A 140,906-nucleotide genomic window follows, 5' to 3' on the forward strand; every position below is an offset into this window, starting at 1 on the left:
GATTTAACTGGGTCAGCTGGTGGTCGTCAATTCACTGAATTCACAAAGGACGTGAACTGTCCTGGGGCTTTGAATCTTTTAGGTGTATCTGTATTGTACAATCCTTTATTTTGTCCTGTGTCAGACAGTCTACCAAGCACCGGTATATTGCTTTCGGATGCGGTATGTCTTGCGATTTGAATGGTCCCCTGTACAGAACGAAAAATTGAACTACTGTAATTTAATACCAGAACATCTATTTTAACGCTAAGTGTAACTGCTTTATCATTAATGGTCTTGAATCTTTTCTGTGCCTCTGTATGCAGATTTTCCTGCACTCTCTAATGCAATTTTTCTAAGTCAGTCTGAGGTAACAATAGTTCTTTACACTAACATAACTATCTACCTTCACGTCTTGTTTTATTCTTAAAGCTAAATTCCTTACATCATTGTAGGCGTAGCTTCAACACAAAAAATTTGTTGCAAGACTCAGTCCCGGTGCTTCAGTTCGTTTTACTTCACTCGTACCTAGAGGTAATTTCTGTATTGTATTCCTGTAAGAGTAGAGGCCAGCGCATGAACCAATGCAATAATCGGCTTTCCATCAAAAATGACGGTGGTTGATGGTCTGTATACATAATAAATCTGTGAATCCCGTAACAGTGTTTGAAATTTTCGAATTCTCCAGAAAACGCTAACTGTTCTTTCTCTGTGGCACCAGTAATTCATTTCGTGCTTCGTTAAGTTTCTACTAGCAAAAGCTATTATCTAGCAAAAGCTATTATCCTATGTCCCCCCACTTTCGGATGCCATTCCTCTTGGAATAATTCAGCAACATCTTCCTTGGATTGAGTGTTGGTGTTAGTTAATTGCAATTCCTATTGCACTGTATGATTTACAAATTTCTGTGACCGTCCCTCCAAATCAGATCAAGTCTCTGGTGTTCTGATTATTTCCTCGAATTCTTTGTACGAGGGCAGTTCAATAAGTAATGCAACACATTTTTTTTCTCGGCCAATTTTGGTTGAAAAAACCGGAAATTTCTTGTGGAATATTTTCAAACATTCCCGCTTCGTCTCGTATAGTTTCATTGACTTCCGACAGGTGGCAGCGCTGTACGGAGCTGTTAAAATGGCGTCTGTAACGGATGTGCGTTGCAAACAACGGGCAGTGATCGAGTTTCTTTTGGCTGAAAATCAGGGCATCTCAGATATTCATAGGCGCTTGCAGAATGTCTACGGTGATCTGGCAGTGGACAAAAGCACGGTGAGTCGTTGGGCAAAGCGTGTGTCATCATCGCCGCAAGGTCAAGCAAGACTGTCTGATCTCCTGCGTGCGGGCCGGCCGTGCACAGCTGTGACTCCTGCAATGGTGGAGCGTGCGAACACACTCGTTCAAGATGATCGACGGATCACCATCAAACAACTCAGTGCTCAACTTGACATCTCTGTTGGTAGTGCTGTCACAATTGTTCACCAGTTGGGATATTCAAAGGTTTGTTCCCGCTGGGTCCCTCGTTGTCCAACCGAACACCATAAAGGGCAAAGGAGAACCATCTGTGCGGAATTGCTTGCTCGTCATGTGGCTGAGGGTGACAATTTCTTGTCAAAGATTGTTACAGGCGATGAAACATGGGTTCATCACTTCGAACCTGAAACAAAACGGCAATCAATCGAGTGGCGCCACACCCACTACCCTACCAAGAAAAAGTTTAAAGCCATACCCTCAGCCGGTAAAGTCATGGTTACTGTTGTGGCGTAACAAGCTAGTCACGCCACACTGAGGAGGAAGCCGAAAGGCACGCGTACACACACGCCGACTGGCGTCAAGTCTGGAACAGGATACGTATTGAATACTATAAAGAAAATACGTATCTTTGGAATATACTTAACTTTTAATGCTTCCTTTGGTACATCTCTCTTGACTATACAAATGAGACTCGTAAGATACATGCACTGTGACAATTGGCGCCCTGCTAAGTCATAGCCATTAACTTAGCTGAAGGCTATTCTAACTGTCTCTCGACAAATGAGAGCAAAGGCTTCGTCAGTATAGTCGCTAGCAACGTCGTCGTACAACTGGGGCGAGTTCTCGTACGTCTCTCGAGACCTGCCGTGTGGTGGCGCTCGGTCTGCGATCACACAGTGGTGACACGCGGGTCCGACATGTACTAATGGACCGCGGCCGATTTAAGCTACCACCTAGCAAGTGTGGTGTCTGGCAGTGACACCACATTCCTCCCCCGCAAATCGGCGAACGGTCGTGTTATAAGGCTTCCGCCCGCCGTGGGTAGGACCCCATGTTGACGTATGCGATGAGGTGGGGAGCCTAACAACAGGCGAGGCCGGGCCACCCGCACCCGGCCATTCGGTCCGAGGGGAGCTAGGAAACGCCTGAAAACCTAGTCCAGGGTGCACATCAACATGCGGTGTATGCGCCCGTAGAGAGACAGGAGGGGCCGAAGGGTCGACCTCCATGTGGCCGGAGCACCCGACGGGCGAAGACGACATCTGGTCCGGAGCGGGCAAGAGTTCCATGGCGGAGGACAGCCGGTCATGGGAAGCGAGCGGCGGCGCGTGACCCAGGGAGGCGCCAGGCGGTTGCAGCGACGCGTCCACTGCGGGCGGCGCCGGCGGGAGAACAGGCGGCGGCGGCGGCGCGTCGCCATGAGGCAAAATGGAAGGCAGCGTCGGTAACACCTGGGGATGAGGCGAGCCAGTAGATGGGTCCCCAGGGCGCTGACCGGACGGCACCGTCGCTGAAAGCAGACGGGGAGCGGCAGAACCCAGGCGACGACAGAGGCGCAGCTGATTGAGATGCCGACGCACCTCACCAGAGGCCCCCAAAACCAAATACATCGCGCGGCCGAGGCAGCGAAGAATGCGCCCTGCGAGCCAACGCCGTGAACCGCGATAGTTGCGATAGAAAACAACGTCGCCAGGAGCAAAAGCAGTAGTCTGCCGCTGCACTGGAACCTGATGCGGCGGATGCAGCAAAGACATCAAGGTTCGATGAGGACGACCATGGAGCAACTCAGCCGGCGAGCGACCATCGCGGGGCTGAGAGCGATATGAAGACAAAAAGAGCAACAATGCGTCCTCCCTAGAATGCGACTCTTTCAACTTCAACATCTGTGACTTGAAAGTCCGGACCAACCGTTCAGCGGCACCGTTTGACTGAGGCGAAAACGGCGCGGATGTCAGATGTTGAATACCATTGGCCTTGCAGAATGACTGAAATTCTGCGGACATGAATTGTGGGCCATTGTCGGAAACAATAGTCTGGGGAAGACCTTCAGTGCAAAAAAATAGCGGACAACGCTTGGATGGTGGCAGATGACGTCGTGGAAGACATCCGGACAACAAAAGGAAAATTACTGAAGGAATCCACCACAACCAACCATCGAGCATTCCAGAATGGACCAGCAAAATCGATGTGCAAGCGTTGCCAAGGGGAAGTGGCTGTCGGCCATGCAAAGAATTTCCGCGGCGGGGCGGATTGTTGTTCGGCACATGCCACGCAAGAAGAGCACATATTCGTAATCGCAGCATCGATTCCGAACCAAGTACAGTGCTGACGAGCAAGTTGTTTCGTACGCACTATACCCCAATGTCCTTGTTGAAGAAGCCGTAAGACAGAGGACTGTAACGAACTTGGGACCACGACTCTGGATTGATCATTATCCGAACGCAACAACAAAACACCACGTCGTACAAAAAGTCTCTCCTTGTGAGCAAAAAATCGGCGAACCAACGGATCCTCCATCCGTGACTTTGACATGGGCCATTGCGTAGCAACAAAACGCAAAACAGTAGCAAGGACAGGGTCAGCAGCTGTGGCTGTAGCGACACGACGAAAATCAATGGGAAACGATTCGACCACGTCATCGGTTTCCGAATCAATGAACATGCAAGCAAGTTCGGAAGAATCGAATGCTTTATCCTCAGCAACAGGCAAACGGGACAATGCATCAGCGTTTCCGTGCTTAGGAGTGGACCGATACAAGATATCGTAGCGGTACTGCGAGAGGAAAAGAGACCAGCGAATGAATTTCTGCGCTGTACGTGGAGGTACAGGCTTGTTCGGATGAAAAAGCGATGTCAAAGGTTTGTGGTCTGTGATGATGGTAAAGTGACGACCATACAAGAAATCATGGAACTTAGTAACACCAAACACGAGAGCTAAAGCTTCTTTCTCTATCTGGGAATAATTGCGTTGCGCAGACGAGAGCAATTTTGAAGCAAAGGCAATAGGACGATCATGCGATCCATCTTTGTGCGCAAGCACAGCACCGATCCCGAAATCCGATGCATCTACCATCAACAAAAGGGGTTTCTGGGGATCGAATGGCGTAAGGCAAGTATGAGAAAGCAACGCTGATTTCAACTGGCGAAAGGCGCGTTCGCATTCCGTCGTCCAGACGAACAGAACACCTTTACGGCGTAAGCGATGAAGCGGAGCTGAAATGGAAGAAGCGCGCGGCACAAACCTGGCATAGTAGTTAATTTTTCCCAACACACTCTGGAGCTGTTTCAAGTTCTGTGGCGAAGGCAACTCCTGTATGGCACGGAGGTGCTCTGGACTCGGATGTATGCCTTGGGCATTTATGACATGGCCCAGATATGGTAAGTCACGAGCAAAAAACACACATTTGTCCTTCCTCAAGCGAAGACCATTTTGTCGCAAGACCTGAAATAACGTTCGTAGGTTGGCTAAATGTTCGGCTTCTGTCTTTCCGGAGATCACAATATCGTCCAGATAGTTCGCAGCAGTAGGGACCGACGCACAAACAGTTTGTAAATATTGCTGAAACAATGCAGGGGCGGATGCACACCCGAATGGCAGTCTTTTGAATCGGTACAATCCAAGATGCGTGTTAACCACCAAGACGCGCTGGGATTCTGCATCCACCGGTATTTGCAAGTACGCATCTGCTAGGTCCAATTTCGAAAAATACTTTCCCGGGCACAGTTTGTCAAAAAGATCTTCCGGGCGTGGCAAAGGAAAAGTAGCAGTCACAAGTTGTGGATTCACAGTTGCCTTGAAGTCCACGCAAAGTCTCAATTTTCCGGAAGGTTTTGGCAAAATTACTAAGGTTGAGGCCCAGAGAGAAGCCTGCACACGTTCAATTACACCTTGAGATTCTAAATCGTTTAATGTTCTTGCGACCTCATCACGCAATGCGTGGGGAACATTGCGCGCTCTGAAAAACTTCGGTTGCGCGTCCACTTTGAGTTCCAAATGTGCTTCATAGTTCTTAGCGCAACCAAGGCCCGGTGCAAAAATGTCTGCAAATTCTTCACATAGACGAGAAACACTGGCGGAAGGCACAGTCTGGTTCACTGATAGGACCTGATTTACTATAGACATGTTAAACAACTGAAATAAATCTAAACCAAACAAGTTCACTGCCGTAGAAGAACGAAGAACGTAAAATGACACAAGTTTTGTTTGTCCCTTGTATGTGGCAAGAAGGCTGCACTGTCCTAACACGGGTATCTGCTGTCCTAAATAACTATTGAGCTGAACATTTGCGGCACGCAACGGAGACTTGCCCAGCTGTTTGTACGTATCGTGATTGAGCAATGAAACTGCAGCTCCGGTATCGAGCTGGAATGGTATCACTTTGCCTCCAAAGTCTAAGTCTACAAAAAGTTTATTGTCCTGCTGACGACAAGAGCGACTTTCACGTGCAATTTGAACTGATACAGGTACAGAAGCACTTGCGACTTTACGGGAGTTCCGGCGACGTCGACGCACACTTTTTGTGGGACGAACACAGTCACTGGTAGATAAAGTGGCACTGGATGGGGTGGAATTAACGACATGAATGTCCATGGGCGAAGGTCCACGAGCCTGATTGTCCCTGGTTCGATTCCGGCGCGAAGCAAAGGGCCTGGAATGGTTTTGATTGTCTGATCTTAGCTTTTTCTGGCAAACACGTTGAACATGTCCTTTCTTATGACAGTAAAAGCAAATAGCTTGGCGTGACGGGCAATTGTCACGCGAATGTCTAGTTGCACACCGCGGGCATGATTTGAGCACGGCATTGGCCTGCTTATGCGGCACACGTGTTTGCGAGCTAGGCTGCAGCTGCTCGGACGTGCGCGAGGGCCGTTTAACGTCCCGTGCTGCGCGCCCGGCGGGCCGGTTAATGTGACACACTGCTGGCGAAGTTTCAAATGATTCCTGAGCAAAGTCAAGTGTGTCTTGCCTATCTAAAATGTCTATCACTTGTTGAAGGGAGGGATTTACTAGTTTCAAAATCTGTTCCCGTATGCGAACATCAGAAACGTTCTGTGCTATTGCATCACGCACCATAGTATCTGAATACGGAAGTCCACATTCACATGCAAAATCACAATCCCTAGTAAGACCTTGGAATGTTGCAACCCACTCCCTATTAGTCTGACCGGCCGTACGTTTGGTACGAAAGAACGTATACCTTTTGGCAACTACATTAACTGTTTCTTTGAAATAGGCATCTAAAGCAGACAAAATTTCGTCGTAGGACAGAGTTGCTATGTCGCATCGGGGAAACAATTTCACTATCACACGGTAGGTGGACACACCGACACAAGAAAGCAAAAACGGCTGCCGCTCATTACCTTGAATTCTGTAGGCGGCAAGATGGAATCCAAACTGGCGTGACCATTCTGGCCACGTTTCTTGCGTTGAATCAAAATTACGGAAGGATGGTGCAACGGCGTGTTGTGGCTGCGGTAGCGATGAAGCGGCGGCGGCCGCATCGTGTTGCAGCGCACGTTGACCCTGGACGAGCTGTCCAAGGGCATCCAATAACGCCTGCGTCTGCTGATTCTGCAAGCGATAAAATTCGGACAGTACATCTGGAGAATGTGGCGAAGCCATGACACAAATAAATCAGAGCAAAGCAAGTAGAAAGAACACGATCCTGTAATCCTCGTCGTCAATCTGTTGTGGCGTAACAAGCTAGTCACGCCACACTGAGGAGGAAGCCGAAAGGCACGCGTACACACACGCCGACTGGCGTCAAGTCTGGAACAGGATACGTATTGAATACTATAAAGAAAATACGTATCTTTGGAATATACTTAACTTTTAATGCTTCCTTTGGTACATCTCTCTTGACTATACAAATGAGACTCGTAAGATACATGCACTGTGACAATTGGCGCCTTGCTAAGTCGTAGCCATTAACTTAGCTGAAGGCTATTCTAACTGTCTCTCGGCAAATGAGAGCAAAGGCTTCGTCAGTATAGTCGCTAGCAACGTCGTCGTACAACTGGGGCGAGTTCTCGTACGTCTCTCGAGACCTGCCGTGTGGTGGCGTTCGGTCTGCGATCACACAGTGGCGACACGCGGGTCCGACATGTACTATTGGACCGTGGCCGCTTTAAGCTACCACCTAGCAAGTGTGGTGTCTGGCAGTGACACCACAGTTACAGTCTTCTGGGACGCTGAAGGGGTTATTCTGTTCGATGTCCTTCCCCATGGTCAAACGATCAACTCTGAAGTGTATTGTGCTACTCTTCAGAAATTGAAGAAACGACTTCAGCGTGTTCGTAGGCACAAAAATCTGAACGAACTTCTCCTTCTTCATGACAACGCAAGACCTCACACAAGTCTTCGCACCCGAGAGGAGCTCACAAATCTTCAGTGGACTGTTCTTCCTCATGCACCCTACAGCCCCGATCTCGCACCGTCGGATTTCCATATGTTTGGCCCAATGAAGGACGCAATCCATGGGAGGCACTACGCGGATGATGAAGAAGTTATTGATGCAGTACGACGTTGGCTCCGACATCGACCAGTGGAATGGTACCGTGCAGGCATACAGGCCCTCATTTCAAGGTGGCGTAAGGCCGTAGCATTGAATGGAGATTACGTTGAAAAATAGTGTTGTGTAGCTAAAAGATTGGGGAATAACCTGGTGTATTTCAATGCTGAATAAAACAACCCCTGTTTCAGAAAAAAAAATGTGTTGCATTACTTATTGAACTGCCCTCGTATTTTTCTACTGGCGTAGCAAGTTCTTTTGCCTTTGAGATTTGATCCTTAACCTGTTTAAATTCTTTAACAGCAAACTGACCTGCATTGTTAATCTTGGATCTAATTCAGGAAACTGCTCTTTAACTTCCTCTCTAACTAAATTGCATTGGGTGTCTTTTGCATCCTTCAGCTCCTTAGGTAACTTTAGTCACAGTGTTTTCTAAATTCGTCCACTTAGTTTCAACTATATTGGTTATTCTTCCTTAGTTGCCTCTAATTTGGTGCTTACTGTTTCTTAATCTGCTGCATCAAGGCTTGTGGCCAGTCGAGAACCTGTGCGGCCAAGCTTCGTGTGAGTACCGGCATATAACGCAAATATATCCTTTTGTTTTGTTTACCTTCTACTTGGCCAGATAAACTGTCACCTCACACAGTTTACACAATGCGATAACAAAGACAGTGTCACACTAGCTCCACAAAATGTTTTGCAGATTTAAATTTTGACAGCTCACCCTTTCTGTCGAATTCCACTTTCGGGTTGCGTAGCCGATGCAACAGCTTGTGCGATGCGATGCACCGGGATGTGTTGTAGTCGTCACAGCCGACTGTTCGAAAGAAGCGATTCGAAGACTGAAATATGGCATACTGCGACGTTCAAATTTCATTACTCGTCCACAATATATCGGTTCACTTTCTTTATACTATTTTGTTCATAGTTTTAGCAGTACGGCTATATACACTACGTGATCAAAAGTATCCGGACACCTCCAAAAACATACGTTTTTCATATTAAGTGTATTGTGCTCCCACCTACTGCCATGTACTCCATATCAGCAACCTCAGTAGTCATTAACATCGTGAGAGAGCAGAATGGAGCGCTCCGCAGAACTCACGGACTTCAAACGAGGTGAGGTGATTGGGTGTCACTTGTGTCATACGTACGGAACAAAGACATTTGAGAAGAAGTAGGTAGCGTCTTTAATACGCCACAGTAACCCCTCCTGTGTCCTGAACAAAGTATTGGGTACCAGATAAACCCCCAGCTGTGGATGTCTTGGAAATAGCTCCACCACTCTATCAGACTAATTGACTAATTAACTGGATCAATACCCTTTGCGTGTGGCCAGTTTTTCCTTGCATCCTATTGGTGGATACTAGGACTGGTAAAGTTGGCAGGATTGAATGCCGCAAGGATTCCCCCCCCCCCCCTTGCTTTCTTTTGGTGGATACTGGCACAGTTAGGTCATTTTGTAGGAAGTTCATTACGTTGGAGGTAACTGAAAATTTCCTTCAAAAGTTTGCGGGAGGGGCTGGACAGATGCATTCTCACTATTGGAAACAATAACCTGTTCAATTGGGAATTTGACATTGCAACTGGGTTTTTAAAGCACCTAGAATTTGTAAGTTGGTTCTTTCTGCCACATTCAGAAGGAGGAGTAAAGGAGTGCTGTGTAATATGATAGAAACAACAACAACACATACCACTGCAAGACAGAGTCTACTGCAATGTATTGAGAAACACTGAACACGGCACAGTTAAATTGCAATGCAATCCGTAGTAATAGTTGTCATGGCTAAATGTTGGAGATTGCTGTCAATCAGGAATTTGATGGTGCAATTGGGTTTTTAAAGCACTATAGAATTCCTAAATTGGTTACCACTGCTACATTCGGAAGGAAGAGGAACGGCCAACTGCATGACAGGATAGAGACGAAAACAATTACCACTGTAAGACAGAGTCCACTGCAGTGTGATGAGAAACAATAAATACAACACACTTAAACCAAAATCCAATCCATTATATTAGTTGTCATGGCTAAATGTTGGAGATTACTAAAACACTCACATGTCCCAGGCACTAATGTGCAAGTGTCGACATGCAACGCCCCAGGCCAAATGTTATGCATTGCTAGTTGCCACCGTGGGATGCGCGTCTCGGCAATTGTACCCAGTCTGCAGCCAGACTCTGCCCACCAGAGAGGACCACCCGGTCATGGAGGGTGTCCAGGATGAACAGAGTGGTTGGAATTCAGGTGTTACTGATGCGTCCAGTGCCAACACCCGCCACACTGAATCTTCTCAATTTTCCATGGATAATACTCACAACACACACTGAGTATTAGTTTGCCATTCACCAACCAGAGAGTGACACAGTTGCACCCCGCCTGACCGGTTCAGAGGCTCAGTAACAGCTCCACCTTAAGCCGGATATGTCAATTTGTACTCGTCTCCAGTTACCTCTGCTGTGCACCCGTACACCAGGCCAGGCAGAATCGTCCTAGGAAACCAGTCACATATTTATCAGTGTAATTACAATCAAATATTACGATTACGATGCCAGTGTGGTGACATTCAATGATGAGTGAAGTATTGCAAACACCTCTCCTGACGACTGTAGCTCTGGTAATACCAGTATCTATACCATTCTTATGACTGGACATAATTTTCCACATACTCTTACAGTTATCAGTGCGTTGAAATCGCAGTTTTCCATGTCAAATCCATACCTCCCTTACAACCAGACATAGTCATTTTCTTTGCAGATGGCGGAACACAGATCACAAATATTTTATTTATTTTTCAAGTAAAGAACTGCTGCCTGTTATATGGCAGGTCGTGCATTGTGTAGATTAGATTAGATTAGATTAGATTAATACTAGTTCCATGGATCATGAATACGATATTTCGTAATGATGTGGAACGAGTCGAATTTTCCAATACATGACATAATTAGGTTAATTTAACAACATACTTAAGTTAATATAACAACTTTATTTTATTGTGTTTTTTTGTTTTTCTTTATTTTTTATTTTTATTTTTTTTATTTTTTTTTTAAATATTTTTTTGTTTTTTTTTTTCTTAATTTATATCTAAAAATTCCTCTATGGAGTAGAAGGAGTTGTCATTCAGAAATTCTTTTAATTTCTTCTTAAATACTTGTTGGTTATCTGTCAGACTTTTGATACTATTTGGTAAGTGACCAAAGACTTAAGTGCCAGTATAATTCACCCCTTTCTGTGCCAAAGTTAGATTTAATCTTGAATAGTGAAGATCATCCTTTCTCCTAGTATTGTAGTTATGCACACTGCTATTACTTTTGAATTGGGTTTGGTTGTTAATAACAAATTTCATAAGAGAGTATATATACTGAGAAGCTACTGTGAATATCCCTAGATCCTTAAATAAATGTCTGCAGGATGATCTTGGGTGGACTCCAGCTATTATTCTGATTACACGCTTTTGTGCAATAAATACTTTATTCCTCAGTGATGAATTACCCCAAAATATGATGCCATATGAAAGCAATGAGTGAAAATAGGCGTAGTAAGCTAATTTACTAAGATGTTTATCACCAAAATTTGCAATGACCCTTATTGCATAAGTAGCTGAACTCAAACGTTTCAGCAGATCATCAATGTGTTTCTTCCAATTTAATCTCTCATCAATGGACACACCTAAAAATTTGGAATATTCTACCTTAGCTATATGCTTCTGATTAAGGTCTATATTTATTAATGGCGTCATACCATTCACTGTACGGAACTGTATGTACTGTGTCTTATCAAAATTCAGTGAGAGTCCGTTTACAAGGAACCACTTAGTAATTTTCTGAAAGACAGTATTGACAATTTCATCAGTTAATTCTTGTTTGTCAGGTGTGATTACTATACTTGTATCATCAGCAAAGAGAACTAACTTTGCCTCTTCATGAATATAGAATGGCAAGTCATTAATATATAATAAGAACAACAAAGGACCCAAGACTGACCCTTGTGGAACCCCATTCTTGATAGTTCCCCAGTTTGAGGAATGTGCTGATCTTTGCATGTTACGAGAACTACTTATTTCTACTTTCTGCACTCTTCCAGTTAGGTACGAATTAAACCATTTGTGCACTGTCCCACTCATGCCATAATACTTGAGCTTGTCTAGCAGAATTTCATGATTTACACAATCAAAAGCCTTTGAGAGATCACAAAAAATCCCAATGGGTGGTGTTCGGTTATTCAGATCATTCAAAATTTGACTGGTGAAAGCATATATGGCATTTTCTGTTGAAAAACCTTTCTGGAAACCAAACTGACATTTTGTTAGTACTTCATTTTTACAGATATGTGAAGCTACTCTTGAATACATTACTTTCTCAAAAATTTTGGATAAAGCTGTTAGAAGGGAGATTGGACGGTAATTGTTGACATCAGATCTATCCCCCTTTTTATGCAAAGGTATAACAATAGCATATTTCAGTCTATCAGGGAAAATGCCCTGTTCCAGAGAGCTATTACACAGGTGGCTGAGAATCTTACTTATCTGTTGAGAACAAGCTTTTAGTATTTTGCTGGAAATGCCATCAATTCCATGTGAGTTTTTGCTTTTAAGCAAGTTTATTATTTTCCTAATTTCAGACATTGACATGTTATATAATATGAATTCAGTTTTATTGCTAGTACTTTTTTTTGGTGAAAATTTTACAAAAGAATAAAATAAAAAATAACATATATGTTGTGGATGTATTTTAAACTGGATGAAAAGTGTATTTAATGGAAGAAACAAGAGATGGCCATTTGGCTTAGATATGATGTGACAGTTCTTTCCTTTATACCTTCTGCAAGTATGGTTACATCTGTTACATATGTTGTCTTGACAGTGGTAACACTTAATTTAATGTATTGGTTAGTTAGGTTATAATGTGTTTTGGAATTTAAGGTAATAGTGGAGATTGGGCATTAATTTAAAATGTCATAGTCAGCTACATCTGGTGAGAGGGCTTGGTAAAACTTTCATCCAGTCACACCTGATGCAGTGAAAGAAGAAGGAATGTAACATCTTCAGATAGTATTAGTGCTACAAAATCTACATCTACATCTAAATGGTATAAAGTATGGCCAAATAGAGAGTTACACTTTTAGGTTGATTCGATTTAGTGTTGTAGAATCTTCGCTTACTTTTGCTATGTTTGTATGTTTATCTTGTCTTCACTTCCTGTGTGTAACATAGCATCTGGTTCTGCATTTGTGTCATTTATACTGTACTGCTGATCCGTGTGATGTGGAGCCTATGTTATTCTAGAGTATAGTCTCTCCCGTTTGTATGCCGCATGTAGTGTTCGCGATACTTTGTCTCTGATGTAGTTTATAGAGTTCCAGTCATCTTGTCTGTGTATTAACTGTCCTGTGCCCTGGTTTCTTAAACTCAGTCTTGTGTGTCCTAGGACATCACAGATGAGCACTATGTGTTTGCCATTCTCACCACAGGCACAAGTGGGAGTCTGTTTTAGACCAAACCTGTGGACATGCACAGAATAGGTGCCATGGCTCATGAGAAAGTGCACCATGCCCCATGTTGGATTTATGTATTTCAAGTTCATCAGCTCTTGTATACTGGGAAAGAAAAACTAGACTCATCTTTTCTTATTAGTTTTGTCCATTCTGTCTGTCGTGTATCAATTCTCCACTTGTTTAATTTCCATTTGTCAGTTATGTCTTGTCCAGTTATTTCCCTTATTTTGTCGTATCTTCCCCTCTTCAGCCAATAGACAGCTGCTCCGTGGCGAACTCTAATATCTATACGGAAAACTCCAAGTACCACACACAGTGCCTCAATCAAGGTCATGCCGAAAGCCCCCAAGATTCTGAGTGGGACACACTTTTGGCCACATCTCATAATGGCATACCTAAGCATAATCGATGTGCCCAAGCACTAGCCGCAAAACAAGGTGCTGACTGGAAGAGTGCTGTGTAATATGTCCTCCTTGTCTGAAGGGGTAGTCTGTATTTTATGTATGTGCAATCAATGGATTTGTGTGGTCGAAAACCAAACTGATGTGGGCTAAGGCCAAAGGGCTGCCAATGTGACTGAAGTCTGTCGCACAGCACTCTCTCCTGTACCTTTACCAGAATGTTAATGATGCATATTGGTCTGCTTGTCTTGGGGTCAGTCAGGTCTTTCTCCTCCACTTTCTTAATCATAACTGCATTTGTCATCTCCCATATATTTGGTATTCGTCCTTCTAGTAGAGCATCATTCAGGTAAGTCTATCAGGTATGGTACAATAAGTGAAGCAGCTTGTTTGGCAGTTTCGGGGTGGATGCCATCAGGGCCGGAACCATTTTGTTCTTTATTTTGTATATTGCCAGTGCTACTTCCTCACGAGCAAAGAGGATGGTGATAGCTTAATTTTTGTATTTGTCATAAAGTAGTCTGTGAAGGGTGGTGTGATGTTGGTTGTCCTTGTGTAGTCATTGTCAGGAAGTAGTTTGTTGAGGAGATACTGTGCTATGCAGCTCCAGCTTCTTGTGGTAGTATCATCTGGTTTCTTCAGCACTGATAATACTGTAGGAGTCTTTATACATCCAGTCTGCAGTTTAAACGGCTCCTCCTAGATGTTGTTCTGTTAAGTTTGTCCTAGCATATGTGTCCCAGTGGTCTTTCCTGGTCTTATGTAATTCGTCTTTGTATCGTATTTTAATGTTGAAGTCTAATTTCTCTTTCCTGTGCTCTCTTTGATTTTTGGTAATATCATCGTTTATAACAAGTATCTTTTCTTAATGCTGTTAATACTGCCACCATGCTGCATGCATTGCTGTAGCTTGTGCTCTATGTAAGATGTCTGTAAGAACGTGAGCTCTGGAATCTGTGCTTCCTTGGGTGATGTGAAAAGGAAACTCTTCAATTACGTGGCTTGGTTTTTGCCAGTTTGCTTTGCATAGCGGCAACCTTGGGTGTTGTAATGTGGCTGTGTTTGTTTTAGTGTATATAATTACTGAATTATGATTAGTCTCTTATCGAGCACCTGCCAGTTGGCTAGCTATATTAATGACACACTGTTTGCCAGGGAAATGTATACGTTGCTACCATTCTGCTATTCCTGTGGTAAGTTGGTGGCTGGCCTGGTTTGTTTAAAATAAAAAGATTACATTTGTTTCTAATGTCAACTATTATTTGTCCTCTAGTGTCCGTTCTGTCAGAGTGCCATAGGGTTGATCTGGTATTTATGTCTGTTAAGACAAGAAGTCGTCTGTCATTTGCAAATCAAACAATTGCTTTTATTGTGACTACATAGGCTTTCCCGGCGTAATAAGTCTTGAAAGTCTCTTCGGGTTTGCTGCCGGATCCTAAAATCAACTTGACTCGATATTTCGGCGATCCAACTGTTCACCATCTTCAGGAAATGCTGCTTCTGCTGATGAGTCCCGCTGAGAACTGACGCAAGATTGCAATTCGACGTCCTATATAGGCCACCGTTCAGTACACGGTTTCTGGCTTCCAAAATAGGGACTTAGGAAACCCGGGGTGTACAAAATACCGTGTCAATGTGGGAAAGCTTACATTGGCCATTCTATTCGCACAGTGAATGACAGGTGTGTGGAACATCGCCGTCACACGAGGCTACAACAGCCGGAAAAATCGGCCGTAGCAGAACACTGCCTAAATGAGGGACACAAAATGAAATTTGAGGAAACTGTTGTAATTGCCAACGTTTCCGGTTTTTGGAATAGTGTGTATAAAGAGGCGATCGAAATTAGGTTGGCTGATAATTTAATCAACAGGGACAATGGGTTTCCTCTTAGCAAAATGTGGAATCCTGTATTATCTCGCATCAAAACTGAACGTTCTTCTGTGTGGCCTTGATTGCGATATATCGTTGCCAGCAGTGTTTTACTAAGGGCGGTGCCACCTCCCTATTTTGGAAGCCAGAAACCGTGATGGGCGGCGCATGCGCCGTGTACTGAACGGTGGCCTATATAGGACGTCGAATTGCAATCTTGCGTCAGTTCTCAGTGGGACTCATCAGCAGAAGCAGCATTTCCTGAAGATGGCTAACAGTTGGATCGCTGAAATATCGAGTCAAGTTGATTTTTGGATCCGGCAGCAAACCCGAAGAGACTTTCAAGAATTGCTTTTATTACTTCAGCAAAAACCTCTATGTCAAATGAGTAATGGGCGAAGATCAATGAGATGATCCATGTTTCCCTGCCTAAAGTTCTTTCAACTGCAACCTATGTTGCCTGCATTATTGCATTATGTGTGTTACTATAATGTTATTGTTTACTACACGATTGCAGCCTTGGCCTTGTTCATGCCTGTGATTTGCATATACAGCCCTGGAAGGCCTGGAATTCTTCCATCTTGTATGTATGGTTCTTGTAGACACAATATGCCCAAGCATATCTCATTCACCAGCCTACCAAGCTATGTGGCCACCATCGTGCTACCCATACAATTTAGCTGCAAGACTTTAACTATGGAAATTTAGTAAAAACAGATCACAGTAACTTTACATCCCAACACATACTTTATAAGCCTGCTGATAACAGCAAATCTACGCACATACCCTGCTAAGAATGATACTTCACCAATAACTGAACTCTGGTGACACCAAACAATATTGAGTGGAAACCCACGATTGATGGACATGCTCTATTTGTTTTTCTTGTGAGTGGTACCAGTGTATCTTAGCAAGAGAGACCTAATTGTCTTATAAGCAACCAGCTATTAAAAATACGATTGCAACAATCCTGCTACTGTCACCCTGCATAAAAAAAACAGTCTTGGTTCTACAGGCACACACAAATATCGCTAACGATATCCTTATTAAAAACTATAAATGCTTTATAAATCTAGTTATGGTATTAGTTCTGAATGAAGTGGTCTTCTGCGTAAGTACAACAACAATGAATATAGACGGTGTTTGCAGGATGTGTTTTAACAGACCAAAAGGCAGCTGCCTCACCAAATTTAGAAAGTGATTCGGCTAAGAAACATGGTATTAAGCTGATATTTGCAACTCCCTAAATGCTAACAAACAGTATTTGTAACACATTCTATCTCAATACCATGTAGACAGTGTAACAGAGGTTCTGAGATATATCCATGGGGTTATAGGCGGGGGAGGGTGATGGTTGATTGAGAATGAGAACATACAGTAAATGGTGTGCTATGTGAGGAATCACTTGAAATTGCAATACTAGATTGAAGTCGAAAGAAATGTACAAAATTTCCAAATCTATGGTGTTACATTTTCTGACATAAATGCTGTCTGCGATTTGAAATCAAGTCTTTCCATTCAGTCCCTTACCTGCATTGGATCCTATGAAGATGTCTTTTAATGATTACATCAACTTGTGAATCATATCCGTGGCACTCTTGTATCTCGAAATGAGTCATTTTTTTTTAAACTTATCTGCTAAGGGCTCCATACAGCAAAACTACAGCGTGGTTTTAGACAGTCTCTCTGCATCTTGTAACTGTTTCTCACTCTCTGCCCCGCCCTCCATGCAGCTTTGTCCATGTGATCGTTCCAATTTAAGCTGTAACTGTGCGGAAGTCTTACAGCACTATATCTACTATCTTCGGCATCCCACGGAGAAACAGGGTGAGCTGGCTTAATGCGACGGACCATGCTTTGACCAACTGGTGGAAATGGGAACATGTTGTTGTAGTCCACCAAGTGTGTACAAAGTGTAAAGTCAGTGCCAAATGAAGCTTTCCCCTGCAACATGAGGTATTAGCAAAGACAGTAAGAGCAGTTATGGCAGTGTTTATTACCAGCAAAATTAGGAAGACCTCACATTATATGAGAACTGGAAGGAAGATGAGGATTTTGCTACTGCATTGCAGTGTGTTTCTAAACTATATAGAGGTACTGCAGTCCAAAGGATATCTAAGTCTCTCAGGGTGCATTCATGTCTGTCACCCAAACATTCTCTCCGTCCTTGCTATTTTGTATCAATCAGCAGAGAAAAACTATGAACTATAAAAATCCACTAACATCACCCAGTAGAGAACATGATATGATATTACTGCATCCCTCTCTTCTGATGTATCGAGAACAAATATCATCCATGTGCTGGCATCGAGCACCTATGGCCATCCTATTAAACATATGAGTACTGGTCCACTGGAGCAGGTGGCCAGTGATCGAAGTCGCTTCCACAGACCGTTTTAAGGTTCTTTGCCTGTACTGTAGGACGACCATTTCCCACAGACTATCAATCACAAAGAAAGGGTTCTTGTGTTGTTGTTTCATAACCAGTTTGATACATTGTTTTTTGCTGTAACATGTCGAAGATGTGTATGACCACAGCTGTGAACACACCCATGCATTTCGTTTTCCTACCATAACTTTGAGGTCTGTGTTAGGCCATAAACCGACACTAACATGTTTTGATCCATTGGCTCTCACACAAAGCTGGACATCACGTGCTGTAAACTACGCTGCTCCCACAACATGCAGGCTGGTTGAAATTAAAGACAGAGGTGGTGTTTCTTACTGACAAAAATGTGGAGGACATTGCAACATATGGAAACTGGAAGAGTTTGCGGCATTGTGGAACGTTTCCAAACGCCTGTCCGAAGTTTATGACCTCTACATTTAATCTCATCTTTCACAGTGACAGGGCAACAGATGTCTAGGCATTCCATTTTGAAGAGACCAAGAGCACTGATTCCTCATCTTGCAGCCCCGTATACAATCACTGTTATAATGCTGGCCACCCCAGAAGGTGTTGCTCCCACCACGACTCTCTCCATCTCAAACAAATGGTATCAGTCAATCATTATGTGGTAATCAACAATACCAGTGGATGGATAGGATGGAATAGGCATCATTGACAAGGGATGACGTACTGTAATAAGTATCACAGTTGATAGTGTGATTAACTTTAGCAATTTTACACTTTATGATTATGATTGCCTATCGTTCCCCATGTGGATGGAAGTCACACAAGTATTCTCGCATTCATAGGATAAAACTGGAGATTGAAAGACCTCCCCACATTGTCTCTGACCAATCCTCTCTGCAACACCATCACTGATTTAATTTGCAACTGACCAAACGTAGGAGAGTACTGTACCCATTACATTCCATGTCTCGTGAAGGGACAGGGCAAGCTGGGTCCGTAACTGCAGTTCAGTAAAGACTGTTCTGCATCTACCTTGCTCATGGCACCCATCCAAGTGCACAGGATCTCTCCAGATGTGTGCATCAAGGAAGTTAGCACCCCTTATCAGCATATAGTAGGTATGAAAGTGTGGTGGTCACAAAAGATGGTTAAGAAGAAACGTGATTTCTACATGATGGGGCTCCAAATGGACAGAGTTTGAAGCATTTTATGCCAATCAACTGTGCTATCAATTCTAAGCTAGTGTTCTAGTGTCTGGGGTAAGTACCAAGAGAGTATTGACAAGAGAGACATAATCGTACAACATAAAGCAATCCTAAGGCTACACGGTTCTGAACTTAAACACACTATAATGTTAAAGCCATGTGGTTTCCAAAATATTAGTCAAGCAGAGTGCAATGCTCTTAACTCTCTAATGCAGGACATATATGTCCAACATCTGACATACATCCAACCTATAAGTTTACTATCTCCCTCACTACTGTGACAAACTTTAAGATGATACAACTACTACTTTCTACACCAAGAAAAACATAGATTCTTCGAGATACATGCACAATATATTTTTCCAGAGGTCTATAGTACCTACTGTTCACATCTCATTATTATTCATAAATTATACTATGCTTGCTTCAGTCCTATAAAATGATCGTCAGCAACAGAAAATGCACCTTACAAGGAAACAGACAATCACATACCAGTGGTGTTTGATACGTGAAATTACACGTCATACTGCACCAAGTCTGTAAACAGGACAACAGTCAAGCAAATATATACACAGGATTTGCAGTACCTCACAAACCCCTGTCACTAACATGGAATCACTGCAGTTACGAAACTAAAGACTCAATTTATGCCCAAGGCGTGGCGGATACGGAGTGCTTCACAATCTAGAGAAGTTACTGAAATAGGTTTTCCTTTGGTAGTCACGTGTAATTTTTATTGATTTTATGTGACTTCTACCCTAGCATGACATCACTTCTTGCCACATATTCTAAAGTTTCTTGTAACAAAGTTGTCACCAACTAGTGCAAATGCGCTATTTTTCTGGTCAGACGGTATGGTATAGCGCTGTACTCGAATACACCCAGTCACACCAGATACTCTTGAAAAATCAGTCGTAACTCTGCTGCATCACTGTTTATTCTCACTAGCTGTATCATGTCGGGGTCACCAGTTGTTCGACGCAGCTGAGAGTAGGGGTGCCCAACTTTCTGAAGCTTACTTCTTCCTTTGTAGCTGTTGGCAACAGTTTTGTCTACTTCTCTCGAATTTCTTCTGTTTACCATGTATTCTGCATTATTTTTTGTAGTTTCAAATCTGCAATAGATTTCCATCAGCTTGTTTCCACAATTCCAACTTCATTTGCTGTTCTGTGGTTATATATTATTTTTAATATAACTGATCAACATACATATTTTTAAAGCTTAGAGCTTTTCCAACAGTAAACACAATGGTACAGTTAGATGAGCTTGATGTCATAAACTAGGCACTTGGAAAATACATAGACCCCCACTGCCGGTTTGGCCAGAGCCCTAGCACTTATCACAGGGGGCACTTCAGTACGCAGCAAACCTTTCACAGCCACACACCACAACGGACACCACTATGGCACATATAAACACACACGTCAAAAAAAGTTTTGTATCACTTTCCCAGAACTCCTGAAGATAGATGCTGACTGAGGAAATTGTACCACCGACACAGTCCCGTTGGCTGTTCAGAGACGTCACTAAACCTGCCCAAAGATGTAAACAACCATGAATGAGCAGTGCCTATTAGACAGAGAGGGTCCAACAGCCGATCAGTTCCAGTCATTCCACCAGGAAGGAGGTACGTAGCTCATGTTGTCTGTAATTCAACCATGCCTAGAAGGTCAATACCACGGGCCGATCACGTCCGCATTGTTACTTTGTGCCAGGAAGTGCTCTCAGCAAGGGAAGTGTCCTGGCATCTCGGAGTGAACCAAAGCGATGTTGTTTGGACATGAAGGAGATACAGAGAGAGAGAGAGAGAGAGAGAGAGAGAGAGAGAGAGAGAGAGAGAGAGAGAGAGAGGAACTGTCGATGACATGCCTCGCTTAGGCCGCCCAAGGGTTACTACTGCAGTGGATGACCGCTACCTACGGATTATGGCCAGGAGGAACCCTGATAGCAATGCCAACATGTTGAATAATGCTTTTCATGCAGTCACAGGACATTGTGTTACGATTCAAACTTTGCGTAATAGGCTGCATGATGCAGAACTTCACTCTTGATGTCCATGGCGAGGTCCAGCTTTGCAACAATGACATCATGCAGTGTGGTTCAGAAGGGCCAACAACATGCCGAATGGCCAGCTCAGGATTGACATAACATTCTCTTTACCAATGAGTGTCACATATGCCTTCAACCAGACAATTGTTGGAAATGTGTTTGGAGGCAACCTGGTCAGGCTGAACATCTTAGACACACTGTGCAGTGAGTGCAGCCCTGTGGAGGTTCTCTGCTATTTTGGGGCGGCATTATGTGGGGGCGACGTATGCAGCTGGTGATCATGGAAGGCGTCGTACTGGCTGTGCAATACTTGAATGCCATCCTCTGACTGTTAGTGCAACCATATCGGCAGCATTTTGGCGAGGAATTCGTCTTCATGGATGACAATTCGTGCCCCCATTGTGCACATCTTGTGAATGACTTCCTTCAGGATAATGACATCGCTCGACTAGAGTGGCCAGCATGTTCTCCAGGCATGAACCCTATCGGACATGCCTGGTATAGATTGAAAAGGGCTATTTATGGACGACATGACCCACCAACCACTCTGAGAGACCTACACCGAATCGCCGTTGAGGAGTGGAACAATCTGGACCAACAGTGCCTTGATGAACTTGTGGATAGTATGTCATAATGAATACAGGCATGCATCAATGCAAGAGGACGTACCACTGGGTATTGGCGGTACCGGTGTGTACAGCAATCTGGACCACCACCTCTGAAGGTCTCGCTGTATGGTGGTACAACATGGAATGTGTGGTTTTCATGAGCAACAAAAAGGGCGGAAATGATGTTTATGTTGATCTCTATTCCAATTTTCTATACAGGTTCTGGAACTCTCGGAAACAAGGTGATGCAAAACTTTTTTTTATGTGTGTACTATCCGTCCAACCTGGCAAGGCATGTCAAGTTGTCAATTGTTGCCACACTGGCTTCTGTCTTAAGGCAGCTCTGCCACCTCAACACCGAGCCACTACAGCCAGATTCTGGGTCGGGCTCCGTATACAGGTTTCTCTCTTGTCTCACAATGAGCCAAACACCTGCGGGGCTCTCCTGCTGCTGAGCCTGGCCTCGGTGTCACTGAGGTCATCCGCTGCCAGCCTGTATGTCGCATACTTGGCTGCCTCATTAGTAGCATAACAGCACCAGTGGGCCACATCAGCATCTGACTCAGTACCACTGGGGAATGCTTTACTATGCTACATCGTTCTGCACAAATGCTATGCTGAGCGAAGCAGCTACTGCCATCTTCCAGACAATGCTTTTCCACCAATGAGGTCTGTGGGATTACCACTGTGGATTGGCACCATACTGCACCACCAGGTGAGGGCACACACTCGTAGTTGCTCTAAGCTTGTAGGAACAATGAAGAGCTTCTCGTGAACACTGTCAGTCTTGTTGCAACCACCTTACTCCTACAACACTCTCCAGTAGCCCTCGCCAACCAGTCAAAGCCACAAAACCTAGGTGGGAGAGTGGAACACTATCCTGACAACCACAAGAATGTCTCTTCCACCCCTCCACAGCAATCATCACAAACCAGAGCCCTAAATTTTGATGTCAGAAGTGGGATTGGCAAAAGTGTTATGGTTGTTGGAAACACAAGTGAATGGCAGCTTGTGCATTTTGTCCTGGTCCTCTTGGATATACCCTTCATCCCACCATCCTATTTTTCATTATGTCAGGTATAAACTCATTTATGATACTTGGGAAGCGAACAAGGGGAAAACCAATGACACCAGTTGTGTGTATACAATGTAAGCTTACTGAGCCACATGGCCCCGTGCACTGAATCACACAATGTGGAATGCTGGATATGCCGGAAGAATGGGCAATGTATCAAGCAGTGCTGGGGGAGTGCTTAGTTGAAACAAGGAAGGCCTGGGGTACCAGTCAATTTGAAGTCAATATAGGTAGCAGGCTATTGTAAACATAATTTGTTGTAAATAGTGTTGATACGTGAAATAGGAATTTAAGAGTTCTCCATGTGTCTAAAGCTAGTAGATATGTGATTTGTCATCACAGAGTGCCTGAGTCATGTGCAGAGCTTTTTTTTTTTCTCTTCCGTTTCTGTGCTGCACTCCTTCTGCTTGTTCTATTTTCTAGTGAGGTACTTGAAACCACAGTACAGTAATGACAAAGTAAAACATAAATTAGTAACAATAGTACCTTACAGTTGTGTGTTTTGCCTTTACATCAATTGACACTGGCTCAAAGCAGCATAGGTACTGAGATACAACAGTTTCAAGATGAGTTACTGGCTGTTGGCTGCCCTGTCATCTTTATACAGTAATCAAGATAGCAAAAAATGTAAGATAACTGTTCAAACCAGTGTATGAGCAAAAACTGTTCAAACCAGTGTATGAGAGAACGTATTGGGTATTAGGTACTTATGTGGAGGAGAATGAATTATCACCTATGACACATTGTATTATGGGGAAAAGACTGCAGATGGTAAAGTGCCTGTGATTAAATACATCAGTGGTACTGCAGGATACACGAAGCATGTTACACTGGATTGATCTCTCTGGGATAGTTATCCAATCTCTACAATCAGAAATGCAATTATAGTAACTCTACCACAGATTCCTTCCTTTTTTCTTTAATAACTCGTGCTAAGCTCTTCTTTCTGAATTTGTGTGCTTATTTTTTACAATGTAGTGATAAGGTGCAATAAGTCATTAGGATGTATGTCATGTGAAGGATGGGATAACTACATTGAAGAAGATGAGTGGGATTTTGTTATGAGTAAGTATACAGTCGAGGAGGGTACAAAAGTTCACAATGTTACTGGATGCCTCACAGATCACTACACTCCTACTCCTCTGAGACGGTTTGAAACAGCTGCTTGCTGGATAGACAAGTCAGAGACAGACTGACAGAGAGAAATGGACTCTACAGTGTTACATACAGTGTAATTGTAATAATGCATCTCTGGGAAGTGTCAGCAGCACTTGTACTAGTTTACAGGGACAGTCAGTCGCTCCAGCCATATGAACTGCGGAAATATTTCTAACTAGTGAACTTGGCAGTGCTTGGAAATTGTTAATTATGTCTGGGAATTGGATATACATCCAGAACTGCTTCCACCCCTATCATGCCCCACCTCCTCCTACCCCCCTCTCTTTGTGCTCCTCCTCCTCTTCCCCCCCTCCCCAGTCTCTGTGCACTGCCTCCTCCGCCTCTCTCTGTCCATCTCACCTCCCTCCTCTGTCCATTCCCCACCTCTCCTCTCTGTCCACCCCCCCCCCCCCAAAAAAAAAAAAAAAACACCATGTCCTCTTGCCCATCTCTCTGATTTTGAACCTTGTTTACAGTTATTGCAAATGAAACCTTGATTCAGAACAAAGGTAATTTACAATGAATGGAGATATCAGCTGGGACTATTGGCATGTGGGGTACAAGAGAGACTTCTCCAGCTATTGGAACATTGACTATAGCAACTTCCATGACAGTATTTCACGTACTTTTAATCTATGAATGGGTGGGATTACAAAGTTACGCATGATACAGATTCCGTAGTAACATTTCAGTCATAAGCCAATAAGCCCTTAAAAATTGAAAAACATCAGTCAAGGATTTTTTGATATGTTTCATAACAATGATTCCACTTTATATATTACATAAATTTTTATATATGATATATATTTAAAACATATAGCCTGTGTCCATTCAAATTGTAATTAGAATATTGTATAAATATTTGAAGTAAATCAGTCACGACTTTTCAAGATTTTTTTTTTAACAGCATTTCCCCTTTGTTTATTGCATACATATTTATATATTAATATAATAGAGAGAAACATTCCACGTGGGAAAAATATATCTAAAAACAAAGATGATGTGACTTACCGAACGAAAGCGCTGGCAGGTCGATAGACACACAAACAAACACAAACACACACACAAAATTCAAGCTTTCGCAACAAACTGTTGCCTCATCAGGAAAGAGGGAAGGAGAGGGAAAGACGAAAGGATGTGGGTTTTAGGGGAGAGGGTAAGGAGTCATTCCAGTCCCGGGAGCGGAAAGACTTACCTTAGGGGGAAAAAAGGACGGGTATACACTCGCACACACACACATATCCATCCACACATATACAGACACAAGCAGACATCTCACAAGCAGACATATTTAAAGATGTCTGCTTGTGTCTGTATATGTGTGGATGGATATGTGTGTGTGTGCGAGTGTATATCCGTCCTTTTTTCCCCTATGGTAAGTCTTTCCGCTCCCGGGATTGGAATGACTCCTTACCCTCTCCCCTAAAACCCACATCCTTTCGTCTTTCCCTCTCATTCCCTCTTTCCTGATGAGGCAACAGTTTGTTGCGAAAGCTTGAATTTTGTGTGTGTATTTGTGTGTCTATCGACCTGCCAGCGCTTTCGTTCAGTAAGTCACATCATCTTTGTTTTTAGATATATTTATATATTATAAAATATATAGCCCATGTCCATCAGACTATTTACTACAGTACTGTGTAAAAGTTTGAATTAAATGGTCAAAAACTTTTCCAGATTTGATAACAATGTCAAACAATGAAATGTCCTTATATAGTAGCATGGATGTGTCTGGGTATCTGTTTTAGCTGTTGAGCTGTTACAAATGCACTCTTATAGCTGTAGTAAGCCGAAACTAAATATGTGTTTGCAAGGAACTGTAACAATTAACTGGTCCCAGGTGCAGCAACAGGGAATGTAAATACACACATATAGCTAGATAGGCTCAATTCCTTAAAGTGGGCCACATATGGCATTACACAGACCCAGCGTGGCACCAGGGCATCACCATCCGCCTGGCACTCTGTGCCCAAGTGCTTACTGTATTCGTGGGCAGTTTGGTATGCAGCAAACATAAATTTAGCCGCCACTACACCACAACAGACCCATTTTGGTGCGTGTAAATAGTAGCCATCCAGACAAGCAGGTCACAGGTTCATCGCTCAGATTGGCAAATCGTAGAATCATTGACTGCTACTGTGCCACCTTCTACCATGAGTCCACTCTGCTGCCTTACACTGATCTGCTGCCAACCAGACACTGTTCCAAGGTTTGTATCCATGTGCCTCCATCATGGGTCGACTGTCAGCAAGCCCCACTTACGGTCAGGGCTTGTCCTCAAGTCACGGGACTGCCCATCAGTGCCAGCAGCCACTGACCGTGGTGTCCACCTCACTAACAGTGTAACGGCACCAGCTGGCAGTATCAGCATTTGACTAGCACCACACGGGAATGCTTTACTGTGCTAGGGACTACACCACAGAACATGGACAACACCATGGATTGGTGCCAGTCTGCACCACAAGACAAGAGTGTCCATCTTTAGCATGTTGGAACAATAAAGAGTTTTTCATGATCATCATCAGTCCTGCTGCAGCCACCTTAGTCCCCCAACCGACTCCTGCAGCCCTGGCCAAATGAATGAATCCCCATTGCCCAGCTGGGAGAGCTGCACACCATTCTGACAACTATAAGAGTGACTCTTCCAAGTCCTCTGTAGCAATCATTCGACACCAGGCCTCTACTCAACTCTAAATAAATTTTATTTATTTTCTTCCTGTTGAAGTTTCCCATGAAGGCTTCCAAGACATTACCAGTACCAACAATTTCCAGTATATCACCAGCACCAGCAAACACTGGAAATGTTTGCTTGGAAGATGAGACTGGATTGTAGCCAGTATTTATGACACCAAGCAGTTGTCTATAACCTGATTATGGGTGACCAATTCATATCGTTCCTACGGCACTGTTTTATGCAGTGAAAACTTACTTTATTAAAGATAGAGATCCCATGTCATTATTCTATATCATGTTATTGAATGACTACAGCCAAAGTATGTTAGCTTGACAATTTTGCTTCTATCCAAGAAGTGCAGAAGTGACTGAATGGGCTGTTTAGTACAATTTTTTTTTACAACTTAAATTCTCAGTTTAATAAGTCACAGCTGCAAAATACTAACGCGAATTCTTTACAGACGAATGGAAAAACTGGTAGAAGCGGACCTCGGGGAAGATCAGTTTGGATTCCGTAGAAATGTTGGAACACGTGAGGCAATACTAACCTTATGAATTATCTTAGCAGAAAGATTAAGAAAAGGCAAACCTACGTTTCTAGCATTTGTAGACTTAGAGAAAGCTTTTGACAATGTTAACTAGAATACTCTCTTTCAAATACTCTCTTTCAAATTCTGAAGGTGGCAGGGGTAAAATACAGGGAGCGAAAGGCTATTTACAATTTGTACAGAAACCAGATGGCAGTTATAAGAGACGAGGGGCATGAAAGGGAAGCAGTGGTTGGGAAAGGAGTGAGACAGGGTTGTAGCCTCTCCCCTATGTTATTCAATCTGTATATTGAGCAAGCAGTAAAGGAAACAAAAGAAAAATTCGGAGTAGGTATTAAAATCCAGGAAGAAGAAGTAAAAACTTTGAGGTTCGCCGACGACATTGTAATTCTGTCAGAGACAGCAAAGGACTTGGAAGAGCAGTTGAACGGAATGGACAGTGTCTTGAAAGGAGGATATAAGATGAACATCAACAAAAGCAAAACGAGGATAATGGAATGTAGTCAAATTAAATCGGGTGATGCTGAGGGAATTAGATTAGGAAATGAGACACTTAAAGTAGTAAAGGAGTTTTGCTATTTAGGGAGTAAAATAACTGATGATGGTCGAAGTAGAGAGGATATAAAATGTAAACTGGCAATGGCAAGGAAATCGTTTCTGAAGAAGAGAAATTTGTTAACATCGAGTATAGGTTTAAGTGTCAGGAAGTTGTTTCTGAAAGTATTTGTATGGAGTGTAGCCATGTATGGAAGTGAAACATGGACGATAACTAGTTTGGACAAGAAGAGAATAGAAGCTTTCGAAATGTGGTGCTACAGAAGAATGCTGAAGATAAGGTGGGTAGATCACGTAACTAATGAGGAGGTACTGAATAATAGAATTGGGGAGAAGAGAAGTTTGTGGCACAACTTGACTAGAAGAAGGGATCGGTTGGTAGGACATGTTTTGAGGCATCAAGGGATCACAAATTTAGCATTGGAGGGCAGCGTGGAGGGTAAAAATCGTAGAGGGAGACCAAGAGATGAATACACTAAGCAGATTCAGAAGGATGTAGGTTGCAGTAGGTACTGGGAGATGAAGAAGCTTGCACAGGATAGAGTAGCATGGAGAGCTGCATCAAACCAGTCTCAGGACTGAAGACCACAACCACCAACCAAAATCTCAGAAACTTGTACGCTAAAATATTTTAAGTAATATTTCAGTGAACAGGATAAATATGACAACCCAAAGTTACAAACACCACAATGTTTCAGTTGCGTAAAATAAAGGAAAGGCAACCAGTCACGTTTAGCAAAGTAATGTGTGGCACATAGACACACATAACACAACACATTATTTATTTATTTACACGTCAAGTTCTGTATGGCCAAATTGAGGAGCAAATCTCCAAGACCATGGAATGTGTTAGTACATGGAATTACAGCATAAAAGTCATAACAGACAAAAATAAAATGTATATGAACCTGAAAAAAAGCCACAAGTTTAAGTAAACACAATCAACAATACAACAAGAATCAGCTTAATTTTTCAAGGAACTCCTTGACAGAATAGAGGGAGTGAGCCATGAGGAAAATCTTCAAAACTCTTCAGTTTCAATTTGAAAGCACATGGATTACTGCTAAAATTTTTGAATTCTAGTGGTAGCTTATTGAAAATGGATGCAGCAGTAGACCGCATACCTTTCTGCACAAGAGTTAAGGAAGTCCGATCCAAATGCAGTTTTGATTTCTGCCGAGTATTAACTGAGTGAAAGCTGCTTGTTCTTGGGAATACGCTAATACAGGAATATATATACATATATAGAGAGAGAGAAGCCAATGTCAAAATACCCAGACTCGTCAACAGGGGTCGACAAGAGGTTCATGAACGTATACCACTTATTGCTCGAACCGCCTGTCTCTGAGCCAAAAATATCCTTTTAGAATGGGAAGAGTTACCCCAAAATATAATACCATACAACATAAGCAAAATAGACCAATTTTCGTGTCGAACGATCACTCATTTCAGATACCATTCAGATAGTAAAAATGGCAGCATTTTGAACAAGAACCTGTATGTGGGCTTTCTACGACAGTTTACTATCTATCTGAACACCTAGAAATTCAACTGTTCAGTTTTAATAATCATATGCCCATTCTGGGAAATTAAAACATCAGGTTTTGTTGAATTGTGTGTCAGAAACTGTAAAAACGGGGTCTTACTGTGATTTAGCGTTAGTTTATTTTCTACAAGTCATGAATTTATGTCATGAACTGCACTATTTGAAACAGAGCCAATATTGCACACATCATCCTTTACTGCCAAGCTAGTGTCATCAGCAAACAAAATTATTTTAGAATTATCTGTAACACTAGAGGGTATATCATTTATATAAATAAGGAACAGGAGTAACCCCAACACTGATTCGTGGATTACCCCCCCCCCCCCCTTTGACCTTGCCCCACTTAGACCCCACATCACAGTTATTCTCAACACTGTGAATAATGACCTTTTGCTGTCTGTTGCTAAAGTAGGAGGTGAACCAATTGTGATGTACTCCCCATATTCCATAATGGCCCAACTTGTGGTGCAATAATTTGTGATCAACACAATCAAACGCCTCAGTTAAAAAATAAGCCTAGCATTTGAAACCTTTTGTTTAACCCATCCAGTACCGCACAGAGAAAAGAGAATATAGCATTTTCAGTTGTTAAACAACTTCTAAAGCTGAGCTGTACATTTGATAGCAAATCGTGTGATATAAAATGATCCATTATCCTTACATACACAGCCTTTTCAATAACTTTAGCAAACACTGATGGCATAGCAATAGGTCTAAAATTGTCTACATTATCCCTCTCTCCCTTTTTATAAAGCGGCTTTACTACTGAGTACTTTAATCATTCAGGAAACTGACCATTCCTAAAGAAAAAAAATTACAAATATGGCTAAACACAGGGCTAATATGTGCAGCACAGTACTTTCAACATTCTGCTAGGCACTCCATCATATCCATAAGTCTTCAGTGATTTAATTATTGACTCAATCTCCCCCTTGTCTTTATCACAGAGGAGTATTTCAGACATCAATCCTGGAAAGGCATTTACCAAGAGAGTTATATGATTCCCTGTAGAAACTAAATTTTTATCTAATTTATCAGTAACAGAAATATTTTTTCTAAGAACTGACTTTATATTGTCAATGTTGAATACTGTACATATATCTGATTTATCAGTACAGAAATATTTTTACTGCGAACTGACTTTATATCGTCAACCTTGTGCAGCTGACCAGACACTTCGTTCACAACAGTCCATATAGTTTCAATTTTATCCTGTGAATTAGCTATTCTATTTGCATACCACATACTCTTTGCCTCTCTAATAACATTTTAAGCACCTTACGGTACAGTTTGTAATGGGCTACTGTAGCTTCATTGTGAATACTTCTAACTTTTTGATACAATTCCTGCTTTTTTTCTACATTATATCCTTATCCCACTAGTCAGCCACCCAGGCTGCCTTTTACTGCTAATACCCCATTTCATCATCATCAGTTATCTGCTATATTAGCAGGTCCTTTGCCTCTCCATTTTCTGCGATCCATTCCTTCCTTCTTAAGGCTGCTGTATGCTGTACCATCCATCATGTCATCCAGTATCTGGAATCTCTTCCTTCCTCACTTCCTTTTCCCTTCTACATAACCTTCTAAAACTGTTTCTATCAGTCCGTCATTCTTTCTTAATATATGCCCAATCCAATTTCTTTTTCTTCTCTTTATTAAATCTAGTAACTGTCTTTTCTCTCCCACTCTTCTCAGTACCTCTCCATTTTTTACTCTGTCCATCCAACTTATTCTTTCCATCCTCCACCACGTCCAGATCTCAAAAGCCTCCAGCCTCCAGCCTTTCTCTGTCTTTCTTCCTCATAGCCCATGTTTCAGCGCCATATAGAAGAACACTCCATACAAGACATTTTATGAGTCTCTTCCTGAGTTCTCTGTCCAGGCCACTGCAGAAAATACTCCTTTTCTTATAAAACGCCTCTTTTTCCATTGCTATCCTTGTTTTAATCTCTGTGGTGCACTTCCGGTCGGTGTCTATCCTACTTCCAAGATACTTAAAATTTTGCACCTGTTCTCCCGGTATCGTATCTGTACCTACCGCTTTGCCATTTTTCATTGCAGCTATGGCAGACTTTACTTCTTCCATTATGATGGTTGGTCCTTTCCCGTCATCACTTAAACTGTAGTGTGATTCAAGTTCCAGAGTTTCTGGTTTGCTATTTGTGTCATATAGCTCTTTTAGATATTCTTCCCAGCTCTGGAGGACATCGTCACCATCTTTGTACACTACCTCTTCATCTTTACTCAAAATTTTCAGCATAATTTTTATTTCCTTATTTCCTCCTAGTGTCAATGTTTTTGTTTTATTTGTGTTAATTTTCATTCCATATTTTTTTCTCTTAGTTTCAATGGTGTCCACCAAATCCTGTAATTCTTTTTCCCCTGTGGCTAGAAGGACCATGTCATCAGCAAACCTCAAACACCCTACTTTTCTTCCCCCAATTTCTATGTCTTTGTCATCTAATGAGCATTGGTCAATCATATTTTCCAATTAGAGGTTGAAAAGAGTAGGTGATAGACAGCATCCTTGTCTTACTCCTTTTCCTAGTCCGCTCCAGTTTGTACTTTCCCCTCTCACTTCAATTGAAACTTTTTGATTAAGATATAATGAGTTTACAAGTCTTCTGGTTTTCCAGTCCACTCTCTTTTCCCTCATTACAGTCACCAGCTTATCCCAAATCACATTTTCAAATGCCTTTTCTAGATCAATGAAACACATATATAGGTCTCTTCCTTTTTCAATAAACCTTTCTCCCAAGATTCGTAGGAGCCTTATTGCATCTCCAGTGCCTGTATTCCGTCTAAAGCCAAACTGCTCCTCACCAAGATTCTCCTACATTACTTTTTCAAGTCTTTTATTAATTATTCTTAACATCACTTTGGCTGCATGTGAAATGAGGCTGATTGTCCTGTGCTTGCTGCATTTCTTGGTTCCTTGTTTTTTCAGTAATGGAATCATTACTGTTGTCAGAAAGTCCTCAGGCCATTCACCACTGTCATATATTTTATTACATAATCTCAATATTTCTCTTATTCCATCTGGGTTCAAGCATTTCAATATTTCTCCCGGTATCGTATCTGTACCTACCGCTTTGCCATTTTTCATTGCAGCTATGGCAGACTTTACTTCTTCCATTATGATGGTTGGTCCTTTCCCGTCATCACTTAAACTGTAGTGTGATTCAAGTTCCAGAGTTTCTGGTTTGCTATTTGTGTCATATAGCTCTTTTAGATATTCTTCCCAGCTCTGGAGGACATCGTCACCATCTTTGTACACTACCTCTTCATCTTTACTCAAAATTTCCATAGTAGCACTATGGTTCAAATGGCTCTGAGCACTATGGGACTCAACTGCTGAGGTCATTAGTCCCCTAGAACTTAGAACTAGTTAAACCTAACTAACCTAAGGACATCACAAACATCCATGCCCGAGGCAGGATTCGAACCTGCGACCGTAGCGGTCTTGCGGTTCCAGACTGCAGCGCCTTTAACCGCACGGCCACTTCGGCCGGCATAGTAGCACTTCCTGCTCTGTTTTGTTCCCATGTCATAGTCTTTACTCTGTTGTATAGTAAGTCGTATCTTCCCTTCCTGTCCAGTTCTTCAATTTCATCACATTCCTCTGTTAGCCATTTTTTCCTAGCCTGCTCTGTTTCTCTTCGCAGTTCATTATGTAACCCTCGGTATATCTTTCTTGCATCTTCAGTGCTCTTGTTTTTCAATTTTCTTCTCTCCTCCATCTTGGAAATCATTTCTTGTGTGACCCATGGTTTTTGTGACCTTTTCCCTTTTACATATCCTATATTTTGCTGTCCTGCTTTAATGATTCCTTCTTTCAGCATATTCCAGTACTCGTTGGCATTATCAGGTGGTTCTTTGTCTCATAATGTGTTAAGAAACTCCCGAGACAGCATTTCTGTAATTTGTTCTTTGTTGGATCTTATCTTCTCTAGATCCCACTTCTTCACCATGGTCGCCTTCTTCAGTTTTCTCATTCTTATTTTTATTTCTGCCATAAGTAAGTTGTGGTCACTATTAATATCTGCACCTGGTAATGTGTGCACCTTCTTGATTCAATTCCTGTATCTTTCTTCTACCAGTATAAAATCGATTTGGTTTCTGTATTTATCCCCTGGTGATTTCCAAGTGTAGAGCCTCCTCTTATGGTTCTTGAACCATGTGTTTGCCGCTATCAGCTGCCTTTCCCTGCAGAAGTCAATTAGCCGTTCACCTCTATCGTTTCTCTTTCCAAGACCATGACTGCCTACTATGTTTCCCTCTTTCCCTTTTCCCACAATGGCGTTCCAGTCTCCCATTACTATTTTGCAGCATTTTTTTTTTTATTTTTGTCCATTATTCTCTCTATTACATTGTACGTTTCCTCTACAATTTGGTCATCATGTTCTGAAGTTGGCATATACACCTGGACAATCAGTAAATCTTTTTGTGCTCCTTTCAGCCTTACACCAATAACCCGGTCATTTGCATAGTCTACATATTCCACACATTTAGCCAATTCCTTTGTCATAATCATTCCTACTCCATTCATTCCTTTTACTTCTCCTGAGTAGTACAACACATATTCATCTGACTGCAACTCTCCACGTCCATTCCATCTTACCTCAGCAACTCCTACAAGGTCCATATGATTATTTTCCATCTCTCTTCTAGTTTTCCTGCTTGTAGCAGAGTTCTAACATTCCAGGTACCAATTCTCGTTTTGATTTTTTGCCTTCTTTCAAGCTGTACCCCCCAGAGATCCGAATGGGGGACTATTTTACCTCCGGACACTGATTCAACATGAGAGGAACCATTTTTGTGCATAAAATGGAGACTGCATTATGCAGGGAAGATAATCTGTGGTGGTATTCCTTTGCCTTCCGCAGTTCTGGAGGCCGCACCTAACATGGGATACAGACGCCTTTTGCAGCCGCCCGCTCCGGGTCAGACGCTGCATGAGAAGTATAGGTTGGAAAATGAAAGACCCCTAGCCCTCGAAACCTAATAGCATCAGGGTCGGAAAAGAACAAGAGCTGGTCGAGGGTGGCCAGATAGGAAAGATAAAAGTGAGCCTGGCATAGCAAGTGGAAGCAATGCCAGGACTCAGCTCGGGGCCCCGTGGTCGCCAGCCACGTAATCACTTGGTGTGACTCCCTGAGGAGAATACCTCATTTAGAATATTCTAATGGAAAGCAACTCTCAAAGAGCATGAGAAATGTGTTAAGGAAAGGATTATATTTGTCATCTATGTTATCAGCACTATAAACATCCTGCCACTCTTGTTCCTTGACGTGGTTTAAAAACCTCTCTATTGCTGTTGGATTAACTTTCCTACACAGTTCGTAATTATATGTGACATTGCTTTGAGTACAAAAGCCTTTTAGTGTTAAAATTGGTGCATCATGGTCTCAAAGGCCATTGACCCTTTTACCCTTTTACTAACTAGTAATGAAGAATGAATAAAAATATTGTCTATGGCTGTGCTACTGTTCCCCTGCACCCTAGTTGAAAAAAAACACAGGCTGCATCAAATCATATGAATTCAGAAAATCTACCAACATCCTTTTTCTTGAACCATCATATACAAATTTAAGATTGAAGTCACCACATATAACTAATTTCTGATACCTGCTATAAAGTGAATCGACAAACCTCTCTAGCTTGAGCAGAAATGCTCAGAAGTCAAGAGTTAGGAGACCCATAAACAACAAGAATTAGAAGTTTAGTTTTACTAAATTTAACTGCCCGTGCACAACATTCAAATATCTGTTCAGTGCAGTGCCGTGATACGTCTATTGACTCAACTGAACACTGTTTTTTAAGTACATGGCCAATCCCCCAGCCCACAAGGACATCCTTGAAAACCAGCCAGCTAGTCTGTGACCCAGTAAAGGAAGCCTCTATATTGTCAAAATATTTAAGTGGTGCTTCGATATACCAGTAATTATTATTAACTACTTTTCAAGCCCTGGCTCTTCTCCTGGCAGAATGTCACTCACACACACACACACACACACACACACACACACACACACTAAAGAGCACATTAACACAGTCACGGCAACACTGATTATTAGAAAGCAGTTGCGTGAGTGTTTGGTGTGGGGTAGAGTAGGGAAAGGCACATGAGGCAAAGATGGGATAGTGTGAGGCAAGAGTAGGAAAGACAAATGACACAAGAGGTGCACAACAAGATGAAAGGAGTTCTTAAGGGTAAAGCATATGAGAGAGAGAGAGAGAGAGAGAGAGAGAGAGAGAGAGAGAGAGAGAGAGAGGTGTGGAGAGAGAACACTCACAAAGAGGGAGGGGGAATGAAGAGTAGTGGGAGAGAGCAGTACTTCATATGGACAGGGAAGGAGTTATGTGGACAATGACAGAAGAGAAAATGGAAAAGGCGATGTGAGGCAGCGGGAAACAGGCTAGTGGAGGTTTACACCAGGGGATTCCGAGAATGCAGGGTATGCTGGAGAATCAATTCCCACCTGCGCAGTTCAGAGAAACTTTTGCTGGAGGGGAGCATCCGAATGGCACTTGTAGAGATGCAACTGGTCAAGTCATTTGTGTTGTGGTGCACAGCATGTTCAGCAAATGGACTGTAAAGTTTGCAGTTTGACAGTGGCCATTCATACAAGTAGATAGTTGATTACCTGTCACGTCCACAGCACAATTTCCGGTAGTTATTTGCATATCCATGGGTCATAATTGCAACTTCTTGCTATGATACAGAATGGGTCAGTTTTACAATAGTAGTACACTTTCTGAGTAAAGACTATGGCAACATGATTGTATTAAGCTATGATTTTTTTATGTAAATTAACATACATTGATTTCTACATAACAATCTTCAATCCCCCCTCCTCTCACACAAAATATTATTACCCATTCACAAATATTTCTGAGTATCCGTTATCAAGTAGATATGATTTTAATTTGCATATTTACTTAATTTTATTATCTGTTACATTCTTTATCTCATTTGATATATGAGCACTCCTTTCTGTTGTATGCTAAGGCTAAATGAAGGATAGTGAAGATCATTTCTCTTTCTAATACTACGGTTATGGATGTTACTGTTGCTTTCAAACTGAGATTGACTGTTGACAATGAACTTTATAAGGGAGTAAATGTAATATCAGGCTGTTTTTAATATCCCTAACTCTTTAAAGAACAGTCTTCAAAAGATTCTAGCCCAAATAGCACACATTATACTTATGGCACATATTGTCCTTATTGCACACCACTGTGCAATAAACATTATTTTTCCTCAGTAACAAGTTACCTCACAATACGATGCCATAACACATTGTGCATGGCCCTGTTACAGGGCCATTCTCTTCCACAAGACAGCACTGGTTACAGTAGATATGTAACCTGAACCATACTTCAACTTAGTATTTTTCACATACACAAAGCATTCCAGTGGCAACAAAAACTCTGATAACAAATGCAGATCAACCTCTGGATACGTGGATTTATAGATACATCAGAGACATTTAATCACTGAATCAGAATGAACAGAGAAAATGGAAAGCAAATGGCCAATTTGGAAGTGAAAAACAAGTGATAAATTAGAAAATTAATTTCAGTAAAATATTTAATTTTAATACAGTGGTCTTTTGATGGCATCATTTGAGTGTCTGCACTGGAGGTGATGTGTCACACGAGTAGTTTCACTTACCAGTCTACCCACGGGCAGGAGACATAAATAAAGATAGAGAATGGCAGTGAAAACAGACATTTGCTGCACAGTATACAGTTTTTGTAGTAGAGGAGTAGGGACTTTTCAGTCAGGTTATAAATACAATATTTACATAAGTCACACTGGCATTTCAATGAACAACTGTTGCATGCCATTTTCCTCTCATGAAGAATTCTTCAGTAAGGTACTTGCTTCGGAAACTTATGAAATGTGCCAGGGTTTGATGCCTTATGTCATACAACCTCCATCTTCAAATCATCTTTAAAATCCTTCCTGAGCTCATATATCTGAAATGAAAATAAATAAATTACATAATGAGTATGAGTGAGATAATGTAAATATCTCACAGCATTAGGAATGAAACATTGTTAACACTTTGGAAACCAAGCCCAAGCATAGCTCAAGCCACAACTTTGTATAAAAATGACCGTGCCCGAGTATATGTTGGGGTTGGGCTGCAATTTGCTCGACACACGAGCCGAACAACATACAGACAGCTCCTGACCTGCCATTGACTGGTACTGCCTTTTGTTGCCAATTTTTAGAATTATTTCAAAAGAACCATTAACGAACATAACAGCTGCTACCGTGAATGGCTAAGCCAAAATGACTGAATTTTGTGGTTGTACTCATTAGGTTTTGCAGTTTATTGTAATTCTGCTACAAATATAGTATGTTTGTTGAGTGACCAGAAAATTTTGGAAGCTCAATACAAAACAAATGGCTCAATAATTGACCTCGCACATTTTTCTTGGGAGGATGATTATATTTGCTGTCAGCATTATTTTACAATTTGTAATCTAGCAAAGTGTTAAAGTAAATATGAAAAATAGATGTTGAAGCTCAGCCCATTTTAGTATGTATTACGCTTGAAATACATCAATTACATATGTGCCAATAACGCTGTAAATAACAGCATAAATGGCAGGTTTCCAAGGCTCAATATTCTTCTCATTGGACAGTCTCCAAAGTGTTAACAGATCTTGTAATGAACGACATAATACCTGAATATACGCCTCGGTCAATGTGATCATCTGTGGAAGTATGTCGGTGACATGAAGATCCTGCATCTCATACCACTTGCCACTTCCCTGAAATGATAACATAAATACATGAGAGACTGTACTTCTGCCACCCATCATCATTATGGAAACTGAGAAAATGGGGCAAAATTACTGTCGAACACTGTGACACCACTACCCAGATGGTTCTTGTCATCGCAGTACTTTAAACTCCAGATTGATATATCAACAATGTATGGAAAAGATAGAGTATTACTAACCGTAAAGACGACACATTTAAGTTGGAGACAGGCGCAGCTAAATGACACTTACACATTAGCTTTCGGCCACAGCGAAAAAAATAAATATGTGCACAAGCAAGCACACCTCATGCACACATGACCGCCATCACCAGCTCGGGCCGCAAGATGCCAAAGTCGGCAGCCATGTGTTCGTGAGGAGCGCTACCTTGTGTGTATGAATGGTGTGTGTTTCTCTTTTGGTGATGCAGGCTGTGATTGACAGCTTCGTGTAAGTGTCTTTTAATTGTGCCTGTCTGCAACTTAATGCGTCTTCTCTATGGTAAGTAGCCATCTATCTTCCCTATATTGTTGCTAATCCTACCTGAAGTTTCCATTGTTTGACTTGTGGAACATTGCAAGAGAGTGGTCTTTCAAAGAGACTCACAAAATCACTCAAACAAGGGGTCCAAGTCCAATGGAACATATTGTTAGACAAGCTGGTTTCAGTATGTGATACTTTGATGAACAATGAGGACTAGATGCCACAAAAAGAGTTCAGTAGACTTCAGAATATAGATGAGCAGACACTAAATGAGCTTATCTTATTCCTCAAGCCATTCAAGGAAGCTAGTAAAGATCTAGAATGAGGCAACTATCCAGCTCTACATTTGGTATTTTTCTGGCAATGTAAACTTCTGGATGAGCACTTGAGCCAACTATCCAGCTCTACATATGGTATTTTTCTGGCAATGTAAACTTCTGGATGAGCACTTGAGCCCTAATGAATTAGATAGTGATGCCATGGCAATACTTAAATTAAGATGCAAAAGTTACATGGATAGAAGGAATGACAGATTAAACTGCACTTGTACCATAAGAATGCAATATTTTTGTGCCCCTTACATCATTTTGTTTTGATGCTCAGCACTGAAGACAAAGATAATGTTTTCAGAGTGGTGGGTAAATGTTTCAGGTGATTGGACAACTATATATGCCTACAATTATATGCTGTTGGAACATGATTACAAGTGAATGTTGCTACAAACTGCAATCTCCGCTCTATCTAGTTACTCATGATTCGTACGAAAATATGTCAGGCCCATCAAAACTGCCGCATTCATTGAAGTTCCAGAGGTATGTAAGAAGCCTGGACAATGCAGGCTATTGTCGTACTTCTCAGTCACAGCTACCGAGAAAGATGCAGAGACAGCAGAAAGAACACAAAAACACAGTACCTTCCCAGGCACATGTAGCTACGAAGCCTCAAGTGGATCTGCTGAGAGCAGCTTCTGTGCTGCTGGTTTGTTTCTAATGAAGTGTCACAGTCAACTGGACCCTGAGCTTGTGGATGACATTTTATTGGTTCAAAGTTGCTATTATCTATTAAATACTTGTGATGTATATTATTTCATTTTGATACTATTCACATATGTAATATCATGACATAATGATTTTTTAAATTTAATCATTATTTCCAACTGTCTCCTAAATATGTGTAGTTGGCGGACCATCATCTCTCAGCAATTTCTTAAAGTTGTGATAACCAAGTACACAGCAGCATTGTTGCATTATTCGTAATGATGCTGGGTTGGCTTTTAAGCCATGCAGCTAGGAACAAGCAATTTAAAGCAATCTCTCTGGTTGTGCAAGGTAGAATGCTATGTAAAATATTAATGGAATGAGACTTCCAGTACATACAAATAAGTCAATTCCTTCAGTTTGTGTATTCTTTTTGTAGTGGTAACTTGTGTTTATATGCTAATAGTCGGTTGTGTAGCATATTGTTGATTTCTGTAATTTTTTGAAGACCACTGTAAATTTATTTTAATATTTAGCCACCATTCAGAGAAACCATCTCGTCCTTGTATCCTGTTTTCTTCTACTGTCGTTACGGATTTGGTAACTTGTTGTAAGTGTTTGTTTGTCAACATAATTGTTAGACTCTCTCTGCACACACACACACACACACACACACACACACACACACACACACACACACACTTGTCCGCCTGTCCCCAAACCCGCACGCAACCCAGCACATGTTGTACATGTGCACCCCCACCTTTACGTGCACATGCACACAAACATGTGTGTGTATGTGTGTGTGTGTGTGTGTGTGTGTGTGTGTGTGTGTGTGTGAGTATATCAGTAGACTCTGAGCACCTGTTCATCTTCAATATTATGAAACACATTTCTTCAACTGTACCGTCTTTGATTTACATATTTTTGGAGGAGAAAGTACAGACCAAAAGAAGAAAAAATGCCTAGTAGCTATGGGCTCTAAAACCTACACCTTAAGAGCAACAGGCATTTGTTCACCTTCACTACTGTGAAATGCGTCTCTTCTACTGGACAAGATCCCATAGCTCTTAACATATGTATTTTAGAGCCTTTATATATTGGATTTTTTTGTAGCACCATCATGGAATCACCCTATATATTACCGTTACACCAGACAAGTCATTTGGCCACATATGTGAAACCAAACAGGTTGCTGTAGATGTATGTGTGTGTGTGTGTGTGTGTGTGTGTGTGTGTGTACAATATTAGTAAACAACCAGCAAGCTGCCTTGCATTTGCATGGGTGGCACTAAATATTGATGGCCAGACAATTTGGCTGGCGTAGCGATGGTAAAGTATATACACAAATCTTCTTTATGAATTAGTCTGTAGCTGAAAAAATATCACAGCCCCTACAGTAGTTCCTGAGATTAGCTTTCACATACAGACAGGAAACTGCAGTGTGGGATCCTAAGTTATAATATGTAGAATAATTGTCATGCCCAACTGTTTTGTGTGTGTAGTAGTAATGCCAAGAGTCTTCGGTTATACCCACAAAACTCTTGTATGTCACTCTTTTCCATGCTGGTATAGTACACTTATACCTGGCAACAGACTCAAGTGATGTGTTGTCAGTCGCACGGGCAGCAGCAGAGACTGGCACGATGAGTATCCAAGTATACAGAGATGGTAAGTTCAGAGATGATATCATAGGACCTGCTGGTGAGTTTAAAGCAAGTTTACAGAGTTCATTTGTTATCTCTAAGAACTACTTAGGACCTGTGTCATTTGCAAATTGGACTTTGAACATTTTGTGATTAGTCAAGTGTGTGAGTCTTCAACCGTGTATCAATTGCAGCAACTGCTAACACAAACCTAGCAGGGTTGTCAAGAGCAAATGGCAGCAACATTACAGGCCATGAAAGCATTAGCAAATGTTACAGTTACATCTTTTGTGCCATCCTTGTTTGTGGTGTGCCATGTACGGTATTTTTATCAATGCATTTTTATCTAGATTGGCAACAGCCGAACCAGGTTGGCAAGACTTCCTCGTCCCAATGTAGGGGAACATCTCTGATTCAAACTGATTTATCTCCATGAATGAGTGAGCTTTGGGAAAGAGAAAGAAGTAGTACACTGGTTGTCACAAGTGGGGTGCAGGTTTGGAGTACCACTGTCTGTTTACTAAGGGCTGGTCAGATCAGTCAGTGGCTCGCATGGGGGACACAGTGGCTTATAGTAGACAGCCTGCATATAAAGTGTCTCTGGAAGACACATGCCTGAATTGAAATTCAGCTGTTGTGTTGATTCAATATTTGCTACAGGTGTAGGAGCCGAGAGTGTATTGTATTTCTGTGGACTGACATGGACTAATGCCAGATTCTAATGGACCTGTTAATGATGAAGCAGTGGCCAGGACATGCCAAGCCATTTATAAAAAAGAGAAGTTATGTTCCAGCTCAGATTATGTACTACTCAGTATCCATTAACATATAGTGCTATAGTTTCTCTTCTAAAGTGTGAAACTTTTAATTGGATACTGACTTGTTCTATGTTTATGTAGGCCTCATAAGTCAGGTTAAGAGAGGAACTTATTTACTAAATGTGTTAAGTAAACACCACTGAAATTTACTGTAAGATAAAAGTTATGGTTGCTTTAGTAAATTGTGAAGTTTACTGATTTAATGAAAATGTGGTTGGTTCCTTTCTAAGGTTTGTTTCAGAATTACAGTACTTTTTTTTTTTTTTAAAAAAAAAAAAAAAAAAAAGAACTTGCTTCTGAAAATAGTTATTGTTTCAATGTTTAATAGTGTTACAAATAATTGCAGACAAATCTAAAGAGAAACTTTTGTGCGGTCATCAGCGATAGTGGATCGGTTGAGTTGGATGTTCACTGAGCAAGAGGGGATGGAAGGAGATGATAATCAAGGGCAAGAAGTCAGCACAAATCGGCCAGTGACTTCCATACGGCTCAGATATCTCAACTTGTCCATAATATATCTGAATTCCAGGAAAGCAATGAGTACATTAGGGAGATCACAGGAAGACTCTAGAAAGGGGCATCTGTTCAACCATATGTTTCAAAGGATAGGGTACTTGCTGTAAGTCCTGGGGGAATGGGGAGCTTAGGACTGTAGTACCCAGAGAATTGGTTCCTATCTTTTTTAAGTATTTTCATGAGTCTCTTGGGTGGATGGGGGGGGGGGGGGGGTAGGCATTTACAGGGTTTTGAAAAACCAGAGTAAAAATTAGATGGCAGCTTATTTGATCACAGATGAATAGCAAAATAAGTAAAAGAGTAGCAAGTTGCCAAGTATGTCCCCTTAGCAAGCCAAGTCAGCAAAACAGGGTCTTGTATCTAAGACCATTGAAAGGCTGTTGCAAAAAAATGTATGTTGACTTCGTAGGGCCATTGCCTAGATCTAAGATGGGAAATAAAGTCATTCTGGTGTGTTTATACGCATTCAGTAGTTTTATTTCATTGTTGCCCACTCTTAAGACAACCACGCAGGTGGCAATCAAAAAGTTAGAGAATATTTTTGGAACCTTTGCACTCTCACGTGTGTATGCCATCTTTACAAAAGTACCCATATTAAGAGGTACTAAAAATTCTAATAACAATTTTGACTTTTAGTTATAAACATCCCAAACTGATTCCACTCTTCATTAAAAATACAGTGTTACCTTTTAAATTGAGTTTTTAATAAAACACAATCTACATTATAACAATGAAAATAATCAATTATTGATAATGTAGTGTAAATGGACAGATAAAAACTCTACTCACCAAGCAGTGGCAAGGGAACACACACAAAAAAGGATTTAACATTTACAAGCTTTCGGAACTATTGGCTCCTTCTTCTGGCAGAAGAGTTGAAAGGGAAGGAAGAGGGGTGATGGAAAAGGATAAGGATGATGATGATAATGATAATGATGATGATGATGATGGTTTGTGGGGCACTCAACATCATGTTCATCAGCAACCGTACAAGTTCCAAATCTTTCTATTTCCAGTCTCGGCACTTCCCGAATGATGAGATGATGAGGACAACACAAACACCAAGTCCCCGGGTGGAGAAAATTCCCAACCTGGCCAGGAATTGAACCCAGGGCCCTGTGAAGGAAAAGGCCCTGAGAGGTTTACGAAAAGAGGTACCGTTCAGAAAAGCCACCCACAACCAGGGGTCAGGGGAGACTTACCAGACAGGATGAGAAGGAAAGACCACCTGGTAAGTCTTCCCTCACCGAGGGTTCTGGGTGACTTTTCTGAATTGTACCCCTTTCTCTAAACCACTCCAGTCCTTTTCCTTCACCCCTCTTCCTTCCCCTTCAACTCTTCTGCCAGAAGAAGGAGCGAATGGCTCCGAAAGCTTTTCAACCTTAAATCCTTTTGTGTGTGTGTTCCCTGTCGCTGCTTGGTAAGTAGATTTTTTATCTGTCCATTTACATTACATTCTACATTATGATTTAGATTGATTGTGAAGTCCATATGCATTCAGTGTGCTGTCCACATCTGACCCACATTCATTTCATTCCATTATGTGTATTTGGTTTTTAATGAGTTAACTGGTACAAACCTTTTATAGCACAATAATTCTCGTCACTAACAGCATGTAATGAAAAAAACTGTTCCATAGTTTTAAATTGTATCTTATCTATACTAGTATAGTAGCTGATTCCATTCACATAGCTACCTGTGGGTTTTTGCAGCGTAATATTAAACACTCCTTACTTCTTTAGTTATTTGAAACTATCTTCCGTTTGCATTTTTGCCAACAGTAATAATGACATGAAAGCAGCTAGGGCACAGAGTGTTTATTACCAGTGATCAAGTGTTTCAGTAAACCATCCTGACTCCTTATATCTATTCATATTTCTAGTACATGTGGCATGTTTTTATGGAAAAAATTACTTTTTCTCTAAATAGTACGCCAAGCCCTATTTTGAATGTATTTGCAGTTGCTACTTGTTGGTGTTTAGGTGGGTGAAAGCCAGTAAATGGCTAGAAAACTTTGTTTTCATTTTGTAATTAAATGGAAAGATTTTTCCAAAATTTATATGCTGATTCAAGAAGATCAAAAACAATAATTACACAATGGAAGTAACTTTAAACAAATTATACCTCTAAAACAATCTTTACATACCTTGTGCAGCACATGTACTCTGTATGTACCTTTGCCTGGTTCACCATCATGCACAATATTTGCCACCAGATCATATATTGTGTTGTTATATCTCTCCTTGACTTCAGGAGTAAGAATATCTCCAAAATCAACATTCCTGGAAACACGCCATTTCAATAATCGTAAAAAAATGTGTATGTATAGTGCACCAACAATCACATCACATAAAACAAAGGAGAAATGTTTCAACAAATTACAATTATTTTACTTTGAAATATGTAATTAAGATAAAATATCTTGACCTCCAGCATAGTATTCCTTGTGATAATTATTGGTCACAAGTTAAAACCACATATTCCCCACTGGATTCAGACACAGACACCTGCATTTTGCTGAGGCTAGGAATTTCATGCAAATCTCATTAGTTGAAACTGGCATTAGTTCCTTTTCACAAGGAACACTCAAACAGAAAAGCACAACCCATAAAAGATGGGTTTCCAAGTTTAAGTTCTGCTTGCAGTAGCACAGAACATGCTTTTAACTTATTACAACATAAATACAAAAATGTAGAAATATGTAAACATTGTGTAGTCAGGATATGGAAGCACTTGCTTGAGTGTTAACATTGGGAAATGTAATACTTGCAATTGTTAAAGTATACAGGTCTCCACTGAGTTATTTGGGAAATTTTCACGAAAAATTTTAAAAGAAAGATAGGATTATTAATTTGCGGTGATTCTGATGTAAATTTCTTCATAGAATCTGACAGAAAAAGTTATCTACAAGTGCTGGCCACTTATAATGCAGTATCAGTCATAAATTTTCCAATCTAAGTTCCTCGAGATAGTAGTAGCCCTATAAATAATGTATTTGTACAGCAAGAAGAAGTTAAAGAAGCAAATGCCTATTCCGTGGTAAATGGATTGTCAGTTCACAAAGCCCACTTAGTCATAATACAAAACTTTGTTCCATGGGAAGTTCAGAAACATCCAAAGAAAACAGTAAGGCTAACTAATGACAAAACTACTGAAGATTTTAAAGAAAGCTTTAAAATTGTTCACTGGAGTGAAGTTTACAATTAACCTAATTCTAGCTCTAATTTCAACATATTGCTTAATGAGTCTGAATCCATTTTTGAAAGTTGGTCTGCTAAAAAGATAATTAAGAGTAATAATGGGAACTCATTAAACATATCTTAGATCACAACAGGTATAACAGTATCTTCACATCTAAAAAGGGACAGCCACAAAAAGTAATAATAGTATGCACAAATACTTTCATACCATAAACAATATTGAAACATATTAAGAAAATTTGTAAAAAAAGTCCAGGAGTATGCACATATTGTCATAAAGAAGAGGGCACTATTTCTGTTGAAGAAATGATAGAATTGTAAAAGACTATTCATGTGTAGCAACTATTTTTAATGATTACTCTTTTAAAAATTGGTGCAAATAGTTCAGAAGTGAACGCAAAATCATAGACCAAATGAGTGAAACAAAAGTCATGTAATGAAATAAAAATTCATCATACATCCCCTCATGAAAAAAAGAGAATCATCTTGTCTCTTAAAAGTAAAAGTTAATATGGAGTGGTTAGGATCTCCAATAAGACACTAAGAGGTGGAATTTCGTCATGTCACTTGGGAGTGGACAGGGGGATTATGATCCAGTTAATTAGAGGAAAGAAAAGCATGTCATTTGTGGTAGAGAAAGTTCCCTGATTAACATTAAAAATATTCCTAATGTGGTATGGAGGCCAGATGTGTTTGTTCATCACATTCTTAAGCAAATCGGTACCTTCTATATCACAAACAACATATTCAATAATTTGCGCTCTTGGACTATCAAGAATGTGTGAATGTCTACAGATTAATGAAGATACAGGACTCACATTTAGGAGAGTGATGGTCCATTACCTCATCTGGCCATCCACAGTTTTCCTAAACCTCTTACAGCAAATGCATGGACATTTCATTTGAAAAAGACAAGAGCAATTCCTTCCCAAATGTTGCTCACACCAATGAGTGTTCTACATTCACTTCTACATCCACTTGGCTACCCTGCAATTCAAATTTAAATGCTTGGCAAACCACTCTCAGACTACTACTTGACCGTTCCACTCTCAAACAGCATGTGGGGAAGGTTAACACCTAAATCTTTCCGTCCAAACTCTGATTTCTCTTATTCTATTACAACGGTCATCTCTCCATAAGCAGATGGTAGTCAACCAATTATTTTCCCATGTCTGCTGGCCATCCTATCTAGTAAGGATCCCATACCCCACAGCAGTACACTAGAAGAGGATGGACAAGCATGATGTAGGCATTCCCTTTAATAGTTTTGCTGTATCTTCTAAATACATTGCCAATAAAACACAGTCTTTGGTTCACTTTCTACACAAGATTTTATACGTGGTGGTTCCAATTAAAGTTTTCATAACTGTAATTCCTAGGTATTTAGCTGAATCAACAATCATTAAGTTTGTGTGAGTCATCTGTAACCAAAATTTAATGAATTCCTTTTGATACTTTTTAGGATTCCACAGATCAATCAGTAAATACTGAACCATTGTAGGATCACTTTGTTGTCCATCTGTCTGTCTGTCCATCTGTCAAGACCTCTTTTTCTCAGGAACATATCAAGTTAAAATTTATGCTGGCGTTGTAAAAAATTTAAGTATCTAATCTAGTGCAATAAAAAGATACTGCCATTTATGTCACAAATTTTGATACTTGCAAACTCTCTCATCAAAACCTATAGATGAGCTATCTATATACACAATTAAGTTCATACAGAACCCTCAGAGTGCTAGTCCTGTGTCTGGTTAGTTTTAGAATTTAAGCAATGGGAAGTCCTGGTTGGAATATCAACAATTATGAAAAGGATATATTGGAGGATATTATGATTTGTAGACACACAAAACAAAAAGACTATTGTACACTAAGCTTTTGATCAGAGCTTCCTTCAGAAAAGAAATGAAAACACACACATACATTCACCAAGCAAGCACACTTCACATTTACATGACCACTATCTCCGGCCACTCTGACCAGACTGCAACTGTTGGGTTCAATGAAAGCATCAAGTGGGAGTGGGGCAGGGAAGGGGAAGGGATAGCAGAGAACGGGTGGGGTTGGGGAAATGGGGGGGGGGGGGGGGGGCCAGCAAACCATGAACCGTACTGACTGGCAGAGGGTGCAGGGACTGGAAAGCAGCAGGACAAGTCTGTAGTGGCAGTCTCAGGAGGCTGTGAGGAGGAAGGGTGGAGGGCATGGAACAGAAAAGGAGAGGAACAGAGAGGGGAAAAGACTAGTAGGTGCTTTGGAGCAGAGCAGCACACAATGAGGGTTATGGGACATGAATTGGTAGGAGGTTATATCACAGAGGAGGCATAAACAGTTGGGTGGAGGCTCTGGGTACAGTATGTTATCATAAGATGAAGCCAGGAGGATTTCGGTGGCAAAGAATGTATTGTAAGGATAACTCTAATCTGCAGAGTCCAGAAAATCTGGTGATGGTGGTGAGAATGGAGATGAACCTGGTTGTGAAGCAGCCATTAAAACAAAATATGTTATGTTCAGCTGCATGTTGTGTCACAGGATGGTCCACTTTGTTGTTGGCCGCAGTTTGGTGGTGGGCAAGATGGTGGACAACTGGTTGGTGGTCATACCAATTTAAAAAGCTGTGCAATGAATGTGGCAGAACTGGTATCTGACATGGCTGCTTTGACAGGTGGCCCAGCCTCTTATGGAGTAAGGATAAGCCTGTGACAGGACTGGAAGTGTTGGGTGGGTGGATTAAGCAGGTCTTGCATATGGGTCCTTCACACAGATATGATCCTTGTGGCAAGGGGCTGGTACTGGGAGTGGCATAGGGATGGAGCAGGATTGTGGAGGTTGACTGAGCAAAACAGAACACTACTTGTGGAAGAATGAGTAGGATCTTGGGCAGGATGTCCCTCATTTCAAGGCATGATGATAGATAATCAAAGATGTAAGAAAGGATGTGGTTCAGCCACTCCAATCTGGGGTGGTATTGGGTGATGAAGAGGGTGCTCCTTTGTAGCTGCTTCATGGTGGTGGTGAGAAGATTGGGGATGTTTGGGATATGGTATGGGAAATCTGTTCGCAGACTACATCTGGGGCATAGTGCGTCTGTGAAGGCCTTTATGGGACCTTTGGTGTATTGGGCAAGGGAGTTCTCAACACTGCAGATACCCCATCCCCATGTGGCAGGCTGCATGGAGGTGGGGGGGGGGGTATTTTTTGGTGTGGAAGGGATGACAACTATTGAAATGCAGGTGCTGTTGGTGATTGGTGGGTTTAATGGGGACAGAGGTGATTGTGGAGCCATCAGAGAGGAGGATGTCAACATGCAGGAAGGTTGTATACTGGGGTGAGGTGGTCCAGGTGAATTATATGGGAAATAAGATGTTGAGGTTGTGAACAAATGAGGATAGGGTGTCTTGGCCCTGAGTCCAGATCACGAAGACAACATTAATGAACCTGAACCAGACCAGGAGTTTGACATTTTTGGACACTACACAGGTTTCCTCTACATAGTACATAAACAGGTTGACATAGGAAGGCAACATACGTGTATGACTTTGCCACGGATTTGTCTGTATACCGACCCTTCAAAGGAGAAGTGTTGCGTGTCAGGATAAAGATAGTAAAGTGAATGAGGGATAAGATAGTGGTTTTGGAGTCTGAAGGACGTTGGGAGAGGTAGTGTTCAAAAGTGATGATGTATAGCGAAGTGATGTCAACAGTGACAAGTAGGGACCCTGGGGGTAAAGGGGTGGGGATAGCGGAGGGTCAGTGAAGGAGGTGGTTGGTATCTTCGAGATGGGAGGCTGGATTTTTTGCAATTGGTTGGAGGCGTTGGTCAATGAGGACTGAAATTATTTCAATGGGGGCACAACATCCAGCCACAACAGGGAGTCCAGGATTGTTGGTCTTGTGAATTATGGGGAGCATGTAGGAGGTGGATGTGCACGGTGTCATGGATTCAGGGGAGAGGTTCTGGGAAGGGACTAAGGCATTAAGCAGGGTTGGAGGTTATGTTGTATTTCTGCAATTGGACCACTCTGGGAGAGTTTGTAGATGGAGGAGTTAGACAACTGGCAGAGGCCTTCTGCCATGCAGTCTCTGTGATTCATAATGACACTGGTGGAATCTTTGTCTGCAGATAGAATGATTAGGGGAAGATCTGTTTTGAGGCTGTGTATGGCTGTCTTTTCTTCTGCTGTAAAGTTGGTGTTCTTACGAAGAGACTTGAGAATGGAGAGTGAGGCCAAGTTGGAGGTAAGAAGGTGTGCCCACTTGTGTGAATGTGTGTGTGTTTTCCTTTCTTTTCTGAAGAAGGCTTTGCTGAAAGAATAGTGTGTACCAGTCTTTACACTGTGCCCGTCTGCAACTCAGCATTTCATCTTTAAGGTGAGTAGTAAGTTGATATCCCAACATGGATTCCAGCTGTTTGGTTTTGCCTAACAGTTTTCATTCCATCCCACAACCCTGTGATGTTTTCTGTTGTTACTACTCTCACTATTCTCTAAAGCATTACTCTGCTCATTATCTGTTATCTCTCTTCTTTCCCATGTCTTTTTCTTCCCCCCCCCCCAATCCAATTGCCTTCCAAAACCACACACACAATACGTTCTCAAGCTCCAAATTCTTCCCACCGATAATTAAATTATTCCTATTAATCCTATTTCCTCCCTCATCCTCATGTATCTTCACATGTTATTTTCCACATCTTCTTGTGCCACACGAACTTGTGGACCTCTAACTAACAGAGGGCCCTACATCCCACTCTCTTCTCTTATCCCAACATGTGAATATTCTCACACCTCATCTGTTCTGTCATTTTTTCCGCATTTTTATACATTTTTATGTATTTTTTGCACAGATTTTTATGTATTTGTGCATATTTTTATATATTTGTGCTTATTTTTATATATTTGTGAATATTTTACATATTTACTGTATTTTTATGTATTTGTGCAAATTTTTACACATTTTTGCATCTTCTTGTATGTCTGTACGTATTTTTGTGTATCTTTTTTGTTATCCCACTCCACTCACAACCATGTAACTATCTTCATCTGCCCATTTTCTATATCATCTCCTGTTTCCCTAACACCATAGCTGCCACAATGGACTCCAGCTCCATCTTTCTGCACCAGTTCAGAAAAGTACCTCTCTTTCTGGCTAAAACCCAGTCTCACGTCCTGTTCCTCAAATGCTGCTTAAACCATGGAATTACTCCCAACAGCCTCACAGTAAAAATTCCTTTCTCTGGATCCCACCTCTCCTTTCACAATGACCTTTACCTTTTCAGATTCTGCAAGTTCACAAACCTGGTACTACGAAAACACATCTATATGGTACAGCCACCCCAAAAATATGTTTGTTCCTTCTGCAAGATACTGCTATTGTGCAGTCCCTTCTACATACATCACATCTCTGAAACTCAATCCCTTGCTCTTCAGCTCCTGGAAGAGCATTTCAGACACCACCACTATTATCCAACTTGCTGACATCCTATTGCCTCCTTTCACTATTCAACTCATCCTACCCACAGTGTTCCTGATTGCCAATCCCTCTTAGCATGCAGACCATGCATACCTGACCTTTTCAACTTGTCACATCCCTCAAAACACTCTACCAACACACTGCCACCCAAACTCAGAGCTGAAACAATCATGGAACACTGTTGTTAATCTTTCCACCAAAATCTCCAGCCCCCCAGAAGTTTCAAGCCTATCAAAAACCTCACTCCTTTCAGCCCTACACACAAATTTAACCATGTTGGACTTCTCAAATACCCAGTCCTCTTCTCCCGATCTCTGCAATGGAAACACATCTTTGCCACCAACCCCTCCACCCAAAGCCAAGTTATTCCCAACATTGCACCCTGCCTCTCCCAGTTCACATCAGCATTCAATCATGATCCTCCATCCCCGCCCCCTCCCCACCTAACCACCCCCTGGTCACCTTCCAGGAATTGCTTACCTCCAACTAGGCCTCACAATCCATCCCCAAGTTCCTTTATATGAATACCAACCTTTCAGTAGAAGGAAGGACAGCCATACACAGCCTCAAAACAGATCCTCATCCAATCACCTTACCTGCAGAAAAGTGACTACCTGGTGGAAAGCCTCTATCAATTCTCTCTGCCTATAAAATCTGTCAGAGTGATCCCATCCCAAAAGTCCTATATGCTGCTTAGCCTTAGGCCCTTCCCAGAACCTCTCCCCTGAATACATTTTCCTCCTCACCCCCCCCCCCCCCCCCCCCCGGTGACACTTTGCACACCCACCTTCTAAATGCTCCCCAAAATCCACAGACCAACAATCCTTGACACTCCACTGCAGTTGGTTATTGTGTCCCCACTGATAGAATTTTGGCATTCACTGACAAACACCCTCCAACCAATTGCTTAAAATCTAGCACCCCACATCAAAGACACCAACCAGTTCCTTCACTGATTCCCTTTGCCTCCCGGATCATTACTCATTCCTATTGATGCTACTTTCCCATACACTATTATCCCTCATGCCCATGGTCTTGCCAGTAATGAATACTAAGTCTTCCAACAACCTTCAGACTCCAAACCCACTATCTCAATTCCTCAAATACCTTATTAACTTTATCCTCAAAAAGGCCTTCATACACAGACACTATGTCCCAGACCTAGTGTGCAAACAGATTTTCCTTGCTACATCGCCCCAATCCCCAAGAACCAGCTACAAAGGAAAACCCCTTCGCCACCCACCACCACCCTGGACTGGAACAACTGAACCACATGCTTCATCAGGTCTTTTATCTATTATCATCCCCTGATATTCTTCCCACCCTTCTAAAAGTTTTGTTCCATTGCCCACCCAACCTCGACAACATCCTAGTCCATCATTATACCTCTACCAACCCCAGCCCCTTGTCACAGGGACCATATCCCTGTGCAAGGCCTGCCTTATCCATCCACCCAGCACTTCATCTTCCAGTCCTGTGCCAGGCTTATCCTAATCCATCAGAGGCTGGATTACCTGTCAAAGCAGCTGCGTCATATACCAGATCTGCTGCAATCACTGCACAGCTTTTTATATTGATATAACTTCCAAATAGCTGTCAACTTAGGATGAATGGCCACCACCAAACTGTGCCCAAGAGCAATGTGGCACAACATGCAGCTAGACATAACATGCTTTATTTTAATGGCTGCTTCACAAACCTGGCCATCTGGATCCTCCCCTCCACTACCAGGTTTTCTGAACAGTGCAGATGGGAGTTATCCTTACAACACATTCTCTGCCCCTGAAATTATCTCAGCTTCAACCTATTAAAGCTTACTGTCCCCACACCCCCTGCCCTATAATCTCCTTCCACTTCAAGCTGCCTCACCTTCATTATGTGCCACTCTCCGTCAATGCAATTAGCAGTCTTTTTCCCTCTCTGCTCCCCTCCTTTTCTGCACCCCACATGCCTCCTCTACAGCATCCCAACACTCCCTCTGGCAGCATTGTCCTGACACCATCTAGTCCCTGCACACCCTGTCAGACAGCACGGTTCTCTCCCCCCACTCAGCTATCATTCTCCCTTCCCTGCCGCACTTCAGATTGCTGCTTTCATTTAACACAGCATTTGAGACTCTGGCCAGAGCAGCCGTAGTGGCCACACATGCATGAGATCTGCCTGCTTGTGTGAATGTATGTTTGTTTTCCTTTCTGCTCTGAAGAGGGCTTTGGCTGAAAGCTTGGTGTGTGACAATCTTTTCATTGTGCTTGTCAGGAACTCAAAGTGTCAATCTACAATGAGTAGCAAGCTATCCTTTTCATAAGTGCTCCTTTTAGAATTTGTTTTGATCTTCTGATGACTTCACTAGATGATAAATGACTGCTCATGTACAAACAATCTAAGGCGGTTACTCTACTAAATCATTTATATAGATTAGGAACAGTGGAGAGCCTATAACACTTCCTTGAAGAACACCAGATACCATATCTTTTGTACTTGATGAATTCCCATCAATTACTATGAAATGTGACCTTTCTGACTGGAAATCATAAATCCAATTGCAAAAATGAGGCAATACTACATAGGCATTCAATTTGATTAGAAGCTGATTGTGAGGAACAGTGTCAAAAGCATCCTGAAAATCTACAAATATGTAATTAACTTGAAATCCCAGTTGTTGAGAATGAAACAGCAAAAAATTACAACTATCAACAGATGTAATTCATTGTTCCCTACATCAAGAAGCACTTTGTGCTAAATTTGCAGGCATGCAGCATGTGGGGAAATTGATGGTACGAATATCAAAATTTCCATAATTAGTTCATGGTCAGTTGCAACAGTTTTCAACAGAACTGACTGAAGAGTACGGCAACTTATACATTACTGGATAGGACACTGGTTAAGCCAAGAGGCATGATGGAATGATTTTTTGATTTAAAACTTGCTATTGTTGAATTTATGAAGGAAAAAGGAGTGGAGGAATGAGAACTGGAACATCCAAAACAGATTGCAGACTTCATATTTTAAGTGGCCTTGACTGCACACTGTCCACAATAAGCCATTGCAAGGTGAGAAACAACTTCTTTCTGATTTGATGGGCATGCCTCTAAAAAGAAAAGTACGTTACAGAAGGGATACACACTGACAAGCTCAGTCCAACTCCCTAAGCACACTGCCATTAAGGAAAATGTGAAGTTTGAAGAATTCACTGTGGTCTTGAAAGAAATACACTGATAGTTTCCTAAACGTTTTGAGGACAATGTCAATTTTACATCAGTTTCTGAGCTGTTTTTGAGACAATTTGCCACATCATTTGAAAGCTCCACTGTGCAAGAGCAGATGTAACTGAGTGACCTGCAAGGTAATTCCTGTTTTGATGACAAATCCTTTTATGTTAAAACTGCCAGGACATCAGCGTTGTTTTTCTTAGGTAGAGTTTCAACATCTCTGCAATAAGGTTGCAAAATGGCTACAATATTTTGATCAACAAATTTGTGTGAAAGACTTTTTTTTATTATGTTACTAAATAAGTCACGATTATGTGGCAACCTGAGTGTAAAAATCTATGAAATTGTCTGTGCCTGTCTGTATGCCAGCATTTTGTACCAGATAAAATTTCTATTAGGTTTTCAGCATGCTGAAAACAGTTTAATAATACTGAAAATTAGTTTTGTTTGCAATCCATGTAGTTACAGAAAACGAAATATAAAAGTAACAATATTATAAAAAGGATAGTTCTACTCCCCATACAGTTGGGATGCTGAGTTGCACATAGAAACAACAAAATGATGGTCAGAAAGTGAGTTTTCAGCCAACAAGGCCTTCGTCAGAGATAGACAAAAACACACACACACACACACACACACACACACACACACACACCTATACCTATGAGTGCAGTCTCTGGTTGCTGAGACCTTACTGGCCGAAAGTTGGCATTTTGACAGCCTTTTTGTTGTGCCTATCTGCAACTCAGCATCTTACTATACGCTGAGTAGCAACTATCCTGTTCATAATATTGTTGCCTTCCATCCTGGATTTTCCATTGTTGAAATGCAAAACTAAGTCGTACGAAATGTGACTGCACTGTCATTTATATGTGGTGCATTTACGGCTTCCCACTCTTCCTCCTCCTCGCATTCAGATGGCATGACATGGCAGTGGGGCAAATTTGAAGCAAGGCTCATCGCTATGGCACTCGTGCCAGGGCAAAGCTCGTCAGCTGAATTCTTCCCCACCCCTATTCTATACAGTATCTGTCTCTCTGTACATATCCTTCTTCAGTGCTGCTACTCTCTCTTAGACTGGCTGCTGCAGAGGGGTAGGAAGGGCAGACACATCACACAGCGCTTAAAGTCACACTGCAAGGGTATCCCCTGTTTCCAAAGTTGTAGCACACTGTTGTCTCATTCAAAACTTGCTAAATGTTTTGTCAGCAACATATCTTATTTTGCTAATAGCTCCATGAATACTTTGAAATATAACAATTTTATGAAAAATCTAGGTATTTTTTGGGATTCAGAAAAGCAGCAATAGGCGATTTAAGTTTTGATCTGGTAAGATAACTTTTGATTTCCTTTGGTATTTTATACGCTTCCCTTAATTTTCATAGATGTACCAATGTCACCTCGTGTGTACAACAGGACTCAGAAGAACTCATCCATCGATAATTTCTCAGTATTAGCAATATGCAACAATCGACCAAATGGTCAAGGATAACATGTAACAGAATCCTAAGCACAATCAACAACCAACGTTACAAATTCAGTGCCACAGCATACGGATAAGAAATATCCCCCCCCCCCCCAAATCTCTCTCTCTCTCTCTCTCTCTCTCTCTCTCTCTCTCTCTCTCTCTCTCTCTCTCTCTCTTCCCTCTTTTGCCTGCATGTCCACCTGAAAGAAAGAGAGAGAGAGAGAGGGAGAGAGAGAGGGAGAGAGAGAGAGAGAGAGAGACTGGAACTAAAGCACTGTAGAGAGCTATCTGGTAAAAACAGCAATAAACAGAAGAACTTACTTGACTGGAAAATTCACAATGGTTGGATTTTTTTCAACAAAGAATGTGTTTTTCGTAAACCTCTGAAAAGTAAAGATCACAATTATGAAACAGTTTATTATGATAATTTAATACATTTTTAACACACTGCTATTAAATTTACAAAACAAATTATTCCTACATTCTGTTATGACAATGATAAATAAAGATCAGATAATGTACACACATTTAGTATAGTGCAGAGTCAAAACAGTTACTTGAATAATGCCAACTCATTACACGTGGAATTACTAAAGCAAAATGGCAGATTTTTTTTAAACCAGCTGGCAAAAAATACTGTGTCTTGATACAGAGGCAAAATAGGAAAGGAGAGAAAAAAGAAATTTGTGTGAGCAGAATAGATCTTTCATTACACAGTGCAGTATACATTGTGTTTAAATTATTGACATATTAGAACTCTATGCTGGACTGCACCTTCTTCTCTAACCTTTGCCAACTGAGCTATCTATGCCCCCTTTCAAGGCCCACTTCAATCTCTCACTTTGTAAATTCTTCTAATGCTTTCCTGCAAACCTTGCTGCATTAATGCTCCTCAAAGAAAGGATTACCTCTCAGGCTGTGTGTTATTTCCAGAATGAATCCTTTACTTTGCCTTAGTATGTGCTGAAATCAGACTTCCTGACAGATTTCAACTGTGTACAAAACCAGACCTTTTCTTTTCTCAGACTTTTCCTTCCATCTCCTCAAATTAATAATATGCTGTGAAATAAAAATTTTGTTCAAATTATAACATCTCCTTTTCTCCTTGGGCCTGGGTGAAAATGGGAATGTGTATTTTAGGCTATGCTTGCAGGAGACAACTAAACAATTCAGAAAGGGAGTTCTTTATTGAAGAATGGTATAAATATATCCATTTCCCCAACTGATATAGTACAACACTTTTAGAAATTTATTGGTAACTGAGCGATACTGTATTTAACTGAATATAAGATGACCATGAACAAACAGGTAAGATGACCCCCCCCCCCCCTCCAAAAGAGGCTTCTTGCAAAAAAATTATTTCTAAGATATTCTGACTAATAAAAATTACAAACTGTTTTATTGAAATAAAGTATCTGCCATAAAGTTAATATTATACCTGTTCTAAACTTATGCCATTCATTGACTGTCTACATGTTGATAACACTAGGAGAATTAAATTTAAAAAATTAAAAAAAAATAAAAATAAAAAGATTTACATAATTTCCAACATTATATCTATTCTAAACTTATGCCATTTATTGATTTTCTACATTTTTATAACATTAGGAGAATTAAATTAAACAAAAAAAGTTTTACATAATTTCTGGACCATTTTCTTTTCTACCTATTTTGCTTACTAGCCCTGTTATCTGGAGTATCACTATTTTTAATATCGTCATCCTAATAGCATAGCTGTGAAATTTATACCTTCATTATCACAAATATCTGGCTTTTCTTCCAAATATTTTGCTATTTCTGAGGTCTTTACAGTGGGACCTACAACACAGCTGTTCCTTTCTGAATATACATCGGATTTTGCTTACATAGTGGTGTGAGAATGTTACAATGCCTCTTGCTGCCACACATATCGCCTGCACGCTGCTCTCTCATGGGCTGTGTAGAACCAGCTGACACACCCCTTTCATTCGCGTCATATGTCACAGTGAATATTAACAACACTGCAGCAAAAAACACGTTCAATATGCCACAGGTCCCTATCTAGACTTTCGCTGTCTCCCGCAGAAATGATTGCTATTGTTGAGTATTTGTCCAGTTTTAAAGTCAGTTCGATTCAGACTACAAATGGATTCAGCCAAACCCATGATGGATCTTGCCACTGTAATTTACTGTCAGGGTAACAATTACATCATTCAATATGATGAATTTCCTTTGTTAGATATTTCATTCTGGATTAATTTTATTCCTTGTTTCAGCTGAATGTCACCATCATGTCTTACAGCTGATTAAAAACTGATAATATTTTTAGGGTATTCTCATATGTGAACAGGAATCGAATTTCTCGTTTGCATTCCACTTAGTAAATCATCACAACCAAATAAAATATTGGTTTGCATTCTGAATTAACTAATGTTTTTTAAGGACAATATTTCTGTTTTTGAATGTTACCTTTACTTAAAAAGCAGTATTAATTTTTGTATATGGTATCCATACACGTATGAGAACTTTTATTGCAAACCTGTTCAGATGCAATGAAAGTTTGTAGAATGATAGAATTTAATGCTATTTCTTCTTGTGTTTCACAAAATTATCAAATTTTAATCAGAGCAATAAACTGTTTGGTTATACACAGTAGTTCATAGTTTCTCATGTATCTCTTGCAGCACTGCACAGGTCAATTTCACGTGATTGTAGAAGCAACTTAAATACTATAACAAGCGCTTCGGCATATGGGGAAATCTCAAACCTGCTGGAACGCAAGTATCACTTGCCAAGCCCTTCTGAACTCTTCAAAATAAATCTGCATGTGACCTCAATAGCCAAACCTTCATCTCTAAATGTAAGACTACACCTATAAATGTAAGACTACCCATATATACTCTATGAAACAACATAAAAAAATGTTGACCTCAGGAGCAATAGTTTAATCTGTGAATAAAAGACGACCCCATATTTTTGGAATGATGAATTTTAGAAAAAAACCTCATCTTATACTCAGGTACATATGGCAGATGTTGTAAATGATCAAAGTTTAGCAGGATGCAAGGTGCCAGCCTGTCACATGTTATTCAATCCCATCCTGGCACATGAGGGCTACATTCGGCCGCCAGGAGGCAGCACTTTTAGACAGTGCTGACAGCCGTGCATCAAGAGTGGTGTGCCACATATAATTGTATTTAAAGCTGAAGCGGAGTGGCTTCTGTCTCTTTCTATAATAGATCACTATACATCAAAGTGGTTCCAACCCAGCCATGTATTGAACATGTTCATGGTTTCAGAATTAAAGAGATTTCATTTTTATTGGCATTCTCAGTTAAGTGTGTTACTCCAAAAAAGGCAATGAATAAGGTTAATTCTTCACATGTTTGGTGCAACTACATGGCGATGTCAACAAGTGCATTCTTGGAGGCCACTCTGCAGAGTTTTTCTACAGCAACAATTGGCAAACCAGCAGTGCTTAGAAATGCAGTAACAGGAACACGCTTCCAAGTTAGACAAAATGTTCATGGGTCTGCTAACGATACCTCAAACTTTGCCGTCCTATCCAACTCTGTTCCCCACCTACAATGATGTGGTCAAAGACTGGGACTCATAAGAAATACGCCTATGATGACACCACACAGCCTTCAAAGTAGTGAACACTGAGTTCATTAAAGCTCTTTTTCTGTCGTGGATCTCTTCCCCCCTTCCTCACTGTAAAAGTATCACTTGTTAGGGAAGTTAACACCCTTCATGGTCCTCCATCTCTGTCGTTTGACGCAATGTGTTGTTTGCTGAATTTCTACTACCACAAGAATACTCACTTGATCTCCACAAGAAAGGAGTTTTATCAGTGCAGAAAGCCACTCCATCAGTCCTATTGTACTCGAGCTGCGGAACCGCAAGAGTTAAGTCGCAACCATTTTGTTACTGCTAAATCTCGGTTGGAGACACTATCATATGGGCAGCTCCTGAAGAGGAAGTTAGCCAAAGGGAGAGGCTGTTTGAAGATCCCTCTTTAGAAGAAGTACTCGAGATAGCGTAAGCATTTGATATTTCTCATCATTGGCCGTCAATTAGATTCTTGGACTGCCACTGCCACTGTCAACTCAGACAGCAACAGGCACACATTCTAGTAAGCCTTCAGTGGGGGAGGACGTGGCAGTGTAGCACAGCTGGCTGCTGCACTCCACACAAACAAGGCCATCATGGAAAAATTTCTACACGCCCCTGCCCTCCTGACCTGTTCGTTTTGTTCAACACAACCAGCCAATTTATCTGCAACATCGTGGGTTGTGTCTTCTATGTCATAAGGTAGGTCACACTGCAACTGTGCGCCACACCCATCTCAACCCATGGACTTAATGTTGTTATTCATGCTCGTGCAGATATTGCAACTGTTTCTAACAAACTGTTCATCAATCAGAATATTAACAGTACTCCTCTACACCTCCACGTGGACTAGGGCATAGCACCTTCATTCCTGCATTCTAATACTTGTGTATCAACTTCATTCTCCCAGCCGATGGCTACTACGAGCCGTCTTGTCAGTTATAATACACAGCAGATTCCTATTCTTTGCCAGCTTCAGTAGAAATAACATTTACAGCAGTGGTTCAGACAGTAATATTTCTGGTAGTCCATTTACACAAGATTTGTTTGGTTTGGACAATTTCTGCAATTCAGTTCATTTAGTGTTGGATCTTGTGCCATCAAGAGCTGAATGATTTGTGAAAGGAAAATCTTTCTGTTGTCAGGACTCAGCAAGGCTACTGATTATGTAGTGCACATCACTCTCAAATCTACAGCACAACCCTGTTTTTTCCACACCAGTCCCCTACCACTCACACTTCGTGCTCAAGTGAAGAAAGATAGATTGGCAGCTTTAGGCACTATGGAACCCATTTCGACCAATCAACTGGCTACATCATTAGTCATTAGTAAGAAGCTGATGGTCAAACTCCGTGTTTGTGTTGAATTTGAGGTCACGGTTAGTTCACCATCCATGGTCGATACATACTCCACTTCTCGCTTAGACAAACTTGTGATGAAACTGGTGGATGGACAATAGTTTTCTAGACTAGGTTTGTTGGAAGCTGCAACTTGATGAAGAATCACTTCAGCTTCTTATTTTCAACATGTCGTATTGCCTCTAGAGGTAGAACTGACTGATTTTCAGCATTGCAAGCATGCCAACCAGTTTTCAATGTTATTTTAATCAGCTTACTCAATGAATTCTTTGTGGTATCAATTACATTGATGACACTTGTTGTGACTCGCTGATCATTCAAAGTGCTGCCACGCAGTTACGCGTGTCCTCTACTTGCGGTGCTGTCTGCCAGCCATGCAGCAGCTGCGCCACCTAAGCGGCCAGCCAGCCAGCAGCCACTAGACTTGGGCTCAGTGTTCATTCGAATGTTACCCTGTTCGCATGTCTTGCTTTGTCAACTTACTCAGTGACTTATATGTGTTGTGTCGTTTTGAAATATATGTGTTCAACTTGACGTTATAACAATTGGCAACGAGGTAGTGGATTTTTCCTTTCCATCATTGACCCACAGGTTTCCATGGCTACTGTCGAGCAACTATTGCAAGGTCTCATTGAACAGCAAATGCTTCTCACATCGGCGATTCGCGATTTCGTCACGGCATCAAATGCGAGGCATTTCTCATCGTTGTCTATACCTCCTTTTCCTCCTTACGATGAGACGGCAGAAGATTGGTCTGATTACGAAAAACGTCTTCGACAGCACTTCTTGGTATTTCATATCACGGATGAACAAACATGTAAGTCTCCGTTCCTTTCATGGATTTCCCCTCAAATGTATCGGTTGTTGTCGCAATTGGCTCCTTCAAAAGATTCTGCATCTTTGTCCTTTGCTGAAATGTGCTCAGTTCTGTCTGTCTATTTTCAAAAGCAAATGCATGTGGTAGCCTCTCGTGTTGCTTTTTATCGCTTCCAAAAACAACCGCATCAATCCTATCGCGCTTGGGCTGCTGAACTTCACGGTCTCAGTCGAAAGTGTCAATTTGTTACTGACATTCACAAAGAATCCTATGCCGATTCCATGGTACAGGATGCTATTATCCGGTCGGCGCCCTTCAGTTGGCAAATCTGACTCTAGATGAAGTCCTATCCATCGCGCAGTCTTTTGAAATTTCTCACGCCGCTGGGGCGCAAATAGAGGCGTGGGGTGATGTCGGGGAAACACAACCTCTGTGTGCTGTTGACGAAGCGTGTGGTGCGTCCCCGCCAGCCGACGTGGCCGCAGTATGCTCCCAAGCGCAGCCTCGACCTAACCGTAAACAACCCTTTAAGAAACTGCAGCAAAACCCCCGGCAACTTCCTTCATGTCCACGGTGTTTTACGAAACATTCACGGGAGGACTGTCCCCAACGTTGGGCCGTCTGTCACAATTGCAAAAAGAAGGGTCATTTGTCTGCCGTTTGCAAATACAACCGCATACATGATGTTCATGACTGTGACACTGATTCTGCTTCTGTGATGTCTGTCAGTTGCACTTCTTCCCTTTCAGGGAAGTTATTCCTCACTGTCCAAATACTTGGGCGGGATGTTCGCATGCAGGTGGATACTGGTTCTGCTGCCACTATAATTAATTCTCAGACGTATCTTTAGTTGGGTTCTCCACTCCTATCACCTGTCACTCAGCAATTACGGACGTACAATAAACAGAAGATTTCTCTCTTGGGACAATTTAATGCTGAGGTATCTTACAAATCCGTCGTTCACACAGTTCCCATATTTGTGGTCAACCAGAGTAACGCAGAGAATCTTTTTGGTTTCGATGCCTTTTTCGTTTTTGGGTTCTCCATAGACGACTCTGTCAATATCGTCTCTGATGCTATTCCTTATGCTCAATTGGATTCCTTGTCGACGACATTTTCGTCCCTTTTTTCTCCTGGGTTAGGCCGTGCAAACGACTTTGAAGCTCATATCACGCTCAAACCCACTGCTCGGCCTAAGTTTTTTCGGGCTCGGCCCATTCCTGTGGCCCTTCGTGATAGGGTCAAACGGGAGCTGGATCGTCTCACTACTTCAGGGGTCTTGCCTCCTGTCACTTCCAGTGAGTGGTCCTCTCCTGTCGTCGTTGCTAAGCCCAATGGTGACATTCGTCTCTGTGGCGATTTTAAAGCCACTGTAAATGCGCAATGCCTCATCGACACTTACCCTATGCCCCGACCTGAAGAATTGTTCACTAAACTTGCGGGAGGCCAGTATTTTTCTAAAATTGACCTGTCAGAAGCTTATCATCAACTTCCTCTCGACACTGCTTCCTGGCAGTTTCTGGTCCTTAACATGGCTTTCGGCCTCTATCAATACCAATGATTGCCATTCGGGGTTGCCAATGCCCCTCCTCTCTTTCAGCGATTCTTGGAACAATTATTGCTCCCTGTCCCTGGGTGTATAAATTACATGGATGACATTGTTGTCACTGGTTCCACCACTGAAGAACATCTTCAGAACCTCTGCACACTTTTTCATGTCTTACAGACTGCCGGTCTTAAGTGTAATCTTCAGAAATCACAATTTTTTCAGGCATCTATCACGTACTTGGGGTTTCAACTCTCTCGGGATGGTATTCGTCCGCTTCAGCAAACTGTCGCTGCGACTGATGCCCTTCCTTGCCCTACATCTGTTAAGGAACTGCAGGCCTTCTTGGGGAAAATAGCATACTATCACAAGTTCTTACCGTCTGCTGCTTTGGTGGCTCAGCTGTTGCATCGCCTGTTGCATAAAAACGTGCCTTTTCACTGGTCCGCATCATGTGATGCAGCTTTCCAGAAATTGAAGACTATGCTGAAACAGGCCCCGTGCCTGGCTACTTATCGACCTGGCCAACATCTTGTTCTTGTCATGAAAGCCTCTCAATACGGGGTTGGTGCAGTCCTTGCGCATCGTTTTTCAGACGGCTCTGAACAACCCATTGTTTATGCCTACAAAACACTCACGGACGCCCAACAAAAGTATTTTCAAATTGAAAAAGAAGCTTTGGCCATTATTTATGCTCTTCATAAGTTTGGTGTTTTTCTCTATGGATCCCAATTTCATCTTGTCACGGATCACAAGCCGCTTGTTTCCTTGTTTCATCCATCATCGGCACTTCCCGACAAGGCTGCACACCGCCTCCAGCGTTGGGCTCTTTACTTGTCTCGTTTCAATTATGAGATTCATTTCCAGCCGATGGCTCAACATGCAAATGCTGATGCAGTGTCTCGCCTTCCCATGGGTCCTGATCTGGCATTCGATACGGACGAACTTGTGGTTCCATCTGGATGTTGCCGAGCAGCGGGTTGTGGGCGGATTCCCCATCACAGGGACCGGCTGGCAGTGGCTACGGGTTCTGATCCTACCCTCTCCCGGGTTTTACGCTGTATTCAGAAGGGTTGGCCGGATCGTCCGTCCGCGAAGATTTCTGATCCGTTGCAGAGCTGCTACGCTTTGCGTTGCTGCCTCACGGCTAGGGATGGTGTTATCCTCCTTTCCAATGACAATGCTTCGTCGCGTGTTGTGGTACCTGCGTCTTTGCGTGCTTCGGTCTTGCGCCTCCTTCACCAAGGGCACTGGGGTGTGTCTCGCACAAAATCTCTGGCGCGCCGTCATGTGCACTGGCCTGGTATCGACTCTGAAATAGCACACATGGTCGCTGCCTGCGGCCCTTGTGCGTCACAGGCCGCCGCCCCGAAGTCATCTTTGTCACCGTGGCCTTCGCCTGAGACGCCCTGGGAGCGCATTCATGCTGACTTCACGGGACCTTTTTTAGGTACTTATTCGCTCCTCGTAATTGACGCCTACTCTAACTTTCCTTTCATTGTCCGTTGAACGTCGCCTACCACCGCGGCAACCACAAGTGCTCTCGCCAACGTTTTTTCTTTGGAAGGCCTTCCCTCTACGCTTGTTACTGATAATGGTCCGCAATTTGCCTCTTCCGAATTTGCAGATTTTTGTGCTCGTCATGGCGTTATGCATGTCACTGCCCCTCCTTTCCATCCACAATCAAATGGTGAGGCTGAACGACTGGTCCGCACATTTAATGCTCAGATGCGGAAACTCCTGACTTGTTCTGCTGCTGAGGATGCGCTTCTCCAGTTTCTGGCTTCTTACCGATTCACCCCCATGGGCGACCACAGCCTGGCTGAGCTCTTACATGGCCGACAGCCCCGCACGCTACTTCATCTTCTGCAGCCTTCCACTTCACGGCCTCGGGTGCCTTCGCTTGGCCGGTTCACTGCCGATGACCTTGCCTGGGTATGGGGATATGGCAGGCGGCCAAAATGGAGTCCGGGCCGCATCTTACGACACCGTGGCCGACGCACACGGGAGTTGCAGTGCGTCATTCGGACCAGCTTCGGCCTCGTGTGCCGGCAACGCCTGTTCCGAATGCCGCTACACCACCTTCAGCTCTACCGGACGCTCGGGATCTTGGCATCTCTCATTACTCATAACGCAGCCCTCTCACCGTAATCTCGGTGCCAGTACAAGAACGGACACCACCAGGAGACGTGCCCAAGCAGGAACCGGATGACCATCATCTATCGGAGCCAATCTACTTGCCTCCTTCTCCTACGGACGCCGACACATCGCCCATGTCTCCTGTGATATCAACTGGACTTGCAGCAACGGGCAGATTGGCGCACGGGGCCCTAGCAGATTCGACCCCTACATCTCCTGTCATCTCGACCTCTTATCATGGAGGACATTTCCGTCCGTACAGGAAGCCTCCTCCTCGAGACTTTACGGCCAGTCACACAATGCCTATGGACGTTAGCAATCTACAGGCCACCTCCATCAAGACCAGTAAAAAAATTTCAAAGGGGGGAAAAGTGTTGTGACTCGCCGATCATTCAAAGTGCCGCCACGCAATTATGCGCGTCCTCTACTTGCGGCGCTGTCTGCCAGCCATGCAGCAGCTGCGCCACCTAAGTGGCCAGCCAGCCAGCGGCCGCTAGACTTGGGCTCAGTGTTCATTCGAATGTTACCCTGTTCACATGTCTTGCTTTGTCAACTTACTCAGTGACTTATATGTGTTGTGTCGTTTTGAAATATGTGTGTTCAACCTGACGTTATAACAACACTTAAGTTACCAGTTCTACCAGCAACAACCACTTTCACAACCTTCCTCTTTTGTTCCAGACATTGTGTGATGCAGGTATTATGTGCAATTTAGGTAAGTCACATTTCTTCCAACACTCTATAGAACACTTGAGACTTGTTATTTCTCATCAATGGGATTCAGCCAACCAAAAGTCACGAAGCAGCTATTGCATCCCTTCCGTGACCTATACGAATTTCAAGGAGCTAAATGTTTTCTTAGGCAAGGTCACATATTACCATAAGTTCATTCTGCAGGCAGCTATGGTTTCATATCCTCTAATTCAACTGCTTTGGAAAGGTGCAGCATTTGAATGGACACCTCCCTGCACCCACACATTCAAGACATTCAAAGATGGTGTGGATTCTACCCTGTGCTTGACGATCTATCAGCCAGGGTGCAACGGATGTCTTGCAATATGGCATGTGGGCCTTGTATTCTCAATGTCATGCTGATGGTTCTGTACGGCCCATCGACTTTGTGTCAAAGACAATGCACAGAAGAATTACTCTCAAACAGAGAAGGGTGCTCTTGCTATTATTTATGCTATCAAGAAGTTTCATGTGTTTCTATATCATGTTAAGTTTTATCTGGTGACTGTTCACAAGCTGTTAGTCTCTCTCTTTAGTCTTGCGGCACACTTGCCAAATAAAACAGCATATACATTTCAACGGTAGGCCCTGTACCTTGGTAAGTATAATTATGAGGGCCTTTTCCATGCTATTGCTCAGCAGTCAAATACAGGTCTTTCGTTTTTACTGGTGGGATCTGACCCCTTACTTCAATCCAGATGAAGTACTTTGTTTTTACCTAAACAAGAAACTCGACAGCCAGTGGATGGATTCCATATTACCAGTTCTCACATGGCTCAAGCTGTTGCCACCAATCTTGTTCTTTTCCAAGTGTGACGATGTATTCGGCAAGCGTTGCCAAAGTGACCTCCAGCTTGTCGGATCCCGTCTGCAATTATTTTCTGTTAAGGCACAGACCCATGCTCGTTGATGGTGCCATTTTGTTGTCCACAGAAAACAGACAGTCATTTTGTCAGCATTTTGACATGACATTTTTCATTTTCTGCAGCAGAATCATTTAGGATACCTTATACACAAAGATGGCTTGCCGCCATGTCTATTGGCCTTGAATTGACCATGAGACTGAAGATTTAATCACTGTTTGTTCTAAATACGCTAGTCACAATGCCTCTCCACAGCAATGTTATTCACCGTGTTATTCATTGTTTGGAGCTGGGCAGTTCTTGGATACTTATTGACTTATTGTCATCAATGACTACTCCCACTTTCCATATGCTGTCAACTGTCATTCCACCAGAGCACACACAACAGTGCAGGCTCTTACTCAGATCTTCTACACAGAAGGTCTGTCCTGCAGCCTGGTTAACTGACAACAGTCTGCAATTCATCTCTCAGACTTTTCACGATTTTTGTCCACCATGTTATTCACAGTGCTCTCGCATCCCCATCCCACTCTCAACTGATTGGGGAGGCAGAATGCCTCTTAGCAATTTCAGAAGCAAATGAAGAAGTATATTGGCGACACCCACATGGACGGACATGATTTCTTAGCACTCGGTGCTGAATCTACTACTCCCCACATCAAGGCCTCCCAGGGCCCCCAACAATGTGCTATATGCCTTGGACTCCAGTTTGGGCTCATGTGTTTGGTTGCTGTGAGCATTTGATTCCTGCAGTCATCTGCAGCCAGTACGGTCAGTGCATCTTCACACTGCAGACAGAAGACAGGCTGATGAGCCGCCACTACAATCAACTCTGCCACTGAGTGATGGACCAGCCTCTGCTGCCTCCATACACACCTACAAGATTTTGCACTCTTCCCATACCTGGATCTTCTTCCTCACTTCCACCTTCGACGAGTTTTCAACTGCGTCTGTCCCCAAATGATACTGCACCTTGCTCACCCTCCTCCATTCTCATTTCCAGCCCTCCAACAGTTCATCAGGACCTGGGCACAGACAGCCATACACAGCAGCCAGAGGCACCACGTCAACAGCAATGTGGACACGCAGCCGACATCCAGCACCACCTTGTGGAAAACATGACACGCAATTCTATTTAACCTCAGAGTGGAGTGGCTTCTGTCTCACTTTTTAATGGCTTATGCCCTTGTTAACTTCATATCACTCATGGATCATTGTATGTCTAAATGCTGGATGACGTAAATGCTAAAGCTGCACAAATGACAATTTGGCAGGAAATACTGACAAACGAGAATGTGCATTCTTTTTCATAAGTTGCCATAATGGATTATATTTTTCAATCATGAAACAAAATTACAATCACAAAAAGGAGCACACTGAACTGGCATTACAGAACTTGTCAATTATTATGGTCATTTCTTGTGGCGGCTACACTGAGAAGCATCAGAAATTTGTATTTCTCAGGGTTAGTAATTTATCAGAATCACATTAGGAGATTTAATCACTTGAACATGCCATGTACAATTAATAATTTTGCTGTACAAACAAAAATTAAAATCTGATAATAATGTAACACTCACCTTGATATATAATATGAGGTATGGTGGCAGCTTAGTAATTTCAAACCTCTTCATAAAATTCTCTTTGTATGTCTTATACTCTTTCTCAGTTTGTGCATTGAATTTCTGGAGCAATGTATACAAGTTCACCTGGAAGAAAAACAAATTTAAAATGAGAGAGAAAGAAAGTTTTAACATATTTGAGAACTTATTTTAGTACTTTAATTTTCATTAGGAGAGATTTTTGTTTGGCAGAACTGAAAGGGAACACTGAAACCAGTATAAAAGTAAAATCTTGAAAGTGTGTAAACATGACATAGACAGAGGGACAGTGAGACCAGTTTAACCTTGTCTCCATGCTACCCTGGATATGGGTGCAGTTATGATAGAGGACATGACTAATGGAAAAGTGTTGCCATTACTAACAAAATACAAGTATTTTCTTCCATTGTTTTCTGGCAGTGAAAGACTGCAGTACAACTGCCCAAGACATGGAAATTAAAAAATACAATTGAATTTGAAGCTTTAAATGATTCTTGAAAAAGTTATTTTTCTGTGAAAAGGCCAATTTTTATTTTATGCAACAATAATTATGTAAATTGTGTCTTCAGTGATCATGTCATAGGGGAAAAAAATGGATAACAGTTTTGATTATGACGAACATCCTTTGGATTAATCATGCTGGCATCTGTGAACCAAACACTTGTGATATTGTATTCAGGTTAGTCCAAAGTTTAAAAACATGTGGTTGCACATATAGCAACATTACTAGACAAAATGGAAGTTTTCAGTAAAATGAGTTTCCAGAATGAATGGCACAGCTATTTTACCAGGAACCCTTTATACATGCAGTAAGTTTGTTACAATAGAACAATGAAATTAATTCTCTTTAAATTAATTAACCATCACTCTCCCACTGGCTTCATAACTGAATGGAAATTTTCTTTATTTTTATTGTAAAATACTAACAATGAGTAAAATACACCATCAACTTTGCAAGCAGCACAAAAAAAGCTGCATTTTCAACAAACAATGGAAATAAGCAAGTAAGCTTTTGATGCTTTATCGTAATACCTGTGGAATAATGTTCTCTCTAAATTCATCTTTGAACAGAGGTGGAGGTGGCAGGTCGCATGTTAGATAAAGAAATGGTGAATCTGTCACCTTCTCTTGATATTCATCTGTAAGCAATAGAGCACTCTTCTGCTCCTCTTCCAACTCTATTGGTGGAATCTTGCGGGTGTAAATTCTCATCGATCCCAGAAAGGAGCGATACACAATGGAAGAATCAGGTTTCTTTGTACCATTCAGAGCTAAGTGTAATGCATTTAAAAACCAGGACAGGAAGTCTATAGGGTCACCTAGAAATAAATCAGAGCTTTCATGTATAACTAAATCTTATGAGATATAATGAAAACACAATAAAATTGAAATAACATTACCTGATGATACACTGTAACAACATCATTTTTTGATAAGAAATATCTTCTGTGGGATGACGAGTTAATTAAGTGAAATAACATAAATTGAAGGACGTTCCAAACTTTTGATTAAAATAATATTACGCTTATACAAGAATATGCAGAAAAGGTTGGGCCTGCCTTATTAGCAGCAAGAACAAAAAGGTAATAAATCAGGGAATAAAACAAGATTTTCCAAAGTCACCAATATTATATAATATGTACACAGACACAAGAGTAACAATGTACTCTGATAAACAATTCTGAAAGGAACAATGTTATTTTAAATACAGTTTTAATAGCAGATATGGTGACAGGAAGAGCATGTGGCCACCCCTCAGATTACCCACACCAAAGCTGTTAACAACAATAGTGACACTGTGCTGATGCAGGAAAAATGCACAAAAAAAAGAAGAATAATGAAAAAAGATGATATTTTATCAGTGGATTACTTGATTTTCAGCTGCAATTAGGAGCAAATAGGCTGAATAACACAGCCAAAATTTTTAACTTGAATTTATCTGTAATAATAATCATGACAATAGACTTACAAGGGTAACATCATCATTTGAGGACTAAAATAGCTACATATGATGAAATTACAGAACAAGAGATTAACAATGAAATAAAAACCACAAAGCCTAATGCACTGTAACTGTTGGCTATATGCCTGTTCTGTTCAGTTCTGTACGAAAGTAAGCATTTCAACCAGTTTCACAAGATATAGATCAGTATAGTCTCTTACCTTGCTCAATAAACTGAAATTTCTTTTTACTCCACAGGACAACAGCTTGAAGCATTTCATGGGGAGAAACATGTGCCTTAAAGTTACGAGGGTTCCACAGCTTTCGCATAAGCTCTCCAAACCTCTGTACCAGTAAGAATGAACTGTCTCCTGGTGGTCTCTTTATACGAGCATAATTAATTTCACGTAGAAAATAATTTCTTAGTGGCGTTACATGACACAATGCCTGAAAGATAATAATACATTGTCAGGTAGAGATTAATATATACAATAACTGCTCATGTATGTGGAGTGGGAAGGGAGGGCATGTGGTTACAAGAATGTGTTGGGGGAAAAAAAAAAAATCCATTCATGACTCACTTACTAATTGCAGGAAAATGCAAAACAGTGTTTTATGTACAAGATGGTGAACAATACATACAAGGGTGGATTTGAATTTTTGGTAAAAAATTGTAAATATGATTTAGTAAACAAAGCTGAAAATCGCCCTAACTGCTGTAAAGCTATTGGCAGCTGTGCATGGATTACCAAGAGACACTTACCAAAGATATAAAAAGTACATGAGTACTATCCTCTCCCTCTGATACTGTCTCCTCTATGAGTAATACAGAACTTATCACGTCATCAACTTAATTGTAAGTGGTGTGTCAGTGGTAGATCTGGGCCTTGGTACAGGGTAGACAGGGACCACAGAGTTCAGGGTATTACAACCATATCCCTAACCAACAAATTTAATGTGTTGTTGTCCACTGAAACTTGGCCAGAGAGAATCACTTCACCTGTTGGGAAACCTAATGTATCCTTTTTCAGATGGAAGCTAGTTCAAAGGGTACTGGTCTGTTACTCATCATCAGTTTGAACACATGCTGAATAATATTAGGGAAATGGCAGCAACGGAGGGCTTCATTCAAAATGTTGAAGAAGCTTGTCTGACAACCACTGAGGGAAGGTGGTGCAACCAGTGAGAGATTTTAGTGTATTTATCATTTCAGCAACTGGCAGACAAAGTTGGAAACACCACCTTTGCTCATGGACTTTCAAAGCTACTACCCAGTCAGAAGGGTTCCTTAGGTAACTCTCCATCTTGTCCAGATGACACAGCTGTAGGATACAATAATGTCGTAGCACAAGCACCAAAGAAATGCCCACCACTGATGAGAGTATTAAAATCTTTGTGATCAACTGCAGAAGCATTCACAACAAAGTGTCACATTTTGAAGCTCTCCATAAAAGCAGCGGAGCTCACAAGGTACAGAAAACTAGCTAAATGCAAAACCTGATACTTGCACAAATTTGGGATGGATATCAGTGCATGCCGAGTGGATTGGCTAACGGGACATGGAGGTGGTGTATTCGTAACCATACATAAGAACTCAAATTCACCAAAACAGAAATTGAAAGTGCATATTAACAACTTTGTGAAAAGGATAGATTGCTACTCAGCATAGAGACGGTGCAGTGAGTTGCACACAGGCACAACGGGAAGACTGTTACACATTGAGCTTTTGGCCAAAGCCTTCTTCATAAAGGAAAACACACATATTCACAATAGCAAGCACATCTCACACATACACGATTGCTATCTCCAGCTGCTCTGGCCAAAATGCAACTCTGTCACATTGTGAACAGCAGTTCATACTGGGGCAGGGGAGGTGGAGGGATAAAAGCATACAGGTGGTGGGAGAGAAGTCAGCACAGCCTGGCAGAGTATGCAGGGACTAGATAGTAACAGGACAAGGCTGCCATGTGCAATGTCAGGAGGCTGTGATGGAGGGAGGAGGATGGGGGAACAAGGAGTGGAAAAGGAGAGAAGCAGAGAAAGGGAATTGGCCTGTGGATGCATTGGCAAAGAGTCGTGCACAATGACGGTGAGGAGACAATAATTGGGAGGAGGTGGTAGGACAGATGAAGCAGAAACTTGGGTGGGGGATGTGAGAATGAATGGCTACCACCAAACTGTGGCCAGGAGAAAAGTTGATCACCCTGTGGCACAACATGCAACTGAACATAACATGTTTGACTTCAATGGCTGCAATTTGGATCCTCCCCTCCACAACAAGCTTTTCCGAAGTGTCCATATGGCAGTTATCCTTACAACAAATTCTCTGCTCCTGAAATCATCCTCACCTCGACCTATAATAAACTAATGTTGACATTCCAACCTGGACTTTCTATTGCTTGAAACTGCGTATGAAATTGTTTGGGCAGATATAACTGTAAACTTTAGAGAAAATCTCAGCTCACTAGCACGACACATACGTTTACTGTATCATTCAAGGAGATTTTAAACACCTAATAATCAATTAGGATAATTACAATTTAGTAAGGGGGGATGAGACAAGATAGTCCACAAAAATACTAAATACTTCATCTGAAAATTATTTAGAAGAGATACTTTGTAAACCAACTCATGACAGAAATATATGAGATCTAATGGCGACAAATAGCCATGACCTTTTTGGGGATGTCCACACTGAAACAAATATCAGTGATCATCAGGCAGATGTAGTAACAACAATACGTATGGTACAAAGGACAACTAAAACAAGTAGAAAGATTTACTCGTTCAGTTAAACTAGATAACTAAGCAAATAACTGTGAAGTGCACAGTAAAGGTACATTCCATTGTACTATTCATTAGGGTTTGTTCCCGTTCCATTCATGTGTGGAGTGTGGGAGAATAATTGTTTGAATGCCTCTGTGCATGCTGTAATTGTTCTAATCTTGTCTCATGATCCCTATATGAGCGACAAAAATTATGGGGTTGTAGTATGTTCCTAGACTCATCATTTAAAGCCAGTTCTTGAAAGTCTGTTAGTAGACTTTCTCGAGATAGTCTACTTTCAAGAGTCTGCCAGTTCAGTGGCTTCAGCTTTACTGTAACTCTCTCCCTTGGGTCAAACAAACCTGTGATCATTCATGCAGCCCTTATGTGTATATATTCAGTATCCCCCATTAGTCTTATCTGGTGTGGGTCCCACACACTTGAGCAATATTCTAGAACGGGTTGCACGAGTGATTTGTAAGCAACCTCCTGTGTACGCTGATTGTTTCCCTGGTATTCTCATAATAAACCAAAATCTACCAACTGTTTTACCCAGGACAGAGCCTAGGTGATCATTCCATTTCATATCCCTAAAAACTTTACTCCCAGGTATTTGTGTGACTTGGCTGATTCCAACTGTGACTCACCGACATTATAGTCATGGGATACTGTGTTTTTTTTTTCATTTAATTGTGCACAGTTTTACATTTCTGAACATTTAAATCAAGGTGCCAATCTTTGTACAAATTTGAAATCTGACTAAATATTTATGCAGCTTCTTTCAGACAGTACTTGATTATAGATAACTACATTATCTCCAAAAAGTCTGAGATTCCTATTAACAATGTCTGCAGGTCATTAATGTCCACAGTGAAAACAAGGGTCCCAATACACTTCCCTTGGGCACACACACAGCTACTTTTACATTCTGATGACGACTCTCCACCCAAGATAACATTCTGTGTCCTCCCTGCCAAAAAGTCCTCAATCTAGTCACAAATTTCACTTGGTACCTCATATGATCAAATGTTTGACAATATGCTTAGGTGTGGTGCTGAGTCAAATGCTTTTCAGAAATCAAGAAACACTACATCTACCTGACTAACTTCATCTAAAGCTTCCGGTACGTCATGTGAGGAAAGTGCAAGTTGGGTTTCACTTGATTGGTGCTTTCAGAATCCGCATGGTTGGTAGAATGAGACGGTCATTCTGCTCAAATAACTCATTTTGTTTGAGCTCAGAATATGTTATAAGATTCTACAACAAATCAATGTCAAAGATACTGGGTGTCAGTTTAGTGTATCACTCCTACTACCCTTCTTGTAGTTGGGTGTTACCCGTGCTTTCTTCCAACTACTGGGCATGGTTTTTTGTTTGAGGCAACTATGATCAATTATAGTTAAAAGAGGGGCTAACTCAGCTGCAAATTAAATTTAGAATCTGATAGGGATGACATAAAGCCCTGGAGCTTTGTTCAAATTTAAGTTTCAGCCATTTCTCGACACCACTGACACTACTAGTGATTTCACCCATATTTTCAGTGGTATGAGGATTAAATTGCAGACATTCTCCTGGGTTTTCCTTTGTAAAGGAACATTTGAAAATGGAGTTAAGCATTTCAGTTTTGCTTTGCTACCCTCAATTTCAGTTCCTACCTCTTTCACTAGAGACAGGATAATAACTTTGGTGCCATTAACAGTCTTTAAATACGACCAGAATTTCTTTAGGTTTTGTGAAAAATCATTTGACAATATTTTGCTACAGTAGTCATTGAAGGCTTCACGCATTGCCCTCTCACATTTCATTCAGCATCCTTTGTTTCGTTTTACACCTATTGTGCTTAATCTCTGTTTCTTTAGAAGTTTCTTTACTGTGACTGTATACCATTGAGGGTCCCTCTCATTATAAACTACTGTTCTACTGGGTACTCCAGCACATGGTCAACTATTATTTTAAACTTGAGCCATAGTTCCTCTGTATACTCCTACACTGTGCTGAAAGCTCCAAACTTCTGACTAAGATATGACACTGTCAACTTTTTATCTAGTTTACTGAACATATATATCTTTCTGCTTGTTTTAGTTGTCCTTCGTACTTTAGTAATCATTGGTGCCACATTCGCATCATGGTAACTGATAACATTTTCGATGTGGGCCTCCTCAAAGAGGACACTTCTATTTGTTGCCATTACAGCCAACATATTTCCATGGGTTCCAAACTATCTGTTCTAGGTAGTTTTCAGAGAAGGCATTTAGTAATGTCTCACAGGATGTCTTATCACACCCAGCACTAACAAAACTATAATTTTTCCAGTTGATAGTTGGACGATTAAAGTGTCCACTGATGATTACAGTAAGACTGCAGAACTTACTTACAAGAGAAATGAGGTTTTCTCTAGAGTTTTTGATTACATCAGAAGATGAGTCTGGTGTGTGCACTTATCATTTTATGCCCACCCCTGATACAGACTCTTGCCCAAACAATCTTACATGTAGCTTCAATTTCTATCTTGGTGGATTTGAATTTCTTGTCTACTGTAACAAATACACCACCTCCATTTTCCATTACTCTATCCTTTTTCCCCAAAAATCTCACTGCTACCAATTTCAGCTATCAACCAGCTTTCTGTAACTAGTGTTATGTGAGCTTCACTGCTTCTCAGGAACACTTTGAACTCTGGCACTTTGTTGCAAATGCTATGGCAGTTAACAACTATGATTTTAATTCTCTTACCTATGGAAAGCATTTTTTCTTTCAATCTTACACTGATACTTTTCAGTTTCCTACAACTATCATTATCTGAATAGGATGGAGAGTCACCTAATCTAAGAAGTCCTTGTGTGCATCCCACACACAGTCAGCTACCTTGGTAGCAGCCTATGATAAGTAGTGCACTCCTGACCCGTTTAGGGGCACCCTACAGTTCTCAACACTATTGTGCAAGTCCGGGAAGTCGCACTCTAACGTGTCACAGAAATTCCAATGTCTCTAGTTCAGTCCTTCTACTAAACTCAGAACCAAGGGACCACAATCAGTTCTGGGGACAATGCTGCAAATTGTGACCTTTGTTGAAACTCCATGTGCAAGGCTCGTCTTGGCAACCTCCTCTGTCAGTTGCTGGAATGGTCCAAGTATAGCCTCAGAGTCCAGACAACATGCATCATTTGTTCCAACATGTGCCACAATCTGCAGTTGCTTGCACACTGTTCCCTCAATGGCTGCCAGAATAGCTGGTTCAACATGTTGGATGAGGCCCCCAGGCATACACACTGAGTGCATCTGGTGTCCTTTCCTACTGCTAAGGAGTACCATCATTTGCCGTATGTTTGAACTGCTGACAATTAACAGACCGTCTTGACAGCACACAAAACAGGTTTTCCAAAGCAGGGAAGTGAATCCCACTGGCTTAATGCTGAAAGACAGCACCTGAAACACAAAGCTTTACTTGTTATAAATAATAATTCTGTTTAACAACACCCACTTCTTCTCCACCTTGCTTCACAGTTATATATGTATCCATAAGTTTCTAAATTGGATGATATTTATCCCAATACTTCAAAATTATTTAAATAGGCTCATTTCACACAATTCGTGCTAACAAAATTGAGTTATAAACATAATATAATGATTGCATATTTCCTTGACTCCTCAGTAATTAACATGCCTTTTAAAATATTATTTAATCATGTCCTACATTTATGGAGTACAATTTAAACAGTGTTCATTAGCATATTTTATGCTAACAATTACAATGATGAGCCAAAATATTATGGCCATCTGCTTAATAACTTTTTTGTCCATCTTTGGAACAAAATACATCACTGATACTGCACATCAGAGGTCTGACAGTTTGTCAGTAAGTTTGTGGAGGTATGTGGCAATAGACATCTATGCACAGGTCATGTATTTCACATAACTAATGGGTCACTGATTTGCATACACAGTGATGGTGGTCGATAGCAATCTAGATGGGTTCCATAGGCTTTACATCAAGCAAATTTGATCACCGACACATCAGCATGAGTTCACTGGCTCTTCAAACCACAGTAGCACGGTTCTGACTCAAAGACGCGAACAATCACACTGCTGAGAGGTGACTTCACCATCGGGGAAGATATCAAGCATGAAGGGATTCAGGTGGTTCCAGCTGTCAGTGTGTCTTTGATTACCACCATAGGTCCCATGCAACCCCAGGAGAATGTCTCCCATAGCATAATACTATTCCCAGCCTGCGTCTGTAGCACACTGCACATTTCGAGCCACCATTCACCCAAAGAGCCAACATGTTTCCATTGATCGATTGTCAAATTCCAATCGTTCCAAGCCCACTGCAATCATAACTGGCAATGTCACTGGTCAACATGTGAACACGTAGGGGTGGTCTGCTGCAGAGCTCCATCGACAATGTATGATGAATGATGTGCTCCAAAACACTTGGGCATGCACCAGCATTGTGCTCTTTTGGCAGAGATGCCACAGGTCATCATCTATCCTACTTTAAAGAGCAGACAAGCTTCTGAACCCCACATTCTGTCCAACCATTTAGTGCCTAGTGGTAGCTTCACTGTCCTTCTGTCTCTTTCCGTAGATGCTCACAATACTAGCATGCGAACATTTGACCAGCTTCGCCATTTATGAGATATACGTTCACAGGCTCTGCAGAATAATAATCTGCGATTCACCAAAGTCACTTATCTCAATGGACTTCCCCATACCTTCGCTAGGGTGATTTCCTGTCGGTCTGCTCTGCTTACATTCTTCTGTTACTGGGTCACATGCCTGCAACACCACCAGGCAGCACCCAACATCATGATGGGCACTGGTCATAATGTTTTGGCTTATCAATGTAAATCCCTAAATTAAAATAACTTCCAAATTGCTGCACATTAGAAAAATAAAACACATTTCTATGACCAGGAAAGTTTGAGCATTAACCCGAAAACACCAAAGGGGAGGAAATGTTACAAGGTAATCGTAAATTATACTACTCCACATTTTATTCAAAAGAAGCCATAATTTATTGGTCATGCATTAATTGAGTTCGAGTCTCGGTCGGGCATACAGTTTTAATCTGCCAGGAAGTTACAATTAATAGGTCTTCAATGGTATGTTAAATACCAAATTATGTACAAAATATCCTGTTTTATACCCCAAAGCAATTATAAATTTTATGAGGGTTTAGTAATCTGGGCTTAAACCATTATATTTCAGTGTTTCAGCAAAACTTAATTATTAGAGTAAAATTTTTTTTGAGCTTCTCTGTGATTATTTTAATACCAAATTCTTCCATAAAACGAAGTAATGCTACAGGAATCAGCGAAACATAAGTTACTGCTTGAACAATTTACAAAAAATATCCTGGGAAGTCATTTTGCTATTTAGTAAGTAACTGTCACCTGGAAAAAAAAGGTAGCATTTATTTACTTTAGGATCGATATGAGAGCATACAGGGACTCTCCACTTTGCTGCTTTTCAAAGAGGTTGGTTGGTTGGTTTGAGGATTAAAGGGACCAAACTGCATAGGTCATCGGTCCCTTGTTTCCTAAACACACAGAGCACAGTGAAACCATCCATTAGTCATTCGAAACACAAGATAAAAATTCCAGGGGAAGAAAATCCCCAAGGTCAATAATAAAGAAACATGGAAAACGGAGCACAGCAACAAAAACAACACAGAGAAGAAAGGCAGAAGGAAGTAAAACTGTACAGCAGAGGACTGAGGCTGGCTGATCACGAAAACAATAGGATGAGCCAGCCACCCTGCAACACGTTAAAACCTCCAGCCTGAAAGTTTAGGGTGGAGTCGGATGACAACACAAAACTAAGGAAAATATACACCACAAAAGAGGGTGACGCAATAAAATTAGAGGGACCTATAAAACCCACTTGCTCGAATAAAACTTAAATACCGATCTGCCATAGAGACATTGTCACCTAAAAGAGATGATAAATCACCCTGGAGATTAAAAGTTCGCCTGAGGGCGGTTAAAAGAGGACAGTCCAACAATATATGGGCCACCGTCATATTTGCACCACAGCGACAATGAGGGGGGTCCTCTCGACGCAGCAGATGACCATGCGTCAGCCAAGAGTGGCCAATGCGGAGCCTACACAGAGCAACAGAATCCCTGCGAGAGCTCCGCATGGAGGAACCCCACACAGTTGTGGTCTCCTTTACCTGCCGCAGCTTGTTGGGTGCAGACAGAGTGCACCATTCGTCTCCCCACAACCCAAAGACCCGACGGTGCAAAACCGTTCAGAGATCAGTTGCCGGGAGGCCGATCTCCAACGGCAGTTTGCGGGTAGCCTCTTTGGCTAACTTGTCGGCGAGTTCGTTTCCGCGATCCCAACGTGTCCCGGGGTCCATATGAGCACCACCGAACGACCACGCTGTTCAAGGGCGTGAATGGACCCCTGGATGGCACCAACAATGGGATGGCATGGGTAGCACTGGTCAAGAACCTGCAGACTACTGAGCGAGTCACTGCAAATGACAAGACTCTCCAGTGCTGGTACGAATATGCTCAAGGGCATGAAAAATGGCTGTCAGTTCTGCGGTGTAAACACTGCAGCCTTCCGGCAAGGAGCGCTGGTCGACATAGTCCGCATGAGCATAAGCGTACCCCACACGGCCATCAACCATCGAGCCATCGGTATAGACAACCTCTGAGGCATGGTATGCGCCTAGGAGAGCAAGGAATTGGCGGCGCTAGACTGCAGGAGGAACTGAATCTTTTGGCCATCGGGAAAGTTCCAGCCGAAGCTGCGGCCGACGAATACACCAAGGTGGTGTATGTGGGCAGACCTGGAAAGCAGATGGAAGAGGCAAACACTCAAGTTCATTAAGGAGCGACCAAACACGGCCGCCGGTGTGGGAGATGGACTGCCGCATTAGCGAAAAGGAGACGATAGTTAGGGTGACGGGGCGAACAACAGACGTGGGCAGCATAGTTGGCTAAGAGTTGTAGACGCCGAATGCGGAGCGGAGGAACCCCAGCCTCAGCAAGTAGGCTATTAACAGGACTGGTGCGGAATGCTCCTGTCGCCTGTCGAACCCCACAGTGGTGAACAGGGTCCAGCAGTTGCAACGCTGAGGGCGACGCTGAGCCATACGCCACACTCCCATAATCCAGTCAGGACAACACAAGGGCTTTGTAGAGCTGCAGCAGCGTGTTACGATCTGCACCCCAAGTTGTGTTGCTGAGGCAGCGGAGGGCATTCAGATGCTGCCAGCACTGACGCTTGAGCTGACGAATATGTGGAAGCCAAGTAAGCCGGGCATCGAACAGCAATCCCAGAAAACGGTAAGTGTCAACAGCCCTGAGCATAGCATCCTGAAGATAGAGCTCAGGGTGGGGATGGACAGTTCGACACCGACAAAAGTGCATAACACAAGTCTTCGCAGGAGAAAACTGAAACCCATGGGCTAGGGCCCATGCCTGCGCCTTGCGTATGGCTCCCTGCAACCGACGTTCTGCAACACCAATGGTGGAGGAGCTGAAAAAGATGCAGAAATCGTCAGCATATAACGTGGGTGAGACAGATGACCCTACTGCTGCTGCAAGGCCATTAATGGCCACAAGGAAAAGGGGCACGCTCAATACAGAGCCCTGTGGAACGCCGTTCTCCTGGATATGAAGTGAACTATGGGATGTGCCAATTAAAACGCGGAATGTCCGAACAGATAAAAAATTCTGAATAAAAATGGGGAGAGAGCCCCGGAGACCCCACCCGTGCAACGTGGCGAGAATATGGTGCCGCCACGTCGTGTCATACGCTCTGGAGAGGTCGAAAAAGACGGAGACGAGGTGTTGGCGCCTGGGAAAAGCAGTGCGGATTGCAGACTCAAGGAAGACCAAAGTATCGGCGGTGGAACGGCCCTGACGGAAGCCGCTCTGGCACTGAGCCAGAAGACCCCGAGACTCGAGCAGCCAACACAGCCGTCGACTCACCATACGTTCCAGTAGCTTGCACAGAGTATTTGTCAAGCTGATGGGCCGATAGCTATCCACAGTAAGCGGGTCCTTACCAGGCTTCAGCACCGGAATGATGGCACTTTCTCGCCACTGCGACGGAAAGACACCATCGCCCCATATGCGGTTGAAGATGGCAAGAACACATCACTGACAGTCCGGGGACAGGTGTTTGAGCATCTGATTGTGGACGCCATCTGGCCCAGAGGCTGTATCGGGGCACTGTGCCAGGGTGCTTTGGAGTTCCCACAAACTAAATGGGGCGTTATACGTCTCAGTGTGGCGAGAAGCAAAAGAAAGCCGTTTGCCTTCCTCCCGGCGTTTGAGCGCACGAAACGTAAGCGGGTAATTCCCGGACGCAGAGGCCCGAACATAGTGCTATGCGAAATGCTCGGCGATTGCATCGGCATCGGTGGATACCGCCCCATTGATGGTAAGCCCTGGGACACCTGTAGAGTGCTGCAATCCAAAGATGCGCTGAATCTTCATCCACACCTGGGAGGGTGAAGTATGGGAACCAATGGTGGAAACGTACCTCTCCCAGCACTCCTGTTTCCGCCTCTTGATGAGCCGCCGTGCCTGAGCACGGAGACGTTTGAAGAAAATGAGGTTCTCCAAAGACGGGTGCCGCTTATGTCGCTGAAGAGCCCGCCGACATTCTTTAATGGCTTCAGCGACCTCCGGAGACCACCAAGGCACTGACTTTCGCCGGGGGCACCCTAACGAATGAGGAATGGTACGTTCCGCAGCGGAAACAATCGCTGCAGTCAGTGTCTCAACCGCCACATCGACGGTACTGTGGTGGAGAGATTCAACAGTGGCAGCAGAGGAGAACGTTTCCCAGTTTGCCTTGCTAAATGCCCATCTAGGCAGGCATTTATGGGATCGACGCTGGGATAGTGAAAGGAAGATGGGAAAATGGTCACTACCACACAAGTCGTCATGGACTCTCCAGTGGACCGATGGTACAAGCCCTGGGCTGCACAACGACATATCTATGGCGGAGAATGTGCCATGCGCCACACTGAAATGCGTGGCAGCGCCAGTGTTTAAGAGGCAGAGGTCGAGTTGGAAGATGAGATTCTCGACATCTCTGCCTCGGCCAGTAATCTTCGATCCACCCCACAGGGGATTGTGGGCGTTAAAATCCCCAAGGAGAAGAAAAGGCGTGGGAAGTTGGGCGACAAGTGCAGCCAATTCGGTCAGGGAAACTGTACCACCTGGAGGGAGATAGACACTGCAGACGGTTATGTCCTGGGTAGTCCTTACGCGGACAGCCACAGCTTCCAATGATGTTTGAAGGGGCACAGGAGCACTATATACAGAGGTAAGGACATACACGCAGGCTCCACCTGACACACTATTGTATGTGCTACGGTTGCAGTAATAACCCCTGTATCCACGGAGGACAGGGGTCCGCATTGCCGGGAACCAGGTTTCCTGGAGGGCAATGCATAAAGCAGGTGTCATGCTTAGAAGCTGACGTAGCTCAGGTAGATGGCTAAAATAACAGCCACAATTCCACTGGAGGATTGTACAAAGCGTGTCCTGTAGGGGCATTCAGGCACTGAAAAGGCAAATTACTTCGCAGGGTCACATGCTGCCACCGACTGAGTGACGGATGTCGCTACGGCCATAGTTTCTGAGGAGACGGCGAGATCCAGGTCATCAGGGGACGCAAAGAGCTCGACCTCATCCTCAGAGGCTGAGCTGACAGGAAGCATTGGTGCGGGAACCACTGGGTTCTTATCCTTCTTGGAGAGCTTCCTCTTCTCTCTCTTGTCTTTGGGAGGAGGGTTGGCATGCTGGGAGGGCTTTCCTGACGCATTATCAGGAACAGAGGAAGAGCGTGAAGCCCTTCGACCAGCAGCTGGTGGCTTCTTCAGCCACTGGCTAGTGTCTTGTGCGACACTGGGGAAGTCCTTGGAAGGGACTCCCCCAAGGGATCCCTTCCGAACAAGTGAGGCCGGAGGAGGCTGTTGCGTCTCCGGCTGAGCAGCCAGAGAGAGCTGTCGCTTCCCCGGCTGAGGAGCCGGAGAGGGCTGTCGCCGCTCCAGCTGAGAGGTGGGGACTGACATCCCCAGTTGCTTGGGGCGCACTGCTCCCAAACTGGGTGTTTTGGGAGCAGTGGAAGAGAGAGTGGCCTGTCCCAGTGGTGCGGCAGACGTTACTTGATTTCTCTGTGGGCCAACGGAGAAGAGAGTCTGTGCAGGAGCTGGTGGCGGCAGTGTGACGGTAGCATAACTCCTCAACATAGGTGTGGGGTTGAGTCGTTCTAGCTTCTTCTTTGCCTCTTGGTAAGTTAAACGGTCCAAGGTCTTAATTTCTTGTATCTTCCACTCTCGTTGATAGACTGCACAGTCTGGTGAGCAGGGAGAATGATGCTCCCCACAGTTAATGCAGGTGGGAGGTGGAGCACATGGAGCATTAGGATGCGGAGGTCGTCCACAATCACGACACGTGGGGCTGGCAGTGCACCTGGAGGACATGTGTCCGAATTTCCAGCACTGGAAGCATCGCATAGGGGGCGGGACATAGGGCTTGACATTGCACCGGTAGATCATGACCTTGACTTTCTCAGGCAAGCAGTCGCCCTCAAAGGCCAGGATGAAAGCACCGGTAGCAACCCTATTATCCTTCGGCCCCCTAAAGATACGACGGACAAAGTGTACACCTCGTCGTGCCAGGTTCTCACGTAGCTCGTCATCAGACTGTAGTAGAAGATCTTTATGAAAAATAATCCCCTGGACCAAATTTAAGGACTTATGGGGAGTGACATTAACGGGTATGTCACTGAGCTTCTCACAGGCGAGTAATGCCTGGGACTGTGCAGATGAAGCTGCTTGTATCAGAATGGCCCCGCTCCTCAGTTTGGAAAGAGACGCCACTTCCCCAAACTTATCTTCGAGATTGTGCACAAAGAAAAGAGGCTTAGTCCCCAAAAACGAATCCCCATCAGTTCTGCTGCATACAAGGTATCGTGGCGAATATGGCTCCTGTCTGTCTGCAGCCCTACGTTCCTCCCATGGTGTGGCTAGGGAAGGGAACGATTTCGGGTTATATGTCACAGCGTTAAATTCCACCTTACCACGCTTAGAGACATTGTTGGTCGGTCGACCACCAGATTGAGATTTCACCCGCTTCATTGCGGGGTATCCGCCCCGATGCCACCCACTCCGACCAGGGGCTCTCCCCACGGGCGCCACCCAGCCACAGCAAAGGCCACCTGGCAGGATGGCCGTTGCCGGGAATCCCGGTGCCCCAGAGAGACAGGCATCTACTCCTTGGCTTACGTGGGGAGGTGTCACCTCAGGCATCGGCAGTACGATCCCTGTGTTGGGCTACAACCTAGAGGGTACATGACGACCCCACCACGACGGGCTGGCTACCGTGCTGGATTTTGGGTGCCATGGGTAGTCCATAGTGATCGTGGGTGCAGATGGTGACGCACTAAGGGCGTTACTTACACAATCCATCAGGTGTGTATGCCCAAAATGAGGGATGGAGGGTGCTGTTATGACGCCAAGACGATCAAGAGTGCCAAGGCCTTAGGGCACAGAGGACTGATGGTGCACCACGTAAGGTGTCCTTCCCCAAAAGGCTCGTACTTCTGTGGAATTTGGAATAATAGAGGTCAAACCCTAATGGGGACCATCACATTAAGGCCGAAACGTTTGAGACTCCTTTCAGTCGCCTCTTACGACAGGCAGGAATACTGCGGGCCTATTCTAACCCCCGAACCCGCAGGGGGGCCTTTTCAAAGAGTTTTTGGTTTGGATTGCACAAACAAGACACCTATCACACCAACTTCTTCATATGCAGAAATTAATTAGAGATTTTATGTATCTAGCTATATCAGGTGGCTACAAATTCAACAACCTTAGAAATCTTAATGCAAGTGTCTTCTATCGCAACACAATGATTTAACTGCTCTGTTCATCATTCAAAATGATACTGTAAGGTCCTTAGTAGATTATAGACAATGGAAGTAGTAAAAGTATCTATTCACCATATAGTTGAGAATTTGAGCAGTTGACAGGTTCTTAAAAGAGATTGAAAATGTGACTAATACATCAGAAACCTTGTTCTTTAGAGCAAATACAACACATGGTCACACATGTGGGATAGTGCCTTGACCAACTACTTTGTCGCAACATTGAAGCGGACTGATGTGATAAGTTGTGAAGAGTGGGTCACCCACAAAAATGTAGCTCCATATGCATGATTATATTTAACTGTAGGCAGTCCTGTACCAGACGAGACATCCAAGTTTCTGCACTCTAGAGTTAATAACAGTTAGTCTAGTAGATATTACTCATTAAATACTGTATTATTATTAAAGGTACCACTTTCCCTTACATATTATTCCAATAAATGCGAAAAGATTGTAATATTGTGATGTACTAACATTTTTGTTTATGTTTCGGCACAGTTAACTTAGAGAATCCCATTTACTTATTCTGTTTTTCCAGCAATTTAAGTAGAACATGTTCATTCATTAACAAGTTTATATTTATGGAAAGATGTGTAAATCTCAAGTGGCTTGCTTTAGAATCTTTTGCACTAGTTCCTTTTTTTTTTTTTTTTTTTTTTTCCTCATACAATACATAAAAGAAGGTTGTATACATGGAAGAATCCCGGAGATACTAAAAGGTATCAGATAGATAGATTATATAATGGTAAGACAGAGATTTAGGAACCAGGTTTTAAATTGTAAGACATTTCCAGGGGCAGATGTGGACTCTGACAACAACCTATTGGTTATGAACTGCAGATTAAAATTGAAGAAACTGCAAAAAGGTGGGAATTTAAGGAGATGGGACCTGGATAAACTGACTAAACCAGAGGTTGTACAGAGTTTCTGGGAGAGCATAAGGGAATAAGGGAACAATTGACAGCAGTGGGGGAAAGAAGTAGTCGAAGAAGAATGAGTAGCTCTGAGGGATGAAGTAGTGAAGGCAGCAGAGGACCAAGTAGGTAAAAAGACGAGGGTTAGTAGAAATCCTTGGGTAACACAAGAAATATTGAATTTAATTGATGAAAGGAGAAAATATAAAAATGCAGTAAATGAAGCAGGCAAAAAGGAATACAAACGTCTCAAAAATGAGATCGACAGAAAGTGCAAAATGGCTAAGCAGGGATGGCTAGAGGACAAATGTAAGGATGTAGAGGCTTATCTCACTAGGAGTAAGATAGATACTGCCTACAGGAAAATTAAAGAGACCTTTGGAGAAAAGAGAACCACTTGTATGAATATCAAGAGCTCAGATGGAAACCCAGTTCTAACCACAGAAGGGAAAGCAGAAAGATGGAAGGAGTATATAGAGGGTCTATACAAGGGCGATGTACTTGAGGACAATATTATAGAAATGGAAGAGAATGTAGATGAAGATGAAATGGGAGATACGATACTGCGTGAAGAGTTTGACAGAGCACTGAAAGACCTGAGCCGAATCAAGGCCCCAGGAGTAGACAACATTCCATTAGAACTACTGACGGCCTTGGGAGAGCGAGTTCTGACAAAACTCTACCATCTGGTGAGGAAGATGTATGAGACAGGCAAAGTACCCTCAGACTTCAAGAAGAATATAATAATTCCAATCCCAAAGAAATCAGGTGTTGACAGATGTGAAAATTACCGAACTATCAGTTTAATAAGTCACAGCTGCAAAATACTAACACGAATTCTTTAAAGACGAATGGAAAAACTGGTAGAAGCCGACCTCGGGGAAGATCAGTTTGGATTCTGTAGAAATATTGGAACACGTGAGGCAATACTGACCTTATGACTTATCTTAGAAGAAAGATTAAGGAAAGGCAAACCTACGTTTCTAGCATTTGTAGACTTAGAGAAAGCTTTTGACAATGTTGAATGGAATACTCTCTTCCAAATTCTAAAGGTGGCAGGGGTAAAATACAGGGAGTGAAAGGCTATTTACAGTTTGTACAGAAACCAGATAGCAGTTATAAGAGTCGAGGGACATGAAAGGGAAGCAGTGGTTGGGAAGGGAGTGAGACAGGGTTGTAGCCTCTCCCCAATGTTATTCAATCTGTATATTGAGCAAGCAGTAAAGGAAACAAAAGAAAAATTCAGAGTAGGTATTAAAATCCATGGAGAAGAAATAAAAACTTTGAGGTTCGCCGATGACATTGTAATTCTGTCAGAGACAGCAAAGGACTTGGAAGAGCAGTTGAATGGAATGGACAGTGTCTTGAAAGGAGGATATAAGATGAACATCAACAAAAGCAAAACGAGGATAATGGAATGTAGTCGAATTAAATCGGGTGATGCTGAGGGAATTAGATTAGGAAATGAGACACTTAAAGTAGTAAAGGAGTTTTGCTATTTGGGGAGCAAAATAACTGATGATGGTTGAAGTAGAGAAGACAAAATGTAGACTGGCAATGGCAAGGAAAGCGTTTCTGAAGAAGAGAAAGTTGTTAACATTGAGTATAGATTTAAGTGTCAGGAAGTTGTTTCTGAAAGTATTTGTATGGAGTGTAGCCATGTATGGAAGTGAAACATGGACAATAAATAGTTTGGACAAGAAGAGAATAGAAGCTTTCGAAATGTGGTGCTACAGAAGAATGCTGAAGATTAGATGGGTAGATCACATAACTAATGAGGAGGTATTGAATAGAATTGGGGAGAAGAGGAATTTGTGGCACAACTTGACGAGAAGAAGGGACCGGTTGGTGGGACATGTTCTGAGGCATCAAGGGATCACAAATTTAGCATTGGAGGGCAGCGTGGAGGGTAAAAATCATAGAGGGAGACCAAGAGATGAATACACTAAGCAGATTCAGAAGGATGTAGGTTGCAGTAGGTACTGGGAGATGAAGAAACTTGCACAGGATAGGGTAGCATGGAGAGCTGCATCAAACCAGTCTCAGGACTGAAGACCACAACAAACAACAACAACATACAATTTGGATACATTGAAGTTACATTCTAATGTGATTAAATTAACTAACATATACTGTGGTTGAGTGAGTGCTACGTCCTTGTTGTAAGCAGAAAAAAAAACTTTTTATGTTATATCACACACCTGAAGTGCTAACCTGTAAGCCTTACTTTAGCTGCTCATAATGAACAAAGATTTGGAAAATTTAGAGAGCTCTGAAAAAAATAAGACACACTGTGTCTATCTGAGTAGGGTTAGGTAAATTACATATAAAAGATAACACTCTAGGAGCTTATGCAAAATTAACATGGGGAAAGGAGGAGTTGTTGCATATATTAAGACACAACCCAAGTTCAAAAACATTGAGACAAGTGGATTTTGTAGCGATCAGTACACAGAAGCTTGTGTTTATGAATTAATACTGAAAACACCTTTAACTGTAACTGTATACAGAACCCCACTGGAAAATTTTGAAATGTTTATGAGGAATGTGGTTTCCTTACTATGCTATCTGTCAGACAAAAAAAAATTGTTCAAATGGCTCTGAGCACTATGGGACTTAACATCTGAGGTCATCAGTCCCCTGGAACTTAGAACTACTTAAACCTAACTAAGCTAAGGACATCACACATATCCATGCCCGAGGCAGGATTCGAACCTGCGACTGTAGTGGTAGCGCGGTTCCAGACTGAAGCGCCTAGAACTGCTCGGCCACACCGGCTGGCTCTGTCAGACAGCAGCATGCAGTTAACAGTAGTCTGCAGTGACAATAATTAACTTTCCAACATGAATAGATAAAGACAGTAAGACATTTGTTTTTCATATTAGGTACTTTGTACTGCCACCTACTGCCAGGTAGTCCATATCAGCAACTTCAGTAGTCATTAGACATCATGAGAGAGCAGAATGTGGCACTCTGCAGAACTCACAGACTTCAAACGTGGTCAGGTGATTGGGTGTCACTTGTGTCATATGTCTGTACGTGACATTTCAACTCCTAAACATCCCCAGGTCCACGGTTTCCGATGTGATAGTGAAGTAGAAATGTGAAGGGGCACATACAGCACAAAAGTGTACAGGCTGACCTCTTCTGCTGACTGACAGAGACTGCCGACAGTTGATGAGGGTCGTAATGTGTAATAGGCAGACATCTATCCAGATCATCACACAAAAATCCCAAACTGCATGAGGAGCAATTGGAGGTTGGTGATTGACTCTTTCAAAACAATCGAGCACCTGTCCATAATTCATGGCCTGTGGCGGAATAGTTAGACGACAATAACATTCCTGTAACGGACTGGCCTGCACACAGTCCTGACCTGAATCCTATAGAACACCTTTGGGATGTTTCGGGACACCGACTTCGTGCCAGGCCTCACCGACTGACATCAATACCTCTCCTCAGTACAGCACTCTGTGAAGAATGGGCTGCCATTCCCCATGAAACCTTCCAGCACCTGACTGAATGTATGCCTGCAAGAGTGGAAGCTGTCATAAAGGCTAAGGGTGGAGCAACACCATATTGAATTCCAACATTACCGATGGAGGGCGCCATGAACTTGTAAGTCATTTTCAGCCAGGTGTCCGGATACTTTTGATCACATAGTGTACATGTTAGACGTAATATTCAATCCAGTCCAGTTGGATACAAATGCATTAACACGTGTGTGTGTGTTTTGATATAATTGGGATAAAGTTGCATCCATCTTGAGCATATATTCATTCTAAGTATTAGTGCCGTGTTTCTAATGCGTCTGAAGTTTCAGAGTGAAGAAGTTAATTCTGTCTTGTAGCACACAGAAATTTTCTAAATCAATGTGTAGTTTGAACTTGTTTCTTGAAGCTGTGTTTGTATGAAACAATATTTGTCAAGTGTGGATAATTTTTTATGTGTACGTTGCTCTTATCATTATGTAGTGTTAAGCTATTGTTCTCTTCTTATCTACTGAGACTCTTTTTTTCTTTGATTTCACACTGAAACTTACTGTTGCCCCAAGCTTCATGGCAAAATTATTTTTGAATTCCAATGATGTGTGAGGTTCCTATATCCTCACACATCATAATATTTATTATTTTGAGTATCAACAGTCACAGAACAACAGCTTATAAAGCCGTATCCAGCAGTAAGGCATAATCTTTGCCTGCTGATTTGGTTTTCTGAATTATTGTTGTGTCACACACATGCACTAGGTGTAATATTTCAGTCAATTTCAGTCAGCCCAGTTGTAAGGCAATGTTCTTGAGATACAGATGTGTTTACACACGTGTGTTTCAATATAATTGGGATAAAACTGCACCTACCTTGAACAGGTTCATTCTAATTATTCATGCCATTTTTCTATTGTATCTGAAGTTTTGGTGAGAAGAAGTTAATCATGCATTGTGACATACGGGATTTTTCTAAATCAAAGTGTAGTTTCAACTAGTTTTTTGAAGAAGAAACAATTCCAATAATAAATAATGCAATTTGTGATCCATCATTAACCCATTAAGTTCTTTATTTTTCATTTCATAATATGATATTGACGGAATATGTATGAGTGACCGATTGGTGAAATGGATGTGTAGAGGAGTAAGGTAGCACTGACACAAATGTCTTTATAGTAGTGTTACAAACTAACACTATAAAGGAAAAATCAGTGTAAAGAAATTTGGATATTTCCTTAAATGAAAACTTAAATGAGATGAGGGAGAGGATGCATTGTGGGAACAACAACAGAAAATATCAAAGAATTATAGCAATATTTCAAAAAAGATAATGTAAAACACAAAGTTATCAAAGGATTCAAATAAATGTGATTCACCTGCAAAATAACGTTGCAGTAGTCATTAGCTTTTATATTGTTAAGTCCCACAATCCCTGGAATATACATTGTTCCATCAATTGCTCTTGATAATTTGTCACTAGTGTCCATGGCACTAATCTGTTCTGAAGTAAATGTTGGATTGAGGACATATTTTATATCATCAAGCGAGGAATCTGTAGAATGTGAAATTACAAATATTCAGCATTTCCATATTAAATAGAAACTGACATTTGTCAAATGTTATTAGCAATACTTACCTATAATTTCATAGTTGTCTGGTAGACAGTAAAACTTCAAAGTATGAAGGTTGAGAAATACATGATGGCTTTCAGCGACACTATGTGTATATGCGTGTGTGTTTGTCCCTCTGCCTGGGAATGATATTCGTTTAAAAAAAATTAATTAATTTTCAATAAAATAATTAAAAACATTGAATTGCTGCTAATTCTCATTCACCCAAATGATGAGGGAGGTTGGAATACACTATTTTATTTGCATTATCCTACAGCACTGAAAATGATACATTTCTGGATATTAGTTTATATTCAAAATGATAATGAATGTGTAATTATTACACATCTTTTAAGTGTCACACACACAAAACCCAATGTGTTCAGCTACTTCACCTTGAAAATATTTCCCACACACCAGGCAAGCATAGACATTGATCCTTGACAGGGATACGGAGCATAATTTTTCAAAGTCAAAATCCAGAACTTGTCGGTTTATAGTGTCTAAGTATGGACATAGGCGATGAGTTCGTAGTTGATCTTTGGAAGGTTCTGCAAAAGGTATTATATATTAGTCATAATATTGTCATGCAAACTATTGCTATTTGTAGTTAATTTGCTTTCAAATAGTGTATTCAGTATATGCAATTATTTTAATAATATTTTTCCTCTCAAAAATTATAAAAAAGTTCGTGTACATATTCTATCAGCATAGCCATTACACATTTTATGAATTTTTATGAAAAACCCTCATAAAAGTCATTACTGAAACTGTTCCTTTTTTTGGAAGAGTAATTATGGCCCAAATGTCCTGTACCTTGATAAGCACTGACATGGTACAGCAAAGTCTGGCAGCAACTATTTTCTCACAGCAACTCAAACACACTCATCCTCCAAACAGTAATTTATTTATTTATTTATTCATTCATTCATTCATTGTGTGATCATTTCATTGATAAATATAATGAAAATAAATAACTCTAGTATACGTACACACAAAATATGTAAGTACATTTATTAGGGTAGGGCAGGTGGTCAAGTGTGGCCTTGCTGAAGGAACCATCCTAGCATTTTCCTAAAATGATTTTAGAAAACCATGGAAAACGTAAATCTGAATGGCAGAAGAGAGCAAACTCTATCCTTCCGAATATGATGTCAGTGTCTTATGACTGTGATGCTTCATTCAATTGGTCCCTAATGTTCTCTTAATCACACACAATTTGCATCAAATATATTATAGTAAAAACACAGTTTTGCACTGCACCATTGCATACACTACAGACACCTGCTGGTAACTCCAGGACTATGAACATGTACATCTCCATATCATCCCTTCAATCTGTCTAGAATATCGTGTCAGTAACCCACTCGATGAAAGAAATGTTGAGCTAGAAGACTACAGATCTTGGCAGATTTCCCTGTACAAGCATTTCACTGTGGTTATGTACTGTAATGTGACATGGTGTTGTAGTTGCTTTCTTCGTTTATTAATCCTTATTCTGAGTTCTCTTAGTAATTTTTAATTGTGCAGGATGCATTAAATATGAAGTTAAGTTTCAGCTGCCTTTTTCATTTTCTTGGGAAATTTGTTATACAATTTTATTCCCTGATAGAAAATGTTGTTTCATGTTTTGCTGCTTGTGTTTGCTGTTAAGCAGCTACCAAAAGAATTTAAAATGCTTCAGTCACAGAAACAGGGTTCTACAGCTGCATACTTGTATATACTTTGCATGCTACTGCAGTGGGTTAACTTGTTGTAAAAAATCATATAAGTGTGTTAAAAGCTACACTGGCACTTAATAAATCTCATAATTGTGTATTATGTTCATAACATATAAAATAAAAGCATCTGCTTCAGTTACAATCATAGCATTTATTTAAAGGTTTTGTATCTTTTGTTGAAACTGCACACACGATTAATGAATGATGATCCTAGGTCACATTTAAGTAAACTTTTATTACAGCATCACAACAGAAGTTAAGTTCCACATAAGAAATAGTTTGACTAACAATTACAATGACTGACATCAACCAGCTGTGAGTAATAGCATCAAAGTCTTTAGTGACAGTGATTCAATGATCACAATAGCACAAGTACTCAGTCAACATTTCACTGTAGAACAACCAGTGTCCTGGAATGGCCAGGGTCAAAGGAAGTGGGAGGTTCTAAAGAAGATTGCTGACTGCTCAATGTGGAGTGTCATCGCTGGTAGCTGCTGAAGCATTGTCATGCAGTGTGGTGTAGGCTCGATGGAAAGCTCCAACAGATGGGCTGCACGAAGTAGTGTGTACTTGGCCCAGAGATGAATGAAGAGCTACCTGCTGAAGTTGAACTGCGACTTAAATACACAGCAGCCAGAAGAATATTTGTGAGCTTTTAATGGACATGTGGTCTGCAGATTCAGGCTAGTTCCCCAATTGTAGTGCCACCACTTGTGCTGTGTGCATGCCTATTAGCAATGGTTGTACCTCTTCAGATGCCTGCTAGCATTTAGGCTGCCAACAGTTTGTCTGTAATCAATACAATGTACTAGCAAGGTGCATAAACAACCTCTGAAGAAGTGCTGTGGCCCCAGAGCAGACCAACTACTTGTTGTGGGTGTTGTGCCAGAAACACGGTTGGTTGGTTGGTTTGGAGTGAAAGAGACTAAACAGCAAGGTCATCAGTCCCTTCAATCATTAACTGGCAAACCAGGAATGGTTCTTGATGGATGGAGGTGGAAGACAAATCCTGGAAAGTCTAAGTGTAACTAACAGAATTAAAAAAAAAAAAAAAAGGCAGCAGACAAAGTCGTTAAAGGATCAATTAAGACAAGGCATTGAAGCCAAGAAATGAAAAAGAATAAACAGAATAAAAGGATGGAAAGGGCACAGGACAAGCTTGGCCACCGAGCAAGGGCTGAAAAGGGACACCTGGGGGGGAGGGGGGGGGGGTGCGAGCGAGCAGGAGACAGGATGCCCCACCAAACCTCAGGCAGTCAAGGAGGCCAAAAGCTCTAACTTACAGGGATGAATAAAAACCAGCTTCATGGGCAAAATGTAACACCATATCAGCAGCTTTGGCATCATCTTCTACCACCAGAGGTAGCTTGTCAGAAAGATTAAAATCCCGTCTCAAAGCAGCCAAAATTAGGGCAGTCTATGAGTAAGTGGGCCACCATCAGGCCACAATATGGAGGATCCCCACATCAGAGAATGCGATCATGGGTCAGCCAAGTTTAGCCAATGCAGAGTCAACAGAGGACAGTGAATTCCCTGCGAGAAGCACACATGGAAAGATTGCCAAGGGGTGGTGTCTCTGTAATTGGCCTCAGTTGGTTTGGGAAGATCAGGGCAGACCACTCTCAGTTCCAGACTTCCAGCAATTGATGGCATGTAAATGACAAAAGGTCCAGTTCTGGAACCTCCATTTCCAGAATTGCCATCCTGGTAAATGGGTTGGCCAACTGGTCAGTTCATTCATTTTCCGAAATCCCCACATGACCAGGAGTCCAAACAAAAACGACTGGCCGCCCAGCTTGATGGAGGTCAGATACAAGATCCTGGACAGAAGTAACCAGTGGGTGAGAAGAGTAGCAATAGTCTGTAGGCCTGAAGGCTGCTACAGGAATCACTACAGATTAGGATACCTTTGCTTGTGCAAGACTGAACATGGCTAAAGGCTTGTTTAATGGTCAATAATTTTAATTCAACAGTGAAGACGCTGCATCCATTTAGCAGAGAGTGGAGTTCACTGCACCGTGCTTGTGTGTCTGCAAAGCCTGTTCATCCATCTACTATTGAGCCATCTGTGAATACCTCTTCCATACCTGGATATGTCTCAAAGGCCAGCCAATAACAGCCGGCAAAAACTTGTGGCGGCTATGGAATCTTTTGGACCAAAGGAGACTTTGGACAAATCTGAGGTCAGGGCACAAGCCAACAAGGCAGATGCAATGCCTCTCTGACCAGAGGTGACAGTGGAGGAATTTGCAGATCCAAAAAGACACACTGGAGGCATTCAGCAATTGTATACCCAGTTCTACGTTGCTGTTGTGGAAGGTGGAGCTCCCTTCCAGGCAAAAGGATACGATAGTTGGGATGTTCAGAGAAGCTACGAACGTGTACAGCATAATTCAGCAGTCGTTGTTGCCGCCTGATAGGTAATGGAGGGACTCCAGCCTCAACTAGTTGGCTGTTTGCAGGGCTAGTTAGGAAGACTCCTGTCTCAAGTCGGACCCTACAGTAATGAATGAGGCAAAGTATCCACAACAGTGAGGGTGATGCTGAACCACATGCAAGGTTCCCATACTCAAAAAGGGACCAGAAACAAGAGTGGTTGACAAATAGCCTGATACTAGACCCCTCTTCCGTCATAAGGAAAAGATAGCAGTGCCATTTTGACACAAGCCAAGAGATCCTGCATACCATCTCTTGGCCTGCTTACCGTCTCTTGGACTGAGTTTGGTGGGGCCAAACAAAGGAGATCGCAGTGCCAGGAGGAGTCCAGCAGAAGGAGTGCCTCCCCTGGGTCGATGCAGAGGATACCCAAAAGGGTGAGAGGAGCTGTTGGTGGCTGTGACCCTGACACTCAGACCCAAGGTTGTGAAGCAATGTCCACAGAGGTGGTGGGCAGCCAATGGTGGAATGGTCCCAGATGAACCAACTGTAGGGCCAGATATGACCAGCCAGTGGTTCATGGGAACAAAACCAGTGACCAACTGATGCCAACCAGTGACATGCACACACTGCCAGAAATGATTAAAAAAGCCAGAAGAGCAGCCAGATGCCAACAGGCTGATGGAGTGCCAGTGGTTATTGACAGCAATGCAAGACAGGGCTCGACCAATTCGGCTGCTGGCATGATGGGTGGCAGAATGGTGTGGTGCTGGCAGCACTGGGAGACAGCGCTTGAACAAAGCAGCCACTAAGAATTTAACAGTGCCAATGGAAAGTGTAATGCTGGTAGTTGCCAATGAAAAATGTAATGCTGGTAGTACTAGGAGATGGAATTAACCAAATTGACTGCCAGAAACACAAGGATACAATAGCCAGTGGGGCAGCGGTCACCACAAAAGAAATACCTGAAAACAGAGAACAAAGGGAAAAGGACACACCCAGAAGGTGGAGCTGGGGCCAGGTGGTCGGAGTGCAGAGGACGCTGAGAACAAGAATACTCAGAAGGTCCAAAAACATCGAAAATGATGAGTGCTACTGAGCATAAAGGAACTGATGCAGGGCATGGAAAAAAAAAAAAAAACACACACACTATGAAGCCCAGAAGAAAGAAAGACACTGTGCAAGACACTGTGCACATGAGCACAAAACAATCTACACTGCAGGAGTGAAACGCAACAAAAGAAGTGTGTACAAGTGCACGAGAAAGATCTACACTGCAGGAATGAAAAGAAATGAAGAAGTACCAAGGGAGTTGACAAAAACAGCACTTTGTGCAAGTTACATGGAGGGAAAGGCACAAGATGCCTACAATGGGAAATGCTACTGCAGTCAAGTACACTTTTATTACAGCTTCACAACATAAATTAAGTTCCATATAAAACAGAGTTTGAGTAACAACTGAAAAGATAGTCCTTGATCAAATATTAATAACATAATCACAGTCTGTAGTGACATCGATCTTATGATTCACATGAGCACACGTACACAGTCAACATTTCACAGTAACACTACCACTACATTGGCTTGGAATCCTGGGAAGGCCAGAGTCAGAGAAAGTGGGAGGCTTTGGCAAGGATTGCTGGCCAATAGATGTTGACTGTCACCTCTGAAATCTGCTAGAGCAGCATTGTGGTCCAGTATGTTGTCGAGACATGTAGACTAGTTGGAAAGCTCCAACAGATGGGCTACAGGACTTGGCCTGCGCTTGGCACAGAGATGAGTGAAGAACTGCCTGCTGGAGGTTGTGCCTCAAATACACAGCAGGCGGAGGAAGATCCGGAGGTGCTTAATGGACACATGACCCGAAGATGCAAGACAGTTCCCTCAACTGTGGTGCCACCATTGCTGCTGTGTGTGCTACCCATGAGTGATGATGATGCACCTGGTGATGCCTACTTGCATTTGGCCTATCAACAAATTGTTTGTAATCAATCCAGTGTCCAAAACGTATGATGTACGAGTGAGGCAACAGCCTCCAAAGGAGGAGCGGCTCCAGAATACTGGTTGGTCGGGGGTATTGCACTAAAAACAAGAGTGGCCAAAAAACGGCCAGATACTAGAAAAGGTATAATGCCCTGAAGGCCCATCTTCAGTAGCTTAATATGTCGCCTTGTCATTATTCAAACTTAGCAATTCCCACTGTCTCACTTCTCTGCTTCTGTTATGAGTTGTACAGACTCAAACTAAGGACCATTTCTATAATGTCCATTATCTGTGTTTTACTGTATAAAAATTGTACAATCATACTGTAACTTTCAGTTTCCTACAGTGTGATTTAAAAGATACACAAACTGATCCTTTGATACACTAAGTGATCAAAAGTATCCGGACACCTGGATGAAATTGACTTAAAAGTTTGTGGCGCCCTCCATCAGTAATGCTGGAATTCAGTTGGCCCACCCTTAGCCTTGATGGCAGCTTCCACTCTCGCAGGCACATGTTCAAATCAGGTGCTGGGAGGTTTCTTGGGGAACGGCAGCCCATTCTTCACAGGGTGCTGCGCTGAGGACAGGTATCGATGCCGATCGGTGAGGCCTGGCATGAAGTCTGCATTCCAAAATATCCCAAAGGTGTTCTATAGATTTCTGGTCAGGACTCTGTGAAGGCCAGTCCATTAGAGCGATGTTATTGTCATCTAACCACTCCGTTGCAGGCCGTGCATTATGAACAGTTGCTCGATCATTTTGAAAGATGCAATCGCCATCCCCGAATTGCTCTTCAACAGTGGGAACCAAGAAGGTGCTTAAAACATCAATGTAGGCCTGTGCTGTATTAGTGCCATGCAAAACAACAAGGGGTGCAAGCCTCCTCCATGAAAAATTCAACCACACCATAACACTACAACCTCCAAATTTTACTGTGGGAATAAACACAATGGCAGATGACATTCACTGGGCATTCACCATACCCACACCCTGCCATTGCATTGCCACATTGTGTAGCATGATTTGTCACTCCACATAAAAGTTTTCCACAGTTCAATTGTCCAATGTTTACACTCCTTACACCAAGTGAGATGTCATTTGGCATTTACCGGTGTGATGTGTGGCTTATGAGCACCCACTTGACCATGAAATCCACGTTTTCTCACCATCTGCCTAACCGCCATAGTACTTGCAGTGGACCTTGGTGCAGTTTGGAATTCTTGTGTGATGGTCTGGATAGATGTCTGCCTATTATACATTACGACCCCCAAAACAACTGTCAGTGGTCTCCGTCAGTCAACAGATGAGGTCAGCCTCTACGCTTTTGTGCTGTACATGTCCCTTCAGTTTCTACTTCACTATCACATTGGAAACAATGGACCTAGGATGTTTAGGAGTGTGGAAATCTCGCACACATACATATGACACAAGTGACACTCAATCACCTGACCATGTTCAAAGTCCATGAGTTCCGCAGAGTGCCCCATTCTGGTCTCTCACAATGTCTAATGACTACTGAGGTTACTGATATAGAGTACTTGGTAGTAGGTGCAGCACAATGCACCTAACATGAAAAACATATGTTTTTGGGGTTGTCCGGATACTTTTGATCACATAGTGTATATCATTACTCACTGGTATCTCTGTCACAGGAGTATATTGAAAGTCAAATGGTTTTGAGAAAGAGTGTTACTGAAACACTGTATTCTCCTTCAAAAATATTCAACATTTTCCATTTAGACATAAACTACAAAATTGGGAAACACTTCAAACACAAAAGAAAATTAAAATTATTTCTTGCACGTCACTGGCAAATGTTATAAGAGGAATCTATTGTTACAAATACGGGGTGATTCAAAAAGAATACCACAACTTTAGGAATTTAAAACTCTGCAACGACAAAAGGCAGAGCTAAGCACTATCTGTCGGCGAATTAAGGGAGCTATAAAGTTTCATTTAGTTGTACATTTGTTCGCTTGAGGCGCTGTTGACTAGGCGTCAGCGTCAGTTGATGCTAAGATGGCGACCGCTCAACAGAAAGCTTTTTGTGTTATTGAGTACGGCAGAAGTGAATCGACGACAGTTGTTCAGCGTGCATTTCGAACGAAGTATGGTGTTAAACCTTCTGATAGGTGGTGTATTAAACGCTGGTATAAACAGTTTACAGAGAATGGGTGTTTGTGCAAAGGGAAAAGTTCTGGACGGCCGAGAACGAGTGATGAAAATGTAGCACGCATCCAGCAAGCATTTGTTCGCAGCCCAGGAAAATCGACTCGCAGAGCTAGCAGAGAGCTGCAAATTCCACAATCAACTGTATGGAGAGTCCTACGAAAAAGGTTAGTTATGAAACCTTATCATCTGAAATTGGTTCAAGCACTGTCTGCAGCTGATAAGATTAAAAGAATCGATTTCTGTGATTTTATCCTTGCTCAAATGGAAACAGATGAATCTTTCGTTTCAAAGATTGTGTTTAGTGATGAAGCAACTTTCCACACTAACGGGAAAGTCAACCGTCACAATGTCTATATATGGGGCACTGAGAATCCGCGGGAAACAACTCAGTATGAACGTGACTCGCCTAAGGTGAACGTTTTCTGTGCCATTTCAGCCAATAAAGTTTTTGGTCCCTTTTTCTTCGAAGGTGCTACTGTAACTGGACTACAGTATCTGGAGATGTTAGAGAATTGGCTGTTCCCTCAGCTCGAACAAGAAGCACAACAATTCATATTTCAGCAGGATGGAGCGCCACCACATTGGCACTTATCTGTCCATAACTACCTGAACGTCAACTACCCGAGGCGATGGATCGGCCACCAGGCAGCCTGTGACAGAGCACTTCATCACTGGCCTCCAAGAAGCCCTGATCTTACCCCCTGCGATTTTTTCTTATGAGGGCATGTTAAGGATATGGTGTTTCGGCCACCTCTCCCAGCCACCATTGATGATTTGAAACGAGAAATAACAGCAGCTATCCAAACTGTTACGCCTGATATGCTACAGAGAGTGTGGAACGAGTTGGAGTTTCGGGTTGATATTGCTCGTGTGTCTGGAGGGGGCCATATTGAACATCAATGAACTTGTTTTTGAGTGAAAAAAAACCTTTTTAAATACGCTTTGTAATGATGTATAACAGAAGGTTATATTATGTTTCTTTCATTAAATACACATTTTTAAAGTTGTGGTATTCTTTTTGAATCACCCTGTATTCTTATAAGCAATGTGTACAAATAAATATTAAATTATTAGCAGCCAAAGATAAAGATGGTTATAAAAGGGCATACTCAGCACAGGCAAACAGATTGTGAATTGAAATTCTGAACACTGGAACACTGACAGGAAAGGCAGAGAAGATCGTGGATATGATGGAAAATAGAAAGACAGATATTTTAGGCATGGGAGTGACAAGATAGAAAGGAGAAGACAGTAGGGATCTGAGAAAAGGTTATAAATTGTATTGGAGTGGAAATGAAGAAGGAAGACAAAAGGGAGTGGGGATAGCCTAAAAGAAGAGATAAAGAGGATAAGTGACAGGATATTGAAGATCAGAATAATGACATAGGGAAGACGTATGGAAGTGGTTCAGTTTTATGTCCCTCCAGTGGGCTGCACATCTCAAGAGAAGGACTTTGAGAAAGAACTACTAAAGCAGAAGAATGGACAAAGGAAAATAGTCATGAGAGACTTGAATGCACATATGGAGATTGAAAGACAAGGGTATGAAAATGTACTGGGGACAGAAGGATGGGGAAGCAGAAGAAGGAAATAAATTGCTGGAATTCTGCAAGAAAAGTGGTTTAGTGGTCGGTTCCTCATGGTTCAGGAAGAAAGAGAGCCACAAACTAATGTGGTACAGCAAGAATCTAGTGCATAAATATTTGGTGGATTACATGCTCTATGATTGGGAGACAAAGAGTACTGTAACGGTTATGAGGCACTGCATAGTGACCACCAGCTACTGGTGATGAGCCTGACAATCACAAAGGAATAGAAAAAGACAGTGGACCACAAAAGGAGAATCAGAGTATGGGAACTGAAGGAAAAGGAAGTCAAGGAAGAATACCATGAGATTATAAGGGCAAAAAGGTTACCAAAGGATGAACCAAAAACAGGAGAATAGGAATGGGAACAATTTAAAAGTGCAATGGCAGAGGCAGAAGTGGCAGCAAATGGGGGAAGGAAACACCATGATGAAATGAAAGATACAAGGAGGTAATGCAAAGAAAAACAAAGCCTTCACAGACTGTGGTTCTGAGGAAGGACTGAATTAGCAAGAGAGGAGCATAAGAAAAAAAAAAAAAGAGGTAATAACACACTGGCTGAAGATAGAAGAAAATGGATGGAAGAATGGACAAAGATGATGCAGGAAGATTGCAGAGGAAATAAGAAAGTACTATAAGGAATGGTCAAAAGTAAGAGGAGAAGTTTGAGAGAGGATGCAACAATCATAGGTAGAAATGGGAATGGATAACAACAATGGACTTGGGGATGTGGATGATAGACTAAGGAGGTAAAAATAAATGCCTGGGGGGGGGGGGGGGGGGGACCTGACATGGAAAGAAATGGAAATGGTACTTCGGGGGAGGTTGGGAAACAGTGGACGAATCATGTCATGAGGTTGGTGTGGAATGAGAAGCCTCCAGAAGATTGGAAGAGAGCATTAATTGTCCATATATTCAAGAAGGAAGTAGGAAGGGTTGTAGAAACTACAGAGGAGTCACACTGTGCCAATGTTTATGGAAAGATCCTGGAGATCAGGATCTGAACAAGAGTCTAGAACAAACAGAGAAGATCAAAATTGCTTCAGATCAGTGAGGTTAACTGCTGACCTCATATCTGCAGTAAGGCAGCTCCAGAAGCACCACTATGAAATTGGGGAAGACCTTGTGACGGTCTTTCTCAATACAGAAAAGGCATTTGAGAGTGTCTGTTTAAAAAGAAAAAGGTCTGGAAAGCACTAGAAAAGAAGGGAGTGAAAAAAGATACAACAAGCAGAGCAGAGGAGATGTACTGTGGAAGTCTGAGCTTTATGAAAATGGGAAACAAAAGGACAGGTTGGTGCCAGTAAACAAGTGGTGTGAAACAGCACAGTGCACTGTCACCTCTCCTCTTCATTGTGGTCTTCGATGAGATAATGACTACGGTAGCAGAAAAAACTGAAGAAGACAAGATGAAAGTAATGGTGTTTGAGGATGACTTGATGATCTGGGGAAACAGGGAGGAGGACATTGAAGAACAGCTGGATGCTTGGGAAGAAACTGCAAGACAGTATGGAATCAAATTTAATGTAAAAAAATGTGAAATCCTGGTTACAATTAGAAAGAAAGGTAGATCAACTAGCTTGAATAAGGTTTGGAGGTGATCAACTGAATAAGGTGGAAAGTGTTAAGTACTTGGCACATGTGAAAGAGGAAAATGGAAGAAATCAGAAAGAGGTCACTGGATGTGGCAGACAGGCAGAAGCATTCCTACGAAGTGTTAGGAGCCTGGTTTGGGCTACAGATGTCCCACATAAAAAGTAAAGAAGTGATACAGAGAAGAGACGATAACCCAATACTGACCTATGCATCTGAAACATAGGTAATGGAGAAAAGAGATGTAAGCAGACCACAGGCATGTGAAATGAAGTTCCTCAGAAGTAGGATAGGAGTTACAAGGAGAGATAGGATAAGGGAAACAATGAAAGAGCAAGCCTTGCAGAGTAGGATAGAAACATCAAGGCTAAGATGGTATGGGCACTTATAGAGAATTGAAAACAAGAGGATTCCCACAAAGATACACGAAATGGAGATGAAAGGGAAGGAACCAAGAGGAAGACCAGGGGATAGATGGCTGAAAGGTATGGAGGAGTCTGTTGAAAAAAGGAGGTGAAGACTGGACCAGAGTGAACACAGAATGATGATGGGAAAACAGGGCTGGATAGTGAGGTTTACATTCCAAACAGATCCAGCCCGAGGCTGGCGGTGATGGTGGTGGTAGTGGTGATGAGTAGGAAATAAATGTATCAATTTTGCTTAACTTGCAAAAGAGCTCTGTTCCTTTTTATTCAAATCAGCAACTTTTCTCCTAACTTTATAAATTAAATACAGTCTGTGTGACCATACATGTTAATTTCCCAAGACTAAGTGTTAGTGACTCCCTTAGAAGAGCACAATGGTTATTTTGGATCCCTGTTGATGGTGTAGAACTGGTATAGGGCAGTCATGCAACTGCATGTCATGTATGAAGTTGCCCAAAGTTGTCAGTTTATCAGCACAGACAGTGAGATGATGTCAAACCTTGTCAGTGGCAGTCAGTTTCAAATCTGTCATGGATTGTTAGTGAGGGCAAATCCATCTCAACCAGTTTCAGCAAGAAAAAGAACACTGCAGAGAGAACAGCATATAATGGACATTTAGAGTTAGGTACCTCTCAAAAGATCATTGCTCAGAGTGACTTAGAAAGCTATGAACTCCCAATGTGTAAACAATTGAAATGATGGGTGGTTGTGTTCCAAGTAATGAAGAAGAACATGATTACAGTACCTGTATCGCTCACCAAATACTGATGTAATGTGCTTCAAGGATAGATCAATAGTGTAGTTGCACAAACTTGTCCTAATCACCTTACTATATGTTGTGCTTAATACAGATGCAAATTCAAATACATAGTGGAGTAAACATGAGACTCATTGACATCTTAAGGTCATATAATCTTTTAATCTCAGACACTAGGGCAATGGACACATGATCCATTAAAACAAATTCCTTTTCTCTTCCTCATATGTGTTCACAATACTGCACAATCCATTAACTTCCACTTAACAAGCTATGCAGATGACATCCTCATCTTCTTCTATAACAATAATATGAAATGGATAGATTGCTGCTCACGGGCAGTCTTTTCTCAGATGTACACAATGACAGTAAAGCCTTAGCACCTAGAGACTACAGCAACAATATGTTTGTGAGTTACGTAGGTGAGAATGTGTGTGAGTGTGTTTTGTCTACATCTGACAAAGGCCAGTCTGATAACTGGAAGTATCTAGCAGGCTATTTTCAGTGTGCCTGTCAGTCAGTCAGGGTCTCCTCTATATGGTGAGTTGCAATATATCCATTCCATATTGTTGTTATTCCACCTCATATTTCCCACTGTTCGATATTATTCAACTGCAGAGACACTAAAGACGGAAAGACTTTTCCTACTAATGGTTTAATGAAATTAACGACCTATTTCAATGATCACAGCATCAAGGTGGCATGTAAAAATACAGTTATCACCAAACCAACATAAAATATATGTGTAATATCTTGGCAACAGAAACTAGCAGTTTTAAATTTCTGAGTGTGTACACTAATGAAAATCTGTGGGGGATGAATCATATTAATGTTGTGTGTGTGGAAAAGTCAGTAGTGGCTTAATCTCTTTGGCCAGCTAACAAAATTAATTTTTTTATTTATTTAGCCTACTTATTTTTCTTATCCAAGGGTCATCTCGAAATGATGTAGGATTTGTCAAGGTAATTCCCAATACAATGCAAATCAGCTCACCATAAAGTACAACTCACAGAATACACAACATTCTTAAAGAGGATAGGATAGGTGCTCTATGAGCTTAGGACAGGTGATTGGCCATGGCCTTGATTAAGGAGCCATCCCAGCATTTGCCTGAGTGAGTTAGGAAAACCACAAATACCCAAATCAGGTTGGCCAGGCAGAGTGACTCCAAACCCCAAATACAATGCCAGTTTCTTAAAAGCCGTACTCCCTCATTCAATTGCTCCCTACTGTACAATGCTCCTTGATTACACACTATTTGTTGAAGGTAACTCATAATATAAAACAGTCTTGCTCTTCATTGCTGGACACACTAAAGACACCTGCTTCTGGCTCCTGGACTGTCAAAGTACTGCTATACCACTTGGACTAACTCCAGCCTCATCAGAAAGATGCTTTCATGCCCACCAACATTCACTATGCTTCATGAATGGCTTCTTATCCTTCCCTCAGCACACTTGGAAAACTGAGTCAGCATTGCCCCTTGATGAGTGAGATGTTGAACTCAGAAGAGTGAGAAGACATTACTATAGTGGATTTCACATCTTGATATATGGAAACTCTAGATTAGAATAGCAATGAAGTAGAAAAAGAGAAACTGGTGCTTACCGTAAAATCTTTCTAAAACATATGTAATTCCCACAATAGCTTACACAGCGCACACAATAATGATGTTCGTCACAACACAGCTTGAAGTTAAAGTCAAATAATGGAAAATCCAGGATGGAATAACAACAATCATATGAGAAGGATAGGTTGCCATACGCCATATACAGGAGACGTTGAGTCACAGACAACCACAACAAAAAGGCTGCTATACACTTGAGAATTTGCCCAAAAGGTCCTCTTCTAAAGTAAAAAACACACTCACACAAGCACAACTCTCCCGCACACAATACTATCATCTCTGGTCACTGAGGCCAAGCTTGGAGACAAAAATTAAAAAATGAGAAGTCAGCAGGCACAGATAGGGTTCCAGTGTCTATTCTGAAGGGATGCATAAACAGTATACAGGCCCCAAACTGGACACATAAAGCCATTATTGCAGTTCGGGCAGTGGACTTGATTAGCTGAGGGATGAGTCATGTGAGGGAGACAGAGGGAGGTGAGAGGCAGGCAGAGGGTTGGGGGAGAGTGGCTGGCAACTTGTTAGGAGATAGTCCGTTTGCCATCTAGGAATGCGGGAGGGAGGGGTGGCATGTGCCCAGGCTACGCATGTGATGCATGCGTGTCGGGGTCAGTGAGGATTGGTAAATGCTGACAGTGATGTAAGGACTTGAACTGGGAGAGCGTGAAGGGCAGAGGAATGGGAAACTGTTGGGAGGAGGATGTGAGGGCAGAGATTGAGGCCAGGACGATTATGGAAGAGAAGGCTGTGCTACGAGGATAACTCCTATCTGCATAGTTCATAGGAACTGGTGTTGGAGGTAAGAGTCCAGATGGTGCAGGTTGAGAAGCAGCCACTGAAACTGAGTGTGTTGTGCTCAGCTATGTGTAGTGCCACCAGGTGGTCAATTTTGTTCTTAGCAACAGTTTGGCGATGGCCCTTCATCCTGGTAGACAGCTGGTTGTTAAAAAATTGTGAAAGGTTCGCAGCAGAGTTGGTATATGTCATGGCTGCTTTTACAGATGTTCTGGCCTCTGATGTGGTGGCAAGTGCATGGGAGTGGGAGTGCCAGAGGGACAGACTAGGATGTTGTAAGTAAGGTAGGTTATGGAACACCGCTTTAGGAGGGATGGAAAGGATCCTGGGTAGGATGTCCCCCATTTCAAGGTATGATGATAGATAATCAAAGCCCTGGCAAAGGACATGGTTCAGGTGTTCTAGTCCAGGATAATACTGGGTGATGATGAGAACACCCCTTTGTAGCTTATTCTTGGGGATGGTAGGAAGATTGCAGGTGTACATGGGTATGGCACATGAAATCTGTTTGCAGACTAAGTTTGGGCAGTAGTGTTTGTCCATGAAGGCCTTCACGTAACTTTCAACTTATTTAGCAGGGGAGTTCCGTCACTGTAGGTATGACCTCCATAGGTGGCCAGGCTGTATGGGAGGGATTCTGAGGTGTGGAAGGAATGGTAGCTGTTGAAATGCAGGTACTGTTGACGGTTAGCGATTTCTTGTGGACAGAGGTGTGGACGGACCTTTAGAGAAGTGGTAATAAATGTTCAGTAAGGAGGCACATTGGGATGAGGAGAACCAGGTAAATCAGTTGGGAGAGAAGGTATGAGTTTGTGCAAGAATGAGGATAGAATGTCTTGGTCATGTGTCAAGATCATGAACATATTATCAACAAATCTCAACCAGCCCAGAAGGATTAGAGGCAAACCGTCTGCTTCCCTCTGAGCTGTTATCCACCAACCCCAACTCCTCTATGTGCCTCCCACCACACTCTCCCTCTACCAACCCTAACTGATCCAACCCTCATCTCCCCCAGCCCACCTGCCGATCTGAACCAATGGCATTGTATCCAGTCAGCACAATATATGGGCATAAGAGAGAGGGAGGGAGGGAGGGAGAGGGGGAGGGAGGGAGGGAGGGAGGGAGAGGGGGAGGGAGGGAGGGAGGGAGGGAGGGAGAGGGGGGGGAGTGTGTGTGTGTACTCTAACTTGAGAAAGGATTACCCTGAAAGCCAGCATGTTTTCTATCTTTTCGTTTGCGCATGTCGATGACAACAATTTTGCTTTTTGTTGGGAGGTCTCCTTTACTCCTAAAGTATTTATGAAGTACATGGTAGTAATGTTTTGTCATTGTCCTAGGTTCAACATCTCACATATATATCATTGAGGGGATGCCGACTCAGTTCTTTTCAGGCGGACATAGGGAAGAACAGGAAGACACACATGGAGAATAGTTAAATGTTTCTGGGTCTGGAGTCAGTTTCCCAAACAGGCTGGGTATAGCACAAGGGCATAGCAGCATCTTCATGGCCCACATCACCAGAGCGTGCCCGTAGTGTGTGCAGTGATGAATAGCAAAACTGTGTTTTATACTGTAAGTTATCTGGAGCAAATTGTGTGCTAATCATAGAACATTGTACAATATGTACAACTGAATGAGGCAGTGCTGCTGTTCAGACATTGGCTTCATATTCAGGAGGAAGAGCTGCTCTGAATGGCCTACCTCACTTAGGTTTTCCTAAATCACTAGGCGGGTTCTTGGATGCTTCCTTAATCAAGGTCATGGCCAACCACCGACCTTGCGGGTTCTTGGATGCTTCCTTAATCAAGGTCATGGCCAACCACTGACCTTGCTTGTAATACATACTTATGTATTCTGCATATATCTATATTCTGAACTATGAATTTGCATTGCATTAGCATGACAGACCCTATACCACCATGAGAGTCCTTAATGAATAAAAATAAATGAGTAAAATAGCAGTTCTACATTTAACATTACTGTGAACATCTGAAAATATGATCTCCTACACCATTATACTCAACACAAATCCTTCTGAGCCTTTGTACTATTCTATTGGTACATATCAAAATACTCCATGTTCCCCATCGATTACCTTCAGGAGGCGAAATTATTAGTATTACTGATAAACATTTATGGATGTAAAAGAAATTAGTATAGCTTTCGGAACTAGTAACAAATTTTTTCTATGGTAGAAGCTAGGGATGCGTTGGGGAAGATTACAAAGTAAGAAGGGGTCACTCAACTCCTAGGATGAGAGAGACCCACCCGTTGTCTCCCTTCATCCTCACAACAGGTGCTACTTGTATCTCCTCAATGTGTAAACAATGGGAGGAAATAATGCTCCTAGCCAAATGCAGAATCGTGTAATACAAGAACGTAAATTACTTATTAGAAGCACTGAGAGCTGAATAATTATTTGGAGTTCAAAGTCAGTAAAGGACAAAGTTAGTTTAATGAACTCTAGGCTTATTACTCTGCTTGAATTAGATCTTGATTGTACTGAAAAACATTTACGCAGCAAAGTGACTCACCTGAGATCACATTTTTAACTGAGCGAGGAAAAAGTCGCTAACAAATATTATGGTTACATACAGTCTCCCTGTTCAAAATTAACAAATGCCAGAAATGGTACCGGAAATAATCGGTAACTATATACACAGAGATGAGTTAGAGACGCAATAGTGGCTAGAAAACTACGCATGTTTGGCTTTACAGGCAATCACTACTGGCAACTGAACAGTTACTGTAATGTAAACAAAGACTTACTGATATCCACATCGTCGTCGATCACTTCTAACGAATCACGCTTCCGTTTAATGGACTTTGGAGCACCAGGCTTGTCATTAGCAGTGTTACCTGAGTCTCTTCTGTTTTTCCTGACATTTGCATTTTGAACAGAAGTATCGTTCTCTTCACTCCCTACCGACTCTCCTGCCATGTTTACATTTGAAAACATAAATATTACCTTCTGCTTACTTGTGTTAGCGTCTGTTAATCAAAGAAGTGAATAAAGACGTTTTGTTCTTAGTAATTGTTATTTCGATTCTTTTGCTATTATTTTATTATTGGCTTTTTTTGACTGCTCGGCCATTACAAGGTAATTGTAGCAGCATATTAGTAACCAATACTGTTTTCGACACATAAAATTCCGTTTCGAATAGATACATCTATACTGCTGAACAAATGGCGACCACAAACTTTAGTAAAATATCCAGGACTCTTGTCGATGGCTTAACTTTGGTGTGCTTCATTACCGTAAATAGTTTCACGCATTGTTCTGAATTCTGTTTTTATTGAAAATAAGGAGATTTTGAGAAGCTGATTCAGCGCAAGTATGTTGGGTGTGGCCCCCGCTCCGATCACATTCTAATTGAGAAAGTGGTCATTCTACAAGAGTAAAGCAGTCATTGAGTCATCGTTGATGACAATAACTGTTGGTATTGTGCATAAAGTCCGTATAAGGCAACTGAATGAATATAGGTTTCTCATACTCAGTTCTCTGATTTGCTATCACAACACACCAAAAAGTCACTGTCGTGAGCCTGCTTTGTATTTCGATATTTTTCTCGGTACATTGATTTGCCTTGTGGAACAACACAGTGTAGGTAAAATAGGCATTTATCCTACAAAAGCTTGCAGTAAGAAAATTCTGTAAATTTGATAAACAAGTATATTGCAAAAGCCTCGTAAGTCATTGTAGGTTCTTACTCTCCTACACGCCAATACATTTACTCTCCAATGATACTCATGGTTAATAATAAGAGTGAATTTAAGATTAGCTAGAAGTATAAAGAAGTTGCATAGAGACAATACAGCCCAACTTCTTTTTCAGTATTAAATTTGTGTTACAATGCGTAATAAGTGCGGACGTTGCCATAGGGTAGTCCGAATGGTATGCGAAGCTTCTGCGTTGGAGTTCAATTGGGGCGACTTTAGTTAGAAACTGTTTGAGGTAATAGCTGAAGCTCTCCCACGGAAGTGTAGGTTCTGCAAAAAAGGGCCAGGAGAATTGCTGAACAGGAAAGACTACTTTTGTTCTTGAGGCTGAATTGGTTTAAAGTATGTGAAATTTGAACTAGATAGAATGAAGGGGGAAAAGACAGTGAGAAGTGGATAAAGGCAAAAGTAAAACATTTGAGCTTCCAGTGTTTAATAAAGCTGACTTGTTGTGTGATGTAGTTGGGGAAGAGCCTCATGCATCAGCAGATCACAATATGGAGCAGCAGACTCCTAGCAAAGAAACTAAGTATGAATCGGTAACAAAAGAGATCTTGCTGCTAGGTAGTAGCAATGTGAGGGATGTAGGACAAATTAGTAACAGGATACCAGGTCGAGTACGAGTCTTACATTTAGCTACATGACAGAGGATAAAGGAAAATGTGTAATGATTTCGATAAACAGGATTAGATTATTATAGTAGGCAGAGCAAGAAACAGCCTTACTGAGGGCAGAAATTACAGCATAAAGGGTGACCTGTATGGAATAAGAGTAGCAACTGCACACCGAAGTGTGAGTCTAGTGGAGGTTCTGTAGCATCACGACCACCCCTGGCTTAACACTTCTGTGAACCATGTTATCACTAAGTTTAGCAGGCTGCTGGTAACTGAAATGGAATCTCACATGAGTCCTGTGGCCATTGCTACAATTTCAGATTTGTGGATGTACTAAACATAACTGAATAAAAAAAGGAAAGAAAAACTGGCTGAGCTTCTTTCAGAAAATGTGTGAATGGCCACGATCACACAAAGCAAGATTCCTGTCGTTACTGTTGTCAGAGGGGTACCTTTTTTAGGTTGGAGTCAGGATTCAGACACCCTGTTATGAAACACATTACAGTAACAGAAGAGCCCTACATTAACCTTAAGTATTCACAGAAAAGTAAAAAAAAAAGCACTCTGTATTCAGGCCACGAGTGGCCTACCGGGACCATCTGACCGCCGTGTCATCCTCAGTGGAGGATGCTGATAGGAGGGGCATGGGGTCAGCACACCGCTCTCCCGGTCATTATGATGGTATTCTTGACTGAAGCCGCTACTATTTGGTCGAGTAGCTCCTCAATTGGCATCACAAGGCTGGGCACAACCCGAAAAATGGCAACAGCGCATGGCGGCCTGGATGGTCACCCATCCAAGTGCAGACCATGCCCGACAGTGCTTAACTTCGGTGATCTCACGGGAACCGATGTATCCACTGTGGCAAGGCTGTTGACCCACAGAAAAATAAGGCTAGCTTATTTCATCCCAGTCTGACATAACTTCCTCTGATCAGAGTGATGACCTTCACATGACACCAGTAAACAACCCCCCCCCCCCCACCCATCTGTCACCTACACAGCATTCATGCCATCCATATATAGAACACAGCCAACCGCATTGCATCAACATAGCTGTGACATGCCACTAAACTCACTGAACCACATTTTTGCAGAAGACTGACAACCAATTGGCATCCACACAATCACAACACACGGCTGAATGCACTGCTCCTGACCAGAACCGCTTCAGCTGATATCATGCAACATATGCTGCCACCACCCACAACTGCATACCACCATGTGATTTCCCAAATGAAATGCACAGTTCACTGGAAGTGCACAAGACTGTGCTGGATTTTAGCCGTCTAGACACTAATGGTTCAGATGGCTCTGAGCACTATGGGACAGAACATCTGAGGTCATCAGTACCCTAGACTTGGAACTACTTAATCCTAAGGACATCACACACATCCATGCCCAAGGCAGGATTCGAACCTGAGACCGTAGCAGTCACACGGTTCAAGACTATAGCGCCTATAACCGCTCAGCCACCCCAGCCGGCCCACCTAGACACTCACAGAGACAATGACAGATTGCATCTATTGTGCTTACTTCATCATAAAAAGCTTTATGTGTGTCAGTACACCACCAGATGACTATACGTTAGCAACACAGGCTCCAAGGTCAGTGCGTCATTGCTTCACCATTCTCTTCACTAAGTGCAACACCTGTCCTCCCACCTGTCCATCTCTCTGTGGCGAAATTTTGACAAATCGAGTCTATAGCTCACAGATACACACAGTCCATGTCGGTCTCGCTGAACAATTAACCTAGATATTTATTGTTGTAGATCTGAAAGAACCTGTTATTGGTGACACTTTCTCTGACACTTCAACTTGGTCCCAGACTTGATACATACAACCAGCAGACGCCCCACCACCGGGGTCTGTGGTCACACCCTTTCGACAGCTCAGCATAATGACATAACACCCCAGCACCCTGACCGCCATCAGCCACAGACATATCCGACGGTCATCAGCTCCTTCAGGAGTGCCTCTGCACAGTCAATCAGTTGCAACACGAACAATTTTATTCTGACATGTGTGAAGTGAACATTCATTTACGCCACAAAAACAACACCATCAGAGGCAAGATTCAAGACATCGAACATGAACTCCTGGAGACATGGCAGTACTTCAATCGACTATGCCAGCCTCTTCCACTCATCACCTTCTCCTTGCCAACAGACTTACAACACACCGACTTGGCTCCTCTATTACCACGCACGTAGATAACCATTGCATTGCTCCCAGCAAGTACTTCAATGGATAGTACAGCATCACCTGCCCACACATCCCTCTCTGAGTTTCTGAGTGACTCTCTGCAGATACGTTTCAGAGAGTGTGCCATTAAGAATGGAACAGTCCATAAGATCATCTCCATATCAGGCACCCTGGTGCGTCACAGGTCACGTCGACTACAGTTAGACCTACATCTACATCTACATTTATACTCCGCAAGCCACCCAACTGTGTGTGGCGGAGGGCACTTTACGTGCCACTGTCATTACCTCCCTTTTCTGTTCCAGTCGCGTATGGTTCGCGGGAAGAACGACTGTCTGAAAACCTCCGTGCGCGCTCGAATCTCTCTAATTTTACATTCGTGATCTCCTCGGGAGGTATAATTAGGGGGAAGCAATATATTCGATACCTCATCCAGAAAAGCACGCTCTCGAAACCTGGCGAGCAAGCTACACCGCGATGCAGAGCGCCTCTCTTGCAGAGTCTGCCACTTGAGTTTGCTAAACATCTCTGTAACGCTATCACGGTTCCCAAATAACACTGTGACGAAACGAGCCGCTCTTCTTTGGATCTTCTCTATCTCCTCCGTCAACCCGATCTGGTAAGGATCCCACACTGATGAGCAATACTCAAGTATAGGTCGAACGAGTGTTTTGTAAGCCACCTCCTTTGTTGATGGACCACATTTTCTAAGGACTCTCCCAATGAATCTCAACCTGGTACTCGCCTTACCAACAATCAATTTTATGTGATCATTCCACTTCAAATCGTTCCACACACATACTCCCAGATATTTTACAGAAGTAACTGCTACCAGTGTTTGTTCTGCTATCATATAATCATACAATAAAGGATCCTTCTTTCTATGTATCCGCAATACATTACATTTATCTATGTTAAGGGTCAGTTGCCACTCCCTGCACCAAGTGCCTATCCGCTGCAGATCTTCCTGCATTTCTCTACAATTTTCTAATGCTGCAACTTCTCTGTATACTGCAGCATCATCCGCGAAAAGCCGCATGGAACTTCCGACACTATCTACTAGGTCCTTTATATATATTGTGAAAAGCAATGGTCCCATAACACTCCCCTGTGGCACGCCAGAGGTTACCTTAACGTCTGTAAACGTCTCTCCATTGATAACAACATGCTGTGTTCTGTTTGCTAAAAACTCTTCAATCCAGCCACACAGCTGGTCTGATATTCCGTAGGCTCTTACTTTGTTTATCAGGCGACAATGCGGAACTGTAACCAACGCCTTCCGGAAGTCAAGGAAAATAGCATCTACCTGGGAGCCTGTATCTAATATTTTCTGGGTCTCATGAACAAATAAAGCGAGTTGGGTCTCACACGATCGCTGTTTCCGCAATCCATGTTGATTCCTACAGAGTAGATTCTGGGTTTCCAAAAACGACATGATACACGAGCAAAAAGCATGTTCTAAAATTCTACAACAGATCGACGTCAGAGATATAGGTCTATAGTTTTGCGCATTTGCTCGACGACCCTTCTTGAAGACTGGGACTACCTGTGCTCTTTTCCAATCATTTGGAACCTTCCATTCGTCTAGAGACTTGTGGTACATGGCTGTTAGAAGGGGGGCAAGTTCTTTCGCGTACTCTGTGTAGAATCGAATTGGTATCCCGTCAGGTCCAGTGGACTTTCCTCTGTTGAGTGATTCCAGTTGCTTTTCTATTCCTTGGACACTTATTTCGTTGTCAGCCATTTTTTCGTTTGTGCGAGGATTTAGAGAAGGAACTGCAGTGCGGTCTTCCTCTGTGAAACAGCTTTGGAAAAAGGTCTTTAGTATTTCAGCTTTATGTGTGTCATCCTCTGTTTCAATGCCATCATCATCCCGGAGTGTCTGGATATGCTGTTTCGAGCCACTTACTGATTTAACGTAAGACCAGAACTTCCTAGGATTTTCTGTCAAGTCGGTACATAGAATTTTACTTTAGAACTCACTGAACGCTTCACGCACAGCCCTCCTTACGCTAACTTTGACATCGTTTAGCTTCTGTTTGTCTGAGAGGTTTTGGCAACGTTTAAACTTGAAGTGAAGCTCTGTTTGCTTTCGCAGTAGTTTCCTAACTTTGTTGGTGAACCACGGTGGGTTTTTCCCGTCCCTCACAGTTTTACTCGGCACGTACCCGTCTAAAACGCATTTTACGATTGCCTTTAACTTTTTCCATAAACACTCAACATTGTCAGTGTCGGAACAGAAATTTTCGTTTTGATCTGTTAGGTAGTCTGAAATCTGCCTTCTATTACTCTTGCTAAACAGATAAACCATCTTCCCTTTTTTTATACTCCTATTAACTTCCATATTCAGGGATGCTGCAATGGCCTTATGATCACTGATTCCCTGTTCTGCACTTACAGAGTCGAAAAGTTCGGGTCTGTTTGTTATCAGTAGGTCCAAGATGTCATCTCCATGAGTCGGTTCTCTGTTTAACTGCTCGAGGTAATTTTCAGATAGTGCACTCAGTATAATGTCACTCAATGCTCTGTCCCTACCACCCGTCCTAAAGATCTGAGTGTCCCAGTCTATATCTGGTAAATTGAAATCTCCACCTAAGACTATAATATGCTGAGAAAATTTATGTGAAATGTATTCCAAGTTTTCTCTCAGTTTTTCTGCCACTAATGCTGCTGCGTCGGGAGGTCGGTAAAAGGAGCCAACTATTAACCTAGCTCGGTTATTGAGTGTAACCTCCACCCATAATAATTCACAGGAACTATCCACTTCTACTTCACTACAGGATAAACTACTACTAACAGCGACGAACACTCCACCACCGGTTGCATGCAATCTATCCTTTCTAAACACCGTCTGTGCCTTTGTAAAAATTTCGGCAGAATTTATCTCTGGCTTCAGCCAGCTTTCTGTACCTATAACGATTTCAGCTTCAGTGCTTTCTATCAGCACTTGAAGTTCCGGTATTTTACCAATGCAGCTTCGACAGTTTACAATTACAATACCGATTGCTGCTTGGTCCCCACATGTCCTGACTTTGCCCCACACTCTTTGAGGCTGTTGCCCTTTCTGTACTTGCCCGAGGCCATCTAACCTAAAAAACCGCCCAGTCCACGACACACAACCCCTGCTACCCGTGCAGCCACTTGCTGCGTGTAGTGGACTCCTGACCTATCCAGTGGAACCCGAAACCCCACCACCCTATGGCGCAAGTCGAGGAATGCCTTGTTGTGGAATATCTCATCAGATGAGAAAATTATGATGTCATCCAGGTAGGCATAAGAAAATGATGACTTGAAGAGTAACCTATTGATAAAGCTTTTTTGTGCTTGTGCTGTGTATTTAAGACCATACAACATAAACACAAGGCATAATCTGCCCCTCTGACATTTTCTGGGCGTCGCCCATAAAATTGTTCACCAAGGAAGATGGATCTTACTATCGTGGACAACTGTCCAATTACAAACATATAAAACTTCACCCATTATCTGGCAAACGCTTCCGTTTTTAGTATGGTCGATTGCGAAGTGGAGTAATTACAAATATCTGTGTGCCCAGATGACGTTCCCAAAACAGCCATAATGATGCTGTTTGCTCTATTCAAATTTGTGTTTATGTTGTACAGTCTTAAATACACAGCACAAGCACAAAAAAGCTTTATCAATAGGTTACTCTTCAAGTCATCATTTTCTTATGCTTACCTGGATGACATCATAATTTTCTCATCTGATGAGATATTCCACAATAAACACCTCAAAGACGTTTTCGACAGCCTGACACATTGTAAATCCATCAGGATTCAACAGAACAAAGACTGCCTCACCAGATCATCACACTGGCACACCCAATCCTTGATACACAGCTCCTCATACAAGCAGAAACGAAAGGCTCTGCTATCGGAGCTGTGTTACAATGAGAGGCAAAAGGCTCCCACATTCACTCCATTTCTTCTCTCGCTATTTCACTCCATCCCACAGTAAGTCGTCTACAGCCCACTCTTGGTGCTCTATGAGGCAGTATGACGTAATCTGATTATTTACAATGATTGCCCCCCTCACAGATTCTACTCTCTACCCAATCAAAGCACCCTGCTCTCAACAGTATCAATATTTGGACTACGTAACCCAGTTTACTAAGGACGTCTACCACCTCAGAAACACAGAGAATGTTGTAGCGGACTATTTCTCACGCAACAACGCCTTATCATCTATCATAGATTATAACCAGTTCGCTGAGGTGCAAAAAACGCCACCAGTCACGAGCCCTCACTCATGATCCAGACACGAAAGCTAACAATCGAATTTCGTCATGTCCCAGGTGTGATTCACCTCATACCATGTGGTACTTCTCAAAATAAGATACATCCACTCATACCTCAACACTTCTATCGAACAACCTTTGAACAGCTTTACACTCTGACACACCCCAACATTCACTCTATCACTCGTCTAGTGACAGACGAGTTCATTTGGCCTAACATCAAAAAAATCACACCCTTTGAGCTCGCTCATGTATACTATATCAAAAAAGTAAATTTTTGTGCCATGCACAACAACCACTAAGCCAGTTCATTACACCAAAAGGACACTTCCAGCTCATTCATATTGACCAATGGCTATCACTATATCCTCTCGACTATCGATCTTGTCACATGATGGGTTGAGGCAACACCACTTAAAGAAATTACAGCCAAAGCCACCACGAAAGCAATAGTTGAAACTTGGAAATCAAGATTCAGCTGCTCCATCAATCACAACTGGTCAGAACAGACAGTTTGTGCTAGCACTCTTCTTAAAACTATGTAATTTGACTGGTACCATGGGAACTGCATCATACCACACCCAAAGTAATGGACTGGTCGAATGATTGCAAAGCATATTAAAAGTGATCCTCATGTTTCATTTGGAACCTTGGTCAGAAGTACTCCCTTGGATCCTCCCATGACCTCGGAGCATCGCTGGCTGAGCTCCCATATTTCAAGAGCCGATAGTCATGCCCACTGATCTGCTGAACCTAGTCACCAGTGTTAAAAATACTTCGCACACCTTCAAATGCTGCCGCCTCTTCCACACTCTGTATCAAAAGTGTTCATCCACATAACTCTCACAGACTGTGACTCCATCATGTTGGAAGACGACACAGTACGACCTGCATTACAACACCCCCTCACAGGTCCTCACCAAGCGCTTTGATGTTCATTAACAGACTGAAATCTGCAAGGGCACACTGGACTCGTATTCACGAGGACGATTGTTCAATACCGCGTCCAGCCATAGTGATTAAGGTTTTCCGTGATTTCCCTAAATTGCTTCAGGCAAATGCTAGGATGGTTCCTTTGAAAAGGGCATGACCGACTTCCTTCCCATCCTTGCCTAATCCAATGAGACTGGTGACCTCACTGTTTGGTCTCCTCCCCCAAAACAACCCAAACCAAACCTGCAAGGACATTAAATGATACTTCATCAGATGATGACATATGCCATCTGATGCCCAGTGACCCTCACACTATCAGTGCTAGACTTCCTTCGACTTTCCATCTAGATGTCAAAGATTTCCTTTCTGAGGATCTCACCATCAAATTTATAAACAACGACCTCCTCCTCGAAGGGCAACAAGCAGAACACCTAACTGCAGGTGGCTCTGTAGTGGGACACTTCTTAAGATTGGTCACACTGCCATGTTACGTTGACACAGCCATACTTACTTCCCCCTACAACAGCGACGATGTCCTCATGGGAACGCACCACGCTTCCTTTCGTTGGGCACAACTGCATTATTGACACTGCCCAACCTAACAATGCACCAGCTGCGCCCCCTACTCCCTACGCCCCCACACACTTACACTATGACTGGCTGCACCATATGCTAGCAAACCTCCACGATTTTCGTCTGTATCCCATGTATCTCACCACCCAATGTCCTCAATGCTGCAGATGACATGCACCCAGAAGCACAACCTACTTCTGCATTATATAACCACCTTGGCTCTTCATGCAGCCTCCCTCACAATGCTTAACAATGGAAGGGGGAGGGGGAGGGGGAAGACTGTGGGAACATTGCTTTGTGAACTAAGAATGCTGGCAGTGGACTTAGCCCCAGTGCAACAGACTCCTAGACAGGTAGTTGGTCTGATGACTTAACTATGTTTAGATGTTTGTTTGTGTATTCTCATAGCATTAGTAGAGGTTGTTCTACAGAGTGACAGGATTGTGCGATTATTCGTTGTAATCATGTCCTTTATCCTGAGGATCAACTTGTTTATGAAGCATATGGATTCCTTGCCATGCTTTCTATCAGACAACAACAACCAGTAAAGAGATTGTAGTGACTTCAATAAAGATTTCGTAAAGGATTCTGATAGGAAAATGGTCTGAAAAATTTATTTCGATCGTACAATTTAATCTCAATAACTGAATTTCTATCTAGCATGGATGAAGACAGTAGAACTCTGATTGACAATATTTTCTTTGGTGACACTTGAACCAAGAAAATGAATCTATATCCAGTCACAAATGCTCTTTATGATAATGGGAAACAGTTAGTATGGATAAATAAGGTATTGCCTTACAGTATAAATTCCTTTCAGTGGAAATCAGAATAATTAATGACTCTAAGACAAAGATTTTTAAGAAAAGCATAAAAGAGATGACATGGAATGAAATTTATAGTGAGCCAAATGCTGGCATAAAAATTAGACTATCCTTTGATGAATTCACAGCATTATTTGAAAACATCTTTGCTCATCAACTCAATAGAAACACATAAAACATCCATACAAAAATGGATAACTACAGGGTTAAAACGACTTTTGACAAGAAAAGTAATGCTTTTGACTGAATGAAGGCTGATTCACACTAGACTCAATGGAATGAAAGAGTAAGCAACATCACTATCAAATGATGGTGTATTTGCCCTAGACTGAATGTCAACTCAACGTCATTTTGATTAGCCCATCCCCAACAGGTTGAATCAAGATACTGGGATATCATTCATGATATAAAAAAGTCTGAATAAAGTACCAGAATCAAGAAATTACCGAAGATAAAGTGTGATAATGGCCAAGGCAAACGTCAGAACACATATTCTTGATAAATTTTGTATACTAAGTTACTCAGAAGTTAAATGAGAGAAAAACTGTTATCCAAAAACTTTAAAACATTTATATCTGTTATATTGCGAAAATATGTAACTACAAATACATCAAAAATATTCATAAGGCAGAGTCCCTAAAACTTATCCATTTTGGTTTTTTTTAGCACCAATGTTAAAAACATTTCCATTTTACTTCTTCAGTAAAGCCGACATTTTCACGTTATTTAATGAAAATATTTCATTAGCTTTTATTCTTATTAATACAAAGTGTAGGCTTCTTTTTTGTTCAGGTATTGTGAAACCTAAATAATTTTATGGTTTCAGATACCTGTCTCTGTTCTGCAGCGATGTAGATTGGGCCATATTAAAATTACGAGAATCAGAATATAAGTAAAAATAATGCAGATAGAATATCAGTATCATCTGACTGAGGCACCAGGATCTGTGCGGCTGCACAAGGCTCCTTGTTGACACTCTTTCTCTTATATATTTATATAACCTATTTTCCTATCTGAACAAATCAGAAAGCACACATTATTCCATTTCTTCAATGACATGACCATTACAATTGCTGAAGCATTAACAATTGAAACAGCACTTGCATATCTATTTATGAAGAGCATCTAAATTGGTTTCGATCAAACAGGTTGTCTCTGTTTCTCATCAACGAGACACAGTACAAATAGTTTCGCAAAGCACAAAATATACATGATTGAGTGACCATGAAATATAAAGATGAATTCAAATTGGATTCATAGTGTTTTTCAGACTAAATATCGGGTGCAATATTAAATTGGACACTTTGCATATTAGAAGTATGCACATCTAGATCTACATTTACATCTGCAACAGTACCTCACAATTCATAATTAAGTATGAAACTTCCTGGCAGATTAAAACTGTGTGCCCGACCGAGACTCGAACTCGGGACCTTTGCCTTTTGCGGGCAAGTGCTCTACCATCTGAGCTACCGAAGCACAACTCAAGCCCGGTCCTCACAGCTTTACTTCTGCCAGTATCTCGTCTCCTACCTCCCAAACTTTACAGAAGGAAGTTTCATATCATCGCACACTCCGCTGCAGAGTGAAAATCTCATTCTGGCATAATTGAGTACTTGCCAGAAGGTTCACAGAACTACTTTTAGGCTCTTTATTGACCCTTTCACTCTCAAATAGCATGTGGGAAAAATGAGCACCTAAAACTTTCTATACGATCTCTGATTTGTCCTATTTTACTATGATGGTCATTTCTCAAAAAATATTTTTGCATTTAAAAGAGAAAATTTTGTGAATTTGAAAATGACGAATATCTCCTTTGTTTTCACAATTTCCACCCCTGTTCGATATTTTCCAACTATTCCATCTATAAGGATTCGATGCCATGCAACAAATCTCCAGCAGCGGATGGACAAGCGTAGTATAGTCTGTCTCATTAGCAGATTTGTTGCATCTTCTAAATCTTCTGCCAATAAAATGCACTCTTTGATTATCTTCCCCCACAACATTGTTCGTAATTGTAGTCCCTAGGTATTTAGCTGAATTGACAAAAACTGAATTTGTATTATTTATGGTGAACCGAAATGTAGCTGATTCTTTTTAGTAGTCCTGTGGAGGATCTCTCACTTTTTATTGTCCAGTATCAGTCCACCTTTTCCCAGAATCAGAGACATCTTGTCTAAACCATTTTGTATTATTTATGATGTACTGGCGATTTTATTGGGCAGTAAATGACAGCATCGTTTGCAAACAATTGCTTAGGACTGTTCACATTTACTCCAAATAGTTTCTATAGAGTAGAAACAGCAGAGGGCCTGCAACACTTCCCTCGGGAATCGCGATATCAGTTTTTCTTCGTCAATTACTACAGATTGTATCCTTTCTGACTATTGACCACATCTGATACAGTCCTCCACAGGATGCAATTATGATAGAAACTAATTATGAGGAATGGTGTCAAAAGCCTTCCAGAGATCTACAAATATGGATTCTACTTGACATTCACTGTCGATAGTACTCATTACTTTGAGTGAATGGAAGATCAATTGTCTTTCACAAGAATGAAATTTTCTGAATCTGTACAGACTATGGGCCAGTTGTACAATCTCAGGATAAATCCAGGGCTAGCTAACCGAGGAATACGTTAAACACAAGTAACTTGGAGTGCGAGTTGCATGTAGCCATTTTATTCCTCGGTAAGTTATTCCCAGAATAGCCTACATGTCCTGTAAAGTTGGAAACAACTGAAGAGTACTCTGTGTATTTTCGAGTAAGGCACTTCATATTTATTTAGTTGTCATCTGCAGAAATAGCATGTCAAATATTAGAGATAGAAAGCAAAAGTTTTCGCTTGAGGATACTTTGAGGCTATTAGATACTGTAAATGAGTTGGAGTGTAGTAGAAAACAGAAAAAATGCTCCAGTTTCATTCAATGAAAATATTAGTGCAAAACATTTAACTAAATTGGTAGGGTACTTATATGTATAACGAGCTATCTTGAAATTAGTTAAATGATCAGGTATTTGTTATTTGACCAGTAAGAGATCTTTCTATATTTCCAAATAAAGTATAGGAAAAAATATGTAACAGTTTCATTCACGAACAACTTCACATTGATAGGCAGAGTAACTACAAAAGATGCATGATTATTATTATTTTAAAGAAAGAAACAGAATAAAAGTATATTATTTTAAAGAAAGGTAGCAGAGGCTACAGATGTGGAATGTAAGTTCCAAATTGAGTACAACAAAATACACGATTTGATAAAGTTGTCGACAGAAGGACTCCACAGTCATTTTGATTCAGATGCGACATTTCTGCAAGTGATAGTAAGGTGTCAGTTATAAATAGGGACATAAATAGAAGCAACTATTAAATGTGATCTGCTTTGTGAAATAGTTAGTCTTTTCAGTCCCTCCAACAAACTGTGACAACACAGACATCATGGAGATTGAATTGACTGAAAATTCTGAGAAGTGTTACTGGCCAGCTTGCTGTTGTATTTACGTCTTAGAATGATTAATTCATTACAGTAGCAATGGGTGTACTACAGAAAATACCCTTACTGCATTACTGAACACTATTTGTGCATCTACTTTTGCAGTACTTGGGCACACACAAATTCTGTTTCTATCATATAGTGATTATTAAGTATATTGACTATATATGAAGAATAAGATGCCAAGATTTACAATAGGTAACCATAATTTTCTTTTATAATCCTGGGGTAGAAATGTATCTATGGCACATATCAAACTGGAGGCTGTTGTTGTATCTCACGCTAGATGTTTGAGGGACACTATCTATTTCATTGATAATTTTGGCTTGTGCAATGATCTCTAGCAGCTGTATGTAATCTGCGAGTGGAAGACAAAGTAACTGGAGGCATGACGCTTTTATGGAGTACTTCCTTCGCTTCTTGTCTTCTCAGCTAAGAACTATGAGTGTTGTTTTTCGGTTAATAATACCTGCTCTCAAATGTGAAAAAATTAGCAGAGTTGCTGGTGGTGGTACTTCAAATTATCTTGACAAGAGCCAGAGAAGGGAGAATGAACTGCATTGGTTAAAAAAGGATCACAAATCTCTAAATTAGGACCAGAAAATAAAAATTAAAAAAATAATTTCAGAATAAAAGTATATTAATCTGTGTAGGAGTGTTGATTTTATTTTGTTTTATTTACATCAGACAACTTAAGTAACTAAAACAATTGTGTTCTTGTCCATGTTGTCCAGTGTCAAACACATTCTTTTAATAATTGCACTGGCTGTCCCCTAGCCAATACCAATGAAGTGTCCAATGGTCAGAAGAAATCACCAGAGGCAAAATATTTGAATGTCTGTAGTAACTAGTTGATTGGTGGAACAGAGTCATTTCTGAAAGAAAGAAAAGAATTACCTGGGACAATTCAAGAGAAATTTAAAAACATAATTCAATAACTAATGATTCCTGTTAAATGAATGAAAAGTACCTATGTTCTTGTAATACGGAGATAATTACTTTATGAGGTGTGGTTATGTGGCTGATACTAATAACTGAGAAATACGACAGCTATCTGCTATAGTATACTTACAAAAACCGACTTACCTATTAATTTTAATGTGTTAAATTTAATTGAGTAAATACAAATAATTTACATGTTTGTGGAAATAATGTTCTGTGGTGGACAATTTTACTACTGCAAAGCCTTCACTAAAAGACGGAAAGCTGTGTTCCAGTGCTATAGATTTGGCAGAGTGAACTAGGGACATTAGTGTGCTATAAAACTTTTTGTTACATCAGATGTTTCAAATCGCTCTAAGCACTATGGGACTTAACATCTGAAGTCCTCTTCCAACCTGCGACTGTAGCAGCACCACAATTCCGGACTGAAGCGTCTAGAACCGCTCGGCCACTGCGGCTGGCCGCTAATTTCAGAAAAATTGTACTTCACACAAGTGCAATATAAGGTATTTCAGTTTAAGTTACCTTCAATATGGCACAAAGGAGAACACTGAAAATAGCTTGATATTCAAGGAAAGTTAAAAACGTAGCATTCCATGCACTCTTTCCACATACTACAACTATGCAGATTCAATAACCAGATTCCTGTTCTGCTCATATAATATATAAATCTAGCCGTTATTTCATGATAAATAAGGGTGGGCTTTGAATAATGCTAATAACAGAGAAACAACAGCTATATTCAATAGCTGGGGAAGCATCAACTTTTTTTTAAAAAAAAGCTAACTTTCCTCTTAATCTTACTGTGTCAAAATTAGCCTGAATAAGAACAAACAGTTTACTGGCTTCAGTGAATAATGGTAGATGGAAGACAATGTTGTTGCTCTGAAGCATTAATGAGCCTGTGACCAAAACATTTTCACTTAAAGGCAGAAAGTTGTTCTGACACTGCTGTGCTGTTAACAAAAATGAGGCATTCCCAATAGAAAACAGAGTGGAACAATATTTTCTGCTATTCATGGAATTGGGACACTGCTGTTTTATCAAAATGTTTTGCAACAAGAAAAATCCATGTTTCATCGAAATCAGAAAACGCTGTTAATACAAATAACACATAACTGGTGTGGTTTTTCGATTTGGTTAAGTCTACCATGGAACTGTCTGAGAAATAAAAAGAAACAGTCCTTTTCGTTACTGCAACAGATGTAAGACATGCTAGCTAAACGAGACTATTTTTGAATGAATCCTCATTTTAATGTGCCTGATCTACATAAATAACACAACAGAATTCACGAAGTACTGAAATCGAATGCATATTACTAGAAATAAACAGTATTACTGAAGAAATCAGGGAAATGGCCTCCCTTCTCAAATGCTCCAGTTTCTCACTTACAAGACTGGCAAGACGTATTACGACTTCCTTTGATAAGAAAAACCGGATATAAATTCGGAATCGGCGTCGCCCCTTTTTCTTTTCCTTCCTCATTCTCATGATAATTTCAGCCAAAATCTCGTCATCCATATCTGTATCTTTCACCCTGCTATCTTGAAAACTTATTCCCTGGTTTAGCTCGCTAACCAGCCAGAAATTGCCTCTCGAATTTATTTTCTTGTAAGGCGTTATTCCGGGTTCGTAGAATGCATTTCTCGCGCTGTTCCGAGAATACACTTTAACTAGCTGCTATCTGGAGATTGTACAACTGGCTCTTGTAGCTCGTTTTCCTCAAGGTATTTCATAATTTATCAAATTGGGACATGTTTGTCATTATGAAGCATCTCTGTTCATTATTTGAACATAATTATCTAATTTTTTTCGTTCTGAAGATCGCTGCTTTTTATCCCCAAATTACCAGTTTCAGGCAATGTTGTGCATCTTCAGATGATATGTTGAAGTTAGAGAGAAATCTCTCGTGAAGGAGGTCTAAAAAGACACCCACTATTCCTTGACTACTCAACACATACAAATACCAGTAGTTGGTATTCCAGTTTGACGATCTTTCGTCCTACAACAAGGACTTCTTATAGCATGAGATTGCTACTGAATAATTACAGTGCTTAACACTCTGTACCTTCCCTCAATGCCAAGTCGTCTGATGTCCCAAACATATTAATTGGTCTTTAACTCTAGGTTCTATCAGAAAGATAATGCGCAACAGAAATCTAACGACTGAACTTCAGATTGCCCAGTCAAGGACTGCACTTTAGGCCTAATAAATTGTTCCTAGTAACTTTGTCTTAATTAGTTGGTTAGTTAGTTGTATGTTCCATAGACCATTTGAATGATTCTTTTAACAAGATGATGTGCAACGAGTCAGTTTACAGGATATGTATACATGATCAACGTTAACATGAATGAATTCATTATCATTTCATTCCTTGTCAGGCAACTACAATTAAAACAAGTTTTTTGTTGGTTATCAGTTTTTAAGTAGAAATTTGTTAGTTGAATAGAAAGAGTTGTCTGAGAGAAATGATTTTACATTAGATTTAAAACTTGCTTCGCTACTTGTCAGACATTTTATGTTATTGGGCAAATGATAAAATATTTTTATTGCTGCATACCGAACTCCTCTTTGAGCCACTGATAGCTTTAACAAGTCGTTTTTCACTCTAGTGCTGTAGGTATGTACATTAATGTTCTTCTCAAATTGTGATGGATTTTTAATGACGGATTTCATTAGGGAAAATATGCACTATGATGGCGCAGTTAAAATGCCTGGCTCCTTGAAGAGATGCCTACATATTTTTTTTACTGCTCGCTTTTGTGCATTCAGTACTTTCTTTCTAAGCGATGAGTTTCCCCAAAAAATTATTCACTACGACGTGATTGAGAGGAAATATGCTAAATATATCAGGAGGCTGAAACATTTGTTTCAAGGTTAACAATTACACGAAGATCAAAAGCAGCTGAACTTAATTGTTTGAGAAGATCAGTAATACGCTTCTTCCAACCCAAGTTTTCATCAATATGAACATCCAGGAATTTGGAACATTCTATCCTACTTACTGACTCCTGCTCATGCCCTACATCAATTGTGGTATTGCTCTATTTTTTGTACAGAACTGAATGCAGTGTGATTTTCAAAATGTGAGAGTCCATTTTCTGAGAACCATTTAATAATTCCTAGGAAAATATCATTTACTAACTCTTGTGTTACTTTCTCTTTAACGATATTTATTATAAAGGCACGTGTCCACTAGCAAGTAACTTCCGCAAGTAACTTCTGCAAGTACTTTCTGAGATGTTTACATTAGTACAAAACTTGCGCAAGTTGACTTCAGCGATCGCTTTGGCAAGTTAATTTCACGAGCTTGCAGAAGTGTATCCACTACAGTTCGCGTTGTGAGACAGGCAAGTTGTAGATTAGAATGTCGTGTGCACAAACCAGAGCATCCACCAGTGTTGTTGTATTGTTATTGTTAAAGAAGAAGCGTGATGAAAAACGAAAAGTTAAGAAAAAGAGAAGTGTTTGGGTAATGAAATGGATACAGAGGCGTTCATGCTTAAGTTTCCAAGAAACATTACTGAACGAACTGAAATCAGAGGATTTTGCTCAGATTACAAACTTTCTGAGAATGTCTTTTGCAACTTTGAAAACCTCTTAACAATTGTAGAATCAAATATTCGGAAACAGGATGCAATTATGCGGCAAGCTATAGCACCAAGAGATCGTCTTTTAATTACTCTTCGATTTTTAGCCACAGGTAAGACAATAAAACACATAAATGTCAAAGAAACATTTATTGTCAATAATCGTACATTTATATTTATTTGCTGAATTACTTTTTTAAATTTTTAGGCTATAGTTTTCATTCTTTGATGTACCTTATCCGAGTACCCTTTTGCACAATCTCTCGAGTTGTTATGGACTGCTGTGTGGCTCTGTATGAATGTTTGAAAAGAGAATATTTGAAGGATAGTATTTTGATATTTCATAACTCACACAAATAATTCGCTTAAGCAGAATATTTACGAAACAGTTACCTTGTGGATATGAACTTATGCAGTATCAGAAATAATAATTACTTTCTCTGATGGTGTGCAGATGAAACTGCTTTCACCTGTTATCCAAGAATTAGTTATAGTTTCATCTTCCACAGATACTTCGCGTATTACCTTTGGTATTATCCTCCTTAATTTTTTTGGCTTGACATTTGTGTTAATAACTTTAATTCCGATGCCACATGTTTATCAACAGGTTTGTGCATTGCTTCTATTGCCTTGTTTAGAATAATGTCTGAATTTTTCTCAGTATTTTTTTTTCTTTTCAAAATTCTTCTTTCCTGTGCTTTTTCCTAGAGTGTATCTGTCACACACTCGTTATCTTCCCTGGCGTTTTCTGATCACTGAAATAAACATTGTAATGTACTATTTATCTTCAAAGGGATAAATTTCAGATATAATTTTGTTTTCTATAATTTTAGGTACCTTCAACAGAAGAAGAATGGTTACAAATGACTACCGTTTTTAAGAATACATGCGATTTTCCAAACTGTATTGGCGCTATGGATGCATAACATATAGTCATATAGGCTCCCAAGAAAGAAGGCAGTGTGTATTTTAATTACAAAGGGAACCACAGTATTGCGCTATTGGCACTAATTGGACCTGACTACAGAAGTATATACTTCGATGTGGGCAGTGATGGTAGAATATCTGATGGTGGAGTTTTTAATAATTGTCAGAATGTCTTGAGTCTAATTCTTTGGATGTACCAGTTCCTCAAAATTTACCTGGTAGAACAGTGCAGATACCTTACGTCGTTGTTTCAGATGGCGCATTTGCTCTAAAAAATTATATCATGAAGCCCCACCCTTTTAGAGGCCAACCAGTACAAAATCGTTTGTTTAACTATCGACTCTCTAGCACAAGAAAAGTTTCGGAAAACTTTTCTGGGCTTGTATGCACACGTTTTCGAGTATTACGAACGCAAATTCTTCTAAACCCAGAGAAATCGAGGTAAATTGTAAAAGCGATTTGTGTTCTTCACAAATTCTTACTCACAGAAGAGAGTAGAAATTCCATTTATGCCACACCTTGCATATTTGATTCTGAAGATTTACAGACGCAAATACATAAGGACAGAAACGAATATACTGCTGGAACCAATAAACATACATAATTGGTCACAGATAGCCAAGAAAGTCAGAAATGAATTCACAAACTAAATTGTTTCACCAGAAGGGTAGTAGCCTGGCAATACAGACGCCTTTAAATTTCAATTGATTTCTGATGAGAGGGTAAACATAAATACATCTGCAATAAAAGTAATAAATACTAAATGCAGAACATTACATTTGTTTCACTTACCATATCATCTCCGGTTTCTTTTTGTGTGTAGGAACGAAACATAATTTCATGGAATCAAAGAATTCCCATCTACTTTTATATACATCGTCTGAACTTTGCCCAATTTCTCTTTTCTTCGATTTATTTAGTTCTTGATTATACTGCATGCGCAAATTGTGGATTTTTCCCATATTCGTGGCGCTGTAGTGTCGAACTCTGACGCAATAATTTTCAATGCGTCTTATTTTTTTAACAGATTTTTATAGTCCATATGTTGTGTGTCCCAAAACACGTGAAAACACGCCACTCATTGAATAAGCCATTGTGTGTTTTCACTCATCCACACGAACTTCAAGACTGACATTTCATACTGTATACACTTCCGCAAGTTCTGAAAAACTTCCCGCAACTGGCAAGTCCAGCAAGTAATTCCAGCAAGCCACGGAGAACCGTTTACACTAGCTTGCGGAAGCTATTTCTCCAAGTTGACGAAACTTGGGCAGGTCAACTTGCTGCGGGTATTTCCACATGCAAAGAACTTGCAGAAGTAGCTTCTGCAGACGACTTGTGGAAGTTTACTTGCTAGTGGACACACGCCTTAACACTAGTATCATCTGCAAAAAGTAACAATTTTTCTTGTTGTTGAATGTTAAGTGTAAGATCATTCACATATATAAGGAATAGTATAGAACCTAAATTGAAACCTGTGGCCTCATTTTCTGATTTTATCTCAGTCACTAAAATTTTCTACTTTCTGACACTGTCTACAAGACCTGCATCTATAATAGTGTTGGAAGAACGTTAGATGTACAACATTTTTAATCATACAAGAAAAATATTAAAGGCTGCTTTAGGTTCTGACCCACTGACCAATATACCAACATCTAATGGATTAGTTTGAAATACAGTTTTCTTAGCTTCACATATCTTTTCAATATTGTTTGGCCATGATAATTTGACAGTTTCGCTAGTGCTGCTAGAAATGGAGAAAATTGGCACTACTTGAAAGAGATTCATTTGTTCCCCGAGCTCTACCAACGACAAGCTGCCTTTCGATGTGCAGTGTTACAAAAGGCTTGCATCCACAGGCATATAACTTCTGTAAGCGCTTTCTGAGGTGTTTACATAAGAACAAAAACATACTCAAGTTTACTTGTTAAAGCCAATGGGCAAGTTTATTTCAGGAACTCACCACAAGTACTTGTTACAGAAGTGCAGTTATTCTTAAAAAACCAGAGCAGTCGTTACAGTTGTTACATTATTATTAATGAATAAAAATTTAAAAAAAACATAAAAAATATTAGAGGAGTACATATTGATGTTACCATGAAATACTATTCAGTTAATTAAAATCAGAGGACTTCACTTAGAATAAAAACTTTGAAGACGTCGTATGCAAGTTTAGAACATCTCTTGTCTATCGTATAATCAAGTACTCGATAACAGTAAACAAAAATGGGGCATATTATCTCACCAAGAGACTGCCTTTTGATTACTCTTCGATTTTTTCAAGCAGTATGTACTACTTTTTTCACAAATGTAAAGCATTTATGTTTATGCTAACATTAAAAAATCAGCTAAAATTTAAAGATGTCAGGACTGCCATTTTACTTTGCCATCTGGTGAAACAAATTGATTGGTAAACTCATTTTACAGTTCATTGATGATACCAATGATGCGTATTTAGGGGTTCCAACGGTACTTTCGTTTACGTCCATCTGTCTTTGTACCATTCTCCTTACTGACAATGGTTCTTTCACACCAGTACTGAACACACATCACTTCTGTTAATTTGAGAAGAACTTCAATGAAAAGGCAATTTCAACAACATTTGCAGCAAGATGCAAGAAACTAGAACGAATTTTCATGCCACAGCGGAATATGCGCTGATTTCAAATGCTGATGGTACTGTTTATCCAACTTATGATGGAAAACCTAATAAAAAATAATTTACAATTATGTGTCAAAGCAATTTGGTTTTTTAACTGTAAAGAAAGTAAATAATGTTATATCTAGAATAGAGCATTCATTTATTTTCTGATCAGTTTTGTTACATTTAGCTTCATCTCTTAATGATAAAATAAGTATGGCAGAACATATCCTTAACAATGAAGTATTTTATCCACTGAATATGTTTGATGATTTCTGTTGGAACTATAAAGAAAAGGTATGGGGAGGGGATCTTACTGTAATATTTCTTGGAGTTCCAGTGCTAGATATGATCTTCTTGGATGGCCCAACAACAATGAGGCTGGAGTTGTACTGACAGATATCCTTCCAAAAGAAGGTAAAATTGTTGCAGAGTATATGGAAATTTGTGTACCTATTGTTAAATATGAAAAGAATTAACAGCTTCAAAAACGAGAAAATATACTGAAAAATTCTAAAATTCCAGTACCTTTCTATGCCCTACAAACCAGGTAGCAGGATTAAGTGGGAAGAAACATTTTTAGCTAGATTTCACGAATTGTTACGACTCAATAGAATTTGATATGTCTTATTTTATCTTTGCTTTGCACCAAACTAATAAAAAACAGTTAGTTGATTCTTCACTATGTGATCACGTAAAGTTGCGTAATTTATGTTTGAAAAATGGAAGAAATGAAATTTTTCCTCAAGGAGCGTGGAATTTAGAACCACTGCATAATTATTTGAAAGCTTATGAAGCTTTTTTCGACTTTAAACGAGTTACTCAACTGAATGGAGGTACTGATATAAATCATTCAAATTTCATAATAAATTGTGCTTTATATTGATTAACATGATACATAGTGAAAATGTTGTTAGAAGTCAAAAGACAACAATGAAATTGGTTGGTCTATTTAATGATAAGGTACCAAAAAGACACACTTCTCTATATAGTCATGTACGGTAAGAAAAATTTGACATCAGATTCTCAACACAGAATTCTTAGTGAAAATTTTTAATTAGTATATGATATCCGATTTCGTCCATTACATTTTTTCTGCATGTCCCTTTTCATATTGATTATGTTATCATTTTAAATTTTTAAAATTGGTTAATATTTGGCAGATATATTGATGAAAATCGATCTATTTAATTGCCCAGGCAGCACCTGCTTCATATATGTCTGTCCTCTGGCAAATCTCTCACCTGTGTGAGGTAAGCACAGTTGAGAAGAATATGTGGCCATGCCTCGTTACGCTGTTTTGGTCATGCAATAGCTTTTACTCTTCACACAGTTACATTGATCGCACTGGCACACAAGGAAGTGTTTCAAATTCTGATTGCTAGATGTTAGCAGTGTTAGATTAGATTAGATTAGATTAATACTAGTTCCATGGATCATAAATACAATATTTCGTAATGATGTGGAACGAGTCGAATTTTCTAATACATGACATAATTAGGTTAATTTAACAACATACTTAAGTTAATATAACAATTTTATTTCTTTAATATTTTTGTTTTTTTTTTCTTTTTTTTTCTTAATTTATATCTAAAAATTCCTCTCTGGAGGAGAAGGAGTTGTCATTCAGAAATTCTTTTAATTTCTTCTTAAATACTTGTTGGTTATCTGTCAGACTTTTGATACTGTTTGGTAAGTGACCAAAGACTTTAGTGCCAGTATAATTCACCCCTTTCTGTGCCAAAGTTAGATTTAATCTTGAATAGTGAAGATCATCCTTTCTCCTAGTATTGTAGTTATGCACACTGCTATTACTTTTTAATTGGGTTTGGTTGTTAATAACAAATTTCGTAAGAGAGTATAAATACTGAGAAGCTACTGTGAATATCCCTAGATCCTTAAATAAATGTCTGCAGGATGATCTTGGGTGGACTACAGCTATTATTCTGATTACACGCTTTTGTGCAATAAATACTTTATTCCTCAGTGATGAATTACCCCAAAATATGATGCCATATGAAAGCAATGAGTGAAAATAGACGTAGTAAGCTAATTTACTAAGATGTTTATCACCAAAATTTGAATGACCCTTATTGCATAAGTAGCTGAACTCAAACGTTTCAGCAGATCAATGTGTTCCTTCCAATTTAATCTCTCATCAATGGACACACCTAAAAATTTGGAATATTCTACCTTAGCTTTATGCTTCTGATTAAGGTCTATATTTATTAATAGCGTCATACCATTCACTGTACGGAACTGTATGTACTGTGTCTTATCAAAATTCAGTGAGAGTCCGTTTACAAGGAGCCACTTAGTTCTTTTCTGAAAGACAGTATTGACAATTTCATCAGTTAATTCTTGTTTGTCAGGTGTGATTACTATACTTGTATCATCAGCAAAGAGAACTAACTTTGCCTCTTCATGAATATAGAATGGCAAGTCATTAATATATAATAAGAACAACAAAGGACCCAAGACTGACCCTTGTGGAACCCCATTCTTGATAGTTCCCCAGTTTGAGGAATGTGCTGATCTTTGCATGTTATGAGAACTACTTATTTCAACTTTCTGCACTCTTCCAGCTGGTACGAATTAAACCATTTGTGCACTGTCCCACTCATGCCACAATACTTGAGCTTGTCTAGCAGAATTTCATGATTTACACAATCAAAAGCCTTTGAGATATCACAAAAAATCCCAATGGGAGGTGTTCGGTTATTCAGATCATTCAAAATTTGACTGGTGAAAGCATAATGCCATTTTCTGTTGAAAAACCTTTCTGGAAACCAAACTGACATTTTGTTAGTACTTCATTTTTACAGATATGTGAAGCTACTCTTGAATACATTACTTTCTCAAAAATTTTGGATAAAGCTGTTAGAAGGGAGATTGGATGGTAATTGTTGACATCAGATCTATCCCCCCCTTTTTATGCCAAGGTATAACAATAGCATATTTCAGTCTATCAGGGAAAATGCCCTGTTCCAGAGAGCTATTACACAGGTGGCTGAGAATCTTACTTATCTGTTGAGAACAAGCTTTTAGTATTTTGCTGGAAATGCCATCAATTCCATGTGAGTTTTTGCTTTTAAGCAAGTTTATTAGTTTCCTAATTTCAGAGGGAGAAGTGGGTGAGATTTCAATTGTATCAAATTGCATAGGTATGGCCTCTTCCATTAACAGCCTAGCATCTTCTAATGAACACCTGGATCCTACTATATCCACAACATTTAGAAAATGATTATTAAAAATATTTTCAACTTCTGACTTTTTGTTCGTAAAGTTTTCATTCAATTTGATGGTAATACTGTCTTCCTCTGCTCTTGGTTGACCTGTTTCTCTTTTAATAATATTCCAAATTGTTTTAATTTTATTATCAGAGTTGCTGATTTCAGACATGATACACATACTCCTGGATTTTTTAATAACTTTTTTTAATATAACACAGTAGTTTTTATAATTCACTACTCTTTCTTGCTGTCAGATACATTTCCCTATCCCAGTTACAAGATATTTTTATACCCTTAGTAAGCCATGGTTTGTTACAAGGTTTCTTACGAGTATATTTAACTATTTTCTTGGGGAAGCAGTTTTCAAATGCATTTACAAAAATGTCATGAAATAAATTATATTTTAAATTGGCATCAGGTTCACGGTACACTTCATCCCAGTCTAACTGCTGTAGGCTTTCCCTGAAATTTGCAATTGTTAAATCGTTGACTGAACGTACTACTTTGGAGGACTGTTTAGTATTGCTGAATGGAGCTATGTCATATATTGTAACTAGCTGTGCACCATGATGAGAAAGACCATTCTCAACAGGCTGAGCATTTATCTGGTTAAACTTATCATGGTCTATAAAGAAGTTATCTATCAGTGAGCTGCTATCCTTTACCACCCGAGTAGGAAAATCAATTACAGGTGTCAAATTGAAAGAACCGAGTAATACTTCAAGGTCATTTTTCCTATTACCCTCTTTCAGAGAATCTACATTGAAGTCCCCACAAATAATAATTTGCTTCCCCCTGTCTGACAGATAGCACAACAAGGAGTCCAAATTTTTCAGAAATAGATGAAAATTTCCTGATGGGGACCTATATACAGTTACAATTATAAATGTGCCTTTATCTAATTTAAGCTCACAGGCACATGCTTCTATATGTTTCTCTACACAAAACTTTTTTGTTTCTATACTTTTTGCACAATGATAACTTTTGGCATATATGGCATCTCCTCCTTTCTCCATATTTTCTCTCATTACATGTGCAGAGAGCTTATATCCACTTACATTTACCTTATCCATATCAGCAACAATGTGATGCTCAGACAGGCATAGTATATCTATTTCATTCTCAGCTTCTAAATCTTCTAAACAAACCAGAAGCTCATCTACTTTATTATTTTTAATTATACTTTTATGAGAACATTTCCTTATTCTAACATTTGCAGTACTCTCCTGTTTGAGTTTTTCATTGTGCTTAGGCCTAGTTCCTATACCAGTGGTCACATGGTGTTCAGAGAGGCAGATTATGTCAACTGGGTTGGGTGACATTAATTCATAAATGCAATTACCTAGGACTGAGATACAACTTGGTGGAGATAAAATTTCTGGTGATTGGTGAAAATTTATAATTGACAGCTGTGATTGGTGATCCAATAGGCTAGAATTGTGCTGTTTAATTTCTTTCCTAAACTGAAGATTTGTTTCAATCCTGACCTCTCGTAGAACTTGACATCTTTCTGTCTTACCTATCCTAAAAAAGGTGCTGCTCCAACATCTGTAACCACTGGTATTTTACCATTCATGGCAGTGCCTCCCCCCCTTAAACTTCCTGCTATTACCCCAGCCAGTTTCCCCTTCCCTTTCCTGTTGAGATGTAGGCTGTGCCTGGTATAGTCCCACCTACTGAGATAATCATCAGGAACTACACCAATATGAGCCCCCGCACCCGACCCAAGCAGCCGGTCCAACTCCAAATTAACTCTCCCAACAGAAGAGTTCAAATGAGGCCGGTCATGGCGTCTCAGGACAGATACAAATTCAACATTGGTGTGTCTCGATGCCGACGCAATCTTTACCAGGTCACACTCTATACTGTACCCAGGATCTCTGTTGATGCTGTTCCCTGGCCCTCCCACAATAACCAATGCGTCTTCCCTGGTAAATCCTTTACAGAGTGAACCTAAATCCTCTGTCACCTGATCCAGACTAGCACTTGGTTTGAAAAAATTTGTGACCTGGTATTCTGGTCCTAATTCCTCCTGCAGAAGTTGGCCTACACCTCTGGCATGAGAACTGCCTAACAACAAAACTTTCTTCCTTTTTGATGACTTTCCTACATTCTTTTTAAATTTCCTATTGAAAGTTTGTTGTGTCCTGTCTACACCTACCTCTGCTTGAGGCTCATCAGTTTCTAACTGAAGCAACAGGTCAAACTTATTTTTGACATGCACCACAAAACTGTCAGACTTAGTTCTAGGCCTGTTCCTTCTGTTACCTGTTGCCACTTCCCACCTCTCTTTGCCCTTCTCCCTCCTTAACCTGTCCAGATCTTCCCTAGCCTGATCTAGCTCAGCCTGAAGGGCAGCAATTTTCCCCTCCTGTTCCACTATCTTCCTGTCTCTGCTGCAAATCCTACATAACCACTGATGAGCCTGATCCACTTTCCCAACACCCACGCCACTGCAGTCCCCCCAATGAAAAAAACTACTGCATCCATCACACCAAACCCCGGAACTAACAATTCTACGGCAAGTCAGACACTTCTCACTCATGGCAAAAATAATACTTTAGCTAGAATAAATCAAGTAAATTACCGAAAATCAAAAAAGACGTTACAAGAATTAAGCCTATTCACAAATGTATATAAGCAAGTTTCTGATTTAAAATTCCGCTGTTTTTCTGAGATCTGTATTAAAACAATGAAGGTATACGCTATTTATTATATATTTCACTCGATGGAATGAAAAAAAGGACAATTAAACGAGATACTTTAACTTTGATTCTCCAAAAACGTTACGAGAATTAGGCCTATAAACAAATGTATATAGCAAGTTTCTGATATAAAGTTACGCTGTTTTTCTGAAATCTGTATTAAAACAATGAAGTTATACGCTATTTACGGTAGTTTACTTATGTGTTACCGAGAAACTGGTTAAATTACCGTGAAACAAGAAACAAACACGTTTACAAAATTTAAGCCTAAGCGGGACTTCGCGAAGTTACGATCTTTTCGTATTTTCTGAAGAAATACGCAAAGAAAAGTCAAACCTTTAACGGCAAGACTAAACGATACACTAATGCACGTATTTAATTTGTTGTCGGCGTTAAACTAAATTATATTCCTGTCTAAATCACTTAACTTTCTGGAAATGGTATCTGGCATCACTTACTCGGCGGCCATCTTGGAACACCAAGATGAAGCGATGTTTAATATGAAGGTTTTTAACCACACTTTGCCTAGTCTTAGCCGATATTAATGGTTTAAGCTTTGTTTTCTTACTATTTGAGTGATTTATTGTCAATGTCCTTATGGTTAAAATTCAATTCAATAAGTTGACACATACCACATATTTCGAGTCGCACAACGTTTTTAAATGATTTTTTCAGTTATTTTTTAATCTTGTTTCACAGTTTAAACTTCGAACTTATGCTGTTTAAGTAAGTTACTATCGTTTTCAACGTGTGCTACTTTAGATATGGATGACATAAAAGCGTCATATACTGCCTAATTTACAGAGCTCAGCAGATTAGGTGAAAGCATTTCAAACTATGAAATGTCTCCTAAGGACATTTCGTGGTTTGAATCATGCTCAGTAACGAAAATTTTTTAAAAAAAAATCCTGGATAGTGTTTCCCAGGGTTTCTCCATGAGAGTCAGATAGTTCTGCTGAAAAGAATTGTATTTTGGGTAGCAAATTTTCGACTAAAATTTTTTATTTGTTATGTTATTCTTTTTAATGATTTTAGTTATTTCGAAGAAGATAATATTAGGAATCCAAAATACTTGAAAAACAATGATAATGAATTTTGTAACTTGTAATTCTTTTAAATTAATTCAAGTGCGCCCAAATTGTCCATTATTTACAACTAAAATTTATTTTATTCTATGTGGATTACATTCTGTAATTTTTTAGGACTCAAAATTGGCTTGGATTTTTATATATAGAAGCAAGTTTGTAATGCCCAACCTTTTTTATGAATTAAATAAATTATTTAATGTAATATAATTTATTTATTAATTCATAAAAAGAGGATGATCATTTAAAACATACCTAGTGCGCTCAGCACACCCACATACAACTTTGTTACTAGGGGACATGTTGCATAATACCCTGGCAAGAAATATACATATGTCCAAAACAATGTACCCCAATGAGTGCACAAACTGGTCGACTTTCGAATTCAGTAAGCACTTCAAAGAGAAACAATGGGTGACAATATTCCTTTGGTCTTTTGACAACCACTAGCGATCGCTAGTTTCTGCAACTGAGGTTTCTGATGCTGCACTTAGGCAAGTTTGGATGGGTCATTTACCTTTTGCAATTAAGAATGCAGTGATTTCCGACGCTTCCTCTTCGCTCGACTTGCAACTACGAATTGCAGACCGCTTTATGATGCACTGGCGCTCACAGTCTCAAGAGAAGTTTCACAAATCGAACAGCACAGCTTAGGGAGTATAAACGCAGGTGTTGAGGATAAAAGTCAACAACTCCCGCTTGAGCAACAGGTGAGTGCGCTACAGTGCAACTTCGACACTCTCCATTGACAAATCTGTGCAGTTTTAAACACTTCCAATAGGACGAAAGCTGAAAATGACGTAGAATACTTGCTGACATTAGCCAATATGTATACTTTTGGCAGCTGCCACACAAATGGAATCAGTCATATGCTTAACCAAATGGGTACAGCGACGGTACTTAGGCACAGCGGCTCGCTCTAGCGGACAGTGCCTTGATAACCTGACATATGATAATAGTGCATCATGAAGCCATAATCACGTGCTACCATACATTGGCGATGTATCTGTTTGGCTCTGAGCACTATGGGACTTAACTATTGTGGTCATCAGTCCCCTAGAACTTAGAACTACTTAAACCTAACTAACCTAAGGACATCACACACATACATGCCCGAGGCAGGATTCGAACCTGCGACCGTAGCAGTTGCGCGGTTCCGGACTGCGCGCCTAGAACCGCTAGACCACCGCGGCCGGCGGCGATGTATCTGTCTCGATGTGGACTAGCAAGCACTTTCGAATTCACACTATCTCAATGTAACACCAATTTTTGTCAAACATACATACAATGAACTCATGTATTTAGTTGACACAGACTTGGATGACAGCATCCTTCCAGCAACGACAATTAATCTTTTTTCCATACAATCATGGCTAACAACAGCAACTGCATCGAAGATTCCTACATATGGCTTCAAGTGGCAACTGTGAGTCTTGGTTTTCCACGAAAATGAAGATGGATTTTCCTGATTGCTGACGTCACTGAACCATTCTCGGAGCTGATTTCCTTTACTATTGTCTTATCACCATATCTATATGAGACGCTATGTATCAGGTGGATAGTGATGGACATTCAAAGACGCTGCAAAATGCTTTAGTGTTGACGACTACCATAACACAAGTTCAGGTACGGCATAATACCGTTCACCATACAGCTACGATGTCAGGGCCGCCAGTAGCTTACAAGGCATGTCAGTTAGCACCTGAATGATATGTAGCTACATAGATGGAATATGAGGAGTTAACTGCAAAGGGGTTTATGAGACATTCTGAGAGCCCTTGGACATCTCACCTATCGCCAACAGAAAAGACAGTACACAAACAACCACTCTGTCAGCCAACAACTGCAGTCAGGCCACTTCCAGCTGCATCAACCTCTGTGCCAGCAGTGTCAACTACTACTCCACCGACAATGTTAATGGAGTCAGCTACCACAGACATACACGCACCTTCCGAACCACCTATGTTTGTTGAAGACCAGCATGCAGTGGCACCAGAACTGTGTCACACACATGATTCAACATGAGTATCCCTATATATAAGGAGTTCCCCTCTACAGGAGGAGGACTATTTGGTGACGTAAGCAAGAGAGGAAGTAGTGCTGTAGAATGTCTGTGGACCTAGGTGACAGAGAAAAAAAGAGAATATTTGTTGTTTTATAATTTAGTAATTTTGTGTAATTTGCTTGGAGTTTTTAACGTGTGTTCATTTCTCGGAGTTATCGAGATTTTGGATGTAGTAAAATAAAAAAATAAAGTTATGGAATATTTTAATGGATTCTGGGATTGTAGCACTCACAGTCTTTTTTAAGATGCCATGTAGCCGTTATTTGAGAGTAAAGTAGGATTCACACACACAATTAAAGTAATGCCAAGCTTTTGACTTTCTGTAGCAGCATAGTGAGCTACCTTTCACAGAGGACTCCACAAATTCTACACAGTTGCACAACTTTCAACTGAAAACATATGAGCCGATGTTACGTTATCAGAGCTGTCACAGGCGTGCACTAAAAGGAAGACGAAACCCAGTCGTCACACCCGAAATATATTTTGTGCTTGGTTCAGTCAGGGCCCACAAACACAAATGAAATAACACTCAACACGAAAATTCTGTCTGCTGTGGAATCTAACCAACAGCTGGCATTTAAATATCATCTGCAGACACGCCACTCTTCCAAGAATGTTATTGTATTCGATAATGTAGACATTTATAATAACTAATTGTTAGTTTCACAGCTGCCACATCACCCTCCTGGGTTATTTCCCGCATACAACGCTCAATTTACACAGTGCTTGGTCTCACAAATCACGAAGTTTATACGAGTCGCTTTTTTTGGTAACGTATTAAGTTCATAAATTTATTGATCAAAATATCTTTCGAGATTATGCGATAGACCTACATCATTGGTTTGCAAACACTCAAGTGAGCGCGCAGCACATAAATTAAACATAAATTGTTATTCTCGTAGTTCCAGAAGCCGTGAGGGTGTGCTTGCCGGCCACATTTTGGCTTCTTTCAGT

General features: G+C 41.2%; 1 protein-coding gene and 1 pseudogene across 1 annotated transcript; both read right to left on the reverse strand.

The window, feature by feature from the left end:
* Positions 1-36,851: 36,851 nt before the first annotated feature.
* On the reverse strand, positions 36,852-109,128 carry LOC126244545 (U4/U6.U5 tri-snRNP-associated protein 2). Its single transcript, XM_049948249.1, has 11 exons — positions 108,910-109,128; positions 91,499-91,654; positions 91,130-91,243; positions 90,870-91,045; positions 70,643-70,868; positions 69,512-69,798; positions 68,459-68,587; positions 56,154-56,215; positions 44,639-44,774; positions 37,975-38,061; positions 36,852-37,257 (listed from the first exon to the last, which is right to left on the reverse strand). The coding sequence occupies exons 1-11, from the start codon at positions 109,097-109,099 to the stop codon at positions 37,204-37,206; spliced, it is 1,617 nt and encodes a 538-aa protein (XP_049804206.1). The 5' UTR covers positions 109,100-109,128; the 3' UTR covers positions 36,852-37,203.
* A 2,106-nt stretch (positions 109,129-111,234) lies between these two features.
* LOC126212262 (5S ribosomal RNA) lies at positions 111,235-111,352 on the reverse strand (annotated as a pseudogene).
* Between the last annotated feature and the right edge of the window lie 29,554 nt (positions 111,353-140,906).

This window comes from Schistocerca nitens, chromosome 1 (assembly GCF_023898315.1).
Source record: "Schistocerca nitens isolate TAMUIC-IGC-003100 chromosome 1, iqSchNite1.1, whole genome shotgun sequence".
Classification (NCBI taxonomy): domain Eukaryota; kingdom Metazoa; phylum Arthropoda; class Insecta; order Orthoptera; family Acrididae; genus Schistocerca; species Schistocerca nitens.

Bases quoted from the DNA above. Each gene is read 5' to 3' on its own strand.
- LOC126244545 (XM_049948249.1), bottom strand. From the start codon at position 109,099: ATGTTTTCAAATGTAAACATGGCAGGAGAGTCGGTAGGGAGTGAAGAG. The intron at 91,046-91,129 runs GTAAGTATTGCT...CACATTCTACAG, and splicing joins AGACAACTATGAAATTATAG to ATTCCTCGCTTGATGATATA. The intron at 56,216-68,458 runs GTGAGTGTTACA...TTTACTTTTCAG, and splicing joins ACCTCATATTATATATCAAG to AGGTTTACGAAAAACACATT.